Source organism: Mustela erminea, chromosome 18, assembly GCF_009829155.1.
Source record: "Mustela erminea isolate mMusErm1 chromosome 18, mMusErm1.Pri, whole genome shotgun sequence".
Classification (NCBI taxonomy): domain Eukaryota; kingdom Metazoa; phylum Chordata; class Mammalia; order Carnivora; family Mustelidae; genus Mustela; species Mustela erminea.
The window spans coordinates 39,399,000-39,520,895 of record NC_045631.1 but is presented as its reverse complement, the minus strand read 5'-3'; the positions used below and the strand labels follow the sequence as shown (position 1 = coordinate 39,520,895).

At 40.7% G+C, this 121,896-nt stretch overlaps 1 protein-coding gene, 1 long non-coding RNA gene and 1 other non-coding gene across 6 annotated transcripts; 1 reads left to right on the top strand and 2 right to left on the bottom strand.

Moving 5' to 3' along the window:
• Positions 1-205: 205 nt before the first annotated feature.
• FBXL20 (F-box and leucine rich repeat protein 20) lies at positions 206-104,679 on the top strand. 4 transcript variants are annotated; one of them, XM_032322895.1, is made up of 16 exons: positions 209-1,444; positions 37,914-38,037; positions 55,658-55,719; positions 68,648-68,702; positions 71,449-71,523; positions 73,587-73,681; positions 74,162-74,230; positions 85,266-85,361; positions 87,233-87,359; positions 88,673-88,747; positions 91,792-91,922; positions 93,912-93,972; positions 94,857-94,901; positions 96,696-96,752; positions 98,094-98,306; positions 99,846-104,679. In XM_032322895.1, the coding sequence occupies exons 3-16, from the start codon at positions 55,658-55,660 to the stop codon at positions 99,951-99,953; spliced, it is 1,269 nt and encodes a 422-aa protein (XP_032178786.1). In that variant the 5' UTR covers positions 209-1,444; positions 37,914-38,037; the 3' UTR covers positions 99,954-104,679. The 4 variants fall into 4 exon arrangements, with proteins under 4 accessions (XP_032178785.1, XP_032178783.1, XP_032178784.1 ...); XM_032322894.1 differs by lacking the exon at positions 37,914-38,037 and having other exon boundaries at positions 206-628; positions 100,841-104,679; XM_032322892.1 differs by lacking the exon at positions 37,914-38,037 and having other exon boundaries at positions 208-628.
• On the bottom strand, positions 45,308-45,449 carry LOC116578658. The gene has a single exon (XR_004281016.1). It is a non-coding gene; the product is annotated as a U4 spliceosomal RNA (small nuclear RNA).
• A 6,015-nt stretch (positions 104,680-110,694) lies between the features above and the next one.
• LOC116578497 lies at positions 110,695-121,000 on the bottom strand. Its single transcript, XR_004280908.1, has 4 exons — positions 118,850-121,000; positions 117,717-117,867; positions 113,745-113,878; positions 110,695-111,924 (listed from the first exon to the last, which is right to left on the bottom strand). It is a non-coding gene; the product is annotated as an uncharacterized LOC116578497 (long non-coding RNA).
• Positions 121,001-121,896: the final 896 nt, after the last annotated feature.

The following is a 121,896-nucleotide window of genomic DNA, read 5'->3' as shown; positions in this document are numbered from 1 at the left end:
AATAATATGATGACACAAACTAGCTTTTATGGAAGGAGCCTAGGAGTCAGACGAATGTCGTAATTTCCACTGGCCAAGCGCCCCCGCCTACTCGTTAAGACACGCTTGTTTCTCCCGCCAAAGTGACGTCAGGATCAGGTTCTCACCAACCAGAGCCCTGATTGGAGGATGGGAAGGCACTAAAGCCCATTGGGCGCCAGCGGCAGTCTGGTGGCGGAGGGGCGGGGGAAGCCAAAGGCACTTCAGCCTTGTCTGGCCCCCCCAACCACCAAAGCGCGTCCCTCCCCCAGCTAAAAGGAGTGGTCGCCAAGCTCCTGCGCTGCACCCACTGACCCCAAGGCGCGAGGTGCGGTCTCGCTGTATATTCCTGGAGCAGAGGGTAGCGCAATTACCCCCGCCCCCGTCCTCCTGATCCATGCACAGGGAGACCCACGCCCTGCGGCGGCCCCCCAGGCCTCCCTGCAACACCCGGTAATGCAATCCACGGGGGCGGGGGAGGCGGCGGCAGCGACAGCAACGACGGCGGCGGCGGCAGCAGCAGCACTGCCTCAATCTAGAGACAACCAGAAAGCGGAGGAAAATGGCTCCGAGCAGGGACCGCCTGCTGCACTTTGGGTTCAAGGCGACAGTGAGTGATAGGGAAAGGGAGTTGGGTGGCCGGGAAGGACATACGTGGCTGCACAGGCTACCGGGGAAGAAGCGACAAGACTTAGGGGGCTGGGAGGACTTGACAGAAAGCTCAAGTGCTTGCTGGGTGGGTGCGTGCTGTCTGCCGGCGAAGGGGATTAGATGGGCTCCAGTACTAAGTGCAGTTGTCCTGCTTTCCTCACTCGCGAGCACGCGCGTACTCACACCCTCCCCACAGCCCCTCCCATACACAAATACACACAGACAGATAGGCACTTCCCTTCCTCTCCTTCTCGCGGTGGGCTTGCGTGGCTCGGAGGCAAGAGCCGGCTCGCGCCGCCGCCGCCGCGCTCCGGCTGCTCCCGGGCGGACAGTCGCGGACTGCGCCCGGGAGTGGGGGAGGGGTGGTCCCGCGCCGCCGCCGCCGCCGCCGCCGCGCGCTCCTCCTCCTCCCCTCCCCACGCCGTTCCAGGGCCCGGGCGGCTCTGCCCAATGAGGAGCGGCGTTGCTGGCAGGTGGGGAGTGTTTTTGTTTTGGGTTGAAGTTGAGGCTGAGGAGAGAGAAGAGCTAGCGACGAGCAGTCGTCGCCGCCGCCGGCTCTGCGGGAGGTGGAGGAGGCCCCGCCGGAGCCGAGAGGTTTCCCCTCCCCGCGAACGGCCCCTGCCCGCCGCTCCTCTACCTCTTCCCGGTCCCGGAACTCCGGGGCCTGCCCGGGGCCCCAATCTTTGCACTCCGCACGCCGCAGCGCCCGGCCCCGGCCGCACCCGCCGGCCTCATGAGGAGGGACGTGAACGGAGTGACCAAGAGCAGGTTTGAGGTGTGAGCCTGGTAGTGGTGGTGGGGGTTTGGGGCGGCGTGAGCAAGGCGATTCCCGCTCTTGTGCCCCGAAAATTTCGCTCCGCACGGAGCCTCCTCCCTTGCCTGGCGCCGTCATCCACCGACCGCTTGGGTTGCCAGACTTCTTCCCCCTTTTTCGCGACCCGAAAGCCGGGTGCAGCCCAGCTTTTCTAGTCCTCCGGGCTGGTCGCCTCCAGCCTGTTCCACGAGCGGGCCCCGGCTAGGGATTAGCTCTGGCGCCCTAATTCCCCCCTCCCCCCAGTATCACTCAGCTTTCCATTCTTTACACAACCCTTGGCTTGCCTCCCTTCACCCGGCAGAAAAAGCATCACGGCTCCGATCAACCGGAGCTGGCTTCTTTTCTTTCTGCCACCTTCTTCGCGAAGCGAGAGGGAAATTACGGGCCAGAGGGCCATTTCTCAGAGTTTCAGAGACCCCGGTTAAACTGGGGAAGTGGTGGGTGGTAGACAGGGATGATAGAGACGACCACGAGTTTTCGTTGCGGTGTTTGGTTTGGGTATTGTTCTGATACTTCCTCTTCTTTCCCGTTTAGTCTGTACTTTTGTAGCTCATTGTTTCTGGGAACTCTTAGATGTGTACGGTCTTTGAGGTTGGGACGAAGGTTGGAGAGACTTCAGAAAATCCATTCTTTAAGAACTTTTTCTCCTTTGGCGAGAAGGGTTTGTAGCTAATGGAATGGAGGAATGAATGAGGAAATAGGAAAACACCTGAAAGCGTCTTCAGTGAGTAGTTACCGTGTTAAGGAAGTGATTCCTTTGGGAAGTGAGGTATTCTAACTGCGTGTGAATTTCAGTAGTGTTTACTGAGGGTATAAGGGAAAGAAACTTCTACAACTGGAAGAGTAAATGTTACCTAGCCCTTTCTGGCAGAGAATCAGACTGACCTGGGATCACTCACAGCTCAGTGTACATCTCACTTGGTGTTTTTCTTCATTTCCATTTGAAGGATGAAATTGTAAGACCCTGAGACAGAAGTTTAAGGAAACTTGCCCACCAGGTGCGGGGTGTGAAACTGTTACCTAAGGGTCTTCACTTTAGTCTGTTCCTTGGTTTCTTTTTATGCTTATGGGGAAACTATTTTGATTTATTCATGAAGATCTGGGTAGAAAGTGTTGGGGAGAAGTTTAAATTCAGAGTGCTACAATATTACTGTTGGAGGTGAGGAGTGGAGAAAAATGAAGAAATTGGCCCCTTTAGAGTTTTTGTATTTAATTTAATCATAGGAAGAAAATATAGTAGATATAATTTGGTGTTTACTTGAACAGAACTTTAGATTGCCTTGAAGTAGAGAGATCCAATAAGCTTAATTTAGGGTGGTTTTGTATGTAGTACTACTGTATGGTAAAAGTCCAGACCATCATTAAAATTATTGAGTGGACTTCTAGCAGTTAACAGGAATCTTGAAAGAGAAACCCAAATACTAAAGATCAGAGTGGGGGATAGCCTTTTGCAGTTGAAGTCTGCATTTTGCTATTTTCTTTTAGACTGAGTTATTGTTGGAAGGAGTTCTTTTGTAGTATGTGTTTTAAAATTAAATTGCTGCATCCTATTTTTGTAATTACCTTATATTTTAATTTGTAGTTTACTTGCAGTGGTGGTACTATCATAATAAAATTGATTGCCTTGTTAAGTATATCTGCTTACCTTGAACTAAACCAATGGAAGCTTTCTAAAGGTGTCTGATAAGATAAAGAATAAGAGGGGATTAAAAAACCCTCCTTCTACAGTATTCATGATTAGTTTTTGGTTTATAAATAATTTAGTCTTTTATTATGATAAGAAGGGGTCCAGTTTACAAGTAGTAAAACAAGCTGTTAGGTCTCTTACGAAGTAGTAAACTTACTGCTAATTCATTGAAAACATTTTAAATATTTAGTTTCAGTGGATAAGACATATAGACAAGACAGTCTTTTCATATCTAAAACATTTACATCAAGTTACCTTGTTTTCTTTTTTTAAGATTTTTATTAGTTTATTTGACAGAGAGAAAGAGACAATGAGAAAGGGAATACAAGCAGGTGGAGTAGGAGAGGGAGAAGCAGGCTTCCCGGGGAGCAAGGAGGGGGATGTGGGGCTTGATGTGGGGCTTGATCCCAGAACTCTAGGATCATGACCTGAGCTGAAGGCAGACACTTAAACTGAGCCACCTACGTGCCCTCAGGTTACTTTTTTAATTCTCAAAGTTACAGAATGGTTTTCAAAGGACCGATAGTTTTATGATAGTAAGTATAGCTGATCCCTGAGAATTTTTTTTGAGGGGAGGACATTTTTGTAGCAAATAATAACTCATTTCAAATTATGGTTAATACAGAAAGTGAAAGATTATTGTTTTATTTTTCTTAGTCACTTTTTTTTCTGGGTGGAAGATTGATTCATTAAAATCTTAGAAGGAATATTATGTGCATTATTCTTTTGGATGTTGGAATGCAGGCCACACACTTTAAATCTCATGCTCAGGTCTGGAGCTGTAGAAAAAAATTTTTAAGTGAAAATAAAGGGAGTAGAATACTCCAGACATGGAGCCAGATATGTAGCATCCTGTAGAATAGCCAGAGTAGACGATAGCCGGGTAAAAGAGCTAAAGAGATACAGAGATGTGAAAATTTATTGTTCTTTGCTATATCACGTAGGCATTAACCTTCCACAAAAGTAACTCTTATAAGCTAACACAGTGCTGGCTAATGTGTCTCTCAGTTGAAATTCTTCATCTAAATACTTTTTATTACATTACTTATAGTATACATTGTTTTGTGGCAAATATTGATAATTTCCTTTCAGACTTAATTGAATCCTGATGTCACTCCCTGAGATAGGTGTTTTACCTCAGTTACTTGTAATTCTCACAATTCTGTTTTACCGTTGAGGAAAGCTGGGGCCCAAGAAGTGCTCAAGTTGCATAGCTAGTAAGTGGGGGAGCCAAGATTTGAACCTGCTCTCTGTCCCTCTGCTCTGTTTTTAGCATAACATAGCATAAATACCCATAAAATGTGTGGACAATTACTTTCCTACATTTCTTCATCCAGTATATTTTATTTTGTCTTTGCTATCAAGAATGAAGTTGTCCTTCATTTGAAGTACTATAATGCGTGTTACCTTTTAAAAAAAAGTTTAGGGGGGAGGGGCAGAGGGGAAAGCAAGAGAGAGAATTTTTTTTTTAAAGGTTCTACTTATTTATTTGACAGACAGAGATCACAAGTAGGCAGAGAGGCAGGCAGAGAGAGAGGAGAAAGTAGGCTTCCTGCCCAGCAGAGAGCCCAATACAGGCAGATCCCAGGACCCCAGGATCATGACCCTAGCCAAACGCGGAGGCCTTAACCCACTGAGCCACCCAGGTGCCCCTGAGAGAGAGAATCTTAAGCACGAGCAGACACCATGCCCAGTGTGGAGCTTGACTTGGAGGGCTGATCTCACAACCCTGAGGTCATGATCTGAGCTAAAATCAAGAATTGGATGCTTGGATGCCTGGGTGGTGCAGTCCGTTAAAGTCTGCCTTCTGTTCAGGCCCTGATCCTGAGGTCCTGGGATTGTGTCCCACACCAGGCTCCTTGCTCAGCGGGGGATCCTGCTTCTCCTTCTGCCTGGCATCCCCTCTGCTTGTGCTCTCTTGCTCTCTCTCTCTCTCTCTCTCTCTGACAAGTAAATAAATTTTTTTAAGTTTTTTTTTTTTTTTTTAATTGACAGAGATCACAAGTAGGCAGAGAGGCAGGCAGAGAGTGGGGAGGGGAAGCAGGCTTCCTGCCGAGCAGAGACACCCGCCCCCCCCCACCACCATGTGGGGCTTGATTCCAGGGTCCTGGGATCATTACCCGAGCCGAAGGCAGAGGCTTAACCCACTGAGCCACCCAGGTGCCCCTAAATAAATAAAATCTTAAAAAAAAAAAAGTGTTGCTGGGATGCCTGGGTGGCTCAGTCGGTTAAGCCGTTGCCCTCCGACTCAGGTCATGAACCCAGGGTGCTAGGATCAAGTCCCGTATCAGGCTCCTTGCTCCTCTTCCCTGCTTCTCTCTCCACTTCTGCCTGCCTCTGTGCGCGCGCTCTCTCTCTCTCTCTCTGACAAATAAATAAAATCTTAAAGAAAAAAAAAGTGTTGGATGCTTAACCAGCTGAGCCACCCAGATGCCCTTATGTGTGTTACCTTAACACTCAGATTAGTTACAGACAGGTATAAATATCTAAGCTAGCCCTCGGATCTTAAGTTTAGATTTTTTTCAGTAAAGCCTCTCCATTTCATCGTTGTCTTAGTAGCTCCATCATAAGATGACAGTACTGTCGGAGTAAAATTTCTATCCTTTTGGGTTCATTAAAAAGTCTAGTTACCTATTATGAAAACATTAACCAACATCACAGATAATATTGACAGTTTAATCAGTGCCTGGAAATGTTATAATTCATACAGTTAGGAAATAAGTTCCAATTGGGATACTTTGAATCCCTGTTCATTACTGTTTTTTCATTATACCTCACTGCTGCCTTGATAAATGTATAAAATTACAGCCTGTAAGATTAAATTGTACTACTTATTTGCCTACTTAAATATTAAATTGTACTACTTATTTGCTTCATTTTATCAAGACAGTTTGTCTAAAACAAGAAAAATCATAAAATCTGGTATGGCAGAAAGAATACACTGTGTTGGGAGTTGAAAGAACTGGATGTTAATCTTAATTTTTGCCACAAATTAACTATAACTTTGGTCGTTTCTTTTTATTTCTCCAGTCTGCTCATTTCCCTCCTTTGAAAAACAAAGAAGTTAGAATCAGTTGTTGTGGTTCATTTTATTCCAGAATCCTGTGAGTCTGTAATTTTTAATAGAAAATTGGAGGACCACATTTCCTTGGCTGTTTCTCCTAAAACAGCCACTCCAATATTGTTAAAGTTTGTAGGCAAAGTTGCCCAGTACTGCTAAGGCCGCAGTAATTACCTTTTTTCTCCCGTAAGGTTTTATCTTCTAAAGAACATTCTGGGGGCCCTTGGGTGGCTCAGTTGTTAAGCGTCTGCCTTTGGCTCAGGTCATGATCCCAGGGTCCTGGAATCTGGCCCCGCAGAGGAGGGAGCCTACTTCTCCCTCTCCCACTCCAACTGCTTTGTGTTCCCTCTCTCACTGTCTTTCTCTTTCTCTCTCTCTCTGTCAAATAAATAAATAGGAACATTCTGCATAGTAAATGACCATCTTTTCCTAATTAGTTCAGGTGGAAAATGTACATTTTTCCAGTGTGTGACAGCCATTTGCTTCATTATGTTTGAAAAGCCTTGCAATGGGAAAGTGTACTAGTAAAAGTAAGGGATTTTGTTTTTAACACTTTAAAGATTAGTTTGAAAGCAGTTATCTATTATTATACAAGAACCAGATTAGAGGTCTAGGCATTTGGGGCCTATTCGGATATTGTGTTTTTTAAAATAGTGTTATTTGGGCGCCTGGGTGGCTCAGTGGGTTAAGCCTCTCCCTTCAGCTCAGGTCATGATCTCAGGGTCCTGGGATCGAGTCCCACATCGGGCTCTCTGCTAGGCAGGGAGCCTGCTTCCTCCTCTCTCTCTGTCTGCCTGCTTCTCTGCCTACTTGTGATCTCTCTCTGTCAAATAAATAAAATCTTAAAAAAAATAAGATAAAATAGTGTTACTAATGTTTATTGTGTAATTATGGGTCCTTTTTACCTTGTTTTGTTGTTTTAAGATTTTATAATTTATTTGACAGACAGAGATCACAAGTAGGCAGAGAGGCAGGCAGAGAGAGAGAGAGGAGGAAGCAGGCTCCCAGCTGAGCAGAGAGCCCAATGTGGGGCTCGATCCCAGCACCCTGGGATCAGGGCCTGAGCCGAAGGCAGAGGCTTCAACCCACTGAGCCACCCAGGTGCCCCTTGTTTTGTTGTTTTTTTAACATTTTATTTATTTATTTTTTTTTGAGAGAGAGTATGAAGAAGCAGTAGAGGGAGAGGGAGGGGCAGGCTCCCTGCTGAGCAGCTACAGTGTGGGGTTCTATACCTCAGGCCCCTGGGATCATGGCCTGAGCCTAAGGCAGTCACCTAACTAACTGACTGGTGTCCCTCCTTTTTACCTTTTAAAGTTTGGTATGTTGTTATCTTGTACTTACTGTAGTAATTCATTATTTTAAAATCAATGTATGTATGTTTCTACAGTCTACGTAAGGTAAGTCATTACACATTGAAAATTATGTTTTCCATGGTCATTAAAAATTTTTAACTTGGCAAAATCTTTACAGAGTATGGTCTTAATATTTAAGGTGATACGTTCTTATTTTTTAGATGTAATCTATTTCTGCATGGAAGATTTTCATTCATTGAATCAGTATTAGAAATGTTCAGAAGTATTTACACTTTCAGATTTTTATATTCTTATGTTTTAGGTCATTTGTCAGTTTTAGCTATTATTGTTGGTGTCACTTTTTGATCTTAATTTATAAAATCCTCCTGTTTTTATCTCCCAAGTGTCTCTCTTCAAATCTTGGTCTTGTTTTTCTTGCAAATTATTAAGTACTTTTGTTACAGGCCAGGGATTCCATACCCAACCCTTAGATTAGTTTCCCAACCTGTGACACATTGGGAACTGAATTAAAATTTTCAGTAATCTAACTAGTACTGTGGTTTTTGAAGGGTATTTTTAGATGTTCAAAATAAAATATTCCGTTACACCAGGAAAATCCAAGGGAGGGAGGAAGAATAAAGAATGCCCTTAAATTGACCAAATTCAGCTGCTTGTGCATAGTTGTCTTTATACTGTTTCCCTGCTTGGTTCCAGACTTGGTGGATGCTTAGATCAGACCCTTACCCAAAGATTGACTCAGAAAAATGCAGGCATACAACTTGATTTTACAGTTTTATGTCTTAGCACATTTGGACCCATTTGATAAAAGATTTTAACTTAATAGCAACTAACATTAGGTGGTGGTATTGAACTGTGCCATGGTATTTGTGCTTGATTCATCTTGTTTAATTATATAACTTTTTAAAATAAAGGTATGTATTTAGGTGTAAATAAATCCAAAATATATTTGCATTAGCTTTGGAAGACTTTCTTTTAAAAGAATGGCTTTGCTGCATAGTTATTTTCAGCACATAATCTAATAACTATATAGCAGACGTGTGAGTTATAGCAATAGGTTAAGTAGCCTCTATTCCCTAATCATTTTTCCTCCAATTTGACTTTATGATATTCTCTTGAATTTAATAAGCCTCATATCTGACGGTGGTAATCAGGTAGAAATGTAATTTAAGTCATTTTTGCTCAGTCTCTTAAGTTGCTGTGAGGTTAAAGTCACCAATTAAATCATGGTAGACAAGAGTTTAGTCAATCATGAAATATATATTGGCAGTTTCTTCCATTTTTTAAAAAAGATTTTATTTATTTATTTGACAGACAGAGATCACAAGTAGGCAGAGAGGCAGGCAGAGAGAGGGGAGGAAGCAGGCTCCCTGCTGAGCAGAGATTTTCCCCATGTGGGGCTCGATCCCAGGACCCTGGGATCATGACCGGAGCCGAAAGCAGAGGCTTTAACCCACTGAGCCACCCAGGCGCCCCTTTCCATTTTTTAAAAAGATTTTATTTATTTGGGAGATAGAGAGAAAGAGAGAGAGCATGAGCAGGGGAGAGAGGGAGAAGCAGGGTCCCCACTGAGCAGGGATCCTGATGTAGGGCTTGATCCCAGGACCCCGGGATAATGACCTGAACTGAAGGCAGCCGCTTAATCCACTGAGCCACCCAGGCGCCCCTTCTTCCATTTTTGTCCTTGAATTTTGTCCCAGGAATTTCTAGTAAAAACTAAAAAGGAAATAGAATACTGTGAAAGCAAGTAGAAAATTGATCTTGTGCATTACTTGCTAAGACAGAAATCATATCTAACAATATGGGGGTGAAGGTAAGCAATAAATGAAATGCCTGCCTTTATATAATTAGATATATAGATTATATCTATATAATCTTTATATAATTAATCTTTATATAATCTTTATATAATTAGATTTTATATAATTAGATATGCCAGCTATTACGGTATTTGTTGGTTAGTGTGCTTCCTGATCAACTAGAGGATGCAGGCAGATATAGTTTCATAAATTGTTTTAAAGTAAAAAATGGAAAAGCATTTTCAGTTTTACTTCTAATTTGTAACAATAAGAAGCCCTAGGTATAGGTACTCTGAGTGCTTCGAGTTTGCTTTACTATCTGCAGAATAAGGTGATTTATGTGGCAGGGAAGACAGGCAAAAAGAAAACAGTAAATTATCTAGATTAGGGCGGGTTTTTAAATATAGAGTGCCTATTCTTATGCATATGCCACTCTTGGTTGACAGTTTAGGCCCAGGGGAAGGTCATTGCCAACTCTGTGTATACTGAATTACAGTTCACCAACAAAGAGCCAGTTTTGTTATGTTTTTCTTTTTCTTTTTTCCTCTTTCAGAGAGGGTGGGTGGGGAGTTGCCTGCAAATTAACAATTTAATGTTAACGGTAAATGTTAGCCACAAAGTTTTCCAGAGTTCTCTGTTAGAATATTATTCTTTTTTTGTCATGTTATTTTTTTTTTTAAAGATTTTATTTATTTGACAGAGAGAAATCACAAGTAGTCGGAGAGGCAGGCAGAGAGAGAGAGGGAAGCAGGCTCCCTGCTGAGCAGAGAGCCCGATGTGGGACTCGATCCCAGGACCCTGAGATCATGACCTGAGCCGAAGGCAACGGCTTAACCCACTGAGCCACCCAGGCGCCCCTTGTTTGTTTTGTTTCTAAATCATTCTTTGTCAACTTATTTTTTGAACCAGATGATTTATACATTTTAATGTTCTAGTTTTGAAATTAATTTGAGTAAAAAGAGGATGAAAGTGTTAAGGTGATTTCTTAAGGATTTCTTAAGGATTTGCAAATGGAAATAATACAGTTCTGAATTTTGAAATAAGTACTCACATCCATGTATTTTATAAATATGCATTATATGTATATATAATGATATGTATGTAATAATGTGTGTGTGTACTGGTATCTGTATGTCCTTTGTGGACCTCCATTGCTGCAACTGTAAGTTCTTTCTAGCATAGGAATTCTGTGATTCTCTATAAATAAGTCCCCTGACTTGCTGCAGATTAGAGATTAGATACTCAGTTTTATTGCCAGTGTTCTTACATTTCTTTGCTTACAACTGCTAGTAAAGACAAAACAGCCTGTGTGATCTTAACCCATATTCTACTTTGGAATCCTGGTTGTTCTTGCGCTGAATTCTTATAGAAGTGGAGGTGGACACTTAGAGAAAAAGCTGGTGTAGGTCTTTCCAAACGAATATATTGGTCAGAGGAGTAAGGAATGGATATAATATCCTGGAGTTTAGTGTGCTGTGATTCAGTTTCTTAGGATGTATGGAATTTATATAGAGAGAATCTGTTTAAGAGCATTAGCTTTGTCTGAGCTCTGAGTCAAACTCTGAATTCTGAATTTAAACCCTGGCTTTGCCACTTAACCATCTCTGTGAGCTTGGGCAAGTTATTTAATCTGTCTGAGTCTCATATTTTCAATATCCAAAATGGGTATAATGCCTACTTGACTGGATTGTGGGGATTTAATTCTGTAATGTTAGCACTTAGCAAGTTGTCTACTGAACAATAAGGTCTCGGTAAATAATGCCTATTATTTTATTACTTAGTGGAATCTACCACACAGTAAGCACTCAGTAAATGACGACTCTCATTATATTTCTTTAAAGTAGAAGTGTTTTGTTTTTTGTAAGTGTTGGTCTTTTTTTTGTTTTTTTAAGATTTTATTTATTTATTTATTTCACAGACAGAGATTACAAGTAGGCAGAGAGGCGGGCAGAGAGAGGAGGAAGCAGGCTCCCTGCTGAGCAGACAGCCTGATGCCAGGCTAGATCCCAGGACCCTGGGATCATGACCTGAGTCGAAGGCAGAGGCTTTTACCCACTGAGCCACCCAGGCACCCCAAAGTAGAAGTGTTTTTAATTAAGACTTTTTGTAAGTCATTATTTTAATTTTTTTAAGGAAAAATTCTGTTCCAAAGGAAAGAATGTAACTAGTTATCTCTTTATTCATCTGATTCAGTTTTATGTATTGGGTTTATGAAACAGGAACACCTATGAATTTTAATCAGTGTAGTTGAAGAGTAGTAATTTAGCAGTGTTTAAATCTGGAGTTTATACTGCAACCAGTATTGTATTCATTGTTAGGCAGATGTGGGTAAATGCCTCTGAAGATGAGAAGAACCAAATGGTAAGTTGACATTTAAAACACTAGATCAGTCAGCTTTTACCCAGAAACCAGTCTTTCTCCCTTCCCTGATTTGTAGAAAATAAAGCTATGGCATGACTGAACACAGACAAGTAGAGATGTATTTATTTTTGAAAAAGAAGTCTACATTGCTGATACTCTTTCCCCACACTCATCCTTATCAGCTTTTTTTTTTTTTTTAAAGATTTTATTTATTTATTTGACAGAGAGAAATCACAAGTAGATGGAGAGGCAGGCAGAGAGAGAGAGGGAAGCAGGCTCCCTGCTGAGCAGAGAGCCCGATGCGGGGCTCGATCCCAGGACCCTGAGATCATGACCTGAGCCGAAGGCAGCGGCTTAACCCACTGAGCCACCCAGGCGCCCCCTTATCAGCTTTTTGAAAATTGTTTACATGTCCTTCATGTAAAGAAGCCCAGGTTGGAAAAAATCACATCCTAACTTATTTCTGCAACCCATTTGTGGGAAAGAAACCTGACCTGTTTTGGAATTCTCCTTGGATAAGTTAAAACATCTATTGAATACTATAACTTTCCTAACATATTCTCATGAATAGTACTTCAGGAAGATAAGGGACTTAATAGTATTCTTAGCCAGAGCTAACAGGTACACAAAAGAAGTTTCCCAAATCTAGATCTCTACAACAACAATAATGCAGTCTCACTGAGGTCAAAACATTTCTTAAGAAAGAATAATTGTATGTAGATTATATGCCTCAAAAGGTAGATTATAGGCCCTAAGTGACATAAATTTCTTCTGAGCTCATCAGTCTCTGGTCCAGACAGAAAAGTTTGGCCAAATATAGGAATCAGGATCCCAAGGCACCTAATGTTGGCACTGTTGTGAACTTACACTGAGCCCTGGGAAAAACCACTTACCTCTGTTTGTCTTTAGGGCTCTAAAATAAGATTTCAAATGTGTATTATGTAACTTAATACAAACTAGATTGTTAGTTAAAGGTGAAATCTAATATAATGTTGTATGTCAGTTATAGCTCAGTTTAAAAAAAAGATAAAACCTAGAACTCTTTCTAATAGTACTCCCTAAGTGGACATTATTAAGGAGGAATAAGTGAAACTAAATTTCATTTATAGAAACTGAATGTCACAATAGAAATAAATAAGGAAGGACCTGAACATCTGTTAGAATTACCAGTGAAGTTTCCCAATACTGATCCCTTAAAACCTTTGGATCTGACATGCAAGTTTCAGAAGTTCCTTAGACATAATATAAGTTTATGTTAAAAAACTGTGAGGGGCGCCTGGGTGGCTCAGTGGTTTAAAGCCTCTGCTTTCAGCTCAGGTCATGATCCCAGGGTCCTGGGATTGAGCCCCGCATTGGGCTCTCTGCTCAGCAGGGAGCCTGCTTCCTCCTCTCTCTCTGCCTGCTTGTGATCTCTGTCTGTCATATAAATAAATAAAATCTTTAAAAAAAAATACTGTGATAAGGAATACAAATGTAACTTGTATTTGCAACCTGAACTCCATGGAGAAATAGATTTAACATACTATGAATTTGTCATCTTAAAATCAGTACACCGGTCAGGTTTCTGTCCTATCCTAGGTGTTTTAGTCCTGGAAACAAGATGCGGTATCTAATATATAGCACCTAAAAGACAATTAATTTGTTACTTTGGTGTTTTACATGAGCAGATATGTTCAGTTTCACCAGCGAAACCACCAGGACACACTATACAGCCTCTTAAGCTATGAGAAACATCTGTAAGCTCAGGCAAGCTTATCTGACCTTGTCTAGGGCTCAGAAAATCTCAGTATAGAAAATCAAGGTGCACTGCTGATAGTTCAGTACTACACAAAATTTACTTAGCTACCAACTGTGTGTCAGATATTGATAGGTGTTAAAGGTACAAAGCTGGTACCTTTAAACAGGCGTTTAAAACATTGTCTCTCAGGGAGTTTATAGTCTAGTTAGGAAGAAAGATAATTAGTAGGTTCTGTTAAATGCAGGGTTAGAGGTATTGAAGAGTGACAAGAACCAATTTCATGAAAAGCATTCATAGTGCATTTAAAAGAAAACAAAACTCATTGACCCTGATTTTTAAAAATATTAGCACTTTACTGTCAGGCGTAAACTCTTAAGAGTGCAGGTATGAATTACTTACCCTTCTTTCTGACATTCTCTGCATATTTACAAGAAAGGACTAAGGGAAAAGATAGGCAGGTTTTTATTAGTAATTTCTTTGAGTTTGCTGACCCATCTTTAGGCAAACAAAACAGTAGCACCACTAATAATAGAGCTAATCAGAGTCACTGCTCCTCACTAAAGCTGGACATTCCTCTGAGATTCAAACAGAAATTAAACAAGGTTAGAAAAAGAATAACAACAGGAAAGTAACACTTTGGCCAGTAGTTCCAGGAGTTCATTGTATAGTTTGTCGGTAAACACTGGTGCTCCATTTGTTTTTCAGGGAATAAATAAATCTCCTTAAGAAATTTATGAGTGACTTTGCATAATGCTGAAGAAAAAAAAGTTTATATATATATATTTTCAGCATGTGTATATATATATATGGCATCCTACTCACCCCCTCCTTCAGTAGGAGAGAGATTTGAACTTCTCAAGTAACAAATTGATACAGTATTTTACATATTAAAGAACATGTTCCCGTTTATGATTTCATTTGAACTTAAAAAAAATCTTGTGTGTTAGATGGAGGGTGTTTCTCTGCTGTTTTATAGATAAGAAAGCAGATGCTCTGAAAGGCTGTTATTTTCCCAACATTAAATAGCTAAGTATAAAAGCCAGAACTTTAATCCAGTTGACTTGAAGTCTGTTATACTTGTCTCTAGTGTATGCTGACAAGAATCAGTTGTTTTGAACAATTTATTCATTATTCCTCTTTTGATCCATAACAGGCGTTTATAAGATGTTGGTTAGAACTGATTTAACACTTGAGTTTGTGGCCATGAAACTGAGCAAAGCTAATTGTGTGGAGGGATTACAAAGTATGGGAATAGAACCTGTACTTTGGCTTATTAGCCATACTTACTAGCCAACTTAAATAACTCCCTTAAACAGCCATGAACAAATATTCTGTGTAAAGAATATCAAGGTACCTGTGTAAATTACGGTTTGACCAAAAGCTCTTAGTATATAATCCATATGGTCTAATAAAACTGAGTTGATTACCTTCTTTACTGTAATTCTTTGTGAAGACTAGGAGTGAGCTATTAAAACAGTTCAATAAGTATTTGTAGAACCTTGAATATAAGTTTGTGAAGCTTCATATTAAGCCTTTACAAGTGTTCTTTGGTTTGACTTAACAAAGTCTGGGCAGCATTTTCCTCAGTTTTGAATTGAGCCACTCAGGCATCTCTATTTATTTCAGTAATGTAAAATTTGCATTAAAAATGATTCCATTAAAAAAAAAAGTGATCCCATCCATGGACACCTTGGTGGCTCAGTCAGATAAGCGTCTGCCTTTGGCTCAAGTCGTGATCCCAGGGGCCTGGAATCGAGGCCCGCATCCTCTGGCTCCCTGCTCAGTGGGGAGCCTGCTTCTCTTTCTGCCTGCTGCTCCCCCGGCTTGGGCTTGCTTGTTCTCTGACAAATAAATAAAATCTTTAAAAAAAAGTATCTCACCCATGAAAATACAAGGTGTTCTAGAGTTATGGTCAGGATCTATCTGACCCTTCTAACCATTATCAAATACATGTTAAAATGAAATGTGTAATTAACTCATTTTAGTCTTTTTTTTTTTTTTTTTAATAAGTAAATTCTAGGCCCAGTGTGGGGCTTTAACTGATGACCCTGAGTTGAAATATCTACTAACTGAGCCAGCCAGCCACCCTATACCTTTTTAGTCCTGACAATACTACATAGGATCCAGTTTTGTTCTGTGTTTTACATGCTCTGGGTATAGTCAGGTGACTGGGGTTTTGTGGGTGTTGTTGGTAACAGTATTGGTGACAGTATTGGTATTGAATTAACATGAGAATGATAAACCGCAGGATTCAGTGCAGTATTAGTCTGGGAACTAGGGGAGAATATATAGGCTCCACATTTGCACTCAGTGTTTTTCTTCTCTGCAATTAAGCCTGGATACACATTCAGGATGAACATTAGCTAGTCAAATAGTATTTGTAGGTAGTTGTTATGCTTAGTGCCAGTAGTACTCTTTTTAAAAAATTTTTTTAGTATTTATTTATTAGAGAGCAAGTGTGCATGAGAGAGCACAAGTGATGTAGAGGGAGAAGCAAGCTGCTTATCAAGCAGGGAGTCCAACATTGGACTCGATTCCAGGACCCTGGGATCATGACCCGAGCTGAAGGCATTCACTTAACCGACTGAGTCACCCAGGCGCCCGCCCCATCAGTAGTACCCTTAGAAAAGGAAAGCATCGGATGGAAATCAAAGTAACACTTAACCAAAACTAGCTCAGTAAACTTTCCTGTATGTAGTTTTTATTTATAGCAGCTGAGTTGGCCTATGACTGTTTAAGTGGTGTGCTCTGTGAAGTGTTCCCATTATTGTAGCCAAGGGAAACTAGCATCAGCCTCTTTGGCTGTCCTAAACTAACTTCAGGTCCCTAAGTTCAATGTATTTCAGGGACATGTTTCTGCCCACTTCTGTCTTAAAGGCCTGTGATCTAATTTGGGACTGAAAATAGAGGCTCAATTAAATTACTTACTCCTGGAAGAGAAATGAAACTATAATTTTCTGTTTATCTTAAAGTGAGTTTCAAGTGAAAAGTAATTCCTCTGCCCCCCATCTCCATAGGTAATCATTGTTAATTGTTTATTATATATACTTTTGTAAATTATGCATCTATTATGTATGGTTATGTTCATATTTTATGAATAAACAAGATTATACTAGACATAAGTTTTTTAGCATCTTTTCCCTCTTTTAAGTTAGTAAGTTTTATGTAGTTTATATAAGCAATACATTAAGAAATTCTTAGTTAAAATATTAAAACATTTTAAGTATCATAAAAATTTCCTCTTACACTGCCCATAATCCCGATCCTGTCTACCTAACGAATAAGAACCAGTTTTAAACTTTGCGAATATCCTTGTAACTCTTTTATTGTGCTTTTCTTTATGTATGTGCCTTTTTTTTTTTTTAAGATTTTATTTGAGAGACATAGACAGCACAGCAGGTAGAGTGGCAGCGTGAGAGGGAAAAGTAGACTCTCCACTGAACATGGAGCCCACCGTGGGGCTCGATCCTGGGATGTCCCGTGATCATGACCAGAGCTGACGGCAGACGCTTAACAGACTGAGCCACCTAGGCACACCTTTTATTATGATTTTATATAGCATTAGTTTTCTGTGTATGTGTTTACATAATTAATCTCATATTGTATCTGTCATTCTGTAGTTTTAAGTACAGTATGTCTTTTTTTTTTTTCAGATTTTATTTATTTATCTGACAGAGACACAGTGAGAGAGGGAACACAAACAGAAGGAGTGGGAAAGGGAGAAGCAGGCTTTCTGCTGAGTGGGGAGCCTAATGCAGGGCTTGATCCCAGGACCCCGGGATCATGACCTGAGCCAAAGGCAGTCACTTAACGAACTGAGCCACCAGGCGCCTCACTACAGTATGTCTTAAGAGATCTATAGATGTATTTCTTTTAACAGCTACATAGTATTATATAAATACTCTAGTTTATAAAGCTAGCTATTAATGGACCTTTAGGTTTTCTCCTTCGCAGATTAAACAAAAATGCAACAAATATTCTTGTACCCATACATATGCCTTCTGGTGTATATGTGCAAGTGTTCCTTTATGGCAAATACCAGGGAGAGGGATTTTGGGGTCATAGGGAATATGTTTTTAGATTTATTAGATATTGTCAGATTGACTTCTGAATTTATGTTTCGGCCCATAGTGTATGAGTGAACTTGTTTCTTTATACCTTCACTCAAAATATGATGTTTCTCAACTTTAAAATTTTTTGTTGACTGGTGAAAAGTTGTATTTTAGTGCTTTATTTTGTATTCTCATTACTACTGAAGTTGAGTGTCTACTGTTTTATGTTATAGTCTTTGATGTTTTATATTGATCACTTTTATTTCTTCCATAGATTACCTATTTTATCTTTTGTCAAGTGTTAGAAATTGGGTTGTGTTCTTCCTAGGCATTCCTGATATTGAATACTAGCCCTTTGTCTACTTACATATTTGCAAAAACTTCCATTGAGTGGGCTTGTCTCTTTGCTTATATTTTTTCTGTGTTTATATAAAAAAAAGTCCCTTATTCCAAGATTATAAATATCCTTCCTTATTTTGTCACATTAAAATTTTTTTTCAGGGGCGCCTGGGTGGCTCAGTGGGTTAAAGCCTCTGCCTTCGGCCCAGGTCATGGTCTCAGGGTCCTGGGACCAAGCCCCGCATAGGTCTCTCTGCTCAGCAGGGAGCCTGCTTCCCTTCCTCTCTCTCTCTGCCTGCCTCTCTGCCTACTTGTGATCTCTGTCAAATAAATAAATAAAATCTTTAAAAAAATTAAAAAATAAAAATTTTTTTTCATCTGTTTTTAATCTTCCTGAAGTTTATTTTGTAAGATAGGGTTTTAAATGAGCTTGTGGATACCCAGTTATTCTACCATGGTTTAGTCCATCTTCTCCCCACTGGTTTTGAAATGCCTTTTTTTTTTTAAGATTTTATTTTTTATTTGACAGAGAGACACAGTGAGAGAGGGAACACAAGCAGGTGGAGTGGGAGAGGGAGAAGCAGGCTCCCCGCTGAGCAGGGAGCCCAATGAGGGACTCGATTTCAGGATCCCGGGATCATTACCTGAGCAAAAGGCAGACACTTAACTAACTGAGCCATCCAGGTGCCCCTTGAAATGCCATTTTTAACATAAAACTAATTAATTCAGAGGTCTGTTTTTCAACTGTGTTCCGATTCATACATCTATTTTTTATTGCCAGTACCACAGTTCTGGTTAATTGGCCTTATACATTAATCTGGGGAAATTCATAACTTCATAATATTTTCTTTCCCGTTCATGAACATTATACATATTTAGCTTTTTCCAGCACATTTGTATAGAGTTCTTCCTTTACAATTTTACCCCGTTTTTATTTTTGCATTCTTTATCATTTTTAATAATATTATAAGTGGACCTTTTTCCTGTTATATTTTCTAATCACTAATTCAGTCAGCAAATGTTTGTTGAGTAATTTATACATGCATGGGATTGCTATTGATGCTGAGGGTATAAAAGTGGACAAAATGCAAGAAATGCCCTTTGGGAATTTAAAATGTAGTGAGGGAAATTCAACATAAAACTGGTTTTAATAGTAATTATAGGGGTGCCTGGGTGGCTCAGCAGGGTAAAGTGTCTGCCTTTGGCTCAGGTCATGATCGATCCCAGGGTCCTGGGCTCTCTGCTCTGCAGGGAGCCTGCTCCACCCCCCCCCCCCCCCCCCGCCTGCCTCTTTGCCTACTTGTGATTTCTGTCAAATAAATAAATAAAATCTTTAAAAAAGTAATTATATAATATGTTGGATGCTGATAAGTACTGTGGACAAAAATGAATACAAGAAAAAGAGGAAAGGAATTGGGCATGGTTCGTAATTACATAAAATGGTTAAGGAAGACCTGACAGCTGAAGTGACCATTTGAGCAGAGTTAGAGACATCATGGACAGAGCACCTGATGCTCCCTTGGTGGAGCCTGTGATTCCTGATCTTGGGTTTCTGAATTCGAGCCCCATGATGGCTGAACAGATTACTTAAAGGAAAAAAAAAAATGACAGGGGTGCCTGGGTGTCTCTGTCTTTAAGTGTCTGCCTTCAGCTTGGGTCATGATCCCAGGTTCCTGGGATTGAGCCCCACGTTGGGCTCCCTGCTTGGTGGGAAGCCTGCTTCTCCCTCTCCTTCTCCCCCTGCTTGTGTTCCCTCTTTAGCTGTGTCTCTCTCTGTCATATAAATAAATAAAATCTTTAAAAGAATTAAAATTAAAAAAAGGAGCAAGGAAAGACCATTATAGGAGAAGGAATGCAGATATGAAGGTAGGATTGCGCTTGTTGTGTTCGTGGAATGGCCACCAGGTAGGTCCTTGTGGCCAGATGATGGTGAAGTTGGATTGCTGTGGGAGGGAGTGAGGTCAGAGTTAGAAGTGAGAATGGAGAGGGGTTGGTGGAGAGCAGGGCAGACCATGAATGGGCTCATTGGCTCTTAATTTTATTCTGACGAGGGAAGCCAGAGGGATTTGGGGGCAGAAGAGGAACATGCTGTATTTCAAGTTTTGAAAGGATCATTCTTGCTTTTTGGAGAAGTATTGTATAACTGGTGTTTAAGGTTCTTGCAGTAATTCAGAAAAGTAATAGTTGTATCTTGTGTGAACTTGATTGTGATGGAGGTTTAGGAAGTAATTGGGTTCTGATATATCCTGAAAGCAGAGCTGATAGGGTTTACTGTCATTAGAAAGCTATGAAGTATGTTGATTTTTGTGTGCTCATTTTTGTATCCAGTTAGGATGCTCTCAGCTACAAGTTAACAGGAAACTTGTTTAGTAGCTTAAATAATAAGATGATTGTTATCTCACATTATAAGGAATCCAAAGCAGAGCTTTTTCTAGATTAAGAATCATGGTTTAGAGAAGGGGTTTTCTAAGTCCAGTTTCCTTAACAATCACCTGGAAAACTGGCAAGTCACCTGGCCCATAAAATTGCATTTCTAGGAAATATAAAGGTGATCCCTAAGTGAGTATCACACTTTGGATAATATTGACTTGGAACACAATAATTAGAACCATAATTTAGTGTTCAGTGAGCAGAACTGTGGAACCAGACTACCTGGATTCATATCTCCCCTCCACTATTTCCTGTCTGAATTTTAAAACTTCAGGTATATTGATCTTAAGGTACTGTTTTCTTGGTCATTTCTAATTTTGATTTAGTGTGTATAATATATGTATATTAGTTACTTATGATAATAGGTGTTTGATGTTTCTTTGTGGTCAAGAGCATCATCAATTTTTTTTTTTTTTTAAGTTTTTTTTTTTTTTTTTAGGATTCCAGATTTTTTTTTTTTTAAAGATTTTTTTTTTTTTTTTTTTTTTTTTTAGGATTCCAGATTTTATTTATTTTTTTTTTATTAAAGATTTTTTTTTTTTTTTTTTTTAGGATTCCAGATTTTATTTTTTTTAAAGATTTTTTTTTTTTTTTTTTAGGATTCCAGATTTTATTTTTTTTTTTAAAGATTTTTTTTTTTTTTTTTTTTTTTTAAAGAGCATCATCAATTTTTGTAAATATTCTGTGTTGGAAGACAGTAGAATTTTCTGTTTATTGAATGCTTGGGTTTGATGTGGAAAAAAGATCACAGACAAAAGATTTTAAAATGAGACTGTCTTTTTAAAGAACTGAATTGCAGAAAGGAAGAAGTGCTTATGAGCCAGAGGCTGGAGACCAGAATACCCAATCTTCTTAACATTTCTCAAAATTGTGTCTATTTATATAAATATAGATACCCCCTTAAGTAGAGGAAACCAAAGACTTTTAGGTGGAGAAGGAGAAGTGGACTAATTGTCCCCTCCTAGGGGAGGGGAAAGCGGACCTTGTATTTCTTTCTTTTTTTTTTTTTTTAAGATTTTATTTATTTATTTGACAGACAGAGATCACAAGTAGGCAGAGAAGCAGGCAGAGAGAGAGGAAGGGAAGCAGGCTCCCCACTGAGCAGAGAGCCCAATGCGGGGGGTTGATCCCAGGACCCTGGGATCATGACCCGAGCCGAAGGCAGAGGCCTTAACCCACTGAGCCACCCAGGCGCTCCCGGACCTTGTATTTCTAACCTAGAAAAATTTTAAAAGTCTGTTTAAACGTGGAAAACTTCGAGAGGGCTGGTGATAGTTTTGAAAGGGATCATAGTGTTTGTCCAATAAAACATTTTATTATCTATTATTTTCTTTTCTTTTTTTTTTTTTTTAAGGTTTTATTTATTTATTTGTCAGAGTGAGCACAGCCAGACAGAGTGGCAGGCAGAGGCAGATAGAGAAGAAAGCTCCCGCCGACCAAGGAGCCTGATGTGCGACTCCATACCAGGACGCTGGGATCATGACCTGAGCCGAAGGCAGCGGCTTAACCAACTGAGCCACCCAGGCGTCCCTTATTTATTATTTTCTCAAGATCTTTTCTAATTGCTAACATGCAGCACACTGTCTTACTGTGGCAAAGCTGATTTTTTCATCCGTTCATACTTTGGCTAAGATCACTATTTAAAATTGTGTGACTTAGGAACACATCTAATCTCTGCACCTCAGTTTTCTTACTTACGAAATGGAACTAGTCATAGAATCCATTCCAGAGTTGTTGTAAGAGTTAAATGATGTCATACATAAAAAGGGCTTACACGGGTGCCGGGCACATAATGTCCATCAGTGAGTGTAAGTTGTTTGAGTTCACTAAACATTTCTTTGATCAAGCTTGTTACATATGTGTTACTCAGATCCTAGAGGTCTCTGTTAACATTTTGTCTGTCTGTTGGTTTCTATAAGAATATTAAAATTCTCCAGCCATGTTGAAATTTGTTTATTCCCCCCCCTTTTTTTTTAAAAGATGTGTTTATTTGAGTGAGTGCGGGCTAGCGAGTGGAGGGAGGAGGGGCAGAGGGAGAGAGAGCGGTAAACTGACTCTGTGATGAGTGCAGAGCCCTGAGCCCAACTCGGGGCTTGATCCCAGGACCCTGAGATCATGACCCGAGCTGAAACCAAGCCTTTCTTGTAGTGCAGTTCTTCATATATTTTGAAGCTCTGTTGTCAAATATGTAAACTTCAACAAATGTTAAATTTTCTTTGTGAATTGCTTCTATAAGGAAAACCTCCTTTTTATTCTTAATTATTCTGTCCTTGAATTAAATTTTATCTAATAATATTGACATCAAGTTTTATTCTTGAGTACGGGCTCTCACGTTCTCGATTTTGGATTGATAGTTCTTTATACTACTTTTTCCTAATCCCTGCTTTTAAAAAGTCTACTATTATTATTGTAATTTTTAATACTTGACCCCAATTTTATTTTTAAAGATTTTATTTATTTATTTGAGAGGGAGAGTGAGAGAGAGCATGAGAAGGGAGAAGGTCAGAAGGAGAAGCAGACTCCCTGTGGAGCTGGGAGCCCGATGCGTGACTCCATCCGAGGACTCTGGGATCAAGACCTGAGCCGGCTTAACCAGCTGAGCCACCTGGGCACCTATAACTTCACCCAACTTTTTTAGTGGTCCTTGTTAGGAGAATTCATGAGAATAATGTAGTCTATCACTACTGTAAGCAGAGGCAGAAGTACCTAGTACACTTTTCTTCTTTGAAGGTAGATCCTTTCTAAGTTATTTTACTGTAGATGTATGGGTGGTGAACTCAGCTATTATATATGTGGGGACATCTTTCTTTTCTCCTAACTGGTGGGGTCCCCTTAGGTTAGCTGGGTACAGAGCTCTCAGTTGCATTTATTTTCCCTTAATACCCTGAAGATATTCCTCTGTTATTTTTTTTTTCTTTAGATTTTATTGATTTAAGAGAGAAAGCATGAGCAGGACAGAAGGGCAGAGGGAGAAGGAAAAACAGACTCCCCGCTGAGCAGGTCCCACATGGGGCTTGATCCCAGGACCCTGAGATCATGACCTGAGCCAGAATCTGGAGTTGGTCATTTAACCGGCTGAGCCACCCAGGCACTCCAGCTGCTATGAATATTCTTATGAATAAGTATGTGTTTGAAATCTGTTTTCAGTTCTTATGGGTATGTACTTAGGAGTGGAATTGCTAGATTGTGTGGCAGTTTTATGTTTAACATGTTGAGGAACTGCCAAACTTTTCCACAGCAGCTGCACCATTTTGCATTCCCACCAGCCATGTACAGTGGTTCAGACTTTTCCATATCTTTAGTAGCAGTTGTTCTTTTCTTTTTCCTCCCCTCTTTTTTGCTTATAACATCCTAATGAATGTGAAGTAGTATCTCATTGTGGGTTTTTTTTGTATTTCCCTTATGACTAATGATGTTGAGCATCTTTTCATACGCTTTTGACCACGTGTGTATCTGTTCACATTATTTGCACACTTTTTAATGGGGTTATTTATGTTTTTATTGTTGAGTTGAAGGAATTCTTCCTTTCCTTTCCTTTCTTTTCTTTCCTTTTCTCTTCTTTTTTCTTTCTTTTCCTTCCTTCCTTCCTTCCTTCCATTCTCCTCTCCTTTCCTCTCCTCTTCTCTCTCTTCTCTCCTTTCTTGTAGGCTTCATGCCCATTGTGGAGCCCAGTGCAGGGCTTGAACTCAACGACCTTGATGCTTAACTGACTGAGCCACCCAAGCACCCCGAGAGTTCTTTATTTTAGATACTAAACCTTTATCATCTATATGATTTGCAAATACTTTTTCTGCATGGTTTGTAGTTTTTGATTGAAAACAGAACATCTTGAATATTAAAATGTGGCAACTCTAGAAATCACATTCTCTTCCCTCCAGGGTTTGTTGATCCTGCTTATGGTAGTATTGTCTGTTGAATGTCTTCTCTGAATTAATTCTGTCAAGTGTGCATTCTTTGTCCTGTGTAGCCACTGATACGTCTGTTCCATTAGTGTGGTAGTCAGCTAACAATTTTACAGAGATTTCCTTAAACACCTGCAACCAAAATTTTCAGTCATTGCTGAGAGTCTCTTTGCACATGTTGGGACATGCCTGCAACACTCAGCCAGACACTTTAGCCATCACCTCCTGTTTTTGCACACCCTTAAGATCAGCCAGCAGTGACAGCTTAGGGACTTCTCAGGTATTTCTTGAGCATGTATACAACCTGAGGCATGTGTGGGGCCTTTAGATTCCCAGGAATATGGTGGGGCTTTTCAGCACCCTTCTGGACAAATCTTCCTCTGGTCCTTTCCTCCCTAGCCCTCTTTGATTGGTCTGCTGTTTGCTCTGCTATCTGTCCCTCAGACAGCGTGACTAATACATTTGACTATAAATGTTTTGGACAAAGTGGTGTAGTTTCTTTAGTACTAGGTTCCTTTCGAGTGCAGCAAAATAAAGAGAAACCTTTTGAGCCAGTCTTCCAGGGAGCAACCAGACAGGTCAAGACGAATAATTGCAGCACTGGCTTAGTGAGTTAGAAGATAGTCAACACACTAAATAAAATGTAAGCTTTGTAATAGAACTGTAAACAATGTGCCATGGATTATAGGGAAGCAAGAGAACTTCTCTACTTAGAGAATTTTGGGACTTCTGAAGTAGTCTCAAATAAAGCATCCCCCTTATCCTTGCCAAACTTCTAGACAAATGCAGAAAATAGGAGTGGCTGATAGGGGCCAAAATATCACTTACATTACTGAGAGAGACCAGGTTGGAGGATACAGCTTTCAGTGTATGAATCAAATTTTGCCTTTAAAGAAAAAAAAAAAAGTTTTTATTTATTTATTTGACAGACAGAGATCACAAGTAGGCAAAGAGGCAGGCAGAGAGAGAGAAGGGGAAGCAGGCTCCCTGATGAGCAGAGAGCCCAGTGTGGGGCTCGATCTCAGGACCCCGGGATCATGACCTGAGCGGGAGGCAGAGGCTTTAACCCACAGAGCCACCCAGGCACCCCAAATTTTGCCTTTTAACCTAAATTCTTTAGGTAGGCCCTCCTGGTTCCAAGCAGTGCTGTGCTGGATTAAGCCTTCTGACACAAGGGAGAGTCTATTCTCTAAAGAAGTTGAGAACATTTGCTCCAAACCTTGAAAAGGTAGAAACACAGATGAACCAAGTTTGCTCTTCACGCTTCTAAGATTAACCAGTCAGGTAGGTTCAGATAAGTTATTCCATCTCTATGAGTAAAGAAATACAGAGAAGCCAGGGGTGGGCTTAGAAAAAAGTTCTTCCTCATGGAAACCTGCAGTGGGAGATATTCCTCTGTAATGGAGAGGATCAAAGAAGCTTTCATGAAGGATATGAAATTGGAGCAGAGCATTTTTTTTTTTTAAAGATTTGTTTATTTTAGAAAGAAAGAGAGAACACAAGCAGGGGGGGCGCAGAGGGAGAGGGAAAGAGACAATCTTAAGCAGACTCCACACTGAGTATGGAGCCCATCATGCTCCTGGGTGGCTCAGTTGTTAAGTGTCTGCCTTTGGCTCGGGTCACAATCCCAGGGATCGAGCTGTGCATCAGGCTCCCTGCTTGGGTGGAAGCCTGCTTCTCCCTCTCCCACTCCCCTTGCTTGTGTTTCCTCTCTTGCTGTGTCTCTCTGTCAAATAAATAAATAAAATCTTTATAGAAGAAACCAAGAGTCAGACGTTTAACCAACTGTACCATCCAGGTGCCCATGGAGCAGAACATTTTAAAAACAGATAGATTGGGTGCCTGGGTGGCTCAGTGGGTTAAGCCGCTGCCTTCGGCTCGGGTCATGGTCTCGGGGTCCTGGGATCGAGTCCCGCGTCGGGCTCTCTGCTCAGCGGGGAGCCTGCTTCCTCCTCTCTCTCTCTCTGCCTGCCTCTCTGCCTACTTGTGATGTGTCTCTGTCAAATAAATAAATAAAATCTTTAAAAAAAAAAAAAAAAAAACAAAACAAAACAAAAAAAACAGATAGATTTCTAGGTAGAAGATAAAAAGCCAGAGAGATGAGAAGATTTAGGCTCTCTTTGAAAACAAGAAGTAGTCTAATTTAACAGAGTATTTGAGTTCTTGATTTCAGTTGTGGTACCCTTTGGGAATTAATTATTAAACATAAACATTTAGCCCTTGAGCAGTAAGTAGTTGGCTCATTTTCAAGGTTATTTGACTTGAAAGATTACAGACATCGCCTCTTTCTTGTCTTAAGACAGTGAAGTAAAATTATTTCCTGGCTCATTTGAAAATCACATAAAAACAGGAATATAAACTCCCATCTCTGAAACTATGAGATGTCTGTAATCCTGCTTGTATGGGAAGAGGAAAAGCAGAAGGAAATAATGATTTAGCAGAGGAGAGGAAGGTCAAACCCAAGTGCCTATAGAGGAGAATACTGGCAAGAGACATATCATGATTTGTCCACGGGACACCTGTCTGAGAAATTCAGAGCATGGAAATACTGTATACCATAGATGGAGGTTGAGAACAGGGGGGTTGTCTGAAAGTCTGTACTGGGAGATGGATCCCTCTCTGCCCCACCTCCCTCCTCTCAGTATTTATCCCCTTCACCCTGAGTAGTTGGGCAGCTGTTATCAGCCTTACAGAAGTCAGGAGACTATTCTTTGGAGGAATTGAATTTGAGAATTTCAGGACCTAGGACCCCAAGCCCCAGAGGAGGATGGGGCTGATCTGCTACACTGGATGTTGGAAGTTCCCAGTCTCTTTCCCTCCCCTAGTTCCAGAATTCTGTCCACTAGGTAAAAGATTAAAGAATCTTCCTCCTATTAAGAAAATGGCCCCAAAGAAAAGATAGCTGAATTTAATAATTATGCTTATATATCAACAGGTTCATGCCTATCAGTGTTGATTTAAAAAGAAATCTGTAAGCATATTTTTCTTCATTCTTTACAGTTGATGGCAGACAACTGCATGAAGTCATTCATGACCAAACTATTTATAGAACTGCCCCATAGAACAAAAGTTCTAGGGAATCTACAAAAGCCTTGGATTAGTAAAATGGAAAAAAAATTTTTTTAAAGTAGGCTCCATGCCCAGTGTGGGGCTTGAACTCGCAACTCTGAGATCAAGAGTCACATATTCCACTGACTAAGCCAGCCAGGCGCCCCTAAAATGGAGAAAAAAAAAAAAAAAAGATTTTTTAAAGAGGGAGGGGTCTAATAAAAGGTTGCAAGTATTATTTTAGAAAACATAACATATGCTATTGATATTTTAGAATGAAGTACGGATTAATTTACACCAAATATGAAGGATATAATCCCAACATTTAACAATGCATGTAGATTTGTGAAAAATCTCATTGTCTAAACTTTTTTCATTTTGCGTTGGAGTCACCACTGGTTTGGGGAGATAGGATCAAGCGTACTGCCAAAGAACAGAGTTATCAAGCTTATGATCTAGGTTAAATCCTGCTTTGATTATACCTACAGTAACGACACTGGCCTGTTTTTTTCCCCACAGTCTGTATTGATTTTAATTTTGATCCTTTTTTTTAATGTTTACGAAAAAACTGTAAATATAAGCCTGTTTTAGTACATTCTGTAATCCTTAGGTAAAGTACATTTTTAAATTTCTGTTCTCTTTTTGGTTTCCTTATTCCCCCCCAGTTTAAAAAAGATATTTATGGGGCACCTGGGTGGCTCAGTCAGTAAACGTCTGCCTTTGGCTCAGGTCATGATCCCAGGGCCCTGGGATCGAACCCCACATGGAGCCCCACATTGGGGTCCCGGCTTAGAGCCCCACATTGGGGTCCCGGCTTAGAGCCCCACATTGGGGCCTGCTTCTCCCTCGGCCCCCTGCTGGTGCGTGCTCTCTCTCTCTCTCTCTCTCTCTCAGGTGAATAAATAAAATCTTAAAAAAAAAAAAGAATTTGATCTTTATAAAAAAGATGTTTATTTATTTATTTATTTATTTGACTGAGAGCTATATAGAGAGAGAGCATGAGTAGGCAGAGAGGCAGGCAGAGGGAGAGGGAGAAGCAGGCTGTCTGCTGAGCAGGAAACCTGATGTGGAACTCGATCCCAAGACCCTGGGATTATGACCTGATCTGAAGGCAGCTGCTTAACAACTGAGCCACCCAGGCGCACCCCCCCCTTTTTTTTAAATTTCCAGTTTTATTGAGATGTAATTTGATATATAAGCATGTAAGTTTCAGGTATACAGTGTGATGATTTGATATGTGTATATTTTGCATAATGATTACCACAGTAAGGTTAGTTAACACATCTGTCACCTCACAGTTAACTTTTGTGTGTGGTAAAGATGTTGAAGATCTACTCTCTCAACAACTTTCAATTATACAATACAGTAATGTTAACATATTCACTAAGCTCTACATTATATTTGCAGAACTTACTCATCTTGTAATTGGAAGTTTATGCCCTTTGATCACCTTCATCAATTTCCCCCACCCCTCAAGACCCCAGCAACCACCACATTTAAGTGAGATTATACAGTATTTATCTTTCTCTCACTTACTTTACTTAGCATAATGCCCTTAACCATTTTGTTTTAAAAGGGAGGATTTCCTTCTTTTTTATAATTGAATAATATTCTTGTGTGTGTGCTCGCGTGCGTGCGCGTGCACCCAGAAGTAGGATTGCTAGATTATATGGTGGTTCTATTTTTAAATTTCTAAGGAACCTCCATACTGTTTTTTCATACTGTTAATGGCTGCACCAATTTACATTCCCACCAAGAGTACACAAAGATTTCTATTCCATATCCTCAACGGCACTTGTTTTCTCATGTCTTTTTTTTTTTTTTTAAGATTTTTTTATTTAGTTGTCAGAGAGAGAGAGAGAATGGGAGAGAGAGCAAACATAGGCAGACAGAATGGCAGACAGAGGCAGAGGGAGAAGCAGACTCCCTGCTGAGCAAGGAGCCCGATGTGGGACTTGATCCCAGGACACTGGGATCATGACCTGAGCCGAAGGCAGCTGCTTAACCAACTGAGCCACCCAGGCGTCCCTCATGTCTTTTTTTTAAAGGTTTTATTTATTTATTTGACAGACAGAGATTACAAGTAGGCAGAGAGGCAGGCAGGAAGAGAGAGGAGGAAGCAGGCTCTCCGCGGAGCAGAGAGCCCGATGTGGGGCTCGATCCCAGGACTCTGGGATCATGACCTGAGCCGAAAGCAGAGGCTTTAGCCCACTGAGCCACCCAGGCGCCCCATCCCTCATGTCTTTTTAATAATAGACATTCTGATGGTGTGAGGACAGTATCATTGTAGTTTTGATTTGCATTTCCTTGATGATTAGTGATGTTGAACACTTTTTTTTTTTTTTAATATTTTATTTATTTATTTGACAGATGGAGATCACAAGTAGGCAGAGAGGCAGGCAGAGAGTGAGGAGGAGGCAGGCTCCCTGCTGAGCAGAGAGCCCGATGCGGGGCTTGATCCCAGGACCCAGGGATTATGACCTGAGCTGAAGGCAGAGGCTTAACCCACTGAGCCACCCAGGCACCCCACACTTTTTTTTTTTTTTTAAAGTTTCATTTATTTGACACAGAGTGAGAGTAGGCAGAGAGGCAAGCAGAGAGAGAGGAGGAAGCAGGCTCCCTGCTGAGCAGAGAGCCTGATGCAGGGCTGGGGACCCGGGGATCATGACCTGAGTAGAAGGCAGAGGCTTTAACCCACTGAGCCACCCAGGCACCCCTGAACACTTTTTCATACACTTGCTGTCATTTATATATCTTCTTTGGAAAAATGTGTTATTAGTGTCCTGTGCCCATTTTTTTTTCTTTAAAGATTTTATTTATATATTTGACAGACAGAGATCATAGTAGGCAGGGAAAGAGAAGGAAGCAGGCTCCCCGCTGAGCAGAGAGCCCGATGTGGGGCTCGATCCCAGGACCCTGAGATCATGACCTCAGCCGAAGGCAGAGGAAGGCAGAGGCTTTAACCCACTGAGCCACCCACGTGTCCCTCCTGTGCCCATTTTTAAATTGGGTTATTTGCTTTTTTGCTGTTGCTGTGTGAGTTCTGTATTATTTTGGATATTAACCCCTTTTCAGATAAATAGTTTGCAAAAATTTTTCCTGTTTTATAGGTTGCCTTTTCATTTTGCTGATCATTTCTCTTGCAGTATAGAAGCATTTTAATTTTTTATTTAAAAAGGTTTTTTTAGTAAGTAAGCTCTGTGGGACTTGAACTTATGACCATGAGATCAAGAGTTGTATACTTGGGATGCCTGGGTGGCCCAGTCAGTTAAGTGTCTGCCTTGGGCTGAGGTCATGATGGATCGAGTCCCATATCCGGCTCTCTGCTTGGTGGGGAGCCTGCTTCTCCCTCTGCTTGCCACTCTCCCTGCTTGTGCGTGCTCTCTCTCTCGCTCTCTCTCTGACAAATAAAAATTTTAAAAAGAGTTGTAGGGGCACTTGGGTGGCTCAGTTGGTTAAGCGTCTGCCTTCAGCTTGGGTCATAATCCCAGGGGCCTGAGATCAAGCCCCATATTGGGCTCCCTACTGCCCGGGGAGCCTGCTTCTCCCTTTCCTCCCCACTTGTGCTCTCACGTGCTGTCTCTCTCTCTCTCCAAAAAAAAATATGTGTGTGTGTGTGTGTGTGTGTGTGTGTGTGTACACACATATATATGTATATACACATATATATTTTTAATATTTTATATATTTATTTTATATCTATATTTATATTTTATATTCTTTTATATATACATATATATGTGTGTGTATATATATATCCGGGGCACCTGAGTGGCTCATTTGGTTAAGCGTGTACCTTCAGCTCAGGTCACAGTTCCAGGGGCCTGGGATCGAGCCCCATGTCCGGCTCCTTGCTCAGTGGGGTGTCTGTTTCTCCCTCTCTTCTCTACCTGCTGCTCCCCCTGCTTGTGCTGTCCTTTCTCTCTCTGTCGAATACATGAATAAATAAAATCTTTAAAAATATAAAGATTTACCCCTGGGGATAAAAATATATGTTTATAAATAATAAAAAATTTAAAAAATATATAAAGATTTTAAAAATTTTTAAAAAGTTTTTAATAAAGAGGTTTAATAAAGTTGGTTGAGCATCTGCCTTCTGCTCAGGTCATGATCCTTAGGGTCCTGGGATTGAGTCTGGCATCGGGCTCCTTGCTCAGTGGGGAGCCTGCTTCTCTCTCTGACAAATAAGTAAATAAAATCTAAATAAATAAATAAATAAAGTTGTATGTTCTACTGACTGAGCCGGCTAGGTGCCTGTGGAAGTTTTTTTTTTTTTTTTTTAAGATTTTATTTATTTGGACAGAGAGAGCCAACACAAGCATAAGGGAGGGGCAGAGAGGGAGGGAGAAGCAGACTCCCTGCTGAGCAGGGAGCCCCAGATGGGCCCGATACCAGGACCCTGAGACCATGACCAGAGCTGAAGGCAGACACTTAACCAACTGAGCCACCCAGGTCCGCCTCCCGCCCCACAGAAGCTTTGTAGTTTATAGTCCCACCTGTTTTTTGTTTTTGTTTTGTTTTGTTTTGTTTTGTTTTTGAGAGTGAGAGAGCTAGTGCACTTGAACGGGCAGGGGAAAGGGAGAGAGGCAGTCTTAAGCAGGCTCCATAGGTTTGGATCTTACTACCCTGAGATGATGACTTGAGGGGAAATCAAGAGTCGGGTTTAACCAAATGAGCCACCCAGGTGCTCTGATGTAGTCCCACTTGTTAATTTTTACTTTTCTTGCTTGAATTTTTGGTGTTCTATCCAAAATATCATTGCCAAGACCAGTGTTGAGCATTTTCACTATGTTTTCTTGTAAGCGTTTCAGAGTTTTGGGTATTATATTTATTTCAGTCTTTAATCCATTTTGAGTTAATTTTTCTCAGTGGTATAAGGTAGAGGTCCAGCTTCATTCTTTTGCATGTGAATATCCAGTTTTTCCAGTACCATTTATTAAACAGACTGTCTTTTCCCCATCGAATATTCTTGGGTCCCTTTTCAAATATTAGTTGACCATATATGCGTGGGTTTATTTCTGTGCTCTTGATTCTGTTCTGTTAGTGTATGTGTCTGTTTTTATGCAGGTGCCATACTGTTTTGATTACTATAACTTTGTAATATGATTTCAAAGTAAGAAGAGTGATGATTCCAGCTTTGTTTTTTCTCCAGATTGCTTTGACTATTTGGGGTCTTTTGTAGTTCCTTAGGGATTTTAGGATTATTTTTTCCATTTCTGTGAAAGAGTGCCATTGGAATTTTGATAGCAATTATGTTGAATCTGTAGATCACTTTGGGTAGTATGGACATTTTTAACACTATTCTTACAATCCATGAACATGGGCTTTCTTTCTATTTGTGTCTTCAGTTTTTTTCATCAGTATCTTACAGTTTTTAGTGTGGAGATCTTTCACCTCCTTGGTAACATTTATTAAGTATTATTTTTGGTGTTGAAAATGGGATTGTTTTCTTTATTAAGATTTTCTATATATAAGATCATGTCATCGGCAAACAGATAATTTTACTTCTTCCTTCTGATTTGTATGTCTTTTATTTCTTTTTCATGCTTAATTACTCTGATTAGGACTTCTAGTACTATGCTGAGTAGGAGTAGTTAGAGTGGGGGTGCCCTTGTCTTGTGTTTTATTTTAGAGAAAAAGCTTTCAACTCTTCACTGTTGAATGTGATATTAGTTGTGGGTTTGTCATATATGTTTTTTTTTTAAGATTTTATTTATTTATTTGACAGACAGAGACCCCAAGTAGGCAGAGAGGCAGGCAGAGAGAGAGGAGGAAGCAGGCTTCCCTGCAGAGCAGAGAGCCGGAGCGGAGCTCCATCCCAGGACCCTGGGATCATGACCTGAGCCGAAGGCAGAGGCTTTAACCCACTGAGCCACCCAGGCGCCCCGTCATATATGGTCTTTATTGTTGAAGTATATTCTGTCTGTTTCTGATTTGTTGACAGTTTTTATCATGAAAGTTTGTTGAATTTTGTCCAATGTTGTTTCTGTACTTGCTGAGGTTGATCATATTTTTATTTTTCATTCTATTAATTTGGCACATTAATGTGGTATATCACATTGACTGATGGTATATTGAACTATCATTGCATCCCAGGGATAAATCCTTCTTGATCATGGTGTATGATTCTTTTAATGTGCTGTTGAATTTGGTTTACTATTTTGTTGAGAATTTTTATATCTGCATTCATCAGGGGTATTGGCCTATAGTTTTCTTTCTTTTTTAAAGGGTTTTTTTTTTTTTTTACTTTTTATTTTATTTATTTGTCAGAGATAGAGCACAAGCAGGGAGAAAGGCAGGCAGAGGGAGAAGCAGCCTCCCCACTGAGCAAGGAGCCCGATGTGGAGCTCATTCCCAGGACTCTGAGTTCATAACCTGAGCCCAAAGCAGCGGCTTCATGGACTGAACCACCCAGGCTTTCCTGGCCTATAGTTTTCTTAGAGTTTCCTTATCAGGCTTTGGTAACTGGATAATACTGGCCTCATGAAATGGTTTGGGAGTATTTTCTCCTCTTTAGTTTTGTTGGGAAGAGTTTGAGAAGGATTGACATTAATTCTTTAAATTCTTCCTGGAATTTACCAGTGAAACCATCTGGTCTTTTTAAAAAAATTAATTTAATTTCTTTTCAGTGTAACAGAATTCATTGTTTATGCACCACACCCAGTGCTCCATGCAATACATGCCCTCCATAATACCCACCACCAGGCTCCCCCAACCTCCCACCCCCCAACTTCTTCAAAACCCTCAGATTGTTTCTCAGAGTCCATAGTCTCTCATGGTTCATCTCCCCCAGAAACCGTCTGGTCTTTTTTTTTTTTTTTTTTAAAGATTTTATTTATTTATTTGACAGAGAGAGATCGCAGGTAGGTAGAGAGGCTGGCAGAGAGAGAGAGAGAGAGAGAGGGAAGCAGGCTCCCCGCTGAGCAGAGAGCCCGACGTGGGACTCGATCCCAGGACCCTGAGATCATGACCTGAGCCGAAGGCAACGGCCCAACCCACTGAGCCACCCAGGTGCCCCATGGTCTTGAAGGACTTTTATTGGAGGAGGTTTTTACTTACTGATCCAGTCTCCATACTAGTTATTGGTATGTTCAGATTTTCCACTTTTTCATGATTCAGTCATGGAAGTGTTAAATAAACTGATGCACATTAAAATTTTGTGTAGTTTATTTGAGCAAACACTGATTGAAGTCACAGAGTGCCTGTCCAGATGATGTTTTAGAAGTGTTCCACCCACAGTACTAGAGGCAAGGTTTTTATAGATAAGATGCAGAAGAAAAATAAAGAAATTATTTAATTGGCTATCTTTTATATGGTTACCTTTTTTGAGATTTTTCTTCGGTGTTTTTTTGTTTGTTTGTTTTGTTTTTGTTTTTGTTTTTGTTTTTTCTTCCCCAGATTCCAGTGCATTGACTCTGGCTTAGGTCTTGGTTTGCATTCAGAGGCTACTGAAGTTTTGGTTTCCATACCAAGGCGTTAGAGGCACCTCAGGCTAATGGCCTTTTTATTTGATTACTTTAACATTAGGTTGTCATGTGTTTTTAGGAATTTATCCATTTCTTTTAGGTAGTCCAAGTTTTCAGGGTATAATTGTTCATAGTAGTCTCACAATCCTTTACATTTTTATTGGTATCGTTTGTAATGTTTTCCCTTTCATCTGTAATTTTATTTGTTTGAGTCCTCTTTTTACCCTTAGTTAGTCTGGTTATAGGTTTCTCAGTTTTGTTTATCCTTTGAAAGAACCGGGTCTTAGTTTCATTTATCTTTTCCGTTGGTTTCCTTCATTTCTGCTTTAATCTTTATTATTTCCTTCTAACTTTGGGCTTAGTTTTTTTCTTCTTTTTTAGTTTCTTCAGGTGTAATGTTTAGTTGTTTGAGATCTTTATTCTTAAGATAGGTATTTATGGCTATAAGCTTTGCTCTTAGAACTGCTTTTGCTGCATTCCATATGTTTTGGTATGTTGTGCTTCCATTTCTGTTTGTCTCAAAATAGTTTTTGATTTCCTTTTTGATCTCCTCTTTGATCCAGTGGTGGTTCAGTAGTGTGTTGTTTAATTTGCATGCATTTTGTGAAATTTCCATTTTTCCTACTGTGACTGATTTTTAGTTTCATACTTGTTATATTATGATTTATAATAAATAATATATTGGTCTTTGTCCATAATTCTTGGCTCTCAACTCCCAAAACCTTTGGAATTTCCTAAATGATAAAAGCAATGGAAACTTCTTTTGTTAAAATACTCGATCTTCCATCCTCAGTTTAGAGCCATAGAGGTGAAATGGCATCTTGTTACTTACAACAAGCCACTTTCAACCACACTGCATTTATGTTAATAAAGTGGTTTTTGGAAAGTCTCTAGTAAGCCTCTGAGATAGAGGCTGGTAAGGAAACCACTCTTGACTAGAGGATTAGAACTTTCAGTCCCATTTCTCTCCTCTCTTAACCCCAAGAAGATAAAGGGGCTAGCAGTTGAATCACTTGCACAAGGCCAGAGATTTAAACAATCATGTCTATATAATGAAGCCTCCATAAAAACTCGAAATGGTGAGGTTCAGAGATCTTCCATGTTGGTGGCATCACATACCAAGAGAGTGGCACACCCTAGTTCTTATGGAGATAATAGCTCCTGTGCTCAGAACAGTTTTGGACCTCTTTCTATGTACCTCTTCATCTGGCTCTTCACCTATATCTATAAAATAAACTGGCAGATGCAAGTTAATGTTTCTATGGGTTCTGTGAACCTCTCAAGCAGATAAATTGAACCTGAGGAGGGGATCATGGGAACCATCAATTTATAGCCAGTTAGTTAGAAGCACATGTAACAACCTAGGTTTGCAGTTGGCATCTCAAGTGGGACAATCTTGTTTTGTGGTACTAAGCCCTCAACTTATGGGATATGATACTGTCTCCTGTAGATAGTGTCAGAATTAAGTTAAATTTGTAGGATACCCAGGTAGTGTCTGCTACGGATTGGAGAATTACTTGATGGTGTTGGAAAACACACATCAGAATACCATTGTGGTCAAGAAAAATACTTGATATAACATCTGTATTATTGAATTTGTTGAGATTTTTTTGGTGCTCTAACATGTTCTGTCCTGGAGATTTTTTTTTCCTGATTATTTATTTATTTATTTTGAGAGTGTGTGCATGAGCATGCAGCATGTGTGAGGAGAGGGAGAGAATCTCAAGCAGACTCTGGTTCTGAGCACAAAGCCCCAAAGAGGGGATGCTGAATCTCAAGACCCTGCGATCATGATCTGAGCTTAAGTCAGAGTGTGATGCTTAACTGACTGAGCCACCCAAGTCTCCCTGTCCTGGGGAATGATTTTGTGTGTACTTGAGAAGAATGTATATTCTGCAGCCCTTGGATGGAATGTTCTGTATATGTCTGTTAGGCCCATTAGGTCTACAGTGTTGTTCAAATATTCTGTTTCCTTATTGATTCCCTCTCTGGCAGTTCTGTTGTAGAGAGTAGAAATAAAATTGCTGTTTATCTCTCCCTTTAGTTTTGTTGCTATTTGTTTTATATATTTAGGTGCATAAATATTGACAATTGTTATATCCTCTTGATGAACTGACCCCTTTATCATTATGTAATAATGATGTATTATACCTTCATCTCTTGGTTACTTTATTTTTTAAGATTTTATGTTATTATTATTTTACGATTTTATTCATTTGTCAGAGAGAGAGAGCAAGAGCGAGCGCATACAAGCAGGGGCAACAGCAGACAGAGGAAGAAACGGGCTCCCCACTGAACAAAGAGCCCAATGTGGGATTTGAACCAAGGGTCCTTGGAGCATGACCTGAGACAACCATATACAGTAGCATAGCTTTCTTGCTTGATCTTGGGATCTTTAATGTATCCTATGATTATAGTTTTTCTATAAAATTTGTTCCAGCAAGTAACATAAGTGACTCTTTTAAGTTTTTTTTGTGAAACCACATTTCCTGCTCTGTATTTATGTAACTGCTAATTGTTTAATCTAAATGAAGGTTTTTTAAACTTATCCCTATTTAGTTTCCTCTTGGTACTGTCCTTTAGAAATTATACAGAATCTGGGCGCCTGGGTGGCTCAGTGGGTTCCTCTCTGCCTACTTGTAATCTCTCTCTGTCAAATAAATAAATAAATCTTAAAAAAAAAAAAAAGAAATTATACTGAATCCTAATTCTTTCAACAAAGGTATTGCCTAATAGGTTTTATAGTCTCCACAATTTTAGTAAATATGCTTAATGATTTTATCAAAAACATCTAAAACTAGTGTTTTGATCAAACATGGGGTTTGACTGAGAGGACATGTATTTCCATTCCTCTTCAAATAGTACAAAATTACAGTAAAGGAATAAAAAGAGGCATAAGATCCCAGGGACAAAAATGAGTGGAAGAAGAAGAAACCATAGATGAAAAATTTCAACTATTTTTTAGAAGATAAAAAATGGATAGAAGAGTGTTAAGTGATTTAGCCAAACAGAGGAAGGTACACCCTGGGTTGTCTGCAGAGACAAGGAAATGAGTTTACCCAACACAGCCTCCCCAGAGACTCAACACTTGGTGGCAAAATGTCTCTGAAAAGACAAGGATGAGGCTTGAGATTAAAAGTAGGTAATGTTAAAAAAACAAAACAAAACAAAAAAGGTAATATTTGAAAGTCTTAAATGAAGTGGTTGAATCATGCAAACTACTTCTTCCTCCTTTAGGAAACTGGGGATTTTTTTCTCCAAGAAAATGGAAGCTGAGGGTTCTGGATCCAGGAACATCAGATGCATGAAGAGGATAGGGGTTTGGAGCCAAGGAATTAAATGAAAATCTGCATACAGACTGGTGGGTCTTCAAAGTAAAAATGAGCTTCCGTTTAGCTTCTTAATGCCATGAATAGGAATTGACAGTCAAGGAATAACCAGATAGTTGAGGAAGCCTCTAAAATAAGAGGCCAGGAGTACCTGGGTGGCACAGTCAATTGAGTGGCTGACTCTTGTTTTTTTTTTTTTTCCCCTCAGGTCATGATCTCAGAGTCAAAAGATCAGCACAGAGTCTGCTTAAGACTCTCTCCCCCCTACCCCTTCCCTTGCACGCATCCTCGCTCTCTGTCTTTCAAAATAGATAGATATTTTAAAATAAAATGGGAGGCCAAACAAGTAAGAGAGGGGGCAAAGAGCAAAGGAGGGAGAAAAGTGGGGTTAGGGGGGAGAGGGTTTTAATCTCTAAGAAATGAAATATTGCATCTTCAAAAGAACAGGGTGTTATTTTGAAAATCTTGAAACAGATAAGAAATAACATTTGCAAATAGAAAATATTATAATTACACCCCCCTCCAAATAATGGGAGGATTGTGGATAAATTTGAAACAGTTTCCTCGGAATTAGAACCAAAAGATTAAAGGAGGGAAGTAGAAGATAATCTTTTTAAAAGATTTAATTTATTTGAGGCAGAGAGAACATGAGCAGGGGGAGGGGCAAAGGGAAAAGCAGGCTCCCTGTTCATCATGACCTGAGCCAAAGGCAGATGCTTAACCAACTGAGCTACCCAGGTACCACCAGAAAAAAATAATTTTTTAAAAGATTTTATTTACTTATTTGACAGAGAGAGATCACAAGGAAGCAGAGAGACAGGCAGAGAGAGAGGGGGAAACAGGCTCCCCGCTGAGCAGAGAGCCCGATGTAGGGCTTGATCCCAGGACCCTGAGACCATGACCTGAGACGAAGGCAGAGGCTTAACCCACTGAGCCACCCAGGCGCCCCAAGAGAAAAATAACTTTTAAAATTCAAGATAGTCTATTATTGGACCTTGTGGTCTAATAGAAATTCAGATATGAGAGGACAGAGAAAATAGAAATGATGCCTTAAAAATCTCCCAGAACATTGTCCAGGTCATAGATTGTAAATTGAAAATGCTGAAGGAACAGTAAAAAAGGCAAAGACCCAAGAGGTGTGATTATGAAATTTGGTAAACTGGAGATACAGAAACTTTACTAAAATCTTCCAGAAAGGGTAACTAGAGGTTGCATTCAAAGGACCAGTCAGAATGGCATTACGTATCACAGTAGTAACAGAGGGAGGTAGAAATGCATCAAGCTGTGTCTTCATATTATCTTCATTGGGAAGAATTTCCTACCTATAATTTTATTCCCAGCCAAATTATCAATCAAATGTGAGTCTGAAATAAAGATATTTTCAGACGTGCAGGTGACTCCAAAATTCTAGTTCTCATGAGCATTTTTTTGTTGTTGTTCATAAGTTGCCCCTAAATAGCAAGAAAGAAGAAAGCAGGTTCAAGAAGCAGAATTCAAACAGAAGAGCTAAGGGAGAGCCCAAGATGACAGCTGTGTAGCCAGTCCAGAGCATCCCCGAGCAGAATGAAGCAGAAGAAAGAACAAAGGGTTTCGGGAACATACAGCTGCAGGAAAAAGACCGTATCTGATGTATTTGAGCTATGGAAAATATTGATAGATATGTGACAGATGTTGGAGCTTTTGAGGAAAAGTTAAAAATACATAGAAAACAACAACAAAAAAATGAGGTAGTCATTAATTTGCAGAGAGAAGTACCTGGTCTTACTGCTCTACTTGGCTGAGTACTGACTGGTATCTCTCCAGTCCTTTTACTCTGACTCTTGATTTAAATGAAGACCCATAAAATTACATGGGATGTGGAGAATGGAGGCAGAAGCTGAAACTAAATACTTATATTCCACAGCAGGATGTCAATAGATAAATATAAATTTGACAAGTCAAGCCTATTTAGAAAAAGAAAGGCAACCAGAACCTCCAAGAAGAGTCTATAGGATGTAGTGGTAAGGAGGACTGTGCTGTTTTTCCAGTTCTTTTGTCTTGGTTGATTTTTTTTTTTATATATAAAGAGTCAATGAAATTATATACTATATTGTAGAGACCACTTTCCAGATACTTATCAGTTAATTAATACCAGGCAAATATCTAGCTATATCATGCATCCTTTATTTAGTTGTCTTGTTCATAATAGCACCATTGTCTGACTCATATCATGGCCTAAGAAGTCTAATAGATTTACTTTAACTATTAACTTAGTATTACTTTCCCTGAATGACTTTCTTAGGAAGTTAGTTCTTCAGTTCTGCTTTAAAGAATCTTTGTTCTAATTTAACATTGTTTCTCTTGGTTCCTTTTAAATTTAAATATTTCTGACATGCAGTTAGGATATCCTCAGTGCTGTGTACTTTATTTGATTCTTGTGTTATCTAAAACAGGAGAATGCTTTTTCTACAAGTAAATACCATGGCTGTGTTAAAATACTATTGCTTTGGAAATATTTCCATAACAGTAAGATGATTTAGAATGTGTGTTTGTGAGTGAATTGTAAAATTACTATCTGACATATGTCTTGGAAAATTCCACAGCTTCTGCCAGTTTTCAGTTTCTGGCACATTGACTAGAATTTGTACATGAGGAAATAAAACTCTACTTTTCCCTTGATTTACCAATCCCTGTGGTGTTTTGGAATATGAGATTAGAGTTTAAATACTTGCTAATCCTGAGTCAGATCCCATTATTGCCTGGCTGTATCTACTCTTAGTTCTTTAGTGTTTATATAGTAGATGGGGTGGGGCTGGGGCAGTGAAGGAGGAGAAGAGAGAAGGACAAGTAAGTATATTGTTACTTTGAGTTATCAGTTCTTTTCTTTCACTTCATAACCTCCAAAGACATTTTCAGTAGGGCATGGAAGATTTCCTGGATTGAGCAGCTTCCAAAATGAGTTCCAGTCATACCGAGCGGATCACCAAAGTTCATGGTGTCGTGAGGGCTCTAAAATGTTGCTGTAGTTAGTTAAAACTGAATAAGTGAAAGAAATAACAGAAAACAGATTAAAGGTGTATACTTACTTTATACTGAGAGCAATGAATTGGTAGTAGATACAGATTTTGGTTAGTAAACAGAAGTCAGGATAAAAGAAAGCTCAGAATGTTGAGTCAGATGTTAGAAGGTGTCCAAAGCAGAAAGTTTGACCTATTAAGTAATGTGTCTGTTCTCTAAGTGTATCCCTTCCTTGGTATTTTTAATCTAGGAATTTCTTTCTTATGATAAATTTACTTAGGAGATGGTTATGCACTAGCAATAGTTTTTATTTAAAATGTAATTTTATTTCTACTAGGGACAAGATGTAGGGTGGAGGAATTACAAACTGATTTTGTTTTAGGTTTATTTAGGCATACAAAAATGTTTTTGCTCTTAGATTCTGGCAAGAAAATCAGCCAATTGGAAAAACATCTGGTGTTAGTTGAATGAAGGAATGGCATAATCAGTAAAAATTACTTATAGAAAAAAATAGTGAAAAGAAAATCTTATGTAGCTTTAACTCTGGATTTCTTTATGAAAAACAATTTTTAAGGAGGAAGAGCTCTTTATTATTTTTTAAAATTTATTTATTTATAAGTAATCTCTGTGCCCAACATAGTGCTTGAACTCATGACCCCCAGATCAGGAGTTGCATGCTCTACTGACTGAGCCAGCCAGGCGCCTCCTAAAATTTCATTCTTAATTTTTCACTAAAATTTTCCTCTCACCAAAATATTTGACCTGTGTCGGGCTCCCTTTGTATGTCTCAAGTTTTACTCAAATCTGTGATTATGAGTTTATGAAGAGCCTGTTTTTGTAGCCTTTGCTGTAACAAGCACTCTAAGACTTAGTGGCTTAAAACAATTAATTATTCAGCCCAATAGGACTTCTGCTGGTTGCTGGAAAAGTCACTCATGAGGCTCCAGTTGTCTGGTGGCATGACTGGGACTTGAGTGTCTAAGATATAAGATAGCCTCACTTACAGTCTGACACCTGGGTGTCACTGTCAGCTAGTACTCTTTTTTCCACATGGTCTCTCATCATTCAGAGAGTTAGCCTGAATCCTTTTTGTAACGTAGTGGCATGAGTGTTTCAAGAGGGTAAAGCTTCAGTGTCTCTTAAGGCTTAACCTTGCACACATTGTTACTTCCACCACATTGTTTTAGTCAGATTAAGTCACCATGTCAACTCAGATGCAGAGGGTGAGAAAACAGACTCTACCTTTTGAAGGGAGGTACAGCAAAATCCTTTTGCAAAAGGGCATTGCCATAAAGAGTTAAGATTTATTGAAAACCATTATTGTGAGTTTCTACCATGGTCTTCCCTCTGACTCCAGTGATTCACATTCTTATCACATGTAAAATATCCCCTCCAGTGGTCTTCATATGCAGTTCCTCTTGATCCAGAGACCTGTGAACTAAAAAGAAAAGTTTTCTGCCCCAAACACACAATATATACACTCTTGTCACAGGGATGGAGTAATGACAATAGACATGCCCCCTAAAAAGGGGGAGATAACAGGAGGCACATAGCAATTATGGGTTTTTACCAGTTTTGAAATTTAGCTGGGCACATGTTGTCAGGGTCATCTACTCCAGAATCAGGAAATGTACCTTGACTGGCGCCCAGTTCTGCTTCCTTCGAATGGTTCCCTAATCTGTTGTTCTCTGTGATTCTTGGTACCACATTCCGGGCTCTTAATGCTGCTTTCAGACCAGTCTCTCCTTCTACATAAGAAGTGTCTTATGAAGCTGAATATCTTTCTTAGTGACTTCCTTCCTATAGAAAGTTGGGATCCTAGAGACCTCTTTTCATTTTGAATAGTCTCTGTTCCTTTTTTTTTGGTACATACTCTTAAAATTTCTAGGATTTTTAGGGCCCCTGGGGGCTTGGTTGGGCATCCGACTCTTGGTTTTGGCTCAGGTCATGGTCTCCAGATTGTGAGATCCAACCCTGTGTTGGTCAGCACAGAGTCTGCTTTTCCTCCTCCCTCTGCTTCTCCCCCCCACTCATGCTCACTTGCTCTCTCTCAAATAAATAAATAAAATCTTTTAAAAATAATAAAAAAAACCTTCTAGGATTTTTTATTAATCTGATTTGTGTTCTTCTCTGTCCCCATTACAACTCATTTTAACACAGGCCTTTCTCTAGTTTGGTTGTAGGCTGTTGTGGCATAATTCCCTTAAGCTTCTTAGAGGGCTTCTTGTCTAGTTGAGAGAGTCAGCTAGGTATGGCTTCAAAATTTTCCGAGGTTTTTAAAAGGAACCTATAGCCAAATCTTTTATCTGATATTTACCTTGTGGATAGTTCTCATTTTGAGAATCTTATGGCCTGAGAGACAGAAGATGAGGAATAGTTTCATTTTCCAGTATAGCAAGATCTAGGCCCTCTATATATCTTCTAATTTTTTTTTCTTTCAAATTGCAGTTCTCTCTTTAGTGTATTTCTTACCATACTTTATTATATGCAGCTGAAGTACTAATTACCACTTCCAAAGCAGCTAATATAAACATGTTTAAAGACTAAAGGAGCAGCGCATGGGTGGATCCGTCAGTTAAGTTTCTGACTCTGGGTCTCAGCTTAGGTCTTAATCTCAGGGTCATGAGTTCAAGCCTTGCCCTGGGCTCCATGCTGCGCATGGAGCCTACTTAAAACACACACACACACACACACACACACACACACAGACACACACACACACACACAAAAACAAAACTAGAGGAAATCAGGTTTAAATAATTAAAGGAGAGTATGATGACAGTGACTCAAATAGAGAATGTCAATGAAGAAATAGAAATTTATAAAAAAGAATCAAATGGAAATTCTGAAGTTGAAAAGGAAAATAACTGAAAAAATTACCAGCAGAGAAACTCAGAATCAAATTTGAGATCACACAGAAAGAGAATCCATGGACTTGAAGACAAGAGTAAAATAACCCAATTTGGAGAAAAGAATGAAACAAAATTAACATAACCTTGTGGGACATCAACTGTACCAGCAATACATATGTAGTTGGAGATGGGAGAGATAGAAAAAAATATTTGAAGAAATAATAGCTGAAAATCTCCCCAATTTGATGAAAAATGTGTATCTACACATCCAAAAATCTGAGTGAATAACACTAACACAAAGAGGTCTACACCTGTGCACATTTTTATTGAACTGTTTAAATCCAGATACAAAGAAAAAGTCTGGAAAACAAGACAGAAAGAATTCATGATATACAAAAAGACTAGCAATACGATTGACAGCAGACTTTTCACCAGAAACAATGGAAGCCAGAAAGCAGTTGGGTAACAAGTCAAAGTGTAGAAAGTAAAAATTGTCAATTAAGAATTTTATATTTGGTGCACCTGGGTGACTCAGCCTGTTGGGGGTCTGCCTTCAGCTCGGAACATGGTCCCGGGGTCCTCGGATTGAGCCCTGCATCAGGCTCTCTGCTCAGCAGGGAGTCTGCTTGCTCGCACGCGCTCTCTCTAATAAAGAAAATCTCAAAAAATAATTCTGTATTCACATATCAAAGGACACTCAAGAACCTGAAAAGACCACCTAAAGAATGGGAGAAATTATTTGTAAATCATACTCTAAATAATCATATATCGAATATTTAAAGAACCCTTATAAAGCACTTGCAACAAAACAACCCAATTTTACAAGGTCAGAGGACTTGAATAGACATTTCCTCAAAGAAGATATACACGAAAGGCTAACAAACATGAAAATAAACTCAACATCATTAGTCATTAGGGAAAGGCAAATCAAAATTATAATGAAATAGCACTTTATACCCACTAGGATGAATATAATTAATAGAAAAAGTGGGAAACTAAGTATTGGCTATTATGTGGAGAAATTTGTGGGTTTTTTTTTTTAAGTAAATTCCACCCTGTGTGAGGCTCAAACTCATGAGCCCTAGATCAAGAGTCGCATGTTCTCACTGACTGAGCCAGCTAGGTACCCCCAATGTAGAGAAGTTTAAAACTTTTATATTGTTGGTGGCAGTATAAATTGGTAAGTTACTGTGGAAAACACTTTGGTGGTTCCTTAAAAAGTTAGAAGTACCATATAACTCAGAAAATCCAAGATAGATACCAAAAGAACTGAAAACAAATATTCACAAAATTACTTGTGCACAAATAATGTTCATAGCTGCACTATTCACAATGGCCAAGAGGTAGAAGCAATCCAAGTGTCCATTGACAGATGAATGGATAAACATTTGGTATATCCATACAATGAAAGATTCATCAGCCATAAAATGGAATGGATTACTGAGATATGGTACTATATGGGTAAACCTAAAAAATGAAATAAGCCAGACCTAAAAGATTGCATTGAATGATTCCACTTATGTGAAGTATCCAATTAGCAATAATCGCGCCTCGGATAAACCTCATTGGCTACTATACTGCCACTGTGCAAAGCTTTATGTGAAGTATCCAGAATAGGGAACTCTGTAATGATAGAAAGGAGAATAGTGGTTGGCTAGATCTAAGAGTTGGAGGAGACGGGATGGTAGGTTGTGGGAATGATTACTTAATGAGGACTGGGTATCCTGGGGGAATGAAAACTTTAAAACTAGAGAGATGTGGCAGTTGTGTAATATTGTAAATACTAAATGCCATTGAACTGTACTTTAAAATGGTGTATTTTATGTGAATTTTCCTTCAAAAATAATTTAAGTGAATTCTGTATCCAGCAAAGCTATTACTGAAAAATATAGGCAAAATAGAGACATTCCCAGAATAGCAAACATGGAGAATTTGTTGTTAGCAGACATGAAATGCACTGCTTTACATGAAATACTAAAGGAAGTCCTTTAAGCTGAAAGGATATGGTTCCAGATGGTAACTTGAAGGAAAAGCACTGTAAAAGTTAATTACAGGAGTAAATACAGAAGGCTATAAATAAAATTTCCTCTTATATTAGTTCAGCTGAATTAAAAGACACTTGTGTAACACAGTAATGATGAAACTGTATTACTGTGCTTTTAAGATAAATATGTAGGGGCCCCTGGGTGGTACAGTTGGTTAAGGGTCTGACTGTTGATTTCAGCTCAGGGTTATGAGATCAAGCCCTAGGTTAGGCTCAGAAATCAGCAAGGAGTCTGCTGAAGTTTTCTCTCCCTTTTCCTCTGCCTTTCCCCATGCTCATTTGCTCTCTCTGTCTGTCAAATAAATAAATAAATCTTTTTTTTTTTAAGACTTTGTTTATTTATTTGACAGACAGATATCACAAGTAGGCAGAGAGGCAGGCAGAGAGAGAGAGAGGAGGAAGCAGGCTCCAGGCTAAGCAGAGAGCCCGATGTGAGGCTCGATCCCAGGACCCTGGGATCATGACCGGAGCCAAAGGCAGAGGCTTTAACCCATTGAGCCACCCAGGCGCCCCTAAATAAATAAATCTCCTGGGATCATGACCCAAGCCAAAGGCAGAGGCTTTAACCCATTGAGCCACCCAGGTGCCCCTAAATAAATAAATCTTAAGGAAAAAAAAGATATATATGTAATATATGATAATAACAAAAAGGAGGAGGGGGAAATAGATTTCTTTTGGAGCAAAGTTTTTCTATTTTACCAGAATTAAATTAGTAATAATCTAAAATAGATTATGATAACATACTTTTTTTAGGGGTGCCTGAGTGGCTCAGTGGATTAAAGTCTCTGCCTTCGGCTTAGGTCGTGATCCCAGGGTCGTGGAATTGAGCCCCATATTGGGCTCTCTGCTCAGCAGGGAGCCTGCTTCCCTTCCTCTCTCTGCCTGCCTCTCTGTCTACTGCCTGTCTGTCAAATAAGTAAATAAAATCTTAAAAAAAAAAAAAGATATATATATATTTTTTAAAGATTTTATTTATTTATTTGACAGAGAGAAATCACAAGTAGATGGAGAGGCAGGCAGAGAGAGAGAGAGGGAAGCAGGCTCCCCGCTGAGCAGAGAGCCCGATGCGGGCCTCGATCCCAGGACCCCGAGATCATGACCTGAGCCGAAGGCAGCGGCTTAACCCACTGAGCCACCCAGGCGCCCAAAAAAGATATATTTTTTTAAACAACAGAAAAACTACAGTGGTACTCTAGGAAATACCAACTTTAAAGAAGATAGTAAAAGAAGAATAAAAGACCTAAGACATAGAGAAAACAAACAGCAAAATGAGAGGCATCTGACTAAATCAATAATTACATTAAATGTGAATGACTTGTATACTTAAAAGGCATAGATTGTCAGACTGGATTTTAAAAAACATTCAACTTTAAAAAAAAATTCAACTTTTTATGCTGTGTAGAAAAGGCACACTTCAGATTCAAGGCCACAGATAGGTTGAACATAAATGAAAGAAGATATACTACATTTGTACTAGCCTTGAAGAATCTAAAATGAAATTAAGAATACAGTTTGGGGCACCTGAATGTTTTAGTTGGTTAAGTTTCAGACTCTTGGTTTCAGCTCAGGTCATGATCTCAGGGGCCTGGGATCAAGGGCGGCATAGGGCTCCGGTGTCTGCTTGAAATTCTCTCTCTTTCCCTCTTCCCCTCCCCCTGCTTGCACTCTCTTGCACTCTCTCTTTCTCTAAAAATAAATAAATAAATCTTATAAAAATATGTTTTGATTCACAATAGCATCAAAAAGAATAAAATACTTGAGAATAAATATAGCAAAAGACTTACACACTAAGAATTATGAAACATTGCCTGTTACGAAACAAGACCTAAAAAATAAACAGACATTCCAAGTTCATGGTTTGGAAGACTCAGTATTGTTAAGATGGCAGTTTTCTCCAAATTTTTCTATGGACTCAGTGCAATCTTTGTCAATATCCCAACAGGCTTTTTTTGTAGAAATTGGCGAGCTGGTTCTAAAATTTGTATGGAAGCACTGCAAAATAACGAACACAGTATGAGGAGTTACACTTCCTGGTTTCAAAATAATACAAAGCTGTGGGAATCAAGATAGTGAGTTATTGGTCTAAAGATAGACCTATAAAGTAATGGAACAGTACTGAGAATCTAACAATAAATGTTTACATTTGTGGTCATTTGGAGACACAATTGGAGAAAATATTTGCAGATCGTATAGTCCATAAAGGGCCTATGTATATACAAAGTCCTTAAATATAGAAAGAATTGTTAAGTCTCAATGCTAAGACAACCCAAATAAATGGACAAGTCATTTGAATACGTATTTCACCAAACAGGTCATTTGGGTAACATGAAAAGACTCTTATTAACATTAGTAATTACAGAAAAGCAAATTGAAACCAGGATATACCAATTGGCCAATGTTAAAAAGATAGACAACAGGTGATAGATAGTACAATATGGACACACTGGAACCCTCATACATTGCTGGTGGGAATGTAAAATGGTATAGCCACTTTGGAAAACAATTCAGTGATTTCTTAAAAGTTTAAAATAAACTGCAGCACTTGGTTGGCTCAGTTGGTAGACCTTGCAACTCGACCTCAGGGTTGTGAGTTCGAGCCCTACATTGGTGTAGAATTCACTTAAAAAAATCTTAGGGTGCCTGCGTGGTTCAGTTGGGTAAGTGTCTGACTCTTGGCTTTGGCTCAGATCATGATCTCAGGGTTGTGAGATTGAGGTCAGCATCTCCATGCTCAGCAGAGTCTGTTGGAGATTCTCTATCCCTCTCTTCTCCCCCCCACCACTAGTGTGCATGCATTCTCTCTCGAATAAATAAATAAAATCTTTTTAAAAAATAAAAATTAAAAAGGTATAAAATTTAACATACAATACAAATCAGCAGTTCTCCATCTTAGATTCTTTTTTTTTTTTTTTTAAGATTTTATTTATTTATTTGACAGTGAGAGAGGGAACACAAGCCAGGGGAAAGGGAGAGGGAGAATCAGGCTTGCTGCTGAGCGGGGAGCCTGATGGGGGCTTGATTGCAGGAACCTGGAATCACGATCTGAGCTGAAGGCAGACACTTAACCTACTGAGCCACCCAAGTGCTCCTATTTTAAAAAAAAATTGGCAAAGCACTCTACTGGAAAGATATAGACTATTAAATCATGGAAACCTGATGGGGATTTATAATCAGAAGAGTATTACCAGATACCTACAGTATAAATAACATTCATTGGTTCACCAATTTCTGGGCTCTGTGTTGGTTGCCAACTACACAGTGGTGAACTAAACTGAAAAGGTGCTTTCCTCTCAGATCTCATAGTCTGATATAAGGAGTTCTACACCAACTTAGAACTGGTATTTTGTGGTTTCACAGGAGAGAAACAATCCCATCCTATTAGGGAGATTGGGAAAGCCTTCATGGTATAGATAGCATGTCCAGTGGACATCAGTCTGTTTCTACTGATAGAATAGGCAAGTTTGGTTGTGTGGGTGCTTTAGAGAAAACAGTATAAACAAAAGCACAGAGCCTGCCGAGAAGGAGCAAATGGTTTTTAATTTCCTATTTATTTGTTTTCCTCCATTGGTTGGTCTTTACTGTATAGAGTTAAAACTTGCTTTGAATTATAAAATGTGTCATAAACCATAAAAGATGCTTTTGATTTTAATTGTAAAAAATTAAAATTAATTTTAACTGCCCTAAATTCAGAAGTATTAAAACACAAAAATAAAAAAAAATTTAACTGTGGAAAAATACATATAACATAAAATTAGCCATCTTAATCATTTTTTTAAAATATTTTATTTATTTATTTGACAGACAGAGATCATAGATAGGCAGAGAGACAGGCATAGAGAGAAGGGGGAAGCAGGCTCCCCGCTGAGCAGAGAGCCCGACGTGGGACTTGATCCCAGGACCCTGAGATCATGACCTGAGTGAAGGCAGAGGCTTAACCCACTGAGCCACCCAGGGACCCCCATCTTAATCATTTTTAAGAGCACAGTACACTTACAATGTTTGTGTAACCTCCAGGACTCTTCATCTTGCAAAACAGATGATACTTATCTTAAAATCTAAAATAATGTAAGTAAATTTAGCTGCATGTATTGGAGTCCCAAATTAAATGTGGCTTAAATATGATAGAAGTTTCTTTTTCTGTCATATAAATTCCAGAGGCATGGTGTCTCTACAGTCATCTGTAGGCTTTTTCTAGTTTTGTGCTTATTTTTAAAACTGTGGCTTTCAGCTTCATGATACAGGATGGAATTCGGTCATCCTAACCACATTTCAAGCAGCTCAAGTAGGAAGGAATAAGAAGGGGCACATCTTCTCTCTTGAAGGACACTCTGGAATTACACACATAACTTTTTCTTCCATCCTGTTGGCCAGAACTTAATGACCTGGCATTATCTAGCTTCCAAGAGAAGTAAAGTCATCTTACCATACAGCCATATACTAGCTAAAAGTTGGGAGTTCTGTTACTCTTCTATAGAGCTAAATCAGATCTTTTTAATTTTTGAAGTTGGGAACTATACTCCAGTTGAACCAGCAGGGGTCACTGTTGAGCAAGTACTTTGTTTCTTTTATTTAACCTACCTGCCATTACATTTCTCACTATATAATTTATAGAAAAGCAATTATAGTTTTATACAAAGCAACTATAAATGCTAATGTATGACAAAACACATCACTTAGATTTTTAAAAACCCGAATATTTAAGAATGTTCTATCCCTAGATAAATGCTATGCATTTTCTGTCTTTGTTCAGGGGATGGTGTTCTCCCATGAAACAATTAAGAGAGAACAATCTAGTTACTCTCTTGTTCTTCCCATGACTACATCCTTGTAACTCTTTGTGGATATATTATAAAAAATACACAATGATATATTCCTGTGTTAATATGAAACCAGATTACCTAAGAATGTCATGTGTTTGAACAGTCACTTCCTCTACAATAGTTATATCTAAAATCTTTTCACAAATGTGTTGAAATTCATTATATCTTAGATCTAATTGTTTTTGACAGCCTTTATATTTTGGATGAAAAAACCAAAGTTTGGATTCAGCTGAAATAGTAAAATACCTAAAACGTATATTGAAATGTTTATTTTACCAGCAACACCATGAACTGGAGCAGGAGCCATATGGGTTTCCTAGAAAACATTTAAAATTATTGTGTCTACCTCTAGGAGTATTTTCTAACTTCCATTGTTATGTCACTTCAAATAATGAAATATTCTGATTATTTTATAGAACTGTAATTCTATCTTTTTACTTTTTTTTTTTTTTTTTAGTAGGCTCCGTACCCAGAATGGAGCCCAATATAGGACTCAATCTTATGACCCTGAGATCAAGACCCGAGCTGAAATCCCAAGTCAGATGTTTAACCAGCTGAGCCACCCAGGCACCCCTAGATTAAATCCTGAGGTTTGCAGTCTGCTTCATCTGGTCCATTGGTTCTCAAACTTCGGGAAGCATTGGTGTCACCTGAAGGACTTCTTAAACTGCAGATTGCCCTTCTTTCTTTCTACCTCCTCACCCCATTTTTGATATTAATGGGTCTGGGGTACAACCCAAGAATTTGTACTTCTGATAAAGTCCCACTTGATGCTGATGCTACTGGCCAGATGACCACAGGTTTTGAACCATGGATCTTTTTCTTTCTTGGAATGTTGGAGTAGACTGTATATGTCCACAAGGGAGAGGGGGAATATGTAAATTTGGACAGATGTCCTATAAGCCTGGTGTTTGCCAGATCCTCTGAGGACACTGTTTTTCCCCTCACTTACTTTCATGCTTCCACAGATACAACACCACTTGTCTTTTTTTTTTTCTTAGTTTTTTTTTTTTTTTAAGATTTATTCATTTGAGAGAGTGAGAGTGTGTGTGCATATGCACAGTGAGGGAGGGGCAGACAAGCTAACCCCACAGAACCCCGTGCTGTGTTTGATCCCTAGGACCTGCGAATCATGACCTGAGCTGAAACCATTCAGTTTATATAGACTGATGCAAGAAAAGAAATTAGTTGTTGGATGTGATTTTTGTTCCTTTTTATATCTAGAGTTTGGAAGTCATGAGAATTACATATCTCGGGTTTATATTTTCTAACAGTTTAATTACTCTGTATATTCAAGTGAGCAAAGTGCCCTGTGAAGCGAGATGTGTAGCATTTAATAAATATACTTTGAGTATACAAGATAAAGAGCGTAGCATTTCTGGGGCACCTGGGTGCCTCAGTGGGTTAAGCCTCTGCCTTCGGCTCAGGTCATGATCTCAGGGTCCTGGGATCGAGTCCCACATCGGGGTTTCTGCTCTGTGGGGAGCTTGCTTCCCTTTCTCTCTCTCTGCCTGCCTCTCTGCCTAATTGTGCTCTCTTTCATTCTATCAAATAAATAAATAAAAGCTTAAAAAAAGCTTAGCATTTCTAATATATAAATGATTGTCCTTTTGTGAAATTGAGTTGGGCAGAGTCTAGTAGATTGGGTGTTGAGTGAGTCTGTTTTGTACTTAAATTTTTTCCCAAAGATCTTAAGCTTAAGATACATGTTGTGTGCTATCTAACTCTGAAAAGTCTCCCAGGTCTCTTTTTGATACTTTAGTTTTCTTTGTAAGACATTGTCATTTATGTCATCAACCTTTGATTATTCAACTTTTTTTTTTAAGTATTCAGCTTTTTAAATGAGTTATAATTCCCCCCTGTGTTCTATTCTCTAAATGTGCCCAGAGAGGAGTGATCATGGTGTAGCATCTTAGAGACTATCATTTGAGAAGAACTTAAACTTGTTTAGAAGGAAATATGATAGCTTCATTTTGAAAGATTGCCTTATAGAAGGAGGATATGATTTTTTAATAGCTTCCACTAATGGTTAGAAATTATAGGGAAGCAGATTATTCTTTAATGTCATATAATTTCCTAAAACATGTCACTGTCAGTCAACAGCATTACTTTTTTTTAAAAAAGATTTTATTTATTTATTTGACAGAGAGAGATCACAAGTAGACGGAGAGGCAGGCAGAGAGAGAGATAGAGGGAAGCAAGGACAATCATTTATATATTAGAAATGCTAAGCTCTTTTTTTTTTTAAAGCTTTTATTTATTTATTTGATAGAATGACAGAGATCACAATTAGGCAGAGAGGCAGGCAGAGAGGCAGGCAGAGAGAGAGAAAGGGAAGCAAGCTCCCCACAGAGCAGAAACCCCGATGTGGGACTCGATCCCAGCACCCTGAGATCATGACCTGAGCCGAAGGCAGCAGCTTAACCCACTGAGCCATCCAGGCACCCCAACAGCATTACTTTTATTACAAGATTTTCTTTCGCACTGAAACTTGATAGAGTCAGCTTTCCATCACCAAGTCCTTGTTGCTGCTTCAAATATCTTTTTTTCTCCATTTTGTTTTGTTTTTTTAATTTTCACCAGCCTTGGAGATCTCGTCATCTTTTCTTTTGTTTCTTTTTTTTTTTTAAGATTTTTTTTTTTTTTTAAAGATTTTATTTATTTATCAGAGAGAGAGGGGGGCAGAGAGCAAGCACAGGCAGACAGAATGGCAGGCAGAGGCAGAGGGAGAAGCAGGCTCCCTGCCGAGCAAGGAGCCCGATGTGGGACTCGATCCCAGGACGCTGGGATCATGACCTGAGCCGAAGGCAGCTGCTTAACCAACTGAGCCACCCAGGCGTCCCTTTTTTTAAGATTTTATTTATTTATTTGACAGAAGGAGAGAGATCACAAGTAGGCGGAGAGGCAGGCAGAGAGAGAGGAGGAAGCAGGCTCCCTGCTGAGCAGAGAGCCCGACGTGGGGCTCGATCCCAGGACCCTGGGATCATGACCTGAGCTAAAGGCAGAGGCTTAACCCACTGAGCCACCCAGGTGCCCCTCTCGTCATCTTTTCTTTCTTTCTTTCTTTTTTTTTTTTAAAGATTTTATTTATTTATTTGTCAGAGAGAGAGAGAGCGAGAGCGAGCACAGGCAGATAGAGTGGAAGGCAGAGTCAGAGGGAGAAGCAGGCTCCCCGCGGAGCAAGGAGCCCGATGTGGGACTCGATCCCAGGACGCTGGGATCATGACCTGAGCCGAAGGCAGCTGCTTAACCAACTGAGCCACCCAGGCGTCCCTCGTCATCTTTTCTTGAACTATAATTTCAATGTATTCTTAGCTTATGTCCTTACTACCAGTCCAGAGTTTAATTTCTTTAGGTTTCTCTTCTCTTCTCTACAGGATTATTTCATATTTCTAGCCTGGTATACAGGTTTCCTTCATGACCAAACCCCACTGTTCACAGTTCAGTGTACTAAGTTCCTACTATGTGTCGGGCCCTGTGCTCAGTCCTGGAAATATGTTGGCAGATATGAAAGTCATGGTCCCTTCTGTCACAGAGCTTTCCATGTAACTGGAGGGTAGGTTGTTAATAGTTATCTTTTTTAAAGTCTATTGTAAATACTCTTTGAATGTCTGAGATTGAGGGGGAAGTACATTCTTTCCACTACGTTCCTATCCCTTTACTTTTTCTACTTTGAATCATGAAATGCTAAGGCTTTCATGTATGAGTCCATGCTTTTAAACATCTTATCTTCCCCTTTTTTCCTTGTTAATTAACTTCTGGCCTTCCTTTAAGATGTCAGGTGTGGGGAGACTTAGTTATTTCTTCCCTTGCTCTCATATTACCTCTTTCATTTATCTCTAATAATAAAGTACTTACTTTCTATGTTCATTGTAGAGCTAGTGCTCCTGAAGTACAGAGATATCATCTCCTTTTCTTTGTATCTCTTTCCCTATAAGAGTGCCTGATTTGGGGCACCATTAAGCAGATGCTTAATGCCTGAGCCACCCAAGCCATCTGTGGCTCAGGTCATGATCCCAGGGTCCTGGAATCCCTCCTTGGCGGGAAGCCTGCTTCTCCCTCTCCCACTCCCCCTGCTTGTGTTCTCTCTCTCTCTCTCTCTGTCAATTAATAATCTTTTAAAAAAGAAAGTAGTTGTCTTAAAAAAAAAAAAAAAGAAAGAAAGAAAGATTGTCTAATTTGGGTTCCTGGGTGGCTCAGTGGGTTGAGCCTCTGCCTTCGGCTCAGGTCATGATCTCAGGGTCTTAGATCAAGTCCCACATCTGGGCTCTCTGCTTAGCAGGGAGCCTGCTCTCCCCATCCCCCTGCCTTCCTCTGCCTACTTGTGATCTCTCTCTGTCAATAAATAAATGAAATCTTTAAAAAAATAAATAATAGGAACCCTTGTGGGTTATCTGATTAATTTGTTAAATGATCACTTGCGTGCATCAAGGAAGCATGTGGTGGTGGTCATGAAGCATTACCAGTTTTCTGCATGTTAAGTAAAATCAGAATGTTCCCTATCCTAGGATGGTTTCCAAACACCTCCTTGAACAAGTAAATATGACTTAGATTTGGAGAATCACCTCATCTTAATTTTTAAATGGTCACTGTGCAGTGATGTGATTTTAAGCACATAAATCTTTTGCAATTCTGTTTCTTTACAAGAAAATGAAGATTAAGAATAGTATGAAGACTTAGTACATTAGTACATGAAAAATACTTAAAATAATACCTACTACCTAATGTCATGCTTCTGATTGCTGTTAATTTTTTCTAAAGACAGGGAACAAATTAAATGTCTCAAAAATGTTTTTCAGCCCAAAGAGTCCCTAAAAATATTACTTCAGCTTATAATATCCCCTATAATTATTCACCTCTCTTTTTAGAGGACTGTCTCTAAACTTTGAGTTGAATGTAATAAAATGTTAAGTAACACTAAGTGATTTTGTTTTTGCAGATGTTCTCAAATAGTGATGAAGCTGTAATCAATAAAAAACTTCCCAAAGAACTCCTATTGCGGTAAGTCTGAATGCTAATTTTAATTTGGTGTTGTGTGTGTGTCATATTTACCTATTTAAAAATTTTTAGACTTACTGCTAATTTTCCTGTATGTAAAGGAACTGGATTATCTGAATTTGTAAATTTATTGATTCTTTTGTTTAAACGGTTTGACTCTACATTTTCTATATATGAATCAAAATTTTAAATGTTTAAATTCTCCTACCTGATTTGTATCTATATATGATTTTGTTTACTAGTTTTCCCTTGCTTTACTTTTGTATATAATGTATATAATGTATATAAGAGATCATATATTTTATTTTATTATAATGCTGATTTTTTAAAAAGATTTTATTATTTGCAGAGAGAGATACAGCGAGAGAGGGAACACAAGTAGGGGGAGTGGGAGAGAGAGAAAGCAGGCTTCCCGCTGAGCAGGGAGCCGGATGCAGGGCTCAGTCCCAGGACCCTGGGATCGTGACCTGAGCCGAAGGCGGACGCTTAATGACTGAGTCACCCAGGCACCCCAGATCTTTTTTTAAGTGATTCTAATCCATCCCTTTGCCTCGTTTCCTGTTCCCAACATCAAATATGTCCATGAAATGACTTGTATTTGTGACAAAATATCACATATACTGAGGAACTGTAGAGAAGAGTTACAGCCTTTTACTTTAGTTAAAAAGGTGGGGACACATGACTGGCTCAGTTGGTGGAGCATGAGACTCTTGATGTTAGGGTTGTAAGTCCAAGCCCCATGTTGGGTGTACTTAAAAATAAAATCTTTTTTTTAAAAAGGGGAGTAATACGGTAAAAGTTATTTGAAGCTTTTTCTTATATTACAGTTATAATTTTATCCTCCTTATTTTTAACATGTAGAAATTACATTTGGGATCACCCACAAAATAAAATACATAGCCCCCAATTTATATACATCTAACCTAGGAATTGCCTAGGAAAAAAACTATGGGAGTTATTTTCATTGCCCATTATTTGGGTTTTTGGGGTTTTTTTTTAAGATTTTATTCATTTATCTGGGAGCAAGAGAGAGCACAAGTTGGAGGAGAGGCAGAGGGAGAAGCAGACTCCCCACAGAACATGGATCCCAGTGCGGGACTCGAACCCAGGACCCTGAGATCATGACCAGAGTCAGAGTCAGATGCTTAACTGAGCCACCGAGATGCCCTTATTTGGGCACTTCATTATGCTCTTCTTTGTTCACTAATGACTTAGAAAGAAAGGTACAGGAGCACCTGGGTGGCTTGGTGGGTTAAGGCCTCTGCCTTTGGCTCAGGTCAGGCTCAGGTTGTGATCCAGGGGTCCTGGGATCCCACTGCGCATCTCTGCTCAGTGGGAAGCCTGCTTCACCTTCTCTCTCTGCCTGCCTCTCTGCCTACTTGTGATCTCTGTCAAATAAATAAAATCTGAAAAAAAAAAGAAAGAAAGAAAGAAAGAAAGGTACATTTTCTTTTGCAAATGTTAGAAGTTAACAAGTTGTACTGAAGGGCATCGCCTCTTAATCTTAGCTGCTACTGCTCCAGCCCATAACCAGCCCAGTCCCTGCTCAAGGTGGAAAGTAATTTCATGCTAGTGCTGGTGAAGAAGAGAATTCCTGGCATTTCTAGGGATTTGCATATCTAAGGCCTTCACTATTTTGCAAGTACCTTACAAGCAGGGACTGTTTTCTTATACATCTTCATGTAATACCTTATACATTAGAGATACTAAGAAAAAATAACAGAATTGAACTTGGAATGGATTTTTTTCATGGAAACAATGCTTTTGTACATGCTGGTTTACTATAGTAGAAATAACAGCAATATATACCCTAGGGTACCCAGGGCTATTGGAGAATGTATCCTGGATAAATTTTAGCCATCTTAAGGAGAAATATTTTTTTAATTATTTATTTTTAAAGATTTTATTTATTTATTTATTTGACACAGGGAGAGATCACAAGTAGGCAGAGAGGCAGGCAGAGAGAGAGAGGAAGAAACAGGTTCCCTGCCAAGCAGAAAGCCTGACGCAGGACTTGATCCTAGGACCTTGAGATCATGACCTGAGCCGAAGGCAGAGGCTTAACCCACTGAGCCACCCAGGCACCCTTAAGGAGAAATATTTTTAAACAGGTTATGTTCTTAATACTATTTTTTTTTTTTTAAAGATTTTATTTATTTATTTGACAGAGAGAAATCACAAGTAGATGGAGAGGCAGGCAGAGAGAGAGAGAGAGGGAAGCAGGCTCCCTGCCGAGCAGAGAGCCCGATGCGGGACTCGATCCCAGGACCCTGAGATCATGACCTGAGCTGAAGGCAGCGGCTTAATCCACTGAGCCACCCAGGCGCCCCTGTTCTTAATACTATTATAAACTGAGTACACTAAGACATACTTCAATTTTTTTATAATGGCATTATTTTGGACCAAAATAGTTTACCTAAAGACTCAGTAGGATTCAGGGAAATTATTTGATTCTTTGGTATTTAGTTGCCTGCTATTTTGGTTTACATTTTTATATTTTACTAGAGTTTTATTCCATGGAAGACAGACATAAAGGCCACATACCATGTAATTCCACTTATATGAAATATCCAGGATAGACAGATCCATGGAGATAGAGGTTGCCAGGGGCTGTGTTGAGGGTTGATAGGGAGTGACTGCTAATGGGTGTAGGGTTTCTTTGGGAGTGATGAAATATTCTGAAATTAGATACTGACCATGGCTGCACAACATTGTGGTTATACTAAAAATCACTGAATAGTGTACTTTAAAAGGGTAAATTTCATGGAATGTGAATTCCCTCTAATATATATATTGTTTTCTATATTTTCAGTTTACAGTAATTTATAATAAAAATTTTAATAATACACTTGTAATAAAATATGTAATTATATAATACATTTTTATTTGTTATATAATTTAAAATAAAAAATGCAGGGGCACCTGGGTGGCTCAGTTGGTTAAGCATCTGACTTCAGCTCCGGTGGTGATCCCAGTGTCCTGAGATTGAGTTCTGCATTGGGCTCCATGCTCAGCGGGGAGTCTTCTTTTCCCTCTGCTGCACCCCCCACTCACTCTCTCTTTTTTTTAAATAAATAAACAAAGTCTTCAAAAAAAATTCAGCCCCTATGATAAACAAATACAATCTACAGCTTTATTTTATGTTGTATATGTTCAATTATTCTTCAGCCGTATCCCAGTCTTGGTGATTTATTGTAGCAAAGGTTTTGTGGATATTTTCTTTGATGCTGGTATCTCTTCCTTTAGATGCAGTCAGTCCCAAAGATAGCATGAAGGGTAGACTAAGATGACTTCTTAAGTGGGTGATTTGTAGTCTTCTGTCTGTTAAGAGTGACCCCACTTTTTAGGCATTTCTTCATAACCGTTAGCTTACCAGTGGTTACCTCTAATGCAGTAGTATTGAAGAAGCAGGTAATTTAGTCCATACTTGTTTATTTAACAAAAACGTTTTTTTGCTGAAGAGAAGAACAGCAAATAGAAAATTGTTACAGTAATCTTTATTGGCGAAACTGATGGCCTGAACGCCACTGTAGTGATGGGCTCTGTCAAGAGATTTTTAAGAGCTGGGATTGACAGTATATTGCTGATTGATTTGATGTGTTGCAAATGAGGGTATTGGGAAGGAGGCAAGGATGGTGCCCTAGGTTTTTGCTTTCTGCCAAGTGGATGGTGGGAATACTCACTAAGATAAAGAAAATAGGAGGAAGAACAGGATTAATTGACAGAAAATAATGAAAATTAGTTCAGTTCGGGTACCTGTGGATATCCAGGTGGTGATGCCAAAAGGCAGATGTATATACAGTTCTCAAGCTTAGCAGCATGATTTAAAATTCATAGAAGAGTAAGAAATTGTGTATATTTAGCTCTTTTTGGATTTACTGGTGCCCATGGAAATAAAGAAAACAGGAAAAAAATACGAAGCCTCTCTGACACTGAAATGAAGAGCTTTGGGGCCAAAACATCATATACCCTAGAGGGTATCCTGTAGATGGCAACCTTTGGGTCAGGTTTCCAGCCAGGCTCAGTCATGACACCAGGTGTCATCACCTGACGATCAATGTGGTAAGAACTGTGTGGAAAAGAGCTGTGTATGCTGATGTTGAGGTTTGGCTGTATGTCCACATAATTGTACTCTTACGGGCGCCTGGGTGGCTCAGTGGGTTAAGCCGCTGCCTTCGGCTCAGGTCATGATCTCAGGGTCCTTGGATCGAGTCCCGCATCAGGCTCTCTGCTCAGCAGAGAGCCTGCTTCCTCCTCTCTCTCTGCCTGCCTCTCTGCCTATTTGTGATCTCTCTCTGTCAAATAAATAAATAAAACCTTTAAAAAAAACATTGTACTCTTACACATTCTTTCTCTTGGCTTAAATGTTCTATATTAAGGTAGTTGAACTCTTTTGATGTAGCAATGTTTCAGGCATCTCTTAATCTAATATATATGTAAATCAGTATGTCAGCTATAAACTCTGAAACCCATTTTATTTTTATTTATTAATTTAATTTGTCTCCAGATTACTTGAGATGGCTTGGATCAGGAGCAAATATAAGAAATAAAAATGAACTATGAGGACCATGACATATATTTTTTTGAAGTAGAAAACCAAAGCCAGAAAGGAAACACATGTAGCCTTGTAAGAGTTTACACAATTACTATAGGTCATTCTTACATTTAGCTTTGAATTTTTTGGTAGCATAAATGAAATTTTATTCTTTTTTTTTTTTTTAAAGATTTTATTTATTTACTTGACAGACAGAGATCTCAAGTAGGCAGAGAGGCAGGCAGAGAGAGAGGGGAAAGCAGGCTCCCCACTGAGCAGAAGGCCCGATTTGGGGCTTGATCCCTGGATCCTGGGATCATGACCTGAGCCGAAGGCAGAGGCTTAAACCACTGAGCCACCCGGCGCCCTGAAATTTTATTCTTAACAGAAAAGAAGAAATATATATATTATACCATAAAATCAGAGCTCTTTCTAGCACTACTTTCTAAGAGATATTTCTCAAATGAGACTCTGCTTATAGTTTGTGGATAAAGTTACATAGAAAATCCAGTCACAGGAGCACCTGGGTGGCTCAGTTGGTTAAGCCTCTGCCTGCTCATTGGGGAGCCTGCTTCTCCCTCTCCCTCTGCCTGCCACTCCCCCTGCTTGTGCTTGCTCTCTCTTTCTCTGTGTGTCAAATAAGTAAATAAAATCTATTTAAAAAAAAAAAAAAAGGAGAAAATCCAGTCACAGATTTCATATGGTCACGGCTTCTGGCACCTTTGTAATAGTTAAAAAACAAAATAATAACATGTAAAAATGAATGCATGCTTCTGACAGTCCAGTTGATCCAAGGTTGCTTTTGGCTGCAAGTAATGGAAACTCTGAAATGGGCTTAAACAGTAAGGGAAGTTATTTCATGCAAAAGGAAATAAAAAGATCAGGCTGCCTACATGCCAGGGTTAATTGATTGAGGGGATTCACAGTGTCATCAGCAATTTTCGGTCTGTTCTGCTAGAATCAGCATCAGCTTGGTCCTAAAAGCTCTTTTCTTCACGGGCATAGGATAGATGCCAGTGAATATTGGATCAACATGTGTCTTTGTTCACTCTGAGGGGAGAGATAGGCAGCCTTTTATACTCCAATAAAGCCTCTTCTCAGATCTTATCAGCCCAAATTGGCTTAGGCCTGAACCAATCTCTGTGGCAGGTTTAGACTAATGAACTGAGCTGAAGTGGAGGCTGGAGAGTCAATTACAGTGCTTACCACAGATAGAATATAGCATCCTTAAAGGAATCATGAATGTCCTTCAGTCTTTTATAAATCTCACTTACCCTTACCTGGAATTTTCATAAGATTAGGGTAGCACAAGGATTATATTTTTTACGACATCCTGTATTCAGAATATCTTTAGCTGCCCATGGATGATTGAGTCCTGTACTTCAGACCAGGTGAACAAGTAGATTTGTCATCCTTTGATGGGAAATAAAAGGCCTAACCAAGACTTCACCCCAAGAAAGCCCTACCCTACTTTCGCATTGAGTTTTATTTCCCAAGGAAAAATTACAAACTTTCCAGCGTGTAAAAATTTCCAACATGTCAAAAAATGGTTAATGAAATGCTCAAAATTCTGTACTGCGGAGCATAGCTAAGGTGATTTTTGTTTAGAAAGTTTTCATAGAAGGTGATACTGCCATTTGCTCAACAGAGTCACATACACAAAAAAACTCATTAAAATTCTTATAGAGCTTCTCATTTAGAGAGACAGAACCTTCCTGTCAACTCAGTCTAGTTAATAATTTAAGTAGTTGTTACTCTTACACCTGAGGAACTGAGTGATTTGGTGTGCTACATGGGATAACTGGGTATGAGTAGATTAGGTTTGCATAATTTCTGCTCAGTATAATCTTGGTTAAATAGATAACTGTAAGTAGCTGGATAGAAGAGCAGTTGTGTGATGCGTCCTCTCCAGATTTGTAACAATAAGATCATTTAAAAAATACCCAGGATACTTATTATTCTATTCTTAATGGCCAGGGGTGTGCATCTGGTTTATTTAGGAGCATTTTTGCATTGAGATTCAGGTTAAAAAGGAGCCAAAATGCACAGCCCTAATTTAAGATGCTGATGATGTTTTGATCTCGTGGTGGTTATGTCTGCCAACTCTGATTCACTTCGAACATGGAAGATGTGGTCTTTTATGTTCACGTTAATAACCAAGTATGTATAGAGAGCTCTTAAAATTTAATCTGTAGTGGATTCTTGTCTAAAGAGTTAAAGCTCTTGTCCATGATAGCTACAGGTAACATGCAATGCTTTTAGCAGAATTCTCCACCAGACAATGGATAATAACCGTAATGTTAAAATTGTACCTGAAGTCCTCTCACTTAGAGCAGGGGCCTAGTAAACCTGCATCTGTAATTTGATAATAAAGACACTAGCATACAGTTTTAATGAACAGTTCCTGCAAACTGATGGTCTCCTGTGAGGAATAAGACGTTTCCAATTTTGAAAATCTGGGGTAGTTTCTGTCAGACAGTAGGCAAGTATCAGAACCCTAAATTAAGGGGTGCCTGGGTGCCTCACTGTAAGTGTCTATCTTCTGCTCAGGGTCCTGGGATCAAGTCCCACATTTGGCTCCCTGCTCAGTGGGGAGCTTGCTTCTCTCTCTCCTCTGCTGCTCCCCCATTTGTGATCTCTCACTCACTCTCTCTTTCAAATAAATAAATAAAATCTTAAAAAAAAAAAATCTACTCTAAGTTCAGCAGGACTTAACACATCTTGTGGCCAGAGATCTTCATCTGGTGCCTTTAAAATTTTTTAACAAATAATATATAAATTTCCCATTAGCCTAACACTTTGAAAAATACAAAGAAGTAAACAGCTGGCTGCTAATCCCTGCTCTTTCAGTATCCCCCCCACCACACACAAAAAGTGCCTATTCTCTACTCCAAAGGTAGCAGATATATCCACTTATATCTGGATATATTATATGTATAATACTTGGATGCATGTCTTCATGTATCCATATTTTTTTTAGACATGAAAACATATACTCTTCTACAATTTGTTTTTGTTTCTGTCATTTAATAATCATTGATCTCTTTTTAGATCAGTTTATGTACCTCTACCTCATTCTTTCTTTTTTTTTTTAAGATTTTATTTATTTACTTGACAGAGAGAGATCACAAGTAGGCAGAGAGGCAGGCAGAGAGAGAGGAGGAAGCAGGCTCCCCGCTGAGCAGAAAGCCCGATGCGGGACTCGATCCCAGGACCCCGAGATCATGACCTGAGCCGAAGGCAGTGGCTCAACCCACTGAGCCACCCAGGCGCCCCTACCTCATTCTTTCAAAAAGCAGCTATGTACAGTAGTTCATGGACTCTATCACATTTAAGCATTTTTATTTATAGGTATTGTTTGTTTCTTTTCATTATTTCAAATAATGCTGCCATGAACATTCTGTAAACCATTTTTACTCCTACTTTTGCTTCTGTAGGTTGTAATATGTATATTTTTTATTTTAATGGACACTGTCAAATTACTCTGCAAAAAAGTTGTGCTTATAGATATCCCCATTACAGGAATGGAATTATCCAGTTACAGAGAACCATACTGTAGGTAACCATATCCCAAAATCTACTTTCAGTATAGATGATTTTTAATTAAAGATTTTTATTATTTATTTATTTGACAGACAGAGATCACAACTAGGTAGAGAGGCAGGCAGTGGGGTGGGTGGGGGCAGCAGGCTCCCTGCTGAGCAGAGAGCAGATGTGGGGCTCCATCCTAGGACCCTGGTCATGACCTGAGCAGAAGGCAGAGGCATAACCCACTGAACCACCCAGGCGCCCCTACATTCAGTATTGATTTTAACAGCCAGTTCCCATGTTCTCTTCCAGGGATTTAGTATTAAGGATTTGAGGGGTTTTGTTTGTTTGTTTGTACAGCAGTGTTTTATGTGCAATTAGACCCTGTTTTCTTCCATAACGTCTTTTTGCTTCCTGGTATTCTTTATCAAGTGTGTGGAAGGCGAGGTTTACTTCGCTTAAACCTGGGCAGCCTAAAGCCAGTCCCAGTTTTTCAGTAGTCTCTTGATAAGAGATGTGGAAAGGCTTTTATTGAAGTAATCAAGAACATTCTTAGACAATAACAGACGTTTCATTCCATCTCAGTTTTCTTATCTCTTTGATCTTAACCATATATGGTTATCAGGGTCAGGAGTTGGAGCCTACTGACCAGCCTCATGGGCCTGGAGCCTACTTTAACCCACTGAGCCACCCAGGCGCCCCTGGAGCCTACTTTAAAAAAAAGAAAAAAGTACAACCATAGTGATGTGACAAATCGTACATTGTGAAATGCCTGCCACAGTAAGTGTTGTTATCATGCATCACTTAACCATTCTGGTTATAGATGTAGACATCTCAGGAGGATTTATGTAAAAGGTTAAAGTGTATTGAAAAGGACCATTGTCAACACGATCTAAGGTAGTTAGTCTGAAGATAATGAAAAGCAGGAAGGTGCTCAGTATAATGTAGTTTTATTATGCTGGCTTATTATATAGATGCTGTACGTAAATATTTATACAGGTGCTTTTTTTTTTAATTAAAGTTTACATAATGATATTTGGAAGGATAAATGCTCATTTTAAGCCCCTCACCCCTCCCCCCAAAAAAAATCACTCTGGCTAAAACCCTGGCAGCCCATCCCACCAGTTCTTATATTTGGGTTTCTTTTTTCTTTTTAAAAGATTTTATTTATTTATTTGACACAGAGAGACACAGTGAGAGAGGGAAACAAGCAGGGGGAGTGGGAGAAGGAGAAGCATGCTTCCCACTGAGCAGGGAGCCTGATGTGGGGCTGGAGCCCAGGACCCTGGGATCATGACCTGAGCTAAAGGCAGACGCTCAATGACTGAGCCACTCAGGTTCCCCAAATATTTGGGTTTCTAAAGATGATTAGCGCCACTATCAAATATGTAGAATAAGTAGAAATCAAAGTTTACAAAATAATAGCGGACACTCAGATGGATGGATTTAGTATGAAGTGGTAGAAGGGACTTAAGCACTGAGGCTTAATTCATCTAACTAGTGAGCCGAATCAGGACTGGAGAGATCAAGCTCTTTTTACTGAATACAGGAGCATAGTGGCTATATTTGTCTTCTCTCTTTTTAACGTACTGTAATGTCAAAATTCAGGTGAAAACCGAACTCATTTGGAATCTTAATATTCAGAGCCCCAGGCAGTACTTTTTAAGAACGGAATTAGGATTGCCAAGATGTGTGCTTCAGAGGCTCCTAGGTCTGCATTTGGCCTTCACCCTGATGTTCCATATCTGTGTATCGTGCTTCCTTTTGCGGGGAAAAGGTTATTATAGTCTAACTAGGATCGTTACCTGTAAAGTTACTACCTGTGTCCCCCCAGGTGTAATATTGTATTTACACAAATTGCTCAGGGGTTAGTGATGAATTTACAGAAACAGGATCTTTCAATTATGAAATTCCACATAAAGATACCATATAGCAGAAGACAGGAAAAGGCAGGGGCATTTTAGCAATTCAGGGATGTTTGTTGCATAAGAAAAACTTACTGTTTTAGGAATTGAGGTACCTAAGTTGGTGATATCTATATTTATTTGGAAGTGGTTAGTAATCTGTATTGAAGAAGATGGGAGATTGATTGTATAAAAGCCAGTTATTCGGGTGGGAGCAGGGCCACCTGCTAGCTGGAACAAGAAAGGTACCCAGTCTTCCCTCTAGGGACAGATACACAAAGTGTGATATGCAGTACAGTAGAATATTTTTTAGAGATTTTATTTATGTATTTTAAAGATTTATTTATTTATTTATTTATTTTTAAAGATTTTATTTATTTATTTGAGAGAGAGACAGGGAGAGAGAGCATGAGCGAGGAGAAGGTCAGAGGGAGAAGCAGACTCCCCATGGAGCTGGGAGCCCGATGCGGGACTCGATCCCGGGACTCTGGGACTCTGGGATCATGACCTGAGCAGTCGTCCAACCAACTGAGCCAGCCAGGCATCCCAGATTTGTTTATTTAGAGAGCATGAGGAGGCAGAGGGAGAGGGAGAGAGAGTCTCAAGTGGACTCCCTACTGAACAGGGAGCCTGAGGTGGGGCTCAATGAAACCAGAGTTGGCTGCTTTACCAACTGCTGAGCCACCCATGCACCCCTACAGCAGAATATTATGTAGCATTAGGAGGGAAATTCTGTGACATGTTACATGCTAAGTGAAATAAGCCAGTTACAAAAGGACAAATACTGGGACGCCTGGATGGCTCAGTTGGTTGAGTGTCTGACTATTGATTTTGGCTCAGGTTATGATCTTGGAGTCGTGAGATCAAGCCCAGCAGACTCCTCAGAGAACGTGGAGTCTGCTTCAGATTATCTGTCTCCCTTTCCCTCTGCTCCTCCCTTTGCCCGCTTGGTCTCTTTCTAAAGTAAATAAATCTTAGGGGCACTTGGGTGGCTCATTGGGTTAAGCCTCTGCCTTTGGCCCAGGTAATGATCTCAGAATCCTGGGATCAAGCCCCGCATTGGAGCTGAGTGGGAAGCCAGCTTCCCCCTCTCTCTCTGCCTGCCTCTCTGCCTACCCTCTCTCTCCAATAAATAAAATCTTTTAAAATAAATAAATCTTTTTTAAAAATCACACAAAAGAACAAATACCATATGTTTCCCCTCATATGATGTACCTAGAGTAGCCAAATTCATAGACAAAGAAAGTACGGTAGTAGTAGTTGCTAGGAGCTAGGAGAAAGGGGATTGAAGAGTTAATTGTTTAATATATATGGAGTTTTATTTTGGAGAGATGAAAAAGTTCTAGAGATGGATGACGGTAATGGTTGCACAATGGTGTGAATGTACTTAATGCCACGGAACTGTACACTTAAGAATGATTAAAATAGGGGCCCTTGTGGGGCTCAGTGGGTTAGGACCTCTGCCTTCGGCTCGGGTCATGATCCCAGGGTTCTGGGATCGAGCCCCGTGTCATTGGGCTCTCTGCTCAGCCGGAGGCCTGCTTTCCCTTCCTCTTTCTCTGCCTGCCTCTCTGCCTACTTGTAATCTCTGTCTGTCAAATAAATAAATAAATCTTAAAAAAAAAAAAGAATGATTAAAATAGCAGATTTTATGTTGTGTATATTTTATCCAAATAACAAAAAAATTAAAAAGCCAAATATTTACAAAATGCACATCACTATTTGTCTGATGTAACTATTTAAGTTTTTTATTTTTTGTTTTTTTTTTAGAGAGAGAGGGAACATGTGAGGGGGTGGGGGGCAGAGAGAATCTTAAGTAGGCTCCACGTCCAGTGTGGAGGCCAACCCAGAGCTGGGTCTCTTATGACTCTTGAGATCATGACATGAGCCAAAATCACGAGTCCTGCTTAACCGGCTGAGTCACTCGGTGTCCCTTGTCTGATGTAATTATTAACTGAGTTTATTCCAAGTTCCAAAATGTGACTGATAGCCTCTAATCACTAAGCAACAAAATTTTGTTCTTTTAGGCTAATTCAGAAGGTTTTAACACTTAAAGTATTATGGAAGAAAAAATCTGGCCTTCATTCTCCAAATTAATGTTTCCTGACCTCCCTTTTGTAACATCCTAGGTATCTCCAGTTATCTCAAGGAATTTATAAAATTCTTAAGACAAAATTTAAATCTTTGAAGCACATGCTATATATTATATTGCCTCTTATAGATTTTAACTTATTATTCAGAATAAACTGACCTTTAAAGGGTGCTGATAAGTAAAGAGGACTTTAAACAGATGTGACCCATTCACTTATTACCAGGATGCTCTGACCTGCCTTTACAGGTTGCTTATAGTGTAGAGAGTTATGACACTTTAAGCAAATCCGTTATTTCAAATAATAATAATTATGCGACAAAGTAAATATTTAACTTAGTTAAATATAGTTAATAGTTAACTATAAGACTGAGAATAATTCTGGGCAGTGTTTCCTGACAGTGATTAGATGAGTTTTATAATTTCCTGAATTAGAATTAAATATATAGAGATTTAACATAGTTATTAATTTTTAGATATTACTATATTATTTAATCTTTTTTCCTTCATAACTGTAAAATTCTTTATAAAGTTACCTCCCCTAGTTGTCTTTGATGACCAGAAGTGTGAAAATTGTTTTTTTTTTTTTTTACTTTTAACAAATTTTAACAAATCGTATCAGTTAGAATATTTTATTATCCCTTGATACCAGTTCATTTGAACTTGTGCGGTGCTTAATATGTACATTCTCAAGTAAAAGATTACTTTCTCTTCCAATGTTTTATGTGGGCATCGTTATGTTGTAAGTTGTCCCCTGCTTTTTGTATTTGTTGAAAAGAATTCCCTTTTCATATATGTATTTACATTGGTATTTTTAGGTAAAAATCAAGAGAAACTACCGTATCATATAATAAAATTTGTCTCCTTCTCTTTTAGGATATTTTCTTTTCTGGATGTTGTTACTTTGTGTCGCTGTGCTCAGGTCTCCAGGGTAAGAATGGTTGAGATTATTCTAGGGGTACCCCTTCCTGATGCTGATGATGTCAGCCTCTCTAGTAGGCAAACCGTTTACTTCAGATGTTAGTTGTATGTTATGTTTCAGAGGATGGTATTTTATGCATGGCATTCGCAAATTCTGCAGTGGCCTTCTGCAATTTGTACTGTCTCTAACTTTAATTTTTTGGAAGTCTTAACTATTTGTAAAATGCAAACAGAGGAAACATTTTTAAGGAAAAGATATTAAATGTGCAAATCAAAAGAATAGGCTCTACTCAGAATTGTAATAAAATAGTGTTTCATTGTTTTTCTAGTTCATTTTATGTGCACACACACCCACACACACAGAAGGCTCAGGGCTCTAATTCTCATGTTATTTCCCTGTATTGCTTTCCTCAAAAGATAATAGCTAGAATATAATTTATTTTAAAATTATAGGGCAAACCAGATTCCATTCTTAAAGTCAATTTTTAATTTCACTTAATTATCTATTTTTTATGATAAAACTGAAACATCATAATCTTATTGGCTGCCACTAACAAAGAATAGATTCTGTGTTGTGGGAATATTGCTTTCTCTTTTGTAATACAGATCTATAATGATTAACTTACAGTGAGTGAGCACATGCAATCATCATTTTTTTTAATAAACCAGACAGTGGCTTTTTGCTTATTCATTTAATAAATACTGAGAAACTACTGGGTATGAGATACAGTCCTAAGTGCTGGATATGGAACAGGTTTATACCATACTGTGTTTATCTTTGTAGCTGTGCACAGGTTTTCAAATAACCAATACTACTCCCCTCAAAAAAAAAAACCCATGAAACTTGCCATAGAAAATTCACCGAGTCTTGCTAACTTTAAGGTAATTTCTGCATCCCAAAAGCCATACTAAATCAGTGTATCAGCTACTCTGGAAACGGTCAATAATATTTTGGTGATTTTTTTCTTCATGACTTTTTTGTCCCTTGTATTTGTGCTATGGATATGGCTGATACAAATGAATAGGGTTTCCTTAATATCTCCATCTGAAGCTGAGGTCATCATTGAAAACATACCGAGGCCAGTATCTTAACTTTTTTGTTTAGTTGCAGTCTCATCTCATGGGTGTTGATTTTAGCGAATTTTAATTGTTTTCATTTGTAGGTTCCTCTTCCCTATTAATGTTTTTTTTTTTTTTTTTTTTTTTAAAGATTTTATTTATTTATTTATTTGACAGAGAGAAATCACAAGTAGACAGAGAGGCAGGCAGAGAGAGAGAGGGAGAGAGAGGGAAGCAGGCTCCCTGCTGAGCAGAGAGCCCGATGCGGGACTCGATCCCAGGACCCTGAGATCATGACCTGAGCCAAAGGCAGCGGCTTAACCCACTGAGCCACCCAGGCGCCCCCCTATTAATGTTTTAACTTAAAGGAAAGAACACCCAGTTTTCATTAAATCTGGAGAATTGGTACATCAGTAGTTATGCTATTGTTCTCTACTTAAAGTATTTAACGAATTAGTTAAAAAAAAAAAGACTCTAGAAAGGACCTTGTGATTCCTAATTTTAGTCTCAGGTTGTCATGTTTCCTTACTGGAGAAAGTAAGAAAATGACAAATATCAAATCAAACCAGAAGTATATTAAGCCTAAGAATCTAGTAAACATGCGTTTTATCTTTTGTCTCACATGGCTAGCCATTTAAGAAACCATGAGACCACAAAAAGAAAAGCAACATTAACTCCTGAGAAAACCTTAAAGGTTTCCAGAGTAATAACTTTATTTACCCTCATACTCCTGACATATTTCTGGTAGATTGTGTGACACCCTGGGGCTTACAAGGATATTCAGTTTCCTTATTAGTATCTCAGTATTGACTCCATGTAGTAGTCTACATGTAGAAGTCTCTTACTACTACATGTAGTAGTAATAGATAATATTCTAATATTGTAGTAAGAGATAATATTCTAAGTTTATAAGTCAATAATATTAAGACTTTTGTTTGCACTTTAATAAGGAAAACTTTTAAAGGCTTTCTCATTAAAATGTGATTCAAAGTCAAGTCTTATTGGAGTCATTTTTTCTAATCCTGAAAAGTAGAAATTCTTGCCTCTCTTTAGCCTAATTGAAGAAATGTATGAGAAGTCTTAAATGATCACTGTTTTAAGATTTCTACCAACTCAAGATAGAGGGAAAGATGACCAGTTGAGAAACATGCCTCAGTGAGGAAGAGGAAAGCAATAAGATTCTGTCTTGAATGTGAAGAAACGAGGGTGTCTTTTCTAAGTCCCAGGTCACTGTATCAGTTTCAAGTCTGACCAAGTGATTGTGGATGGCAACTATGTGTATTGAACATGGCTGTATTCAGAGTATTTTACTCTTTGGTTTTACCTCATCTTGCTCTTCGTTGAAGGATGGCATAAGAGACTTGTTTATCATCTCCAGAAGTATCTCATTTGGAGATCAAAAACTAAATTTTCCAGTTAGAAAAGAGTTTCTGGCTAGGATACTTATCAGACTGTCCTCTTCTGACATCCCCTCCCCCCACCCCCACCCGAGCTGCTGGTTTCTGTATCTGTTCATTTATGATATAATCTAATTGAATAAAATATGAATCAGAGACAAAGCAGACCTTTTGGGGGTTAATGGTGGAGGGCTGAGAAGTTTTTTGGTCAATTTCTTTTATTAGTTTGAATTGTGAACTTGAATATTGCTGGTTTTCCCTCTTGAGCTTCTGCTCATTTTGTCTTTTTCTTCAAAACAGGCCTGGAATGTTCTGGCTCTGGATGGCAGTAACTGGCAGCGGATTGACCTGTTTGATTTCCAGAGGGATATTGAGGTATAATTATGTGATGTGTGGCCCCATTTCTCATGTTAGAATGTAATTACAGCATGGAACAGATTAGCCCCAACCATATAAATCTCCTTTCCCTGGAGAGAGAAACTATTAATTTCAGTGCATCTGAACTTCATGGGAACCAGCAGCTTCAGATTTTGAGAACAAGCAGAACTATTTTACTGATGGAATACTAAATGATTTAGTATTAAAAGGACTAGACATTTTTTTCTTTATTTTTGTGGTGGAAATGTGAACATGCATTTGCTCTTTTAAGGAAGTCTTTATATTTGCTTTTTGAAGAATGAATAGAGGGGCACCTGGGTGGTTCAGTCGTTAAGCATCTGGCTTCGGCTCAGGTCATGATCCCAGGGTCCTGGGATTGAGCCCCACGTTGGACTTCTGTTCAGTGGAGTGTCTGCTTCTTTCTCTTCCACTCCTCCACTTGTGTTCCCTCTCTTGCTGTGTCTCTGTCAAATAAATAAATAAAATCTTTAAAAAAAAAAGAGAGATGAAGAATGAATAGAGTTAACAGTTTTTTGGGGAATGGTATTTGCATAAATTCTAATTAAGATGAGCATTTGGCTTTGGGGGAGACTACAGACAATTTTTATGGAGAATGAGAAAAGAATAAAGCCAAAGTCATTTAATGAAGTATTTTTGCTGGGGAGAGATTTTTTTTTCCCCTTCTCATTTCTTCCTCATTATTTCATCTCTTAGTATAGCCTATTATCTCTAAAAGAGAGAAGGATAATAGCTTAAACTTAAATTATTTTAACATGAACCTGAATTCTGTGGTCCTTGATTTTCTTGTCAGAAGAGTGAAAATAATAGCTCCTCATTGTATTATAAGGATAAAATGAGATTTAGATTTAAAACATTTTTAAGTTCCAGGGAACTTGTCTTGAGGATCCATATAAGAAGTTTCTCAAAGCCTCACATGAACTTTCCATTAGAAACGGAACTTTTGGGGCGCCTGGGTGGCTCAGTGGGTTAAAGCCTCTGCTTTTGGCTCGGGTCATGATCCCAGGATCCTGAGGAGAGCCTGCTTCCCTTCCTCTCTCTCCCTGCCTCACTGCCTACTTGTGATCTCTGTCAAATAAATAAATAAAATCTTAAAAAAAAAAAAAAAAAGAAATGGAACTTTCCATTTCTACAGAAAGTGCTTTTTTTTTAAATTTATTTAAAGATTTTATTTATTTATTTGATAGGCAGAGATTACAAGTAGGCAGAGAGGCAGGCAGAGAGAGAGAGGAGGAAGCAGGCTCCCCGCTGAGCAGAGAGCCCAATGCGGGGCTCGATCCCAGGACTCTGGGACCATGACCTGAGCCGAAGGCAGAGGCTTTAACCCACTGAGCCACCCAGGCACCCCCAGAAAGTGCTTTTAAAATAATACTCACTGATATCTTGCTGGATTCTCATGTTTTTCACAATTGCCTAATCTTCGTGGATATAAATATCTGTTTAAAACAACATGACCCACAAAATCATTCAATATATATATCATTCTATATATGTATAGATATATATCCTATATATCTATAAATCATTCTATATATCCATATAAATGTTTAAAACATTTATATGGATATATTATTTAAAACATTATATGGATATAAATGTCTAAAACAACATGACCCACAAAATCATTCAACAAGCTTCTGTTAAGTGTCCATTGAGTTTCCGCTGTATTTAGAATGCTGTAGTAAACACTTGGGGGAGGATTCGGAAGCAATAAGATAGCTGCTAATGTCCTTCAGTAGCTACAGGAGGGCAGTCTGCGTTAGTATAGTAGCCTAGGAAGTGCAGAGCACCATTTCCTCAACTGCAGAGTGTCTCTCAAATAGCAGAATGCATAATACAGGGTGTAAGCCTGTTTCAGGTAGATGAGTTGATCACAGTTTTCTCAAAGTAAGTTGGAATTTCTTTCTTGCATTAGATTTTGAAAACAAGTAGAAGCTTTTTCTTTGCTTATAAATTATTTAAAAACAAAGATGAGTTCTTTTCAAAAACAATGTGGTACCTTAATTTTCTGTTTTGTATTGTTTACCTGTCTTTTTTTACAGGGCCGGGTAGTGGAGAATATTTCAAAAAGATGTGGGGGCTTTTTACGAAAGTTAAGTCTTCGTGGGTGTCTTGGAGTAGGAGACAATGCATTAAGGTAGGAACGTAACTATTGATTAATTGATGTTCTTGGCTGAATTAAGGAACAGCACTATTTCACCCAGAAAAAGCTGAAACAATTTTTATATTCTTAAGCTCTTCAGAACCCAAACATACATATGTTGCTTATAACACAAAAATAGCCAGTTTTGGGATGTATGGTTTTGAGAATAAAACAAGAATAAGTATCCCCACCAAAAGCCAGATTCCTCATATCATAAATGGCTATTTTGGAGCCTTGAGTAAATTTTTTTTTTAATGTGTTGACTAAGAGTTGGGGTAATTTTAACCTTGGTTGACACAAAGGTCAGTATTTAAAAGTTCGTGGTAGAAAATGAATATATTTGTAATGTGAACTAGTTTTGTACAAATATCCGGTATTACCAATAGTAATATCTTTTATTATTTTTTGTAATGCCTAGAATTATGCCCATTTCTTTTCACATCTTTAACTTAACTTTGTTTCTTTCCTGTAAAGGACTTTTGCACAAAATTGTAGGAACATTGAAGTACTGAATCTAAATGGATGTACAAAGACAACAGATGCGTAAGTATTTTATGTTTTAGAAGGGTAAGTCATAGCCCCTTGTGTCCTGCCTATACTAGCTTTAAGTGTGGGCACTTAAATACATTTAGCAAATTTTCATCTTACAGAGGGAAGATATTTTAAAAGGAAAAGACATTAAAATGGAAATGACGTAAGAAACTTGTTTTGGAATCTGGCCCAAATTCTATCTTGATATTTAAAGTGAAACTTAAAAATTGTAGACCATGCAGTAGAGATATTAATAATACAAATTACTAGGACTATTTATATTTCAAGATACTAATAGGTTTCATTCAAAAAACAAGGTAAACAGGAATGCCTGGATGGCTCGGTCATTTGAGCATTGATTTTGCCTCTGGTATGATCTCAGGATCCTGGGATTGACCCCCACCCCCAACCCATGGGGCTCTGTGCTCACTGGGGAGTCTGCTTGTCCCTTTGCCCTCCTCCCTGCCTGTACTCTTCCTCTCACAAGTAAATAAATAAAATTTGTAAAAAAAAAAAAAAAAAAAAAGTAAACAGATAATTCTATTAAAAAGATATAAAATCTTACATAATTAAGCAACTTGTAATAATATTGAGCATATATTAAATGACCCTTTAAGTGTACTATGTCTGTGTCAGTTACAATATGAATGAAATCAGTCCTTCATCCTTGAGAGCTTACAGATACAAGAGACATGGAAGATAGACTTAAAAAACATTCAGCACCCCCCTCCCCAAATTCAGTTCCAGGCTATCTGTTGGTAATAAGATGTATCAGATAACACTTAAAATTGCATAGGGAAATTGTTTCCTATTTTAAGGTGCAATGAAGCAGTTAGGAAGCATGTTTATACAGGGTGGGGCCAGGATTATTCAGGGAATGTTCCTGTTCAAAAAAGGCCTCATGGAGATGGGATCTTTATAATTGCTTTAATAAAGGAAGGTGGAAGACACTGCAGACACAGGGTACAGTTTATTTCATTCCTTTCTTTGAGGTCACAACATTGTTAACTTTTAGTATAAGAAAGTGTCTGAAAGACAAGAACTATGGTTATTAATTCTACTGTGGTAGAATCATAAGAATACTTGTAATAGTAAGCAAGTATTATTTCTGTGAATTGATTTAACCCTTTAACATGAGAAATAAATCTAACCCCTCCCCTAACTATGACTTTATACTGGTAGTCCACCTTTACTTCAGATAAATTACCTGTTTATTTTTTTCTCCTGAATACTTAATGTTACAGAGATAAAGAATCTGACTAGTTTGGTATCTAGACAAATGACATACGATTTATAGTTTGGTATCTAGACAAATGACATACGATTTATACTTTTTTTTAGGAATCTATCCTATAAACCAAAGATAAACTGACGAAAATATGGTATAATTTATATATGAAGCTATTCATTTTTATTGTTTATAATAACAAATACTGCAATATATTTTTTTAAGATTTTATTTACTTACTTGACAGAGAGCAGGAGAGCACAGGTCAGGGGAGCTGCAGGCAGACGGAAAGAGAGAAGCAGGCTCCCCACCAAATAAGGAGCGCAATGTGGGGGCTTGATCCTAGGACCCTGGCATCATGACCTGAGCCAAAGACAGTTGTTTAAGCAACTGTACCACCCAGGTGCCCCAAATACTGCAGGATTTCTAATAGCAAGAGATGGGAGACAATCCAAATATCATTCCATAGAACACTATTAAAAGGAATGAGGAGCTATATAGTATTCTGGAATGATCTCCAGGACGTACTATTAAGAAAGTGAACTGCAGTGGCACTTGGGGGAGGTTGGTTAAGTTGGTTATGCCTCTGCCTTCGGCTCAGGTCATGATCCTGGGGTCATGGGATTGAGCCCCACATCAGGCTCTCTGCTCAGCAGGGAGCCTGCTTCCCTTCCCCTCTCTCTGCCTTTCTGCCTACCTGTGATCTCTGTCAAATAAATAAATAAAAATCTTTAAAAAAAAAAAAAAAAAAGGTAGAAAGCCTTTAAAAAAAAAAGAGAGAGAGAGAAAGTGAACTGCAAAGCAGTTTGTGTAAGATGTTTTTTGTAGCAGTGCCTGGATGGCTCAGTAGGTTGTTTCTGCCTTTAGCTCAGGTTATGATCTCGGGTCCTGGGATATAACCCCTCACTGGGCTCCCTGCTCAGTGAGGAGTCTGCTGCTCCTTTTCCCTCTCCTCCCATAGCTCGTGCACACACTTGTGCGCGTTCTCTCTTTCAAATAAATAAGTCAATAAAATCTTCTTAAAAAGATACTTTTTGTAGGGCCAGGAGACAATATAAATAAATATTGCTCTTCATTTACATTTTTAAAAAGAAACAACAGAGGGGCGCCTGGGTGGCTCAGTGGGTTAAAGCCTGCTTCCCTTCCTCTCTCTGCCTGCTTGTGATCCCTGTCTATCCAAAAAAAAAAAAAATCCTCTTAAAAAAAAAAGAAACAATGGAAAGATAATCAAATGGTTGATTTATCAAATGGTGATTTATAAGTGAGAGAGAAAACAGGGAGAGATGAAAGGGAGACTCTGAAATATCATATTTTATAGTTTTACTTTAATAGCTAGCTATGTAAATGTTTTACATAATTAAAATATTAAGTCCAAAAGAAATCAAAGCAGTCCCTAAAAATTGAAAACAAAATAAAACATGTGAACCCATGGAGCATCTGGGTGGCTCAGTCATTGAGCTCTGCCTTCGGTTCAGGTCATAATCCCAGGGTCCTGGGATTGAGCCCCACATCGGGCTCCCTGCTCATCGGGAAGCCTGCTTCTCCCTCTGGCCCTCCCCCTGCTTGTGTTCCCTCTCTGTCAAATAAATTAAAATTTAAAAAAAAAAAAATGTGAACCCAATCACTCAAGTTGGAGCTATAACCACACAGAGAGAAATTACTTCTACTGACTTTTGATTTTTTTTTTTTAAGATTTTATTTATTTATTTAACAGAGAGAGGGAACACAAGCAGGTGGAGCATGAGATTGAGAAGCAGACTTCCTGCTGAGCAGGGAGTCCAGTGTGCAACTCAATCCCAAGACTCTGGGATCATGCCCTGAACTGAAGACAGATGCTTAACCAACTGAGTCACCCAGGCACCCCTGATTTTTGAATTCTTACAAAAAAGTTGTTGTTGTTGTTGTTGTTGTTTTAAGATTTTATTTATTTGGGGCACCTGGGTGGCTCAATGGGTTAAAGCCTCTGCCTTCGGCTCAGGTCATGATCTCAGGGTCCTGGGATCAAGCCCCACATCGGGCTCTCTGCTCAGCGGGGAGCCTGCATCCCCCTGCCCCCATCTCTGCCTGCCTCTCTGCCTACTTGTGATCTCTCTGTCAAATAAATAAATAAAATCTTTAGGAAAAAAAAAAAAAAGACTTTATTTATTTATTTGACAGATCACAAGTAGGCAGGGGCGGGGGGAAGCAGGCTCCCTGCTGAGCAAAGAGCCTGATGTGGGGCTTGACCCCAAGACCCTAAGATCATGAGCCAAACTGAAGGTAGAGGCTTAACCCACTGAGCCACCTAGGCACCCCGAATTTTTACAAAAAGTTTTAAATCTATACCAAGGTAGACAAAAGTATATAATGAACCCATCACCCAGCTTCAAATTGATAATTGAAAAATTAATCACTTTAGGGCCAGTCTTGTTTTATCTATATCGTGAAATTGTTCTTATTTTGAAAAAAGTCCTAAACATCATATTATATAACCTGTAAGTATATATTTCTAAAAGATAAAAACTTTTAACATAAGCATGTTAACTTTATCACTCCTATTAAAAAAAAAAAAGCTTATTGTCTTAAAATCATCAAATAACCACTAGTCTAGATTTTTGCTTGTTCCAGTGACTTTAGAAACATAATATTTTGAAGAGTAAGAGATCAGAGTTCAGGGAGGCGAAAGTAACTGGAATTTTTGTCTCAAGATGAGGGATCTATTCAAAAAGGGCTATAGGAATCTACATGGATTTGGCTGATAGTAAACTGTAAGTACACATATTGAGACCCCACAGAGCCAGGCAAAGAACATCTAATAAGGAAAGAACAATTACTGGAAAACTTGAAAGTGAAAAATTGCCAGAGCTTAAATAAAGCTGGGAGAAGTTCTGACTACCTCAAATAGAGAATACCTTGGGACATTTAATAACAGACTTCAGAAAGGTCACATCTTGGTAGTAAAGCTAGCCTAAACCTGTCCCAGTAAAGGTTAAAAGAAAAAAATTTAGAACCAAACTGACCCATAACTAATTTAGTGATCTGCTAAGTAAGTTTAAATTCATCATTCTTTTTTGAAGAAGGCGACAAACCTAGACACTCAGCATACAGAATTTTCACATTCAGCGAAAATTATAAGACATGCAAAAAAGCATGAAGTGATAACCAGAGTAAAAACTAGTCAATAGAAACAGACCCAGAAATGATAGAGGTTAGAAAATAGACCAATAAAACATTTAAAAATAGCAAGTACAAATGTGCTCAAGAATTTACAAGAAAACTTAAAGATAATATGGACTTGGAAGTAAAAGGATGAGAAAGTATATACTATCACAGTCACTAATCACAAGAAACTTGGAGCGGTTATTAATATGAGATGATGTAAACTTCAGGGAAAAGTGCAAATGGAGGACATTAAATAGTAAATGATAAGTAGACCAAAAACCGGTAAAGCTCTAGAAGACTTGAGCAACAATGAACTTGTCCTAATATCACCCTTCAAAATAACATGGGTCAAAGAATAGATTGAAGAAAACTAAAAAATATTTTTTGCTGTGTGATAATGAAAGCACAACATTTGAAACTTGTGGACTGTACCAAAGGCAATACTTCAGAGAAAAATATAGTTTCAAATGCTTACGTTAGAAAAGGAAGGTTTAAAATTAAGGATGTAGGGGTACCTTACTGGCTCAGTCAGTAGAGCATGTGACTCTTGACCTCACAGTGGGGAGTGAGTCCCACATTGGGCGTAGAGATTACTTTTAAAAAAGATTAGATTGAATATTAATAAAATAGGAAGCAGGGGCGCCTGGGTGGCTTAGTGGGTTAAAGCCTCTGCCTTCAGCTCAGGTCATGATCCCAGGGTCCTGGGATCGAGCCCCGCATCAGGCTGTCTGCTTAGCAGGGAGCCTGCTTCCCTTTCTCTCTCTCTCTGCCTGCCTCTCTGCCTACTTGTGATCTCTGCCTGTCAAATAAATAAATAAAATCTTAAAAAATAAATAAATTAAATAAAATAAAATATGAAGCATAAAAACAGTAATGAAACCAAAAGCTTTTAAAAAAAAATCAAAATTGTCAAGAAAATTTGAGAAAATAAAAAACATAAATTATCAAAAGCAGGAGTGATGGAGAGGACTAAATACTTTACTCAAAAGACAGATTAGGGGTGCCTGGGTGGCTCAGTGGGTTAAGGCCTCTGCCTTCAGCTCAGGTCATGATCCCAGGGTCCTAGGATCGATTCCTGCATCAGGCTCTCTGCTCAGCAGGGAGCCTGCTTCTCTTTCTCTCTCTCTGCCTGCCTCTCTGCCTACTTGTGATCTCTGTTTGTCAAATAAATAAATAAAATCTTAAAAAAAATATATTAAAGGGATTATCAGGGAATATCATCAGTGACTTTGTACTAACATCAGACAGTCTAGGTGAAGTGGACAAATTCCTGGGAACACACCAGTGACCAAATTAGCCTTAAAAAAAGACAGTCTGAGTAGATCTATAACAAGTAAGTTCAGTAAATAATTCAGAAGCATCCCATATAGAAAACCCCAGGCCCAGATGGGTTCACTGGTGAATCCCATCAGATATTTAAAGAAGAGATGATACCAGTCTTAAAGCTGATTTATAAAATATAGTAAGTATTTTACAACTCATTCTATGAGGCCAGTGTTTTTCTGCTGCCAAAGACATCACAATAAAAGGTAATCTCCTGACTGAGCCCTCAGAAACAGCTGCGGAAATAGTTGACAGAGTGTTAGCAAATTGAATCCAGCAACTTATGAAAGGATTTTGGATCATAATCAAGTGGGATTTAGCCCAGAAATACAAATGTGGCTTAATATATGAAAATCAGTTAATATCTCATAATAATTAGTAGAATAAAGTAGAAGTCAGCGGACTTTTTCTGTGCGGGGCCAGATAAGTAAATATTTTTAGGGCTTCATTGGCTGTACAGTTACCTGTCACAATTCCTCAACCCTGGCAGTGTTTTCCAAAGGCAGTCATAAGCCTATATATAAACAAAAAGGCATAACTGTGCTCCAATAAAACTTTATTTCTGGGCAGTGAAATTTGAATTTCATATGATTTTCACATGCTGCAAGATATATCTTTAAAAAAATTTTTTCAACCATTTAAAAACATCAAAACCATTCTGGACCTGTGAACCATATGAAAATAGGCAGCTGGTGAGATTTTTTGCCCCCTGGAATAAAGGACAAAAACCACATGATCATCTCAGTGTGATTGGTGGCCTCTAAAATGACCCCCAAGTAACCCCTGCCTCCTAGTACTCACACCCTTGTGTAATCTTTTTCCCTTGAACGTGGACTGGACTTAGTGACTCATTTCTAACAATAGAATACTGCAAAAGAGATTGGATGTCACACTGAAGATTAGGTTACCAAAAGACTGTGATTCTGTCTTGCTCTGCTTTCCCTCAGGGCTCTGGCTCTGTTGGGGGGAACAAGCTGCCCTGTTGGGAGTAGCTCTGTGGAGAGGTCCACGTGGCAAGGAGCTGAGGTCTGGCCAGCAGCCAGCAAGAAACCTACCAAAAACCAAGTGAGCAAGCTTGGAATTGGATCTTCTGAGGGCTGCCAACAGTCACCTAAATAAGCTTGGAAGGGAGTTCGCACCCAGTTAACCTTTGAGATGAATGCAGCTATGACCAGTACTTTGATTACAGCCTTGTGAAGGATCCTGAGTCAGGCACCCTGCTTAAGTTGCCTGTGCCTGAATTGCTGTCCCACAAAAACTGTGCGATAGTAAATTTTTGTTGTTACAAGCTGCTCAGTTTTGGGGTAATTTGTTAAGTAACAGTAGATCATCAGATACAGAAAAAACACATGACAGATCTAACACGCATTCATAATAAAACAGATCCTCAACAAACTAGAAATAGAAAGGAGTTCACTCAATCTGATCAAAAGCATCTATGAAAAACCTACTTGCTGGGGCGCCTGGGTGGCTCAGCGTGTTAAGCCTCTTCCTTTGGCTCATGTCATAATCTCAGGGTCCTGGGATTGAGCCCCACATCAGGCTATCTGCTCAGCAGGGAGCCTGCTTCCCCCTCTCTCTCTGCCTGCCTCTCTGCCTACTTGTGATCTCTCTCTCTCTTTGTCAAATAAATTAATTAAAATCTTTAAAAAAAATTTTTTAAAAACCCTACTGCTAACATCATACTTACGAAAGACTGAATCCTTACCCTAGGATCAAGAGCAAGGTGAGGATGTTAAATGTCACCATTTCTGTCAACGTTCTGTTGGAGAGTCTAGCCAAATGAAATGAGCCCAAAAAAAAAAAAAAAAAAAGGCATACCAACATGAAAGGAGTAAAACTCTCTATACTCTCAGATGACATAATTCTATAAGAATATAAGAAGTATCTGAAAATGACAGAACATTACTGAAGGAAATTAGACATGTATTAAGAGTGTATAGAGGCGCCTGGGTGGCTCAGTGGGTTAAACAAGTCTCTGCCTTCAACTCAGGTCATGATCTCAGGGTCCTGGGATCGAGCCCCGCATCAAGCTCTCTGCTCAGCAGGGAGCCTGCTTCCCCCGCCTCTCTCTCTCTGCCTGTCTCTCTGCCTACTTATGATCTCTGTCAAATAAAGAAATAAAATCTAAAAAAAAAAAAAAAAGTATAGAGAACCCTTACAATTAATAAGATAATCCAGTTAAAAATTGAGCTAAACAGGGCGCCTGGGTGGCTCAGTGGGTTAAGCCTCTGCCTTCGGCTCAGGTCATGATTCCACGGTCCTGGGATCGAGCCCCACATCAGGCTCTCTGCTCAGCAGGGAGCCTACTTCCCTCTCTCTCTCTGCCTGCCTCTCTGTCTACTTGTGATCTGTCTCTCTCTCTGTTAAATAAATAAATAAAATCAAAATTAAAAAAAAAAAATTGAGCTAAACATGGGGAATCTGGGTGGCTCTGTTGGTTAAGCATCTCTCTTTAACTCAGGTCATGATCCCAGGGTCCTGGGATTGAGTCCTGCATCACATCAGGCTCCCTGCTCAGTGGAAAGCCTGCTTCTCCCTCTCCTACTCCCCCTGCTTGTGTTCCCTCTCCTGCTATGTCTCTGTCAAATAAATAAAATCTTTTTTTTAAAAGAAACTGGGAGCTAAACACTTAGACATTTCACCAAGGAAAGAGATGAATGGCTAATAAGTACAAGTAAGAGTGTTCATTTTAGAATTGCAGAATAAAATCACCGTAGGATTACAATCCATACCCACTAACATGGCTATAATGAAAAAGAGAGTGCAAATGTTAGCAAGGATGTAGAGAAACTGAGACCTTCATGCATTGCTGGTGGGAATGTAAAAGAGTATAGCCACCTTGGAATACCATTTGGTAATTTCTTAAAAAGTCAAACATAAACACAGTGAGGAGCTGGCAATGCTAATCCTAGGCATCCACCCAGAAGAAATGGAAACATAGGTCTACACAAAGACCTAAGACACATATCAGCCAAATAGAATGTATGGCTGCTGCTTGGATCCTGTTTGAACAAATCAACTTGACGAAGGCATTTATAAGACAGTTGGGGAAACTTTAACACAGATGGGTTATCAGATATTAAGGAGTTAAAATCCTTATCTATTAGAAATATATCCTGAAATAATTCTAGGTGAAATAGTATGTGTGGGTTTGCTTTCAAATACTGGAACAGGGTGCCTGCGTGGCTCATAGGGTTGGGCCTCTGCCTTCGGCTCTGGTTGTGATCTCAGGGTCCTGGGATTGAGCCCTGTGTCCAGTGGGGAGCCTGCTTCCCCCTTTCTCTCTGCCTGCCTCTGCCTACTTGTGATCTCTCTCTGTCAAATAAATAAATAAAATCTTAAAAAATAAATAAAATAAAATACTGGAACAGGGACGCCTGGTGGGTCATTTGGTTAAGCATCTGCCCTTGGCTAGGGTCATGATCCCAGGGGCCTGGGATCGAGTCCCACATTGGGCTCCTTGTTCAGCAGGGAGCCTGTTTCTCCCTCTGCCTGCTGCTCCCCCTGCTTGTGCTCTCTCTCTCTCTCTGACAAATAAAATCTTTAAAAATAAATAAATACTGGAACAAAAAGCAGAGGGAAATAGATGAAGTAGAAATAGCCAAATACTAATAAATGTCAAAGCTCAGTGATGATACAGGTATATTTTCTATTTCTCACTCTTGTGTATATTTGCAATTTTCCATCATAAGTTTGAAAAATTAAATGAGAACTTGACCATTGCGGAGAAAGAGCCTTTATGGGTGTCTGGGTGGCTCCGGGGGTTTAAGTGTCTGCCCTCAGCTCAGGTCGTGATTTCAGGGTCCTGGAACTGAGCTGCCCCTTGCCCCCTGCTCAGCAGAGAGTCTGCTTCTCCCTCTTCCTCTTCATCTGCCCCCAACTTAATCTCTCTCTCTCTCTCTCTGAAATAAATAAAATCTTTATAAAAAGAGCCTTTAAGAGACACCTGTGTAGCTCAGTTTGTTAAGTGGCTGCCTGCAACTCAGGTCATGATCCCAGGGTCCTGGGATCAAGTCCCGAATAGGGCTCCTTTCTCAGTGGGGAGCCTCCTTCCTCTCTGCCTCTGCCTGTTTGTGTTCTCTCTCTCTCTTTGACAAATAAATAAATAAATCTTTTTTAAAAAAGAGACTCTAAGAAATTCATAAAGCAGTACCCGGCTGGTCAGTTGGTGGATCATATGACTCTTGATTTCGGAATCATGAGTTTAAGCCCCACATTGGGGATAGAGATTACTTTTTTTTTTTTTTAAGTTAATTTTATTTATTCAAGGTGCCTGGGTGGCTCAGTGGGTTAAAGCCTCTGCCTTTGGCTTGGATCTTGATCCCAGGGTCCTGGGATCAAGCCCCATATCAGGCTCTCTGCTCCACAGGGAGCCTGCTTCCTCCCCTCTCTCTGCCTGCCTCTCTGCCTACTTGGGATCTCTGTCTGTCAAGTAAATAAACAAAATCTTTTTTTAAAAAAGATTTTATTTATTCATTTGACAGAGAGATACACAGTGAGAGAGGGAACACAAGCAGGCGAAGTGGGAGAGGGAGAAGCAGGCTTCCTGCTGAGCCACCCAGATTACGACTGAGTGCCCCAAGATTACTATTTTTTAAAAAAAGAGGGGCACCTGGCAGGCTTTGTTGGTTAATTGGTCACCTCTTGATTTCAGCTCAGGTCATGATCTCAGGGTCCTGGTTAGACCCCCATGTTGAGCTCTACGCTTGCCGAGTCTGCTTAATGATTCTCTCTCTCCCTCTCCTTGTGCCCCTCTCCTTACTCACACTTGCTCACTTTCTCTCTCAAAAATAAATTTAAATAAATCTTTTTTTTTTTTTAAGTCCTAAGGACAGGTAGGTAGTGATATTACATAAACTAACTTATTCAAGCCCGATATCAGTCCATCTTCAATATACTTTGCAAAAATCCAACCATTTCATTACTGCCATGCAAAAGGTTATCTTGAGTAGAGATTTAAATGAAAGAGCAGAGACAGTTTTCAGTCTTCATTTTGCACCACTTGCTAGCAAGTTCTAAGCTAGCTTTCTGGTATTTCTGTATTTGCAAAATGCATAGAGGTCTCCTGTGAGCACATAGGTAGTTTGCTGTAAAACATTTCCAAACGAGAACGAAGCATCATCATCCCCTCATGCTAATTCTCATACACAGCACAGCCTTTCTTCTTTGTGAATGGCACCTGCCTCTTCCTCAGCGTGAAAGGTTCCAGGATTTGTAACTGCTTTTATTTGGGGTATGGAAATTTTACCGTTCTTATGTATGCACCTGGGTTTAATGAGAATTGTATATGATTTACTAAAGATGTGTCCCTGTTTGTTTATTCATTATTTTCTCCTTTTTCCATTTTTTCAGTACATGTACTAGCCTTAGCAAGTTCTGTTCCAAACTCAGGCACCTTGACTTGGCTTCCTGTACATCAATCACAAACATGTCTCTTAAAGCTCTGAGGTAAATATCTTATAACAAGAGTATCCAATAACCAGAACAAATACTGAGTTTTTTAAAAATTTCAAATAACTGAAATAAAGTTAGAATCGAAGGAAGCTGTGTTCTATGGGTATGTATTATAGTTCAGAATAGATTACTTGCCCAAATTACAGGACACATTCAGGTGAAATGCCTAGGGATAACTAGGATTTCTGAACAGACTGATATAGCGTATACGCGAATGATTAGATTTCTCTCAAGCTTGGTTGCCCCCACTCCTGAAACCACCACATACCATAGCTTAGTGATTAAAGCATCGCTTCGGAGTCAGGTGATTGATTAGCCAGGTACCTTGAACAAATATAACCCTTGTGAGCTTTTCCTTGTCATCTCATAGTTCTGTTCTTAGGATTAAACAGTATTTATCACTGTTCGGTAATATTAGGCCAAACCATACAAAGTTGGCAGTATTTAACAGCTTTTATGGTATAAAGACAGCTTCATTGGTTCAACCTAATGTGTATAAAGTGCTTAGGAGAGTTTCTGGCATAGAGTGAGCACTCAGTTTTAATATTAACCTGTTTTTTTAAAAATACATCACAGAAAGTATACCTTAAAAGGAGGGTGAAGTGTTCATTCTCTTTGTATCTTTACTTTTTTTATCAGTCTTTTACAGGTAATTATGGTCCCATTTATTGGTTATGTTCATAAATAGTAAAAATTAAGCTATTAAAAGAAGAAATGTAGATTTAGTTGAGTATAAGTAATCTAAAAATGGCTTCTAGACCTTCCTTACGAATACTGAGTACATATGTATCTAAGGTCATTTGCCAGGTGAGATAATAAACAAGATAATATAACAGCATTTATGGTTTATAAAATATTTTCACATAAATGATTTCATTTATTTGAAAACCATCTGAGGCAGATAGGACAGACACTTAAAGATAAGAAAATCCAAAACATTTTTGAATGTGATTCAACCTCACTAAACAAGGTATTGTTGTTGCTGCCCTTTAGCGACATAGTACGGTGTGGTAAGTGCTATTACAGAAGTGAGTGCTTCCATTTGGGAAGAGCATAGGCTATGGCTGATCTTGGATTAAGAGAAGTTCAATCAGGTTTCCTAAAGTGACTTGTCTGAAGTCATACTGTTAATGTTGAAGAATGGACTTGAACCAAGATCCCCTGCCTTCATTTTATAAAACAATTAGAGCAATATTTTCCAAAGAATATCATAGAGCTTGGGATTCTTGAATAGTTCAAATGTGAAATCAAAGATAAAATGGATATTTGATAGAAGGTGGAGATCAAACACAGTATAGCCTAATTTTAGCCTATGGAGACTGTACTGAGGAGACTTCACAGATAAGGAAAATGTATAGATCCTTTGTAATTTTTTAAATAAGAATTTAAACCTCTTCATTATTACTTTGATAAGTAAAAGAATTATTTGATAAAGAATCTGAATCTAAACCCTTCACTAATTACTCTGTTAACTTGAACAGGTCACTTAATTTCCATTTCCTTTCCAGAGACCTTTTAAACATGAGATAAGTGCAAAAAGAATATATTTGAAAAGCATAAACCTCCATAACAGTCTGATATACCTGAAAAACAGTACTGTGCTCTGTGCTTATTAGTTTAGCTGGATTTGAGATAGCTCTCCTCAGGATACAGTCCCACGTGAACTCAACCAACATTGATAACTAGGCTTTGTTTTTGTTGTGAGATTGCCTGTATTCTAAATCTATGTTAAGTAAATGAGTGTATTCTTGTGGGAAAGCATGGGGCTGTAGCCATTCCCTGACTAAATAGCCAATAAAATGAGACTTTGATGCCTTTGGAATTGGATTTAGTCATATATTTGTTTCATTTTGTTTTGTCCTAAGTGAGGGATGTCCACTGTTGGAGCAATTAAACATTTCCTGGTGTGACCAAGTAACCAAGGATGGCATCCAAGCACTAGTGAGAGGCTGTGGGGGTCTCAAGGCCTTATTCTTAAAAGGCTGCACACAGGTAATACTCCTTGTAGTGCTTGTGAATTTTAGAAGAACCGTGAACTTTGTAGGCAGCCCAAAGATGTTGGCTGGAGGAATTTGTAGTTGTATATTAAAAATCAAGGATACATGCTTACCAAAAATTAAAGTGTCTTCCTTAGAGTTAATATATATATATATATATATATATATATATATTTCATATATATGTATATATATGAAAAGAATTAACATCTGATCAAAGATAAAATTTTTTGAGGGGAGGCAAGATAGGGAGAGAAGATCACACTGAGCATGCACCATAGGCAGGAAGCATCTTACACAATTTAATCTGAGAAGAAAACTTGCCATGTCGTCACTGCCTGAGACCTTGAACTGGAGAGGCAAGGAAGGCAGTCTTAGTTAGCAGTTTTCACTAGTTGTTTAACTGCCAGGTTAAATGTGCCAAGTATACAGAACCTACATTTTATAGTGTTGGTGTTTACTTCCTGCCAGTCACATTACAAATCCCAACATATTTTGCTATTAAAAATTTTACTATCTTTCTATTTTACGGTGATTAAAAAGAAAAAAAGAATTGACATGGCAGTGTCTCGAAGGAAATAATCAGAAGTGAGTTTAGAAGTGACTGACAAAGTAGGGTTAGGCTCTTGTGACATTCTTTTATTAATGGTTACTGAAACCGTGCCTTGGCTTCTATTAAAAGTGCCCTTATTCCTTCACTGTGATGGGAGGAGTTCCATTGTTTGAAACAGAGCTTTGGAAGTAAGACTGTCTTAAAACAACAGCTTGAGCTTCTGGTTATTTATGGAATCCTGAAAAATATTGATTGGAATGCACCATTATAATCAATTACTTGCCATCTGTTCTCAGCACTGTACGCGTGGCATTCATCTTCCAGCAGCAGATAAACCGGATTCCTTTCTCAGCTTCTGCTCCCAAAAGTTTGTTTTTTAAAAAAAACTTTTTATATAGGAAGTACAGAAGTGTGAAAATTATTTTAGCTTCATAATCCCTGAGCAGAATGCTGTGAGGCATACTTAACTTATCAAAAGAGAAATCCATAAACATTAGGCAGTGTTTATTTTATCTTTTCCTTGATTTGGTGATCATGTGAATTTGACGTGGTTGGAACTGATGAAAAATACTGATAATCATACTAATGACATGAATTATGCCTTTATTTGATCATGGGTCATTGTTTCTGGTTCATTGTTCCTTTGAAGCTTGCTTGGCTTTATTTAGCATGTGTTGACGAAATGTGTATACTCCTATTTCTTTATCTCTTGAAACAGTCAGTAATTTTTTTTTCTGTCTTTTTAATTTTTCTAGCTAGAAGATGAAGCTCTGAAGTACATAGGTGCACACTGTCCTGAACTGGTGACCTTGAACCTGCAGACTTGCTTAGTAAGCTGTCCCTCCCACAACTCTTTTGTATTAGTAGTTCATTGCAGTAATATTATTGTACAAGCTTCCATCATTAAGACCAGTGGTTTTTCCACCTCAGCCCTGGGAAACAGGACACACACAGATACGATTCTTGGCATGTTTAAGGACACTCACTCCTAAGGGTTTTGACGTAGACAATATAAAAGATAGCCCATGCAGATTTCCAAACAAGCTAACTAGAACTCCACCCCTTTTCTACCTTTAGAAGTGAATTATTCACAGACTTTAGTACTTAGAATATTTTTTGGTTAATTAATTGCAGTTATGCCAATGAAGATCTATCAGTCAGTCATAACTATTGAGAACCACTGATCTAAACAGATGACAAGCAAAATGTACTCAAGTATTTCCAAGTAGTATTGTAATTCACATTTGGCTTTTTTCGACTGTCACCTCTTTTGTGTGTATCCCCAAACCCCTGCATTTTGCTCAATTTGCTGAAACTATTCAGGGTCCTAGAACATCAACAATATACTTTTATCTTTTCTCTCTTGCCTTGAAAATTACAAATATGTGTTGCCTTGGAGTGAAAGCCTCTCATGGCAATGAAAAAGACTTGATGAGGGTTTGCCTTGTTTTTGCTAAAACTTCTGCTCATTATTCCCTCCCGTTCTTGTATAATCACCTGAAACTTGAGACCATAGTGGTTGCTGAAAGGTGACAGATATAGGGCCATGTTTTGTGCAATTGAAGCAGCCCCCCTTCCAGCCCTTAAGGGATGGTGCTGATAATGATCTGCTTAGGAGACTCCTAAAGACTGAGTTAAATGAATGATACGCCTTTTAAGTCTGATCACTGCTTCCTTTTAATTCTGATTGCCATAGTTGCTAACTGCCCAATTTCATTTATGAAACTGAAATATCTGGCCTGACAGGAAGAGCTTACGCAACTGCTGTAAGCATGAAATCATCATCTTACAGTGACAGGAAAAAACTGTTCTCCGGCATCTTTGGATCTTACATATGTGTATATACACACAGATACGCTCTGTATGTATTTGTGTGGATATATGTTACTTACACATATATACCATACCTACTGTTTGCTGTTTTAGTTTCATTTCCTTGGCCCTTCCAGCAGACAGAAACCCCAGCCGGTAAGCACAAAGAACCAGCTCTGTCATCTGTTTATTTTACTCTTTCCCTTCACCCAGATCTTAGGGCATAAGTCATTCCTTCTGTAGGATGTGATGCAATGATTCTCATTCCTAAGACTTCACGTTTCTTTTTTTTTTTTTTTTTAAGATTTTATTTATTTGACAGAGAGAAATCACAAGTAGATGGAGAGGCAGGCAGAGAGAGAGAGAGGGAAGCAGGCTCCCTGCTGAGCAGAGAGCCCGATGCGGGACTCGATCCCAGGAGCCTGAGATCATGACCTGAGCCGAAGGCAGCGGCTTAACCCACTGAGCCACCCAGGCACCCCAGACTTCACGTTTCTGACCAAAACTGTTGACGTGACCAAAGTACATTCTCATTCCATTCTCTTTTTCTTGACTAAGTTGAAAACATTGAAGTTCAGTAAATTTTATTATTTTTAAACTTTGAAGAATTGTTATATGTGACTTTTCTCATCTTTCTTCCTCAGTAATCCCTTAAAGACTTGAAAACATTAAGAAGCAAAAGGCAGGGGCACCTGGGTGGCTCAGTAGGTTAAGCATTTGCCTTCCGCTCAGATCGTGATCCAGGGTCCTGGGATCAAGCCCCGCGATGGGCTCCATGCTCAGTGGGGAGCCTGCTTCTCCCTCTGCCTGCCACTCCCTCTGCTTGTGTCTCCTCTCTCGCTATCTCTCTGTGTATCAAATAAATAAATAAAATCTTTAAAAAAAAAAAAGGGAAGGAAAGGCAGCACAATCCTACAATACACTTTCCTGACCTTATGTGACACAAATTCTCATTGACCTGGTACATATGCATGTTTATTGATTGCTGCTTCCCCCTTTACATTTCAGTTATCCTCATTTAGTTATAACTATACATCACACTTGCATGGCACCTTTTTAGTTACTTCCACATGTGTTGATCCTCATTAATTTATCCTCACAATACATCTTATATCTGCCTTTGCATCCACTTTTTTATCTGTATCTTGCTTTAGTTATACAATATTGAGAATATATTGATTTAAGCAGTAAATATTTAAAGCTCGATATTTTTTTTCTAATTTTCCTGGCAACCTAAGGACACTGATTGAACAGAGATGACAGGGAGCTTTATTACGAGGCTTACACAAAATCTGTGAATCTAGCAGGACAAATTGAATTGCTAATCACATCCAACATGTTAGGATGTTTATACATGGCATTTTTTTTTTTAGCGTAACATTTTGATGTGTCCTTTTCAAATTTTAGAATAATTTAAAACATATAAAATTATGTTTGAGTTGGATACAGCTGTTTATCTCCATAAATTAAGTTTTTTTTACACTATTACAATTAAAATAAAGAACTAAATAGGGAAAAAAAAGAAAGAAAAAGATCTGTGGTTGATATGAAGTTGAAACTGTCATCCACAGGTTGTTTTATTTTTTCATTAACAATGTCAGTGTCAATTTTGAACTTGCAAATATGTTTATACTGCCATTCTTATCTGTTTTCTGGGTTTTAAAGTAATTTAATTGAATCTAACCCATGATGCACCTCATGCTGTTCGCAGTCCCATTACATTAAAAGAATCCCATTATAGCTTCTTTCGTTTACACCAGAAATGAGCACAGAGGTGCTGGCTCAGTCATGTGATTCTGATCTCCATGTCGTGAGTTCAAACCCTATGTTGGGTATTGAGCCTACTTAAAGGAAAAAAAAAGAAAGAAAGAAATGAGCACATTAAATCAAAAGGAACTGAAAAGGAGAAACAAAGTGTGTTAATTTTCTTTTAGGTTTGCTACCTGATTAATATTAAACTAGTTTATTTCTTTTTGGTGCTTATTTTCAGAGGTAACGTTTTTTCCTTTTTTTCTGCTGAGTTACTAATACCAATGTGGGGGGGTTTGCTTTTATTTTTTAGCAAATCACAGATGAAGGTCTCATTACTATATGCAGAGGGTGCCATAAGTTACAGTCCCTCTGTGCCTCCGGCTGCTCCAACATCACAGATGCCATCCTGAATGCTCTAGGTCAGAACTGCCCACGGCTTAGGTAAACATTTCTTGTTTAGCTCAAAAAATCAGGGGAAAGGAACAAAGGCCTTCTTCACACGAATTTATTGCTCGGAACTTTGAGATTTTTAAGGTAGACACTACAAGGTCACTACCCTTTTAGGTGCTAACCTGCTTGCTTTGTACCTCACTTGATTATATGTATAATTAGCTTAAACCAAGGGGTAATGTTCCCTGTTTCCTACTTCTTGCTATCCATACTAGGAAAAAAAAAATTCACATTTTATTTCTACTTAGAAATGAAGTAAAGGCATTTTCTCTTATTAATACTTCATATAATTCCTTCTGGAAGAAAGTTTTTAAAGGCCTGCCCTGTGGTTATTTACCTTGTGGTAATGATGCCAGCTACTTAGCATTAAGTATTTAAAAAAAAATATAGCCCTGCAGGAATACTTCCTTTGTGTTCATGGTCTTTTAGAGAAAGCCCGATTTCTCTGTGGTTCCTCCTCTTTGCCTAAAGAAGCATTGGCTGAATAATTTACTAAGAATGCAGTGTTAGCATGCACATGCTTTCAAACCCATATTGGTTCTGTAAAAGCACACAACATGCTGTTTTGTAATAAATAAGGATGATCCCCATATACCTTTTTTGTTCTTAAAACAACTTTATTGGACTTATATGCTAGATATGTTAACCCTTGTTTTAAGTGATTTGCAAATATTAATTAATTCAATCCCCATAATAGCATATAAGCACTGTTACTATCTCCATATTACAGATGAGAAAACTGAAGCACAGAGAGAGATCAGGTAACCTGTTCAAGGTCTCACAGCTAGTGAGTTCAGATGCAAGGGTTCAAACTCAGGCAGTCTGGTCCAGAACCCAGGAAACCACATATAATAATCACTATAAACCCATGTAAATTTATTAAAGCTTTTTGTTATTACCTGGCCAGAGGCCTAACCATAATTGTTAAAAGAAAAGTTGCCTAGATTATCAGAGTTCCTTGATATATCATAGACTTGGTCAAAAATAATACTATCAGAGGCCTGGGGCTAAGGAGGCAGCAAGAGTCCTCCCTAAAAATATTACGCATGACCTTTTTCTCTTTTAAAGCAAGGAGTGTTCGGCTTCTTACTCCTTCACGGTTTATTTTATTGTTCGAACAGAAAGGCTCTCAAATATCAGAATCAAAAGTTAGGTTCAGTCAGATCCTGCTTTCCCTTTAGATGTTCATTTCTCATTGCTGGTTGATAATGATTTCTTCTATTATAGCTTTGTTTGTTTCAACTCATGTAGTAAGTAATTCGTAAGCAAACATGAAGATGTTATTTGGTACTATCATGCAGATGTCACCAGACTCTTCACAAAAAAGAGCTACTTTTGATTCCCAGGTCCTGTGGTTAGTATTTTGGTTGGTGTTCAGCAGTTCCTGAGTAGGAGACTGGCTGCCAGCTCAGCCCCGCTCTGTGCTGGGCCTCCCTGGGAGCCTGTGGGAAGAGGCAGGACACTTAGGGTGTTTTTTTCATAAGTGTGGAATTTCATACATGGGACAGGCCTGTAATTAACCAGTCCCTTCATAGTATTTTTAAAAGCTATTTAAATTTGAGTGAACCTACATGTAAAATGGGGAAAGAGAATAATTTACTTAAGCAACAGATTAATTGAAGCGGAGTATTTATCTCCATTTCCTTTGTTTTCTAGGAGCAGGCTGCCCTCTGGGGGTAAGCAGTATGCCATCAAGAAGGCTTTTAAATGCATTTTGGCATTAACTACAAGCTTCTATTATATTCTTCTGATTGCGTCACCCTGAAATGTGGTATTTACAGGACCACTTTATGATGACTCCATGAAAATGAATGGCAAGATCTGTATACAGACTTGCTTAGCTGTTAATGTCACTCTATCATGCAGTGTTTAGGGACTAGGAGGTTGTTTTCTTAAATTCTTGCTGTTTTAATAAACCCAGTTTTCAGAAAACAAGGGCTTGACTTTCACTTTGTTTTGTTTTGTTTTGTTTTTCAACAGAATATTAGAAGTGGCGAGGTGTTCTCAATTAACAGATGTAGGCTTTACCACTCTGGCCAGGGTAAGTTATTTTCTCCAGGTTCTTTACAAAATAATTTTTTTTTTAATTTCACAAGAGTGAGCAACAAGGGAAACGTGGAATGGCAGCAAAGTGGAGGAGGGTATGGAGTGTGAGGGCACTTCTCTGGCTAGTGTGCCTGAGCCTTCTCATGCTGCAGCCACAGGCCTAAAGAACGTGAACTGCTCTAGAAATATAGACGTGTCTTGGAGACCATGATGTTCCTTCTTGAGACTTGATTTGCCACTTTTTCATTAGATGGTAAGCTAGGCAGGGCCTTCCTAATGCTTCGTGGAAAAGCTTTCTTGGTTATTTGGTGTGTGACTGGTGGGTGAGAGTAACATTGAAAGAAACATAGAGACCTGATTTTAAATGGAGGTGGTTTAAGAGATTTTTTTGTGTTCTGCAGAATAAATACTTGGAATCGTTTTATAAATCACTGTATAATGATAGTATTCAAAATTATACTGTCTTTAGCATATATGGACTCTGGGGAGGGACATTTGCTGATGGAAGACTAATGGGTAGGGGGCAGCACGTGGCATAACTCAATGAAGACACACAGTTTACCTTCCATTCTTTCAAAGAGATAATTTTCATTAAATTATTTATGGTTGGAAGGATTCTGTATTAGGTTAGTATTAATGGGCAGAAAATTTATTCCCTTGGACTTAAAAGATAATAGATACATAATTGAGAAATTTCCACTGTGATCAAGGCCTTTTAAAATGTGTGATTAATGGAGGCAGAAAGTGACATTAGAATGACACCAGCTCTGAAATTTAAGATTTTGTCCATGTATTTAATACTGCTTCTTAGTGTTCTGGATTTAAATTTTCCCATGTTTTAAATCTTGGTGCTATAATGTTTGGTTTTGTATTCTGTAGAATTGCCATGAGCTTGAAAAAATGGACCTGGAAGAGTGTGTTCAGGTAAGAGTGTAGATTTCTACTCAGAAATACATTATCGTGGCAGCTGGGTGGCTCAGTGGGTTAAGCCTCTGCCTTCCCCTCAGGTCATGATCTCAGGATCCTGGAATCAAGCCCCACATCAGGCTCTCTGCTTAGTGGAAGGCCTGCTTCCCCCTTTCTGTCACTCTGCCTGCCTCTCTGCCTGCTTGTGATCTCTGTCAAATAAATAAATAAAATCTTTTTTTAAAAAAGTTTAAAAATAATACATTATCATAGGGGCACCTGGGTGGCTCAGTTGGTTAGGAGTCTCTTTGTTTCGGCTTGCAGACTCTGGGGTTCAAGCTCAATGGGGAGTCTGCTTGAGATTCTCTCCCTCACCTGCCCACCTCTACCCATCTCTCCTTAAAATAAACAAATTCTTAAAAAAAAGAGAGAGATACAATATGATAGAGACTGGCAAAAAAAAAAAAAAAAAACCTTACATATACATACACATCAAAACATTCAGTTCCCTGTCCCAGTGTAGTGTAGTGCCTGGTGGCAGTGCTGATTCTTCATTTATTGAGGTGTCCTCCAGGTGTCCAGGCAGAAGTACTCGTGCCATACATGGTAAGGAACTAGGAAAATACATGCCATCAGTAAGGTTGCCAGTGGAAAGAAAGTAGGTCCAAGCATTCAGGCCGTAAAGATGTTAAAGTGTTTCCTTAGACATACAGGGTTATAACAGTAGTAAATAATTAAAGCCCCATCACATGAACAGTATGGCACTGCCCCCACCTTTTTTTTAGATCAGTGAGACTATGGACCCCTTATAATATTAGCCCTGGAGGTCCAACTCTGCCCTTTGGGCAGACAGACCAAATACTGCCTTAGCCACTGTTTCTTTTATTACCTATTATAAGAGCTTCAAGATTAGTAGTTGATCAGAGAGAAATTTTTGAAGGGGGACTCCTAAAAAGGAGATAGATTAGTAAATCTTTTTAATGGTAAAAATAAAGATACTTCTAGTAACTATATAGAGGTCAGTTTTTTCTAAATTACTTGTTATCCAGACACTCCTTAGCAACTGTTCTTACTAAACTAGAACCTGGTCACATCCATCCATCTCTCACTGCCTGAGTGTGCAGTGCGTCCTCTTCAGTGTTACTTCTTCTCAGTGATGTGCACACACCTTCTCTCCCCAACCTTCCATCCCCCACCATTTCTTAGCCCCTGTGAAGCTGTGTGTTACGGTCATCATCATCATTTCAGAGTTGGAGGAACATTTGAAAAGAAGCACTGATCTACTTTCCAGCCTAAGATAACTCTAAAAGACTGTTCTTCCTTCAAGAGTTCCTCCTTCTTGAATGTTCTTAGTTAACCCAAATTCCAGCAGCCCCTTTTCTGTCGTCTTTGGGAAAATACCTGACACCCAGCTTATCAGAGTTCTATCAGGGCTTATAAAATATAGGCCAGATATACTTAATAATTTGAGGATATTTTCCCATTTAAAAAAATTTTTTTTTAATGGAGCAGCGTCTCCTGATTCTTTTCTGTGGTGGTTCTAAGGAGGTAAAACAAAGTCCAGTGGGTAGAAATAACAAGGGGACAGATTTTCATTCATTTCAGAAACAAAAGAGAATTTTCAATAGACCTGTTCAAAGATGGAAGACTCCAGATAACTAGATGTTTTCAAGCCTGCCTGGATAGGTTCTCAAAGAACAGGTTCAAGTAGCTGAAGGGCTTTCAATCTTAAGATCTGTTATTTTTATGATTAATATAGCCAAGAAGCTTTTTTGGAATTATACCTATAATAAACTTACGTGTTTCTTTCAGATAACAGATAGCACGTTAATCCAACTTTCTATACACTGTCCTCGACTTCAAGTATTGGTAAGTTTGACTTTTTAAAGTTTTATGTGCTCATTGGATTTAATCAAAACCTACCTCATACTTTCTTCTTGGTGTCTGGCTACCATTTTGGGAAAACATATTTCTGAAAATTACCAATTTACAGAGGATCAAGGGATAATTTATCAGTACTTGGAGATTGAAAAGTGACAAGGAGGGTATGATTTCTCCCTCCCACGTGAATTACACTTCAGCCTGAATAATGTTTAAATTTCAGCGATCCAGGAGACAGAATAGCCCAAAATACAATTTGCTTCACCTTGAGACTAAATGGTCCTGTAAAACAGAATTAATCAAGGCTTTACTAGGGGTGTTCTCTGCTACTCTTTCCAGTAGCACTGTGGGAATACATTCTGCTTAACTATTTTGTGTCCAGGCTCATTTTTTGTATGTATTTTATGGTATGTTACTAATTAGAATTGGGACGGGGGGTTCAGAGTTTCACATGGGGGAACCAAGGATTCAAGGAAAATTGATAAAGTGAAGGAATTTGTGTGAAGAGATGACCACACCTGACAGGTGTAGGAATCATCTTCGGTTAGTTAACTGTTTGGACATTCCCCTGTACTAGGTATTCAGTATTTAGTCCAAATTCCAGAAGGTTTTGTTCAAGAAAAACTTGAGGGGCACCTGGATGCCTCAGTGGGTTAAGCCTCTGCCTCCGGGTCAGGTCATGATCTCAGGGTCCTGGGATCGAGCCCCACATTGGGCTCTCTGCTCAGCTGGGAACCCCCTCCCCCACCCCCCCTCTCCTGTCTCTGCCTACTTGTGATCTCTGTCAAATAAACCAATTTTTTTTTAAAGTATTTTTAAAAAGGAAAAAAGCTTGAGCCCCTCTTATCCCTATAGAAAAGTATAAATTTGTATGTGAGCTTGGATATCATGATTTGTTCATGAACTATTCCGTAGTCATTGCATGAATTCACAGTATATTTAAAATCACACACAGAAGGACTTCTGGGTGGCTTAGTAGGTTAAGCGTCCAGCTCTCGATTTTGGCTCAGGTCATGATCTCAGAGTTGTGAGATTGAGCCCCGCATCGGGCTTCATACTGAACATGGAGCCTGCTTCAGATTCTCTCTCCCTCTCCCTCTGCTCCCTCTCTGAAAAAGAATCACACACAGACACGTCAGTCACTGATAGTCAAAAGCAGAACCCCAGCAACTCTAGTTTGCTTTCTTACTTCACCGCGTAGATCTGGTGACGGCTCCATAGACATCACAATCCAACTCAGAAGGTTTCCTTTCTGCCTGTATACAGGCCGGTGGCTAGAAAAATACCCTGAAGTGTTCCAGTGTCCTTCCTTGCTCTATTTGGCTGCAGAGTCTGTCTCACTGTGAGCTGATCACAGACGATGGAATTCGTCACCTGGGGAATGGGGCCTGCGCCCATGACCAGCTGGAGGTGATTGAACTGGACAACTGCCCACTGATCACAGATGCTTCCCTGGAGCACTTGAAGAGTTGTCACAGCCTCGAGCGGATAGAACTCTATGACTGCCAGCAGATCACACGGGCTGGGATCAAGAGACTCAGGGTAAACACGGCCACACACTCTCCAGCTCTGGTGCTCTCGGCACCTTTCCTTCTTTCTTTTTTTCCCTCTTCCATTTCCTTTTTGTTTGTTTGTGTTTGTTTTTGTTATAGATGTAGATTTCTGTGACTTGGACATTTAGCAAAGAGGAAAAAAAATGGAGAGCAAACCTAAGGGTAGATAGTTTTTACCTGTTGTTCCAGATGGAAATTTAGTGGGAAAATACCCACTGAGAGGAAGAAAGTAGGTCTTCTCCCAGCAGAGTCTCTCCCGTAATGTCCAGGGCTTAATAACATGCCCAGAGTCAAAAACACATGCCAGATTCAGGAAAGAAAGAAATAACATAAAGAAAAATATTTAGTTAAATGGGATTTAAGAATTTAATTTGTATTTCCTTTCACATCAGACCCTTTTGCTGGGGTTCTTTTTTAAGACAACAAACGGATTAAGTAGGGTTTTTTGTTTGTTTTTGGTGGGGTTTGGGGGTTTTTTTGTTTTTGTTTTTTAATGCTTTCTTTTAGCCCCATTCTCCATACTAAAGAGACCCATGCATCGTCAAATGCCTAGAAGACAGGTTGCCAGCAAGGAGGTTATAAAAGGATGAATGAATCTATATGTTAGGTTATTCAGCTCAACAGACATTTATTGGAACATCTGTTTCACACCTGCTGTGGGAAAGGCACTGTGCTTAGTTAGTTAGGCCCTTACAACCAGTGTCTGAAAACATCCATGTTGGCCATATGGCATCTGAGTACATCAAGGAGCACCAAACCTCATCTTTAGTTCCAGTTAGTCTTAGTTCTTCCTCTCCCTTCAGACCTAGAGGACTGAGAGCATAACTGCTGTGGAAGAGCCTTGCAGCCATATTCCTTCTACACCAAAAGAGGAGAGCCGCAGGCCAACGAGAGCCTCTCCTATAGATGGCCTCCTTACAGAATCTCTTCCAACTCTGAGTCCTCAAGACTTTTTATCTGTTCTCAAATCAAATCATCACTTAGCACTTTTCCATTTTAATTTAGCTATTTATGTCTAGACTGTTAAGTTCCCTAAGAGCAGGACCTTTGTGTTGACCATCTTTGTACTCCCTTATGTAACTAGCACAGTGCCTTGAGTGTGCCAGGAACTCAGAAACTATTTATGTAGTAAAAACAGTGTATTGTTAAAAGAGGATAATGGAGTTTTTAAGAAAATATCAGAAGAAACATTGTCCACAGTGACGTGGAAAAAATCATTTTAAGCATGTACAGTTTCTTTTAACTTTGGGAATGCAACTAGCAATCCCTTTGGGACAGGTTAAGAGATTAGTATAAAGTCTTACCCCAGTTTTATTATTAAAAAGCAGATACCAAAGTCAGGAGCTATTCAGTCATTTAGAACAACCTGGAATACTAGAAAGCAGAACCCAGGCCTCTCAACATCCTAACTGGTACTCAGCCTCTGCCTTGCTTTCATGTTCACTTAGCCCCTTTGTTTTTTCTGAAAAGCAATGTTGCTCTTTCTGTTGAAGCCCTCTTTCTTAGTAATGTTTCTGTCTTGTTTCAGACCCATTTGCCCAATATTAAAGTCCACGCCTACTTCGCACCTGTCACTCCACCCCCATCAGTAGGGGGCAGCAGACAGCGATTCTGCAGATGCTGCATCATCCTATGACAATGGAGGTGGTCAGCCTTGGTGAACTGAGTATTTAATGACACTTCTAGAGTTACAATGGAGTCTCCAGTGGAAGCAACCCCAGTGTTCTGGGCAAGGGTTACAAAGTGAGGGCAGCGTCCAGATCCCCAGAGCCGCACATAACATGCATACCCACCCTCACCGCCACCCACTCTAGTTCTGTGACCAGGGGACTGAAGCCCATGCTGGCTTTATCAAGTGGATTGGTGAAACTTAACCATTCCTGTTGGACATGCCAAGAAGAAAATCATAGGCAAGGCGGAGGGAAGGGGGCATTCCAGCAAATGCAGTGTTACTGCTTCTGCAGTTTCTTCATTTTGTGAAGGGGTTTCTTTGGTGATTTTGGAACAGCAACTGCAGTTCTCCAGGGTCAAGGAAAGCATAGAAAAACAATATATGTTGTATCCAGGGACCAGAAAGAAAATTTCTTTGCATCCTATAAATGGTAGTCATCCATCATGAGATGACTACAGAGCTTCTGTGCTTCCTTGTTCCCATGCCAACATGTGCTGAGCATGCTCACAAAGAAGGCTCATCCATTCCTCCTCCTGTTTTAAGTATTTGGCCCAGAGGTTTCCTAAATGGTTGCACTGAAATCGCTGTGGTCCAAATGTGATGACTTACTCACTCAGATTGTCACTCTCTGTAGCACACTTGTGCACCTGTCTTTCGGTCTTTGTTGCTCCCTCCTGCACTCTTGCTCAGTCTGTCACCTGTTCATTGTGTGCTTACTCACACTCGATTGTTACTCTTTTGCTGTTGCTGTGTTTACAGTGTGCATTTTGGATGATTAGTTGGGGTTACCAAACATTTTTAAAAGAGACATTATCAATAAATATTTTTTTAATTCTAAATTTTACCATTAGGGGACCCTGCCTGAATCTTTGCCAGTGCGAAGGGAAACTGTCACAAAACCGAGATATGGTACGAGAAGAAATTGAGCTAAAACTGTTTTGATGAAAACAAACTTTGCCTTTTGGTTTCTGTTATACCTTGTGATATTATAATAATACGCATGATATGCCCAGTATTCTCCCTGCACCTCCCATCAGAATCCACTAACTTAATAAGGAGAAAGAAATGCATTATTAGTAAAGAGTGGAATGGCAGATCCCAAAACTGAGCCCGAAAGCACCCCCCACCCAAGGTTAGACATGTCAAATATTCACTGAAATCTAGGTGTGAGCAGTACCATCGCTGATTGGTGTCTGTGAGATTGTTTTGTTCTAGTAAGAGTGCTGCTAGAGTTGCTGTGCCGTCTAGCTGGTCAGTTTCTCTCTTTTTTTCCCCCTGTTCCAGCCTTCCAGGGATACGAGAATGACCCTAGAACAGTTGCTCAACTGTCTGTCAGTGTTGATGGTGTATCTCAAATGTTGGCACCTCAGAGGACCAGAACCATTTCAGAACCTGTCAATGCTATCTCTCTTGTGCTCCAGGATTCCCATGAAGGAAATCCAAGGGCAGCCAGATGAAGGCTTTGAGAGGAAGCACGGGGTTCGGTGTCTCTGCCCAGCATGGGTAGCCGAGCTGAAGGCCTTTTCAGTGCCCATGATTCAGAGTCAAAGAAGAGGCTTCCTTCCTTCCCCCCAAAAAGTCATAAAGGATGAGGAAACTAAAATCAGTTTCTAAAGTATAAGAAGTAGATTTCTAAAGCCCAAAGTTAGAAACCTTATGTGGTTTTTTAATAGGACACCTTTTTTTTTTTTGGTCTTTTAGGACATTCTTGTGCAGTCTGCCATGATCTTAGATCATCTTCTGCATGATCCAGGCTGTTAAAAGACTTGTTATAATGCTGCAGGTGCTGGCTCTACCAGCATATGTAAGAAAAAAGTAGGACTGACTTCTCCACAAGCAGTTCCATGAAAGGATGCTAGAAATCTATATTGTCCACCATTATTTTGCATGTTAAATTTACTTTAAGTCCTATTTTTTATTATGCCCTTTTAAAAGCTCAAATTACTTTTCATTTTTCATTATTCCTTCCCCTTATCCTCTTTTCAAAATATCATATGAAGAATATACTTAATTTTTTTTATTGGAGTATAGTTGGCATAGGGATATACTCTGTAAAATGAGACTCCTTCTGGTTATAACCCACATACACAGATGCACACACTTGCACACATGCTTCCAGATGTGGTTGATAATATTCAGATCCCCAGGTAACTCATTCAGACAAAAGTAAAAAGAGAAATATTTAGGGGCCATCTGCTCTAACATATTAAGGTTTTTTTAGTATTGTCTGAACAAATTGACCATAAAACCCTGATTGGTTAGTGAGTATGGATTTAAATTGCACACCAGTAGAGGCCATTAAAGTATTTCTTTACTTAAAAAGTACATAAATGTAAAAGACCCTATTTACCAGGACACGAACATCTTGGAAATGCCGTTTCTCATCTCAAAGAGTGGACCCATGTGCAGGTGCCTGTGGACTTGTTCAGGTGATCCCTACCTATCTGGGCCAAGAGCAGAGTCCAGTGAGAAAAATGAAGTATGCAGCACTGGTGTGTATGTGGCTGGGCCTTGTTCCTTTCACAAGAAAACTTAAGGCCCTTCAAGCTTGGACGGAAATAGATTTTTTTTATGCCAGTCTGTAACCTACACCAGCTAATGAAATGTACCAGGAATTTAAGAACCCAGAATGTGGTAAGTTTTGGTCAGGTGGAAAGGGCCCCACCATCCTATCTTAATATCAGGGATACTTTTGAAAATTCAGTAAGACTTCAGGGATTTAGGAAAAGCTTCTTAGCCTGTTCCTTTGACTCCAGCCCTGGCCCTCTCTGTCTCCCATGATGAAGAAATACAGAGTGAATGGAGAGATTTGGGATATGTTAGAATACGTCAGAGCTAATGCATAGATTCACAGGTAGCCAGGAGGGGTTACTGCTGTGTCTTTGGAGAATGTTATTAAACATCCAGATCACCTCTTTTCCAAGCAGCCTTTCCCTCTACATTTTCCAGCATCATTTGCTACATCAGTATCTTTTGTGGCCTCTACACTGGCTCCACCAAGGTGATCCCAGTTTCTTCTTCTTTTTTTTTTTTTTTTTTTTTTTGCAGTGCTCCCATTTTCTTCCTGTACTCATCCTTGCCTTCTGTTTAAAGCCTCCATCTTACTCCCAATGATGCTGCTGATTTATTCTCAGTGTCTCTAGTCTCTAACTTCCTCTTAAGGCCCTTGTCCTGACGCAAGCAAAGTCTCTGGGCAGCCTTGAATACATTAACTGTTCTGTGGTTCAGGTCATTTTTCACTGGGTGGTCTTAGACATTTGCTTACCAAAATTTGAAATCATACTGTTGGATATGAGGAATAAGGGGATCAGGCTTTATCCTTTACCCCCCCCCCCAATATTTTGACTATGAAAGCACATTGTGCTCTATATTTAAAAAAAAAAAAATTTATTTCCTTCTCCTCTGCTCTTCAGTGGATGTATTTCTTAAATGGCTTTTGTAAATTTCCACATTCATTAAGTTGATGTAGCAGACCTCCAGCACATATTTTAGAGGGACACCTGGCAAATATTTTTATGATGATTTATTTTGGGCTTTCCAAACAATTTGAACTGTTCGATACAGGTCTGATGCTATAGCATTCAGGTTCCTTTATTTCTCCTAATTGCCTTGTAAAATGCTTTGTTACCGTTTGATAGCCCACTCTTACCATGAGGGGTAAACAAGGTATGCGGGGATTTGTCCTGGTCTGAAGTTGTAAGGAAGTATGAGTGGCACCGGAAGGAAGAGGGATCTGCCTGCCTGCCTGTGTGAGCAGTATATCTTTAGGTGACTGTGGTTTTGAAAAATAGGAACGCGTGTGGATTGTGGTTGACCCTTGGCCATTTAAGGTTTGTTGTGCTGAAAGTCATGGGTTGCTTATGACAGGTGATACTGGTACAAGAGGAGGGGTTTAAAGGAAGCAGGTCTGTTCTGCCTTTCCTTCCTTGTGTGCATGGTGTGATCAGGTTTCCATCCCCATTGTGCATCCTGGCTAAGGAACTCTCTCAGTGGTATGCTTTGGGCTTCCAGAACTGTTTTTTTTTTTTTTTTAAAGATTGCCTTCCTATCTGCCCACCAGTTCTAGGATCTTTAACCACCTCAAACCCAAGCAGTGTGAATGAGCCGAGACTTGTGTCAGACGACTGTGTGTTTGGAGGTCTTGAGGCAAACCCTCCCCCTTACAATGACCTTGGACCAAAGAACCTAATAAACGCTCAAGCAGTGTGAGGGTGAGGGGAAATAGGAGTCTAAGCCTCTCGTCACCTTTATTTCTCTCATAAACTTTAATTGTAATATTGGAAGATACAGAAAACTATATAAGACGATGTTGGTAGGCTATAATTAACCCAGGTAATTTGGGAATAACATTTGGCTGTATTTGCTATATCCAGGTGCCCTAACTGAACAGCTTGGTTCTCCAGCAAAGAACATGCTGCTCTAAGCTTGCCCTCTCACTTGAGACAAACTCTACTTGCCAGAAACTCATTTGAGGCACATAAATGCTTTTTCTGCATGCAGGGCTTCTGCAGCTCCCCCTCATAAGGCCAGTCTCTCTATTTCTCCATTTTTATTCTAAGGAACATCAGATCTGCATCTCTGAAGGCTTTGACTCTTAGGAAAGTCAGTAAGAACCTCTCAGCTGAGTCTGAGTGAATCTTTGGAGCCCAACAGAGTTACACTTAATTTTCAGCAGGGGGTAAAAAAAAAATGTCTTGGACAAGCTCACATGTGGGATATTAAGAGAAATTCCGTAACGTGCTTCCATCTCTGCCTCATGCGTTCTTTGAGTAAGCCCTCGGTGGAGTCTGGTTCGAAGGGGTTGAGTTCAGCCATGGTGTCTCACTGCCCTTTTAGGAAAAAGAACCATGAGCAACCAGAACTGTATCAATGGACTCTATTTTCTGTTTTTCAGTGTCTTGTTTTGAAGAATTGGGGTGGGAAAATGGTAGATGAGATTGAAAGTAAAGGAGAGAATCAGTTCTGGAACTGGGGCACTTTGCTTTGGGTACAGGCCTCTGTCCTGAAGATGCAGAAACACCTGCCTGAGTAGATTTGCTTTCCTCTCCGTCCAGTGAACTCCATGCCCTTCTCACCGGCACGGAGGGCTTCTACCCACCCTGCACCCGACCAGAGTCACCAGATGGGAATGGGCACCCCAAAAGAGGCGGTGAATGAGAATCCCCATCCCAAGAAGTGATGGGAGAAGAGAGGTGTCCAGACACATACGTTTTCTCTTTTGCCACACCTCAAGAACCCAGGGAAATCTTTGAAGTGATGTCTTTTTTTTTTTTTAAAGATTTTTATTTATTTATTTGACAGAGAGAAATTACAAGTACACTGAGAGGCAGGCAGAGAGAGAGAGAAGGAAGCAGGCTCCCTGCTGAGCAGAGAGCCCGATGCGGGACTCGATCCCAGGACCCTGAGATCATGACCTGAGCCGAAGGCAGCGGCTTAACCCACTGAGCCACCCAGGCGCCCAAAGTGATGTCTTTTTTATTAAAGTGGAAGAAGAAACCTTTGCCCCACAAAGTTCCGCTTGTCACTGTTGCTTAACTACTTACTTTCACTAATTCAAATCTGTGTCTCACTGCTGCTCACACACATGTGTTTCTTACCTTAGCCTAACCCTTCTTAGCCCCTGAAGCCATTATTTCTGTCTTCTTCCCTCCCTCCCTTCCGTCCTTTTTTTCTTACGGCACTAGTGAACGACAACCGAAAGTCTTAGAAAATCCTAACTTGATAAAGGAGTCTCTCTAACTGGCATGGTTTGATTAATTACTTTACCTCCCACCCGCCTCGCCCCCAAAGACTTGAATGATTTTCTTTCCTAGTGCTAGACCTGTAAAAAGTAAAACCTTTGCTGCTGCTTTTCTGGGTTTACATGTTTTTTCCTGCCCTTAAGAATAATTTCTTACCTGTGCTTCTCTGATGACTGTTACTTTCTAATAAGTGCAGGAAGGAGGTGAGCCTGAGATTTCTTCTCTTACTCCCCTCCTCACCCTACCCCCAAACTCCATGCTAACCTCTACCACACATGACCCGTGGGGCGGGGCTCAGCAGAAGCTACATGCTTAGTGTTTTTGCACTGTGCCTCTGCTCTCTCGGAGCTGGCCCCTGAGGATCTGTGACTGCCCAGTCCGAAGGGTTAGAAGGGTTACAGTCCTTCCATTGGTCGGTCCAGGGGAGAAAGGACTTCTGCATTTTGCCTTTCTCCATTCCTGTTTAATGACTCAATCTTCAGCTGCCTCCCATCCTGGCTGCCTCCTCTTTCCTACTAGGAATTGTTTCCAGGTAACCTGCCTCAGGCGGTTTCTGGCTGCTCCCCTCGGCCTTGCCCACCTTCGTGACCCTGAGAGCACAGACCTGTGTGGAGGGCAGACAGCTGGGAGGACCACCCCCACCTGACTGCCTGAGGACAGAGCTGGGTGGGCAAATGGTGCTGCGGGAGACATTTTTACCTTCAAACCAGGCTGTTCCATCCCTGAGCTAACCCCCTTGAACCCCTCTCCCCCTGAGGGGATGGAAGGCAGAGGATGGTTGACTGGCAGGGCCTGATCCCAAACCTTGCTGTGGCCTAAGCCTCTTGAAGCCTATCGGCCTCAGCGCGGGGGAGCTGCCGCTTCCCTGTTCCTCTGCCAGGCCTGCCCCCCTCGCTCAGCCGCTCCCTGTGGCTGACCCGGTCCTGACTCGGTGACTGAGCACCAGGCTCCATTAGCTGTCCAAGTGACTGCTTCCACCCCATACTTTTGGCGCTTGAGGATGGGGGGAGGGAGGGTTATTTAAAATAAAATCCAAGGTGGCAGTAGAGGATTCCTTTTGCTTTAAAATCTTTGGACTAAAAGAAAAATGTTTTTTATATATAAATATATAAAGTAAATTGTTATGTAACTATTACTGTTTCCTGTATGTTCTAATTTTGTTTTATGATGTAATTAAAGGAAATAAGCTGTGAAGACTTTTCATTTTGCTGCGGAAATAGCCTGACTTGGAGCTGTGATTCTTAACTTCCTTGAACCCCAGAACTGCAAAGGCTCCTGAGGCTGAATGAAGGCGCTTCTTTTAGGCATCCTTATTTTTTTTTAGTATTCTTTAATTAATACCCTTTCTTTACTATTTAATAGGCTTAATACCTTTTTAATACCTTTACTTAATACCCTGAACTCCACCTGTCTCTGAGAAAAACAGAATACATAATACAAATCAGAGTTTCTAAAAAACCTTTGTTTTAATTCATTGACAGCAGCAGTTGAGCCTGAGTCCCCTATCTGTGGAGAGCACTGCCCTCTCCTTGACTAGAAGGAATGATGGTAAGAGTAGCATAATAGTTACACAAGCTCCAAGCCAGAGTGTCCGGCTTCTCCCACACACAATGACCTCAACTGGTTGACTCTCCCGTCTCTGTTCTTCGTTGGCAAAGTGGAGATAGCAGTACCTACACTTCACAGTGTGAAGATTAAAGAGATAACACCACATGGTAGATACTTGCTACCTGCTTTTATTTCCTTTGCATCAACAAATATTTTAGTGTTGAGTCTGTGCTACGGGCTCCTAGGTTGAGAGAGAGAGACGGAGGTTAATGCAGTGGGGTCCCACGCCTTTTGGTGGAAATGAGCAGTGGCCAAGTCAGCACCTGAATTTCAATCTCACATTATCTACCCTGTTGTGAAACACCCTTGGGGAGCCCTGCGAAATTACAGGCATGATCAGAGGTAAATGATGAATAAGGAATTAAGCAGGTATTTTTAAGAGGGTACCTTGGCCTGTATTCCACTCCATGCATATGGGGTTTTCTCTTCTCAGTGTTTGAAATTCCTTAAGGATTTTTAAAAAATTTTTTAAAGATTTTATTCACCTATTTGAGAGAGAGCACATGCACAAGCAGGCAGGGGGAGAGGAAGAGGCAGTCTCCTCAACAAGCAGAGAGCCTGACATGGGAATCGAACCCAGGACCCTGCGATCATGACCTGAGCTGAAGGCAGACACTCAACCGAGGCACCCAGGCATCCTAAAGATTTATTTTCCTTTTTTTTTTTTTTTTTTTTTTTTTTAGATAGAGAGCAGGGGGATGGAGAGAGAGAATCTCCAGCAGACTCGGGGCTAAGCATGTGGTGCCAATGTGGGACTCAATCCCACAACCCTGAGATCACGAGTCAAAATCAAGAGTTGGAGGCTCAACCAACTGCCCCTCAAGTGTTTGGGATTTTTATTAGTATTCCTAAAAGGGGCATCTGGGTGGCTTAGTTGAGCATTGGACTCTTGGTTTTGGTGCTGGCTCTGATCTCATGAGTCATGAGCTCTAGCCCTGTGTGGGGCTCCGTGCTCAGAGGGGAGTTGCCTTGGATAGTCTCCCTCTGCTCCTTCCCCTGCTAGCATGCGCTCACTCACTCTGTCTTTCTCAAATAAATAAATCCTTAAATAATAGCAATAGTAATAATATTCAGAGGGAAAGGGATGAAAAAAAAAATAAGCAGGCTCCTGGGTGGCACAGTCTGTTAAGCTTCTGACTCTTGGTTTTTGGCTCAGGTCATGATTTCAAGGACATGAGATCAAGCTCTGAGCCAGAGTCAGCAAGGAGTCTGCTTAAGATTCTCTCTGCACCCACCCTCTCCACCCCATCCCCACTCTCGCAAGTGTGTATGCATGCTCTCTCAAATCTTCAAAAAAAAAAAAAAGCAGAATAAGATATGGCCCATCCCCCCCCTTTTTTTTAAGATTTTATTTTTTAGGGGCATCTGGGTGGCTCAGTCCGTCAAATGTCTACCTTCAGCTCAGGTTGTGATCCAGGGCAGGTCTGATCCGAGGACCCTGAGATCATGACCTGAGCTGAAGGTAGATGCATAACCAAACTGAGCCACCCAGGCGCCCCTAGAAGGTTTGGGTTTTTGTTTTGTTCTTTTAGATTTTATTTATTTGCGAGTGAGAGAGAGCATGAGCAGGGGGAGGGAGAGGAGCAGAGGAAAAGGGGGAAGCAGACTCCCTACTGAGCAGAGAGCCTGACAGGACTGGAGGCTCAGTCTCAGGACTCCAGGATCATGTCCTGAGTGGAAGGCAGACGCTTAACTGAGCCATGCAAGCGCCCCTACATCTTTAGAACTTTTAAATAAGCATAGTGATTTGATAGTTGAATGGTCTTTTAGAGGCTTTAGTGATTACCTTTTGTCTAAACTAGTTGGGAAAAAAAAGAAAAAAAAAAAACAGCCAAGTTGATTTATTCCTGTGTCCCAGACACCATCCCTTGCCCTCATCTATAAGGAGAGAACATTTCCCCCCAAAGGGACCAAAACACCAAGAAAACTGAGCAAGCATTAACACATTAAACATATATGTCTTTTTTTTTTTTAAGATTTTATTTATTTATTTGATAGAGATCACAAGTAGGCAGAGAGGCAGACAGAGAGAGAGGGGGAAGCAGGCTCTCCACTGAGCAGAGAGCCCGATGCGGGGCTCGATCCCAGGACCCTGAGATCATGACCTGAGCTGAAAACAGAGGCTTTAACCCACTGAGCCACCCAGGCGCCCCCATATGTGTCTTTTTAAATTAACTTTTAATTTTAAGAAAAACGAAGGGTGAATACAATTTTAAACAAACCTGAACCCCTGCACCCAGTGTTCGGGCGGCTCTGCTTGGGGCAAAGGCGCCTTCTCCACAGGGGCAGATTTTGTGCCTCACGGCCCTGGCCAGCAGAAGAGAGACGGGCCCGGGGGCTGCTCCACTCCTCTCTAGTGGTTGGACATGATGCTTCACCTTGAGCCCGATGAAGCTGCTGAGGATTTAAACAAGGCTTCTGGTGAATGTGGGGCCCCCAAGAACCAGGCTGGTGTCAGTCTCTGGCTCTTGCAGCCGTGTGCCCCTGGGCCTAGATAAGAACCAGGAAGTAGCCGTCTGGATTCTGCACTGAAAGCAGTGAGAAAGGCACCACTGGGGTGAGACAAGCCAACCACAGCTTCTCTGCTGCTCCCAAACCATGCAGCGGGCAGTGCACCTCCCACACCCGGGTGTTCTTCCTCCCCCAACTTGAGGAAGCCTCCCTCTGTCCTGTAGGAGGGATAGAGGGCCGGCATCTCTGAATAATGAGAACCCCAGGGCAGCCGGTCAGAGGTGCTCTGTGTCAGGTGATGTCCAGCAAGCATCTTCTGTCTTGCAGGATGGGGGGCGGGGGCAGAAAAGAGGGGGGGGGCCTTACCTTCCTCTCTGTTCTATTCCATGGCCTAGAAACTGGGACGTTTTCTCCCTCAGTGGCAGACAGCCTTGCAGCCACAGGGATCTGGCCCTTTGACACCAACAAAACGGGCATTCAGATGTTTACCAGCTGACTGGAAAAAACGGCACAAGCCCCACCCCACCCCCATGAACACACACCTTCACAGCATCTTTTAGTCCCATTTAGGAGACAATAAACACAATCTTGCCCTTTCTAGGGCCTGCTAGACTTCTTTCTCCTCTAAAACCCCTGCCTTTGTTCCCCACAGCCACAAAGTATGACTCATTCTCAAGATTCTGAACCACCTGCCAGGGAGAAGGGGTCATTCGGATAGTTCTGTTCTTCGAGCCAAACAGAAAAAGCCAGGGCAGGGAGAAGGGCACGCGGCTTCCGGTGGGACAGTGATCAAGGCCGCTGTGGGGCCTGGCAGAGAGCCAGGGCTCCCTTACCTGGTCACTGAGGAGAACAAAGACGCCCCCAGGGTGAGGCAGCAGATCTCATGGGCTGGGAGGGCCAAGAACTCAGCCAGCTTCACAGACAGCTGCACAGCGCTGAGTTCATCTAGAGAGATCTCTTGATAAAAGCCTGGGGATGTGAGCAGCACAGGGCGGGAATCAGTGGCGGGGGTGGGGGTGGGGGGCCGGGGGCGGCTGAGAGAGCCCCAGAGACCAGGAAGGAGAGGACAAGGTGATTAGCTTCTTGTGGGACGGGGGCAGGAAGGAGTAAAGGAAAAAGGTTTATAAATCCATTTAATCCTCACCTATTTCTCAGCTTTGGGGAGGCCTCAGACTGAGGGGAGCCCCCAATTTAAAAAGGGGGGCCACCAGGCATATGAATGACTGAAACTCTAATACAGTAGGATTATAATGTTCTAATGCCACATATCGACAATGACAACGATAGGTTTAGGAAATGGAACATGGAGGAATAATCCCAGGGGACATCTTGGAAGGAGAGGACTAATCTGGTCATGGAAGACCGAGGAATGCCAGGTAAGGCATCTCGGTCCCAGGAATGATGGAGGATCACCCTCTCCCCAGGCAAGAAGATGTTCCGAGCAGCCACACCTGAATCTCCACCTGCAGAGAGAGACCAGAACGTCACCCGAGCTGGGGTTCTTAGGAACTTTGTTCTCTTGCCTAGAGGCCTGTTGAGCCACATGCCGTCAGTCAGCTGGTGACGAATGGGCCTGGGTCGGGAAGTTTATACATCAACACTTCACACCTAAATTAACAGCCCCTCCCTGGGAGGGATCCCAACTCCTGCCAGGTCTCCAGGGAGGGAGGTCACCACTCATTTCTTAAGACATTTTATGAATGGTGGACCCTGGGGGAAGAGAAGACAGAAAAATCCATCTCTGTCCTCAGAAATGGAGTGATGCGGGTGGGATGGGTCCAGAAAAAGGAGGTCACAGGAGCCTAACCTTTTAGCTCATCCCTGCCAGCTTTATTCTTGATCTCAAGCAGGTAGGTCACTGTCGGGGGGCTGAGTTTCTTCCTCTGTAAAAAGAGGCCATGGGACTAAATGGTCTTTAAGTTACCTTACAGCTTGACTATGCCACGAGTCACAACCATTAGCTGAGTTGGTAAACACAACTACAGAGAGAAAGTGCCCAGCAGGAAGAGCATTTGCTCGAAGAGCACTGAGAGGGCAGATCCCATCCGAAGCCCGGCAGATCTGGACGAGATCCTGGCGGGTAAGCTTCAGCAGATCAGTGCCTGCAGAGTCAGGGCCACACGGCGGAAAGAGGCCTGCAATCAAGCACGGCAAGGGACACAATCCAGCATTAGTCTCCAGACTGCCCAAGTATGTCCAGAAATGGGGATCAAACTCGGATTCAAGCCCCAGTTCTGCCCCTTGCTTGTTAGCTGTGTGTCTTTGGGCAAGTCACTTAACCTCTCTGAGACCTATCCTCATGGGTAGTATATAAATTACATGGGGTGAGACAGGACAAGAGAGCCGGGCAGGCATAGTGTCTGGCAATTCTTAGTCCTAAATAGAAGTTAGCTGAAGAACACACAGCAAGCCAGGCAACAGGCACATTTCCTGCCCTCAGTCTCCTTCAGGTAGGGTCCCACCAGACCCCAGCCTCACCAGTGAAGTAGGTCAGCATCTCGTAGTAGCTGGAGGACAGGTGCTGATGCAACCACTGCTGCAGGGCTAGGACGGAGGCCCCAGGGTTCAGGTCCCGAGGCACAAGGAGGGCAGTCCAGTTATCACCATGGGCCCACAGAGTGCGAACAAGGGGCAGGAGAAACACAGCCCCCCGCCCTTGGCGGCCCCACGTCTGAGAGCCCGAAGCCTCATCCTGCTGGCCGAGAACCCCTGTCCTCTCAGTTTTGCCATCTGTGGCCATACAAGCTCTGTCCACCAGGAGGCAGGCCCACCCCATTCTGGAAGAGTGCACTGAAGCCTAGAGAAGGCTTTGAGTTAGAGGTTGGGGGGACTGGAAAGGGGAGACGTACCTCAGCGGGGCTGCCCCGCAAGGTATCCAAGGCAAACGGTGGGGAGGAGCAGAGCCCGTAGGGGAGCAGAGAGTGGGGAGTGCAGCCGGCCCCCAGCCCCACCCACCCTTCCCTAGGAGGCAGAGCTTGCTGGGGTCGTGCCCCCCCCCCCTTATTACCCAAAGGGCACTGAGCTGAGCCTCTTGCCCTTGGCCGCAACCTCAACCCTGTCCCTCCCCAGATGTCGGGGCTGAGGGGCTCTTCACGCTCACCCCACCGCACCTCTCTGGGGACAGGAGCTTGCCCGACTGCGGAGAGGTCAGAGCAAGAGGACTGAGAGGCTAGTCGGGCCCTGCACTGGGATCTGGGCACGGTCAACACTGTGGGGTAAGCAAGCCGCAAGGTTCAGCTTAGACATCCCGAGGCCAGCGGAGGCTCTTCCCTCCCCTCCTTCTGGTGGGAGGCAGACCAGGGTCCCCACGCCCTAGGAGTCCCGGACAAAACGCCACTCAGAGGAAGAGTCAACTAGCCTGTCTGGCTGGGGGAGCCAGGGAAAGCTTCCAGGAGCCGCCAGCCAGAAGCAGCAGCAAGAAGGGAAGTGCTCCAGGCAGAGGGGGCCCAAGTGTGGCGGGGCGATGGCGGGTGCAGGAGAGGCAGCCCGGGAGACTGGAGCAGACAGTGCGGCTTGTCCTTGCAGGAAGCAGGTGCAATCACAGGGGATTGTAACAATCGATCGTGGAGTAGCCACGGCACTCAGGCCTCAATTTACCCACACGTACAATAAGAATCTTTCCTCCAAAGCTGCTCTCCTCCGTTGGGCGCCCCCCCCCACCCCACCACCACATCCACACCTCCGTGAACACCAGGCCCGCAGGGGCAGCCTGATACTGTGCCTCTCCCCGTCTGATTTCAGTTTGCGTTCAGCTCCTTTGGGCTGCAGGAGAGTGAGGAGGGGAGTTCAGAGCCCCCCACTTTACCTGCCTCCTTCTCAGGACGAAAGGGGCTGCAAGCAGGAGCTCAAGCTCCATCTCGTTGTGTGTAGGGTAGGGGGCGGCAGCTGAGGGAGTGCACCCAGCCGCCAAGCAGGGTGACAGTCCTGAGAGGGAAGGGCAGGGACCTGCCTGTACCTTGAAAACTTTGGCGAGGCAGCCGGCTGTGTGCAGGTGCGCTGTTGCTGGCCTTGAAAGTGTGGATCTGGAGGTGGGACACCTTTCTCTCCACCCGTCTTGGAAGGAGCAAACACGGTGCTGATGCAGTGAATCTGAGGTGAAGAAGAAGCAAAGAGAAAGCAGGGTGACTCCAGGTCCCACCCGCATTCAAAGAAGTCCACCTACAAACTGTACCTACCTGTCACCTGTCAGCCTTTCACCACAGCAACCTTCCACCCCAGCTGGAGTTTATTTCTTAATGCATAACTTTATTAGGTTCTTTCCCTTGCTCAAAATCCTTCAGTAGCTCCCCATGGTTATGGGATGAGAAGCAAAGTTCCTGACCCTTAGATCTGAGCCCCTTAAAGAGTCAAGTCAAGGGATACCTGGGTGGCTCAGTCGGTTAAAGCCTCTGCCTTTGGCTCAGGTCATGATCCCAGGATCCTAGGATCAAGCCCTGCATTGGCTCTCTGCTCAGCAGGGAGCCTGCTTCCTCCTCTCTCTGTCTGCCTCTCTGCCTGCTTGTGATCTCTGTCTGTCAAATAAATAAATAAAATATTTAAAAAAAAAAAGAGTCAAGTCAAGGCCTTTTTGGATGATTGTGCACACTCTCTCTCTCTCTGTATCTCTCTCTTTTATCAGCCAACACACTGACCCACCTCCCCGGTCTAATCATGGCCCCCAACACACTTGAATATAGTTCTCCCTAGAATCTTCTACCAGGAAAGCAATTCTGCTCCTATCTAAGACAAAACGTCCCATTCCAGGGTAGAACTGCCAGTTAAAATACAGGATGCCCCATTAAATTTGAATTTCAGGTAAACAACAAATAATTTAGTATAAATATATCTCAAATATTTTATGGGATATTCTCCCCCACACACCCCATGAAACATTCTTATACTAACAAGTTCTTATCTAAAATAGAAACTTAGGGATGCGTGGATGGCTCAGTTGGTTAAACATGTGCCTTTGGCTTAGGTCATGATCAGGGTCCTGGGGTCAAGTCCAACATCTGGTTGGTTGCTCAACCAGGAAGGAGCCTGCTTCTCCCACTCCCTCTGCCTGCCACCCGCCCCCGCTTGTGGTCTGTCTGTTCCTCTCTCTCTCTCTCTCTCTCTCTCTCTCTGACAAATAAAGAAATAAAATCTTTTTAAAAAATCCATTTAAAGGGTGGGAGGTTGGGGGACCCTGGTGGTGGGTATTATGGAGGGCACGTATTGCATGGAGCACTGGGTGTGGTGCATAAACAATGAATTCTGTTACACTGAAAAGAAATTAAATTTTAAAAAAGAAAAATATCCATTTAAAAATAATAAACAAATTGGGACGCCTGGGTGGCTCAGTTGGTTGGACGACTGCCTTCGGCTCAGGTCATGATCCCGGAGTCCCGGGATCGAGTCCCGCATCAGGCTCCCAGCTCCATGGGGAGTCTGCTTCTCCCTCTGACCTTCTCCTCGCTCATGCTCTCTCTCACTGTTTCTCTCTCAAATAAATAAATAAAATCTTAAAAAAATAATAATAATAAATAAAAATAAAATAGAAATTTAACTGAGTGTCCTGTGTTTTATTTGCTAAATCAAAGAGCCTATTCCAGGAAGCCTTCCCAGCCTGCACCCCACACAGCCTACAGCCTGTGTTCTGCCTGGTACTGGGATTCCAAGGGCCAGCAGGGTCTTCCCCTCTGTTTACCCCCACTCCCCACTATAACCCTCCCACAATCCTGAGAAGAACTTGAAAGGTTGGGGAAACAAAGATCATGTCACCCAGGCAAGGTCACCAAGGAAGGGAAATGAAATTGTGCCACATCCACCTGACCTTCCAGTCCAGGTGCTTACACCATGGTGAGCACTCAAAAGAGGGACACACAGGGGACTTTTGACAATATTGTTGGATTATAAAGGGAAACCTAGTCAACCTAGAAAATGTGGAGGACTCTGACACAGAGTAAGGAATACAGGCATCCCATCACACCACCTCTCAGACACAGCACTTAATACTCAAAGATCCTTTCTTCCTCCCTTTTCTCTGGGCAAGAGAAAGGAAAAAGGAAAAACAACTTGTGTACACACACACATTTTTTTTTTTAATCAAATGGAAATCTCAAACTTTAAATACAAGTTTGTCTTCTGCTTTCTCTTTACTTATAGGAAAACAGTTTTCTTTTCATTAGCCATTACTTTAAAGATTTATTTACTTATTTATTAGCGAGAAAGAGCAAATGAGCGAGTTGGGGGGGGAGGGGCAGCAGGAGAGGGAGAAACAGACTCTCCCCTGTTGAGCAGGGAACCACCACAGGACACCATCCCAGGACCCTGGGATCACAGCCAGAGCTGAAGGCAGACGCTTAGCCATCAGAGCCACCCAAGCGCCCCTAGACCTCACTTTAATGGCTACATAATTTCCAGTGTATGTCTGCACTCAAACTTATGTAAAAGTCAATCCTCTTCCAACAGGCACTTGATTGTTTAAAATCTTTGAATATGAGGAAGAGTGCTGCTATGGAGAGCTGGTCAAGATACCTTTGTGTACTTATTGAACACTGTTGTAGGATCAATTTCTTGAAATGGAAACACTGAGGGGCAAGCACCTGGGTGGCTCAGCCAGTTAAGCATCTGACTCTTGGTTTCGGCTCAGGTCAGGATCTCGGGGTCTTGAGATCAAGTCCTGCTTTGGGCTCCGTGCTGGGCATGAAACCTGCCCGGCACTCTCTTTTCTTCTGCCACCCCCCACGCCACTCTCTCTCAAATAAATTAATAAATAAACAAGTCTTTTAAAAAAAAATGGGGTAGAATTCTAGGAACATAAAATCAGTAAATTTTGCCCAAGTGTCATTCTACCAAAGAATGAGTGCACAAACTACTACTTTCTTTCTTCTTCTTTTTTTTTTTTTAAAGGAGCTAGAAGTTTATTGAATATACCACAAGGGAGCAGCAGGCAGACAGCAGAAGAGAGGCTGTCTGCCTCCCTAGACTACTTCTTCACCAATAAGTCTTTTTTAAAGTCTTTGCCATATATATGTGTGTGTGTATATATATATATATGCATTTAATTAGCATTTTCTGAGGTTGAAGTTGAACTGTCTACATTTAAATGTAATTTGTATCCTTCTTGCATAAATTATCTGCTTATATCCTTTGCCTACTTTTCTATTGAGCTTTTATCTATTTTTCTTATTGATATATGAGAACTTTTTATATATGGAGGCTATAAACATATGTCATATGACAACTATTTTTCCCATTTGATGGCTCCTTTGAATTTTGCCTATGTATTGCAGACCATTACTTTTTTTTTTAAGATTTTATTTATTTATCAGAGAGAGAGAGGGGGAGAGAGCGAGCACAGGCAGACAGAATGGCAGGCAGAGGCAGAGGGAGAAGCAGGCTCCCTGCTGAGCAAGGAGCCCAATGCGGGACTCGATCCCAGGACGCCGGGATCATGACCTGAGCCGAAGGCAGCTGCTTAACCAACTGAACCACCCAGGCATCCCAGACCATTACTTTTTTTGAAGCTAAGCTGCGTCCTGAGTTTTCTAGCTTCTTCCATTGCTTTCAGGTTTAACAAGTACTTCCTTGTGGGGCACCTGGGTGGCTTAGTGGGTTAAACCTCTGCCTCTGGCTCTGGCCCTGATCTCAGGATCCTGGTATCAAGCCCCATGTTGGGAGACTGTTTCCACCTCTCTGCCTACTTGTGATCTCTCACGCTCTCTGTCAAATAAATAAATGGAATCTTAAACACACACACACAAAGAAACAAAAACAAGTCCTTCCTTATGGTGAGATTCAATAAACATTTAGCCATATTTTATCTTCAAAGTGCTTTCTGGAACTGGGTTTTTTCTTGCTATTTCCTCAGCCCCACCCAAATTCCCCTTCCTTTCCCACCAGGCCTGCTGCCACTCCCAACGACCTCCAGCCTCCACCCAGTCCCAGCTTCAGACTCGCCCACCAGAAGAGGGAGATCCTCTTGAAACTTCAAGATATTTGAAACTTGCAACTTGAAACTCCAAACTGCATTGGGAGGTTCCAATGAAACTCCACTGTGTTGAGTGGTGAGAGCAGCATCTGGGGTTCCATCACCCCCATGGACAGGGGCACATCTGCAGGCACAGGGCAGCAAGCAGGGAGCGAGCCTCAGCCCTCCCCATCCACATGGCCACCCAAACCAGAAAGTGGACCCAAAGGGTCCCCGGTCCCTCCCCATTCACCAATGTCCAGGATGCTGTCTCCTGGCCACCTCCACCTGTACCCATCCAGCTGCCGCTGCTATGTGTATCACAGGAAAACCACACGCAACACACTCTGGGCACACAGGAAGGCACGGCTCACAGGTCAGTGTGCCCGGGCATTTGGGAACCAGTTCTCACAGCTGGGTTCAGCCAACCATCCCATTCTTCGCCCCCACCTTGCTTCCCACCCTCAGGAGTCATAAGCACTTAGATCATAAGGTCTGTGTCCAGATGCCCACCTGCCACTCACTAGCTGTGACATTGAGGTAGTGACCTAGACACCCTGAGCCTCAGTTTCCTTATCTATTAAATGGGGGAGTTAATCCTTTCCCACTCCTAGCCACTCTGCTTGTTTCTCTTCTTGCTGCCCTTTTCAATTTACAATCAGTAAATTGATTTGTTATTGCATATAACTTGTTTGATCACGCATTTGTCCCAGTAGAATGCAAGCTCCCTGAGGAAGGGAACCACATCTGTCTCTACTGTTGAATCCCTAGCTCATGGAATAGTTTCTGGCAATGCATGGGAGCTAAATATATAATTTTTTTGGAGAGAAGGAATCATGCATGTGAATAATGCTATGTAAATGTATTTCTAAATCCCAGATCTGTTCCTTTGTGTCCTTGAGAAAATATTTAACCTCTCTGGGCCTCTTTCCTCAATAAGGCCTGCCTACCACTGTGTGGCTGTGAAGGTCGAGGTAAAAGGGGCTCTCCAAAAAATAAAATAAAAAATAAAAGGGGGTCTCAAGAGGGTTCTACTTGACAGTGACATCACAGGGATGACATTCGCCTCCTGCCCAGAGGGTCAGTCATTCCTAGCCCTGGCCAGGTGGGGAGGGGGTTGCACCTACCTTCAATAGCCAGGCCCAGGCAGTAGCGTCACTCAGTCTGGTGTTACCAAGCATCCGCACGTCATAGGGTGGACCATTCCTCCACCTGCAAAGGTACCGGAGCCAGGAGGCCCAGCCCCCTCCACTTGAACCTGATGGCCCTGGCTGTCCCCGCTGCACAGACCAGGACCATGCTTGGAGGCCAGGGAAAGGGGTTCTGGCCCTTACCTGAGCAAGCCACTTGGAGACCCTGGGTACAGTTTCCGGGGACTGGGCCATAGGTGCTCTGACTGGTTATGCCAAAACAGCATCTTGGAAAGAAAGCCAGGGCCAGCTGTGTAACAGAGAGCTCAGCACTGGGTTGGGCCAGATTCACTGGACTGTCCTGCTGGGGCCCCAGCCTTTATGCACAGAAGCAGACCCACAAAGCGGTGGGGCAAGGCCAGAAAACTTCTATTGGCTGAGCATCCAGGGCTCTAGAAAACGTGGGACCTATCAGGAAGCCCAAGCGCAGGCAGGGGTGGGGGGTGTGCCTTCCCTTTCTCCTCTCCTTCCCCCAACAGGTGTAGGACACTTGTCCTTTTCCAGGGGGCTGCCTGGCTAGGGGACCACACTTTACAGAACACAGCCCAGATTGCTGTGGAAACTCTCTGGGTGGCCTAGGAGGGAGAGTTGCCCAGGTGGGGAGGAGGGGGTGTGCCTGGGAGTGCCCCCTCCCAGGGCGTAGGAGAGGAGTCCCCGTCCTTAGTGGCTTTGTTTTTTCTCTGCCTGGGGGCACAAGCTGACTGTGTTTATGGACAAATAAGGTCTGTGTGGAGGCTTCTTTCCCACACTCAGCCCCAGTTGTCATTGTACACAGATAGCCCCCCCACACCCCCTACCACTGTGGTTGGTATAAACAGATGAGTGCTTTCCAAAGAGCAGACACAGCCTTTAAAGATGTGGCCTGACCTCGTGTGACCCTGGTTTTCCAGGCTTTGTGATTGGGGTTGGGGGGGGTGGCTAGCTGAGGGAGACAGAAAACCGAAGAGTACCCCCCACACACATCAGGCAGAACACCTCCATCTCCAGGCCCCTGGCCCTTTGTCCTCTACGTGCTTTCTCCTCCCATGAAGCCAGACAAAATAGAAGTCGGGAGAAAAAGGGGATGGGAATATGCCTGCCAGTAGGGACTAAAGAAGCCTGAGTCCCCCAGATCCCCATGATAAGCTCCCCAAGACTTTGAGAACCCATCCATTGCCCAAAGTTGGATTCAAGGCCAGAGGTCTCCACAAAACCCTCCAAGGCTGGACAGAACGGGGTTCCAGGAAGGCCAGGGGAAGGGGAATCAGAGGGGACCCAAGAGGGCTCGGCCCTGGCCCGAGGGGAGTGGGGTGTAGGGGTGGTGGGTGGGCAGAGGAGATGAGCAGGTGAGTGGAGGCTTGTTTTAGGGGCAGAGGTAGAAAAGCTAGAGGCTGGTATGGGCCCCCACCTCCTTCCAGGAGGACACCATGAGGAGCCAGATAGGGGAGTACGTGGGACCCCTTTTCCAGAACCCAATCCCCCACCACTCAGCCTCCACCACCTCTGAAGTCCTCTGTATCCTCACGCTTCCCCCCTGAGGCTGCCTCTCCCCAGCTCCCTTGGCTACTCCCTGCTTCCACCCATCTCAGAGTCTCCAAGCTCTGTCCCCCTCCAGATGGTGTTGGGCCTGTTCCTGGTTTTCTTTGGCTCTCTCTCTGAGGAAAAAAAGCCAGGCCTGAGGCAGATGGAGCCTGGCCAGTCCCAGCCCCCACCTCACTCTGACTGTGCCCCCTGAGCCAACAGAGCACAGGGTCTGAAAGGCCCATTCTTGAGCCAAAGAGGCCTTAAAGAAACTTCTGGTCTCAGTGGAGCCTCAGGCCCTGAGAGATGGGAGGTGGGAGACCCTTCAAGGCAGGGCCCCTTTAGGCGCATCACCTTCCTGAACCCCCTTTCCTCCTCTGTAAAATCAGGACGTCTCCCTCCCGGGTCTCCCTCCCATTCGGTGTGGTAGTGAGGACTGAAGGAAATTCTATGCAGTTGCATCTGATCACGGGGGTTTAATCCTCAGAGGCCCCTGTTGGGGGGCATCCTCAGTGTCCCTACCAAAGCGCGGTCCTGGGAAGTAAAGACATGACTGTCCCAGAAACTTCCACACACACAGAAAGTTTCAGGGAGAGATTTTTGGGGAGAATTTTTTTTTTTTTAAAGATTTTATTTATTTATTTATTTATTTGACAGACAGAGATCACAAGTAGGCAGAGAGGCAGGCAGGGGGGGGGGGAGCAGGCTCCCCGCCAAGCAGAGAGCCTGATGTGGGGCTCGATCCCAGGACCCTGAGATCATGACCTGAGCCAAAGGCAGAGGCTTAACCCTCTGAGCCACCCAGGCGCCCCAGGGGAGAATTTTTTTTAAAAGATTTATTTATTTGAGAGAGAGAGAGCATGAGTGGGGGAGTGGGGGAGTAGAGGCAGAGGGAGAAGCTGACTCCTCCCTGAGCAGGGAGCCCAGATGTGGGGTTTGATCCCAGGACCCTGAGATCATGACCTGAGCTGAAGGCGGACACTTAACCAACTGAGCCACCCAAGGCGCCCCATGAAAAAAAATTTTTAATGAATTTTTTTTCCTCACCCCAATTGCTCTTACATTTTCTATGCCATGGATAACCCAATCCTAATAATATCCTGTGGGTTCCCTAAAGCCGGGAAGCAACTTTTCAGCTGTAAAAATTGCTGAGCAATAACAATTCGGAGTCCTTCTCCTCCCACCAAAATGCTTTGTGCTCTTTTGTTTTCTGTACCCAGGCAACATTCCAACCTGGAGAGTGGGAGAGCGAGGTCTACCCCTCCCTCGATGAAAGAGGGGCTGAGAGAAGGGTTCCACCCCTCTCCATCCACCCATCCACCCATCTAGTCTTTTAACAAAATGTTATGGAGTGGCTACAAGGTAGGAGCCTCTCTCTCTCTCTCTCTCTCTCTCACACACACACATTCTCTCTCTCTCCCTCCCTGCCTCCCTCACACGACTGTGGGACACTGTGGGACGCAGGGCAGGATATCCGGGCGGGT

Bases quoted from the DNA above. Each gene is read 5' to 3' on its own strand.
- FBXL20 (XM_032322892.1), top strand. From the start codon at position 581: ATGGCTCCGAGCAGGGACCGCCTGCTGCACTTTGGGTTCAAGGCGACA. The intron at 87,360-88,672 runs GTAATACTCCTT...TAATTTTTCTAG, and splicing joins TCTTAAAAGGCTGCACACAG to CTAGAAGATGAAGCTCTGAA. The intron at 93,973-94,856 runs GTAAGTTATTTT...TGTATTCTGTAG, and splicing joins GCTTTACCACTCTGGCCAGG to AATTGCCATGAGCTTGAAAA.